A 144179-nucleotide genomic window follows, 5' to 3' on the forward strand; every position below is an offset into this window, starting at 1 on the left:
TTCCAGGCCCTTCTTTCCTTTAATGTAGAGGCAGCCAGATCTTGGGTGATCCTTATTGTGGCACCTCGGTATTTAAATGGTTTTTTTTTGGCTGTTTTAAAATTTTTTCCTTAATCGTAGTTCTGAAATTTTGCCCAATATTCCTTGGGTTTTTTATTTTAGGGTTTCTTTCAGAAGGTGTTCGATGTTCTTTCAATCCTATTTTACCTTCATTCTAACATCTGGGCATTCTCTTTGATGATTTCTTGTAAAATAGTATCTAGGCTCTTTTTTTTTCATCATAGTTTTCAGAAAATCCAATAATCCCTCAGATTATCTCTCCTAGATCTATTTTCCAAGTCTGTTGTTTTTAAGTAGATAATTATGGTTTTTTTCAGTTTGTCATTTTTTTTGTTTTTGCTTGACTGATTCTTGCTGTCTCAATGAATCATTAGTTTCAATTTGTTCAGTTCTAATTTTTAAAGAATTATTTTCTTCATTAGCTTTTTTTACTTCTTTCTGTATATGTCCAATTGAGTTTTTGAATGTATTGTTTTGGTCTGTGGAATTTTTTTCCATTTCACTAATTTTTTTTTTTAGTGAATTATTTTCTTTTTCCAATTCACCGATCCTACTTTCTTGCGTGTTCTTTGTCTTTTCCAATTCACAAATCCTACTTTCTAGTGAATTCTTTATTTTTTCCAATTCTTATTTCAGGAAATTGTTGCTCTCTTGTAAGGCTTCTCTTTCCTTTCCCCATTTATCTTCTAATTCTCTTTTGAGACTTTTTATGGTCTCTTCTATGAGAGCATTATGTAAAGGAGGACAGTCTGATGCATTTTTGCTGTTTGAGGTCTCTTCAGGTTTGCTGACCTGCTCTTTTTCTGCATAGAAGCTGTATCGTTCTTTTCATCTTTTTATTCATGTTTTAAAGCCTTTAGGGTAGGTCTCCTAGGCAAGGGGGTTACCAGTTTCCTCTGCAGAGCAAGGAAAGATTTAAACTGATTTCCGGCTCCAAGGTATGGGATTGCTCTGAGTGAGAGTTTTCCCTTCCCCCAACAGGAAGTGGATTCAGCACTGGCCGAGCTATCAAACTGCTTAGTAGGGCTTAGTGGATTAGCGATTGCCCTGGGCTAGAGACTAAGGGGTGAAAGTGTCACTGCCCCAGGCTGGAGCCTCTTGTGGGACTGTGAGTATTAGCAGCTGACCGCAGACAGCCTGGAACTCTGCCCCATCGTCTCTGCCTGATGCAAATCGGCCCTGGAAAAGCTATATGGCCCCAAGCCGAGTTCCCCACTGCTCAGATTGGAGGCTAACCCGGGCTGTGTCCTCCTGCTGTGCAGGATCACAACTGCCCCAAGAAGAAGCCCCATACTACGGGTTGGGGCTGTGGGCTTGTGCTGAGATCTGTGCCTTCACCCTGGGTTTGAGACTCTCCTCGGAACCTAATTTCTCTCCCTGTCTGTGCCGATCTCCCCCCTGGACCCGGAACCAACCTTTTTTGGCTAGACTGCAGATTTTCTTCGGCTGGTGAGTTGTTCTACTTCTTATCTTTACAAATTGTAGCAGTCAAGACTATTTTTGAGGCTCGATATAATATTGATAAAGAGGGTAAGAGAAGAGCTTAGAAAGTCGCGTGTGTCTTCTCCGCCATCTTGGCTCCGCCCCTAAATCTATTATTCTCATACAATAGTGTTCTTTTATTACTTTATGCAAAACAAAAATGCTCCTTTCCCAAAACTATGTTATTCTTTTTAGATATGATGTCATAAAATATATATGATAATTATCGGGGAGAAATTTTAAGAGGGAAAAAAAGAATAACAAAAGGTAATAATAACAAATTACACAGATATCTCATAGTAGTGTTATTTTCTTCACATTCCTCAATCTTATTGCACCCAAAAACTGGTCTAACTCAATGATTGCCAACCAAAAAAAAACAAACAAACAAAAACTGAAGATAGATAAATATCTATCCATCAATTCACTGTTTGAAAGAATTAAGAATTTAAGTACCAAGGACTTTGGGCCAATAAAAATTTTATAGTTTGATTAAAAAAATAGTTGTTACTGGCCAATTTCCAACAATTGCTGGACAAAATGTCACATTTCATTTGTATCTGTTTAGATGCTAGATTCTCCAACTGTGATTTGCTACTCAATATGGGTTCTTGTAACTGAATGTGGGAGTCACAAAATTATGATTTATTATCAGTAAATGTTTGATTTCTATACTTATTTTGGACACCTATATACTTGGTATCATGCAAAAATTTCACAAAAGAAAAAGGGTTACAAGTGAAAAAAAATTAAGAAGCCCTGGTTTAGATCATAAGCTATTAAACACTATTAACAAAAAATTTTCACTGACAACTGAATTACTTTGATTGGCCATCTAATTAATTTAATTTGTAAAGGGAATGAAGCAATCTCTTGCTGGCTAATTACTAATGCTTTGGCTAGTCTGATTTTCCTGATCTATGGTTCTCAAGATAGGAGTTGATGAGGAAGATACTTCTGAACTTTCATAGTTCTTTTTCACAACACTTCAGGATATTGCAAAAATGTGAGTTGTCTAAGTTTCAGTAGACTTAAAACTTATTTCATTATGTTCCCTTTTATCATATTTGTATTATGGTGAAACAATAGCCCTTCTTTTTATATCCTTTCCTACTTCTTATTAATAGAATATATTCTTTGATTTTATGCCAAGCTTTAGTAGAAATGTACACCAACACTCTACCAATAAATTGCTAGTGATTACAAAGGTGTGTGTATGTGTGATTTTTTTTTTTTTTTTTTAGGTAAACATTTTAGAATGACTTGGCAGTTCCAATAAGCAACTGGTAGATAAGTCTAATCAGAGTGGATACTTAATATGTGTTCTTAATTCACTTGAAGAACCAGTAGGGAGAGAAAAAAAAGATTAGTACTTAATTTATTTTAAAATTACATTATTTTAATGTTCTTTTCTTTCTTTTTTTTGTTGTTCTGTATAACTTACCTTGAATCATGGAATGCCAAAGTCCTTTCAGGTTTAAACTTTTCTTTTATATGCAATTGAATGGCAATATGAATGGTAAAATGATGAAATTCAGTTCTTTTAAAAGATAAATACACAGCAAGAAAAAGTAAACACATTGTTATTTCATAAAAGTGCTCTCTGAACTAAAATGAAGATGAAACACTGTTTCCAAATAAAATGAAGATATCAAGTGCATTAAATTAAATTTTTTTTGGTACTTAAGTGAAAGACAGTTTTTCCAGTATCTGAATTACCTGCCTCAAATAACCTTCTAAATTGGACTAAACAGTATTGAGTTTTGATCTGGTTTTCTATTCCCTTATTTTGGCACACAGTACAGTATTTCATTTCTGTCTTAACTAACAGAAAAGCTTTAATAACAGAAAATAGATGTCAGTTTGAAATTATGTATTTATTATTACTGTATGTGCCTTGAATGTCTACTTCAAAGTTGTGCCAAGAAGTACATATACTTTGAAGTAAATTTTAGTGCTCTTCTTTTGATTGAAAAATAATACTTTGAAAGACTACATATTTTCTCTTTGGGGGAATTAAAACAGTAACAACAGCAGCAGCAATAGCACCTTCCTGTTCATTCTCAGAATTTGTACTTTTCAATTTATATGGTGGCTAATACATACCCATGAGCAGGAATATAGCACAGTGTTTAGCATGCAAGGACTAGATTGAGGACAAATCATTTTCCTGAATAAATTCAAATCTGTCCTCAAATACTTTCTGGTATTGTGGCCCTGAACAAGTCATTTAACCTTGTTTTTCTCAGTGCCTCATCTATAAAATAATTTGTAAAGGAAATTGCAAACTTAGCCAGTATCATTGCCAAGAAAACACTAAAATGGAGTTACTAATATTCAGACATGGCTGACAAAATTGAAAAATAACAACATAACAATATATACACAATTGAATGATGTCAATAAATATTGCTTACTGATATTCTTTTTATTCTAATACCATTCCTCCCCCTCTTTTTTTTTATTCATAACTAATCTCATACACTGACCTATACTTTTGGTATCAATCTTAGTGAGATGTACCTTGTGCTTTGATAGAGTTGTAAGAGATTTGAGCTAGATTGGATACTGATATTATCATATAAGGTGCTATATGTCAACCTAAACCTTTCACTATAAAATACTGACACCTGAGGACCATCCAACAATGCTGAGAGGAGTGCACAGAAGAATTTTATGAAGACAATGTTCTTTGAATATTGACAGTGATTTCAGTGTAATGAAGTTCAGTTCTCCTGAGATCTGAGAAGCAATTATGGAGATGGAAAGCAGATATTTAAAAACAAATTTACATAAGCCATTATTTTAATTGGAGGAAAATAATTTTTAAAAGCTTACAATTGCTTAAATTCTCATTAAAACATTATTGTTTATGGCAAAATATGATGATATTCTACTAGTGCATAGCTGAGAGAAATATCACTCCACACAACCAGACATCCAACAAAAATTAGCATATTAGAATATTGTATTTTTGATGACATTCCTCAAGGTGTAAACTGCACATCCTTGAACCTAGAGAAATATTTGACTTGAAATTAGAAGTTTTATTTCAAATACTATTGACTCCTGATTGTGTATATAAAATCCATTGTAGAAAATTTCCTTTTCCTTACCTCTAGCACACATTCACACGTGCAAACCCACAGGCATTTATTTAGAAGCTGAGGAGACAAGATTCCCCTGAAATCTACCGTAGTCTTTTATTTATTTATTGGCAAGTGATTGAAGAGGCAAAAGAAAAACAAAAGTAAATGAAGCAAGAAAAATCTCCCTTCAATTTTGCTTCACACTGCATATATGAATATACATATAGATATACATGTATAATTCATACATATATATGGATATATTACATATAAATGTTTTTGCACCAAAAGAGTTACACAATATTTTAATTTTTAAGAACTCAACAACAAAGTTATATGGTTACCTTACTTGAAAGTACTTATGACATTTTTCTTAAGTAGCAAACCTCCCAGTTCTCTATTAAAAAAAAATAACAAATATATTTTCACTCAATCTCACCCTTTTTAGTTATTAAGGAAAGAGAAACATGTAACTGTTATAGTTAAGCAAATCAAATTCCCTCTTTGTATAAGATTTTTATGCTCAATAATATATGTGTATAAATATCTATATGTATATATGATTACAGACATCTAGTTATATATGTGTCTGTGTGTGTCCATGTGTGTGTATAATTTAAAATTTCAGGATTATAATTTATAATACTAATAATATAATTTAATGTTTCCATATATATAGATACACAATATAAATTACATAAGTAAATGCAAATCCATATTGATATAATACATTACAATACTACATATGTATGGATATGTATGTGCGTGACTATATAATAATTTTGCAACTTAAATCCATCATCTCTCTGTAGTAGAATGTTGCAACTTATATCCTCTGATCATTAGTGGTTATTTTATTAATCAAAATTCTTATGGCTTTCAAAATATTTATTTTTATAAAGTTGTTATATAAATTATTCTAGTTCTGCTTATTTCGATAATCATTCTATAAAAGCTCTCAGAATTGCTCATTTATATTGTGTTGGTTTTTTATCTGGTTCAACTCACTTCATTCTCTACCAATTTTTTAAAAGTCTTTCCATGTCTTTTTTAAATTATGTATTTTCTCATTTCTTACAACATATTTGTATTCCATAATATTCATATGCCACTACATTCAATTGATTGACATCCTCCTACTTTCTTCTGCCAGCATCATCCCATTATAAAAGAAGTGGGAATTCTTTTTGAAATGACAAAAATGGTTCAATTACTTACCTTGTTGTAAATAAAGTACTGTTTCATTTATGTTGTATTTATTGACTTCTCCCCATTTTTAAATCAATTTTATTAAACAAATATAATTAAATTTTGACTATGTACAAAAAACTAAATTTTCTTATTTCAAGGTTCATAATTAAGATTATTTGAAACTTGGTTTTGGTTATAAATTTACATTACCATCATAACTTCCTAGTTTGTAGCCATTATAATATATAACATTTTATATAGTAAGTTATGTCAAAACATAAATAAATTAAAAAATTTTGGTCACATATGAAACCACATGGGGGAAAGCTAGGTGGAATAATGAACAAAGTACAGACAATGAATTCAGCAGCATCTAAGTTCAAAAATGACTTCAGATACTGATGATCTGTGTGACCACTCCTCTTCCTCCTTCTTCTTTTCCCCATCCTCCTTCTTCTCTCCCTCTTACTCCTTCCTTCTTCCTTTCCCCTTTCTCCTTTTTTCCCTCTTACTCCTTCTTTCTTCCCATTTCCAATTTCTTCCTTCCCCTTTCCTTCCTTTCCTTTACCCTTATCCTCTTACAAAGAAATACCTAATATGAAAATGTAAGATTTGTACTTATTTCATAACTATGGAAGCATATGTAGGTTTAAAAGAAGCTAATTGATTTAATGGATGACTTTACTCTTGAACCATATTATTCAGGATCCTTAAATGTAATAATAGATTTTTCTGAGGTTTAGATCAGATAAGTTAAATCTCTCTCTCTCTCTCTCTCTCTCTCTCTCTCTCTCTCTCTCTCTCTTTCTCTCTCTTTCTATATATATATATATATATATATATATATATATATATATATATAAAATAAAGTATATATATATATATATATTTTTTTTTTTTACCTGTTCTAACTGTGTTCATTTCAATGAATTGAAACAATACTTTCTTCAGTATTGCACTATTTGCACTAGGAAGCAAAACTAATCCAATATTCCAGTGTAAAGCCATGTCACTGGAATGGTTCATTCCAGTGGGTTTTTGTCCTTTGGCTAATCTGTCACATCCTGGAGAGAGGTGAAAATATACTTTCAATTGTAGATGGCACAATGAATAAAGTGCCAATCCTGGATTCAGGAAGATTCAACTTTTTTTAAGTTTTTTTTTTTATTTTCAAAACATATAGATGGATAATTTTTTAACATTAACCCTTGCAAAACCTTGTGTTCCAAATTTACCACCTTCAATCCACCCCTTCCCCTAGAGAGCAAGTAATCCAATATATGTTAAAATACTAAATACATTTTAAATTCAATATATGTATACATATTTATACAATTATCATGCTACAAAAGAAAAATCTGATCAAAAAGGAAAAAATGAGAAAGAAAACAAAATGCAAGCAAACAACAACAAAAAAGTGCAAACACTATGTTGTGGTCCACAATTAATCCCTACACAGAGAACTCTGGGTGCAGATGACTCTCTTCATCACAAGATCATTGGAACTGGCCTGAATAATCTCATTATTGGAAAGAGCCATGTCCATCCGAAAGGATCATTGTATAATCTTATTTCTGTGGACAAAGATCTTCTGGTTTTGCTCATTTCACTCAGCAGCAGTTTATACAAGCCTTTCCAGGCCTCTCTGAAATCATTGTGCTGATCCTTTATTATAAATATTCCATAACATTCATTCATGTACCATAACTTATTAAACAGTTATCCAAATGATGGGCATCCACTCAGTTCCCACTTTCTTGCCAATAGAAAAAGGGCTGCCACAAACATTTTAGCATATATAGGTCTCTTCTCTTCCTTTATGATATCTTTGGGATATAACCTCTGTAGAAACACTGCTGGATCAAAGGGTATGCACAATTTGAAAGCCCTTTGGGTTTAGTTCCAAATTGTTCTCCAGAATGGATGAATAAGTTCACAATTCCACCAACAATGAATTATTATTCCAGTATTCCCACATCCCCTCTTTTTTTCCTATTTTCCCCCCTGTCATCTTAGCCAATCTGAGAGGTGTATAGTGGTACCTCTGAGTTGTCTTTATATTCATTTCTCTGATCAATAGTGATTTAGAGGATGTTTTCATATAAGTAGAAAAGGTTTCAATTTCTTCATCTCAAAATTGTCTGTTCATATACTTTGACCATTTATAAATTAGAGAATGATTTGAATTCTTAGAAATTTGAATAAATTGTCTATATATTTCACAAATGAGGCCTTTATTAGAACCATTAAATGAAAGTTGTCCCCTCCCCAAGTTTATTGCTTTCCTTCTAATCTTGTCTGCATTGGATTTGTTTGTACAAAGAAAAAAAAAACCTCTTTAATTTATTATAATCAAAATTAAATTTTTTGTGTTCAATAATTAACACCAGTTCTTCTTGGCCACAAATTGCTTTATTCTCCACAGATAGGAGAGGTAAACTATCCTTTGTTTTTTACTTTGCTTATAATATCACTCTAAGTCTAAATCATGAACCCATTTTGACCTTATCTCACTATATGCTGTAATGGATCAATGTTTAGTTTCCGCCACACTAATTTACAATTTACCCAACAATTTTTGTCAAATACTGAGTTCTTATTCCTAAAGCTGGGGTCTTTGTATTTATCAAACACTAGATTTCTATAGTTGTTGACTATTTTGTCCTGTGAACCTAACTTATCTCATTGATGAGTACTCTATTTCTTAGCCATTACCAAATGGTTTTGATGACTGCTACTTTATAATATAGTTTTCTGGTCACCTCCATTTGTATTTTTTTCATTAATTCCCTTGAAATTTTTGACCTTTTCTTCTTCCAGATGAACTTTGTTATTATTTTTTCTAGATCTGTAAAGTAATTTCTTGGAAGTTTAATTAGTATGACACTGTATAAGTAGATTGATTTTGGTAGTACTGTCATTTTTATTATATTTGCTCAGCTTACCCATGAGCACTTGATATTTTCTACATGATCAGATCTGACTTTATATATGTAGAAAGTGTTTTATAATTAGGTTCATATAGCTCTTGACTTTGCCTTGGAAGGTAGATTCCTTAATATCTTATATCATCAGCATTTTAATTGGAATTTTAAATGGAATTTCTATTTGTTTCTCTTCCTGCTGCATTTTGTTAGTGATATATAAACATACTGATGATTTATTTTATATCTTGCAACTTTGCTAAAGTTGTGAATTATTTCTAGTAGTTTTTTAATTTAATTCTCTAGTATTCTCTAAGTATACATCATTTCATTTGCAAAGAATGATAATTTGGTTTACTAATTAGCTACTGTAATTCCTTTAAACTTTTTTCTTCTCTTATTGACAAAGCTAACATTTCTAATATAATACTGAATAGTAATGGTGATAGTGGGCAACCTGTTTCACCCCTGATCTTATTGGAGTGATTCTAGTTTGTCTCCATTACAGCTGATGCTTGCTGATGGCTTTAAATAGATGCTATTGATCATTTGAAGGAAAAGTCTATTTATTCCTATATGCACGAGTGTTATTTAATAGGAATGGTGTTGGGTTTTGTCAAATACTTTTTCTGCATTTATTGAGATAATCATAGCATTTTTCTTAGTTGGGTTTTGGATATAATCTAATTATGCTAACACTTTTCCTAATATTGAACCAATCCTGCCTGAATTCCTTTTATAAATCCCTTCTGATCATGGTGTATTATCCAGGGAATGATTTGTGTAATCTCTTTGCCAATATTTTATTTAAGATTTTTGCATCAATATTCATTAGAAAAATTGGTCTATAATTTTCTTTCTCTGTCTTGACCCTACCTGGTTTAGTTATCAGCACCATATCATCACATAAATTAAATTTGGTAGGATTCCTTCATTCCTTTTTTTTTCCTCCACATAATTTGCATAGTATAGGAATTAATTGTTCTTTAAATGCTTGGTAGTATTTAGATGTAAATTCATCTGTTCCTGAACATTTTTTTCTTAGTGAGTTGACTAATAGCTTGTTCAATTTCTTTTTCTAAAATGGGACTACTTAATTAATTTATTTCCTCTTCTATTAACCTAGGCAATCAATATTTATGTAGATATTCTTCCATTTCACTTAGATTATCAAATTTATTGAGATAATCTTGGGCAAAATAACTCCTAATTATTGCTTTAATTTTTTTCTTCTTTGGTGGAAAGTTCTCCTTTTTCAATTTTGAGACTAACAATTTGATTTTCTTCTTTTCTTTTTCTAATCAAATTAACTAAAGATTTATCTATTTTGTTATTTTTATAAAACCAAATCATAGTTTTGTTTATTAATTCAACAGTTTTCTTACTTTCAATTTTATTAATATCCCATTTTATTATCTAAATTTTAAATTTGGTATTTAAATGGGGCTTTTTAAATTTGTTATTTTTCTAGGGTTTTTTATTGCAAGCCTAATTCTCTGATCTCTTTCTCTATTTATTTTCTAGACATATAAAATTTCACCTAATATCTATTTTGGCTGCATTCCACAACTTTTGGTATGTTGTCTCATTGTACTAATTTTCTTGGATGTAATTGGCACTTTTGTCTATAATTTGTTGTTTCATCCACTAATTGTTTAAGATTAGATTATTTAGTTTCCAATGAACAAGTTAATTGGAAACTAAATAATCTTTTTTTTTAATTACTTTTTATTGACAGAACCCATGCCAGGGTAATTTTTTACAACATTATCCCTTGTACTCACTTCTGTTCCAATTTTTCCCTTCCTCCCTGAACCCCCCCTCCCCAGATGGCAAGCAGTTTTATACATGTTAAATAGGTTACAGTATATCTTAGATACTATATATGTGTGCAGAAACAAACAGTTCTCTTGTTGCACAGGGAGAATTGGATTCAGAAGGTATAAATAACCCGGGAAGAAAAACAGAAATGCAAGCAGTTTACATTCAATTCCCAGTGTTCTTACTTTGGGTGTAGCTGCTTCTGTTCATCCTTGATCAATTGAAACTGAGTTAGATCTTCTCTTTGTCAAAGAAATCCACTTCCATCAGAATACATCCTCTTACAATATCGTTGTTGAGGTATATAATGATCTCCTGGTTTTGCTCATTTCACTTAGCATCAGTTCATGTAAGTCTTGCCAATCCTCTCTGTATTCATCTTGCTGGTCATTTCTTACATGACAATAATATTCTATAACATTCATATACCATAATTACTCAACCATTCTCCATTGATGGGCATGGATTCATTTTCCAGCTTCTAGCCACGACAAAGAGGGCTGCCACAAACATTTTGGCACATACAGGTTCCTTTCCCTTCTTTAAGATCTCTATCGGATATAAAACCAGTAGAAACACGGCTGGATCAAAGGATATGCACAGTTTGATAACTTTTTTAGCATAGTTCCAAATTGCTCTCCAAAATGGCTGGATGTATTCACAGTTCTACCAAAAATGTATCAGTGTACCTGTTTCCCCACATCCCCTCCAACATTCCTCATTAACTTTCCCTGTCATTCTAGTCAATCTAAGAGGTGTGTAGTGATATTTCAGAGTTGTCTTAATTTTCATTTCTCGGATTAATAATGATTTGGAGCATATTTTCATCTGGCTAGAAATAGTTTTAATTTCTTCATATGAGAATTTTCTGTTCATATCCTTTGACCATTTATCAATTGGAGAATAGCTTGATTTCTTATAAATTAGAGTTAATTCTCTATATATTTTGGAAATGAGGCCTTTATCACAACCTTTGACTGTAAAATTTTTCCCCAGTTTATTGTTTCCCTTCTAATCTTACCTGTATTAGTTTTATTTGTACAAAAGTTTTCAATTTGATATAATCAAAATTTTCTATTTTGTAGTCAATAGTGATCTCTAGTTCTTCTTTGGTCCTAAATTCCTTCCTCTTCCACAGGTCTGAGACGTAAACTATCCTTTGTTCCTCTAATTTATTTATAATCTCATTCTTTATTCCTAGGTCATGAGCCCATTTTGACCTTATCTTGGTGTATTGTGTTAAGTGTGGGTCCATGCCAAGTTTCTGCTATAATAATTTCCAATTGTCCCAACAATTTTTGTTAAATAATGCATTCTTATACCAAAAACCGGGTTCTTTGAGTTTGTCAAACACTAGATTATTAAAGTTATTGGCTCTTTTGTCCTTTGAACCTAACCTATTCCATTGATCAACTAGTCTATTTCTTAGCCAATAACAAATGGTTATAGTAACCACTGCTTTATAATATAATTTTAGATCTGGTACAACTAAGCCACCTTCATTTGGGTTTTTTTATCAATTCCCTTGAAATTCTTGATGTTTTGTTTTTCCAGATGAACTTTCTTGTTACTTTTTCTAGGTCATCAAAATAGTTTTTTGGGAGTCTGATTAGTATAGTGCTAAATAAATAGATTAGTTTAGGTAGTATTGTCATCTTTATTATATTTGCTCAGCCAATGCAAGCGCTTTTAATATTTTTCCAGTTGGTTAGATCAGACTTAATTTGTGTGGAAAGTGTTGTGTAGTTTTGCTCATAAAGTTTCTGATTTCCTTGGCAGATTCTTAAATATTTTATGTTGCTGTTTTTTCTTCTTTAAAATAATAATCGTTCTCTCTGGGAGAAAGCAGGTTTCTTGGGGAGGTTTTCGTGAGTCAGTCTTAGTTTCAGTAAGAAATTATTATTATTATTATTAAGATTTTATTAAGATATAATTATTAATAAGAAATTATTAAGATTATTCAGGTAAATAATCACCCAAATGCAGCCAGGTCTTAAAAGTTCTGATTTTTTATTGTCTCCAATACAGCCCCATTAGTTTTCTTTTCTTTTTTTTTATTTAATAGCCTGTTATTTACAGGATATATGCATGGGTAACTTTACAGCATTAACAATTGCCAAACCTCTTGTTCCAATTTTTCACCTCTTACCCCCCCACCCCCTCCCCTAGATGGCAGGATGACCAGTAGATGTTAAATATATTAAAATATAAATTAGATACACAATAAGTATACATGACCAAAACGTTATTTTGCTATACAAAAAGAATCAGACTCTGAAATATTGTACAATTAGCTTGTGAAGGAAATCAAAAATGCAGGTGTGCATAAATATAGGGATTGGGAATTCAATGTAATGGTTTTTAGTCATCTCCCAGAGTTCTTTTTCTGGGTATAGCTAGTTCAGTTCATTACTGCTCCATTAGAAATGATTTGGTTGATCTCGTTGCTGAGGATGGCCTGATCCATCAGAATTGGTCATCATATAGTATTGTTGTTGAAGTATATAATGATCTCCTGGTCCTGCTCATTTCACTCAGCATCAGTTCGTGAAAGTCTCTCCAGGCCTTTCTGAAATTATCCTGTTGCTCATTTCTTATAGAACAGTAATATTCCATAATATATATACCACAATTTATTCAGCCATTCTCCAACTGATGGACATCCATTCAGTTTCCAGTTTTTAGCCACTACAAAAAGGGCTGCCACAAACATTCGTGCACATACAGGTCCCTTTCCCTTCTTTATAATCTCTTTGGGATATAATCCCAGTAGTAACACTGCTGGATCAAAGGGTATGCACAGTTTGATAACTTTTTGAGCATAGTTCCAAACTACTCTCCAAAATGGTTGGATTCGTTCACAACTCCACCAACAATGCATCAATGTCCCAGATTTCCCACATCCCCTCCAACAATCATCATTATTTTTTCCTATCATCTTAGCCAATCTGACAGGTGTGTAGTGGTATCTTAAAGTTGTCTTAATTTGCATTTCTCTGATTAATAATGACTTGGAGCATCTTTTCATATGACTAGAAATAGTTTCAATTTCTTCATCTGAGAATTGTCTGTTCATATCCTTTGACCATTTTTCAATTGGAGAATGGCTTGATTTTTTATAAATTAGAGTTAATTCTCTATATATTTTGGAAATGAGGCCTTTATCAGAACCTTTGACTGTAAAAATATTTTCCCAGTTTATTGCTTCCCTTCTAATCTTGTCTGCATTAGTTTTGTTTGTACAAAAACTTTTCAGGTTGGGATAATCGAAATTTTCTATTTTGTGATCAGTAATGATCTCTAGTTCTGCTTTAGTCATAAAGACCTTCCCCTTTCACAGGTCTGAGAGGTAAACTATCCTATGTTCCTCTAATTTATTAATAATTTCATTCTTTATGCCTAGGTCATGAACCCATTTTGACCTTATCTTGGTGTACGGCGTTAAGTATGGATCAATGCCTAGTTTCTGCCATATTAGTTTCCAATTTTCCCAGCAATTTTTATCAAACAGTAAGTTCTTATCCCAAAAGCTGGGATCTTTGGGTTTGTCAAAGACTAGGTTGCTATATTTGTTGACTGTTTTATCCCTTGAACCTAATCTATTCCACTGATCAACTAATCTATTCCTTAGCCAATACCAAATAGTTTTGGTAACTGCTGCTCTATAATATAATTTTAGATCTGGTACAGCTAAGCCACCATCATTTGATTTTTTTTTCATTAATTCCCTTGAAATTCTTGACCTTTTGTTTTTCCATATGAACTTTGTTGTTATTTTTTCTAGGTCATTAAAATAGTTTTTTGGGAGTCTGATTGGTATAGCGCTAAATAAATAGATTAGTTTAGGTAATATTGTCATCTTTATTATATTTGCTCGCCCTATCCAAGAGCATTTAATATTTTTCCAATTGGTTAGATCAGACTTAATTTGTGTGAAAAGTGGTCTGTAATTTTGCTCATAAAGTTTCTGATTTTCCCTTGGCAGATAGATTCCTAAATATTTTATATTATCAGTAGTTACTTTAAATGGAATTTCTCTTTGTAACTCTGACTGTTGGATTTTGTTAGTGATATATAAGAATGCTGATGACTTATGTGGGTTTATTTTATAACCAGCAACTTTGCTAAAGTTGTGGATTATTTCTAATAACTTTTTAGCAGAATCTCTGGGGTTCTCTAAGTATACCATCATGTCATCGGCAAAGAGTGATAATTTGGCTTCCTCATTGCCTATTCTTATTCCTTTAATCTCTTTCTCAGCTCTTATTGCTATAGCTAGCGTTTCTAATACAATATTAAATAGTAACGGTGATAGTGGGCAACCTTGTTTCACTCCAGATCTTATTGGGAATGGTTGCAGTTTGTCTCCATTACATATGATGCTTACTGATGGTTTTAAATAGATGCTGCTGATTATTTTAAGGAAAAGTCCATTTATTCCTATACTCTCAAGTGTTTTTAATAGGAATGGATGTTGGATTTTATCAAATGCTTTTTCTGCATCTATTGAGATGATCATATGGTTTTTGTTAATTTGGTTATTAACATGGCCAATTATATTGATAGTTTTCCTAATATTGAACCAGCCCTGCATTCCTGGTATAAATCCTACTTGATCATAGTGTATTATCTTGGAGATGATTTTCTGTAGTCTTTTTGCTAATATCTTATTTAAGATTTTAGCATCAATATTCATTAGGGAGATTGGTCTATAATTTTCTTTCTCTGTTTTCAGCCTACCTGGTTTAGGTATCAGTACCATGTCTGTGTCATAGAAGGAATTTGGTAGGACTCCTTCATTCCCTATTTTATCAAATAATTTATATAGCATTGGGGCCAATTGTTCTTTAAATGTTTGGTAAAATTCACATGTAAATCCATCTGGTCCTGGGGATTTTTTCTTAGGGAGTTGTTTAATTGCCTGTTCTATTTCTTTTTCTGAAATGGGACTATTCAAGCAATTTACTTCCTCCTCTGTTAGTCTGGGAAGTCTATATTTTTGGAGGTAGTCATCCATTTCACTTAGGTTATCAAATTTATTGGCATAAAGTTGAGCAAAATAACTCCTTATTATTTCTCTAATTTCCTCTTCATTGGTGGAAAGTTCTCCCTTTTCATTTTTAAGACTACTAATTTCATTTTCCTCCCTCCTTTTTCTAATCAGATTTACCAAAGGCTTATCTATTTTATTGGCTTTTTCATAGAACCAACTCTTAGTTTTATTAATTAGTTCAATAGTTTTTTTACTTTCAATATTTTTAATTTCTCCTTTTAATTTTAGAATTTCCAATTTAGTATTTGATTGGGGGTTTTTAATTTGGTCTTTTTTTTAGCTTTTTAAGTTGCAAGCCTAATTCATTAATCTTTTCTTTCTCTGTTTTATTCAAGTAAGCCTCTAAGGATATACAATTCCCTCTTATTACCGCTTTGGCTGCATTCCACAAATTTTGGTATGATGTCTCATCATTGTCATTATCTTGGGTGAAATAATTAATTGTATCTATAATTTGCTGCTACACCCAATCATTCTTTAAGATGAGATTGTTTAGTTTCCAATTACTTTTTGGTCTATTTCCCCCTAACTTTTTGTTGAATGTAGTTTTTATTGCATCATGATCTGAAAAGAAAGCATTTACTATTTCTGCTTTCTTGCATTTAATTTTGAGGTCTTTATGTCCTAATATATGGTCAATTTTTGAATAGGTTCCATGAACTGCTGAGAAGAAAGTATATTCCTTTCTATCTCCATTCAATTTTCTCCAAAGATCCAACATACCTAATTTTTCTAATATTCTATTTACTTCTTTAATTTCTTTCTTATTTGTTTTGTGGTTTGATTTGTCTAATTCTGAGAGTGCAATGTTTAGATCTCCCACTATTACAGTTTTGTTGTCTATTTCTTCTTGCAACTGTCTTAAATTCTCCTTTAGGAAGCTGGATGCCATACCACTTGGTGCATATATGTTTAATATTGATATTGCTTCGTTGTTTATGCTACCCTTTAGCAGGATGTAGTTTCCTTCCTTATCTCTTTTAATTAGATCAATTTTTACTTTTGCTTGATCTGAGATAAGGATGGCTACCCCTGCTTTTTTGACTTCACCTGAAGCATAATAGATTTTGCTCCAGCCTTTTACCTTTACTCTATATGTATCCCCCTGCTTTAAATGTGTTTTTTGTAAACAACATATTGTAGGGTTCTGACTTTTGATCCAGTCTGCTATTACTTAGTACTTAGTACTTAGTACTTCTTTCAAGTTCTGACCCATAACATCTCCTAGGATCAGATCAATCATACTGAACCATGCTAAATTAGATAATTATTGTCTCTATCAACTCAAATGACAACAATTTATAAAGATTCCACCAATCAATAGTTACTTTAAATGCAATTTCCCTTTGTAATTAATTGTTGGGTTTTGTTAGTGATATATAAGATTGCTGGTGACTGTTATGGGATTATTTTGTATCCTGCAACATTGCTAAAGGTGTAGATTTTTTAAAAATACATTTTTAGTAGAATCTCTGGGGTTCTCTAAGTATACCACCATATCATCAGCAAAGAGTGATAATTTGGTTTCCTCATTGGTTATTCTTATTCCTTTAATCTCTCATCTCTTATTGCCAAACCTAGAATTTCTAATACAATATTCAATAGTAACAGTGATAGTGGGCAACCTTGTTTCACTCCTGATCTTATTGGGAATAATTGCATTTTGTCCCCATTACATATGATGCTTACTACTCGTTTTAAATAGATGCTACTGATTATTTTAAGGAAAAGTTCATTTATTCCTATACTCTCAAGTGTTTTTAATAGGAATGGATGTTGGATTTTATCAAATGCTTTTTCTGCATCTATTGAGATGATCATATGGTTTTTGTTAATTTGGTTATTAATATGGCCAATTATACTGATAGTTTTCCTAATATTGAACCAACCCTGCATTCCTGATATAAATCCTACTTGATTGTGATGTATTATCCTAGGGATGATTTTCTGTAGTCTTTTTGCTAATATCTTATTTAAGATTTTAGCATCAATATTCATTAGGGTGATTGGTCTATAATATTCTTTCTCTGTGTTCAACCTACTTGGTTTAGGTATCAGTACCACATCTGTGTCATAAAAGAAATTTGGTAGGACTCCTTCATTCCCTAGTTTTTCAAATAGTTTATAAAGCATTGGGACTAATTTTACTTTGAATGTTTGGTAGAATTCACATGTAAATCCAACTGGTCCTGGGGATTTATTTTAGGGAGTTGATTAATAGTTTGTTGTATTTCTTTTCCTGGAATGGGATTATTTAAGCAATTTACTTACTCCTCTGAAAATCTGAGAAACCTATATTTTTGGAGGTAGTAGTCATCTATTTCACTTAGGTTATCAAAGTTATTGGCATAAAGTTGGGCAAAGTAACCCCTTATAATTTCTTTAATTTCCTCTTCATTGGTGGAAAGTTCTCCCTTTTCATTTTTAAGACTATTAATTTGATTTTCTTCTCTCCTTTTTCTAATCAGATTTACCAAAGGTTTACCTATTTTATTGGTTTTTTCATAAAACCTACTCTTAGTTTTATATATTGGTTCAATAGTTTTTTTTTTTTTACTTTCAATATTATTAATTTCTCCTTTTAATTTTAGAATTTCAAGTTTAGTAATTGATTGGGGGTTTTTAATTTGGTCTTTTTCTAGCTTTTTAAGTTGCAAGCCCAATTCATTGATCTTCTCTTTCTCTATTTTATAATAAGTAATTCACACACACACACACACACACACACACACACACACATATACACACACACATATATGTATAATAAGTAAGCTTCTAAGGATATAAAATTTCCCCTTATTACCGCTTTCACTGCATTCCACAAATTTTGGTATGATGTCTCACTGTTGTCATTATCTTGAGTGAATTTATTAATTGTGTCTATAATTTGCTGTTTCACCCAATCATTCTTCAAGATGAGCTTATTTAGTTTCCAATTACTTTTTGGATGTATTTACACCTAACTTTTTGTTGAATGTAGTTTTTATTGCATTGTGATCTGAAAAGAAGGCATTTACTATTTCTGCCTTCCTGCATTTAATTTTGAGGTCTTTATGTCCTAATTTATGGTCATATTTTGTGTAGATTCCATGAATTGCTGAGAAGAAAGTATACTCCTTTCTGTCACCATTCAGTTTTCTCCAGAGATCTATCATCCCTAATTTTTCTAATATTCTATTTACCTCTTTAATTTCTTTCTTATTTATTTTGTGATTTTATTTATCTAAATCTGAGAGTACAAGATTGAGATCTCCTGCTATTATAATTTTACTGTCTATTTCTTCTTGCAACTCTCCTAATTTCTCTTTTAGGAAGTTAGATGCTTGACCACTTGGTGCATATATGTTTAATACTGATATTGCTTCATTGTCTATAGTACCCTTTAGCACGATACAGTGATACAGTTTCCTTCCTTATCTCTTTTAATTAGATCAATTTTGGCTTTTGTCTGATCTGAGATAAGGATGGCTACCCCTGCTTTTTTGACTTTACCTGAAGCATAATAGATTCTGCTCTAGCTCTTTACATTTACTCTGTATGTATCACCTTCTTTTAAATGTCTTTCCTGTAAACAACATATTATAGGGTTATGACTTTTGATCCAGTTTGCTATCTGCCTCCTCTTTAATGGAGAGTTTGTCCCATTCACATTTATGGTTAAGATTACTAATTCTGTATTTCCTATCATCTTAATATCCCCAGATTATGCTTTTCTATTTCTTTCCCTCCTTCCCCCCTTCCCTAGTATTAAACTTATTGGTCCCACTTGTGGCATGTAGCTTTTTAGTATCCCTCCTTCCTCCCTTTGAATCCCTTCCCCTTTCTTATATCCTTCCCTTATTACTCTTTTTCCTTTTCCCTTTTCCTCTCCCACTTTTTAATGAGGTGAGAGAAGATTCTCTGTAAAACAAATATGTCAATTATTTCCTCTTTGAGCCAACTCTGATGAGAGTAGGATTCACACAGTATTCCTCTCCCTCTCTAAGTTCCCTCAGATATGATAGGTTTCATTTGCCTCATTGTCGCATGTAGTTTCCCTCTTTTTATCTCCCCTTTTCCCTTTTTCTGACACTATCCCCTTTCCATTTCTATTTCCTTTTTTATGTTATATCAGTAAAATCAAATTATACATGTGGTTTTTATGTATATCCACAACAGAAATACAGTTCTGAAGGGTTCCTTTCACCTTTTTCTACTTCTGTTGAGTCCTGTTGTTGGAGATCCAATTTTTTGTTTAAGTCTGTTTTTTTCCTTAGAAACAGAGGGAATTCTACTGTTTCATTAAATGTTCATCTTCTTCCATGGAAAAAATGCTCAGCTTAGCTGGGTAGTTTATTCTTGGCTGCATTCCAAGTTCTTTTGCCTTTTGAAATATCAGATTCCAAGCCCTTGGATCCTTTAATGTTGAGGCAGCCAGATCTTGCGTGACCCTTATTGTGGCACTTTTGTATTTGAACTTTTTTTTTTTCCTGGATGCTTGCAAAAGTTTTTCTTTAATCTGAAAATTCTGAAGTTTGGTCACAATATTCCTTGGAGTCTTTATTTTAGGGTCTTTTTCAGAAGATGTTTGATGGATTCTTTCAACGCCTATTTTACCTTCCGGTTCTATTACTCCTGGGCAGTTCTCTTTGATAATTTCCTGTAAAATAGTATCTAGGCTCTTTTTTTCATCATAATTCTCAGGTAGTCCAATGATCCTCAGTTTATCTCTCCTAGATCTGTTTTCCAAGTCTGTTGTTTTTCCAAGTAAATATTTGACATTTTTTCCAATCTTTCATTTTTTTTGATTTTGCTTGACTGATTCTTACTGTCTCAATGAACCAGTCATTTCTATTTGTTCAGTTCTGCTTTTTAGTGAGCTATTTTCTTCATTAGCTTTTTTTTTTTTTACTTCTTTTTGTATATGTCCAATTGAGTTTTTAAATGAGTTGTTTTGCTCTATGGAATTTTTTTCCATTTCACTAATTTTTTTTTTAGTGAGTTATTTTCTTTTTCCAATTCACAAATTCTGTTTCCCTGCACTTCTTGAGAGTTTTTACCTTTTCCAATTCACATTTCAGGAAATTGTTTTCTTTTTCCACTTTATCAAATTTTTCTTTTAGTGAGTTATATGTCTTTTCTGTACTCTCTTGCATAGCTTCTCTTTCCTTTCCCCGTATTTCTTGTAGGTCTCTTTTAAGGTTTTTAATAGTCTCTTCTAGGAGAGCCTTTTGTATTGGGGACCAACAATTGTTTGGAGACTGTCTGCTATTAGTCTCTTTGGGATTGAAAAGCTGCTCTCTTTCCATATAGAATCTCTTAATTGTCCTTTTGATTTTTTTACTCATTTTGTTAAATCCTGTAAGGTCTGCCTTCAGGGCCAGGAGGTTATCAACTTCCCTCTGTAGAGCAGTGAAAGGTGTATTGATGGGTAGCTGTCCTGCTAGCCGGCTGCAAAAAGTAGCAAGGTACTGGAGTGCTCTGGGAAAGGGTTCCCCACTGGGAAGTAACTCAGGCCTGCAGGGCCCAGTTGGGAAAATGCCCTACAAAGAACCCCCGCTGTGTGAGATAACGATTGCCCTGGGGCTAGATGCTGAGTAGTGAAAGTTTCACTACCCCAAGCCAAAGCCTGCCCTGTGGCTGTGGGTTTTAGCAGTTGAGTAGTGATTGGATTTGCAGGGACTGGGAGTCTCTCTGCCCTGGGAAGCACAATCTCTGGGGAAGTTCTATTGCCCCAGGCCAACCCCCCCACTGTGCTGATTAGAAGCTGCCCAGGCTGTGCCCCTCTGCTGTGCAGATTTATAACTGCCCCTGCAAAAGCCTAGAACTGTGGGATGTGGCTTCAGGGCTGAGTTACAGTGTGCCTGAGTCACTTCCAGGTTTGAGTAGTTACAGCCAGATCTTGTTAGGTTCTGGCGTTTTTTAGAGTACCCTCTGTTTTAGGCTTTAATTTCTCTGCCAGTTACGGCTTTGTAATCAAGGCAGAGCAGTTAGCCTATAGAAGAGTCTTCTCTATAATTTCTCTAGCCACAGAGATCACCCCCGCCCCTTGTCTGCTCAGGATACTAGTCTCCCACTGCCTGTGCTAGTCTGTTCCTGGCCCCTCAGGACAAATCTTTCCTGGTGATCTTCCAGATTGACTTGGCTGGTAAGTTGTAGTGCTTCTGATCTTCATAAATTTAAGCAGTGAAGAGCTATTTTTGAGGTTGAATTAAATAGTTGGTTAGGAGGGGATTGAGAGGAGCTTAGAAAGTCACGTGTGCCTTTTCCGCCATCTTAGATAATTGAAAGTAAATAATCTAATTTTAAAGAATTCAATTTTTTTCCTCTGGCTTTTTATTTGCATATTATTTTTATTGCATCATGATATGAAAAAAATGTATTTACTATTTCTGCCTTCCCGCAATTGATTTTGAGAGTTTAATACCCCTAATATATGATCAGTTTTTTTATAAGTTCCATGTACTGCCTAGCAAAAATATATTTCTTTCTGTCTTCATTCAATTTTTCCCCAAAGATCTGTAATGCCTAACTTTTCTAGAATTTTACTTATCTACTTAACTTCTTTCTTGTTTAAACTTTTCCTCTATTTCCCTCTGGCTTTTAATTGCATGTAATTTTATTGCATCATGATATGAAAAAATTCCTTTCAGCATTTGATTTTCAGGGTTTAATGCCCCTCATATATGATCAATTTTTGTATAGGTCTCATGTACTGCCTAGGAAAAATATATATTCATTTCTGTCTTCATTCAATTTTTTTTTTAACCAAAGGTCTGTAATACCTAACTTTTCTAGAATTCTACTTATCTATTAACTTCTTTCTTATTTATTTTGTTGCTCATTTTATCTAGTTATGAGAGAGCAAGATTGAGAACTCCCAGTAATATAATTTTGCTGTATGATTCTTCTGCTCTAGAAATTTGAATGCTATACCAATTGGTGCATATGTGTTTATTATTGCTATAACTTCATTATCTATGGTACTTTTGAGTAGGATGTAGTTTCCTTCTTTAACTCTTTTAATTAGATATATGTTTACTTTTGCTTGATCTGAGGTTAGGATTGCTACCCCTGCTTTCTTTTTACCTCAGCTGAAGCATAATAGATTCTGCTCCAGCCTTTTACTTTTACTCTGCTTTAAATGTGTTTCTTGTGAACAACAAATTGTAGAATTCTCACTTTTCATCCAGTCTGCTATCTGTTTCTATTTTATGGGAGAGTTCATCAGATTTCCAGTTAAAATGACTAAGTCTGTATTTTCTACTATCTAGTTTTCCCCAGTTATACTTTTCTCTTTCCTTTTCCCTTTTCCCCACAATTTTGCTTCTGACTACCCTATCCCTCAAACAGCCTCCCCTTTTGCAGTCCCTCCCCCTTTCTCATTTTTTTCCACTTCTACTTCTGATCTCCTTTCTATTAGCCTCCCCATTTCCTTTCCCCTTTCCCTTCCTACTTCCCTATACGGTGAGACAAGCTCTTCTGTGAAGCTAAATGTGATAATAGTAAGATTCATAAAATGCTCATTCCCCTCTGTTTCCCACTCTTGTAATAGGTCTTTTTTTTTGCCTCTTTACGAGATATAATTTACCCCCCCTTTTTAACTCCATTTTCCTCTCCTTCCAATAGAATCACCTTTCTTTACCTGGTTCCTTTTTTATATCATCACAATAAAATCAAATTATACCTACACCCTGGAAATATACCAATAATAGAGACATAAATCTCAACGGTTAAATATATCATCTTCTCATAGAGGCAAATAAGTTTTTAACTTTTAAAAGAAAGTTATGTTTTTTCCTTTACTTTTTATGCTTCTCTTGAGTTCTGCATTTGATCATCCAATTTTCTATTCAGCTGTGTAATTTTCATCAGAAATAAAGGATATTTAACTGTTTCATTGAATATCCATCTTTTTCCCTGAAAAATAATAGTCAGTTTTGATGGATAGTTGATTCTGGGCTGTAATTCAAGTTCTATTGCCTTATGGAAATAATAAATTCTATGCCCTTCAATCCTTTAAAATGGATGTTGCTAGGTCCTGGGCAATACTGATTGTGAGTACTCAAAGTTTTTCTGGTTTTTTTCTGGATTCTTGCAATATTTTTTCCTTGATTTGATAATTTTGAAATTTAGCTATGATGTTCCTTGGAGTTGTCATTTTGGTGTCTCTCTCAGGAGGTTATAGTGAAATGGCTATTTTACTTTTTATTTCTAGGACATCAGGGCAGTTTCCTTGATGAATTCTTGAAAGATGATATCTTAGATATTTTTTATCATAGTTTCCTGGAAGCGCAATAATCCTTAGATTGTCTCTCCTAGATCTATTTTCCAGGTCAGTTATTTTTCCAATGAGATATTTTACTTTGTCTTCTATTTTTTTTTTTTTTTTGATTTTGGTTTTGTTTGACTGATTCTTGATGTGTCATTGAGTCCTTCACTTTCATTTTTTCACTTTTAATTTTTAGTGAATTATTTTTTTCAGTTAACTTTTTAAAATCTCCCTTTGCATTTGGCTAATTGAACTTTTAAATGAGGCGTTGTGTTCATTGCATTTTTTTTTTTCATTTCACAAATTCTATTTTTCATTAAATTGATTTTCTTTTCCTTACCTATCTTATAAGGAGTTATATGATTTTTCCTTTTCATCAAATCTGTTTTAAGGAGTTTTCTTCAGATAATTTCTCTTTTACCTTTTCCAAACTCTCGTGCAAACTTCTCATTTTCTTTCTCCATTTTTCTTCTAGGTCTCTTTTAAGATCCTTTTTGAATTCTTCCACTGGAGGCTTCTGAAATGAGGACCAACTCATATCACCCTTTGGGCTTCATCAAGAGCTGATTTGTCTTTAGAATCCTCAGTATTTGAGGTCTGTTCTCTTTTTCCATAAAAATTATCCATGGTCAGAGTTCTTTTTGCTTTTTTTGCTCAAGTTTTTAAAGGTTGATGTCTGTTCTTAAGGTAAATGATCAACATTTGCTTTAGCAGGCCGGTGCTGTAGACTGAGTTTCAGTGCTGGGTAGGCATGGTCAGAACTTGTGTTGTCTGGGCTTCAGAGTCTCATTATTTGACCTTTGTCCTTCCTTTAAATGTCTCATAGCTAATGTGCTGATCCACTGGCTTATAACCAGAACAGAGTAGCCAAAGATCCTCTCAGTACAGTCCCTGGTGTGCAAATGAAGCAATGGCCTGGCTCTGTATCTGTACATGGCCATCTCCCTCCATTTCCAATTGAAACAGACATTTTCTCAAGTTCTTACAAAATATCTTCCTCTGTAAAATTATTACATTCTAAATATTTGTGGGCTCTATCACTCCAAAACCAATTAAGAGTCTTGAGTTGTTGATCAGAGGGATGCCAAGACGAGCCCAGATAAAAATGTGTCTCCTCTCGACCATCTTGTCTCCACCCAAGTTTTATCTTCCTGAGTTCAAATCTGACCTCAAACTTTATAACCTATGTGTCCCCAAGCAAATTACTTAATTCCATTTCTCTAAGTTTAATAATCTTTAAAATCATCTAGGGAAGAAAATGACAAACCACTCCAGTACTGTTGCTAAGAAAAGCCTAAATAAGGTTGTGAAGGGATGGACTTGACTTAAAAAAAACTGAAAAACAACAATGTGACTGTCTTGGGCACTTAATGATTTTTTTTATAATTTTTATTGACAGAACCCATGCCAGGGTAAATTTTTACAACATTATCCCTTGCACTCACTTCTGTTCCTATTTTTCCCCTCCCTTCCTCCCCCTCCCCCAGATGGCAAGCAGTCCTATGCATGTTAAATAGATTACAGTATATCTTAGATAAAATATATGAGTGCAGAACCGAACAGTTCTCTTGTTGCTCAGGGAGAATTGGATTCAAAAGGTATAAATAACTCAGGAAGAAAAACAAAAATGCAAGCAGTTTACATTCAATTCCCAGTGTTCTTTCTTTGGGTGCAGCTGCTTCTGTCCATCCTTGATCAATTGAAACTGAGTTAGATCTTCTCTTTGTTGAAGAAATCCACTTCCATCAGAATACATCCACATACAGTATCGCTGTTGAGGTATATAATGATTTCCTGGTTCTGCTCATTTCACTTAGCATCAGTTCATGTAAGTCTTGCCAATCCTTTCTGTATTCATCCTGCTGACCATTTATTACAGAACGATACTATTCCATAACATTCATATACCACAATTTACTCAACCATTCTCCAATTGATGGGCATCTATTCATTTTCTAGTTTCTAGCCACTACAAACAGGGCTGCCACAAACATTTTGGCACATACAGGTTCCTTTCCCTTCTTTAGTATCTCTTTGGGGTATAAGCCCAGTAGAAACACTGCTGGATCAAAGGGTATGCACAGTGTGATAACTTTTTGAACATAGTTCCAAATTGCTCTCCAGAATGGCTGGATGTATTCACAATTCCACCAACAATGTATCAGTGTCCCTGTTTTCCCACATCCCCTCCCAACATTCTGCATTATCTTTCCCTATCATTCTAGCCAATCTGACAGGTGTGTAGTGGTATCTCAAGAGTTGTCTTAATTTGCATTTCTCTGATTAATAATGACTTGGAGCATATTTTCATATGGCTAGAAATAGTTTTAAATTCTTTGTCTGAAAATTGCTGTTCATATCCTTTGACCATTTATCAATTGGAGAATGGCTTGATTTCTTATAAATTAGCATCAATTCTCTATTTATTTTGGAAATGATTGGCCACTTAATGTAAACTGGACCCATCTCTCAAATTATTGAGAAGCATCATAAGCCAATTAGACAAAAAGTGAAAATGTATTTCTAACCCTCTCATAAAATTTTTTCTGGTCTCAGATATGGACTAGTAGTTTGATCCTGATAAGTGATTTTACTTGAACCTTGCTTGATACATTTTTATTAATTGTAAAATACAGATAATAACTGTAGCAGCATAACAGGGTCATTGTGAAAAGTTCGTTGATATATGTAAAAACCCTGGGACAAAGATTGATATGAATTATTGATGCTTAGCAATTTCCAACTTGCTTTGAAACAAGAACAGTGTAGGATAATTGAAATAATGGAGATGATGATTTTGGAGACAGAGGAATAATATCAAACTTCGGCTAAGTTACTTCTACTTTTAGAGCATTGCACAGGACAATTAATTTTTTAAAATTTAATTATAGCTTTTTATTTACAAGTTATATGCATAGGTAATTTTACAACATTGACAATTGCCAAACCTTTTGTTCCAATTTTTCCCCTCTTTTCCCCCATCTCCTCCCCCCAATGGCAGGTTGACCAATACATGTTAAGTATGTTAAAGCCTATATGTCCCAACAGTTATTTTGGTGTACAAAAGGGATCAGAGTTTGAAATAGTGTACTGTGGTGTTTTTTTTTTTTTTTTCTTTAAAATATAAGATGGTTTTCTCTGGGAAAAAGTAGGTTTCTCGGGGAGATTTTCTGGAGTCAGCCTTACTTTCAGTTACATTTAAATAATTACTCCAAAATCTCAGCCAGCTGATAAAAGTTCAGATCTTTTATTGTGTCCTTCAATATAATCCAGTTAGCTCAAAGGCCTATCTCTCTGCTTGGTTCCAAGAGCTCCTGCAGCTCTGTCCTTGGCTTCTGTCTCTGCTTTCTTCAGCCTCCAGCCAGCACCAAGGTGGAAGATGCACTGAATCTCTCTTGCCTCAAAGAGAGGGCTTGTGGGCTTCGTCCCAGAGTGCTCCCCTTCGACCCCAGTCAATGTTCCAGAGAAATTCTTCTAAGCTCTAAGAGCTTCCTCCATATATATCATCTCCCAAAGGTTAACTCCTCCTTCTGGAAGCAGGAATTATGGGTTATCTCCCAGAGTGCTCTCTGGTCCTAAGAACTTCAAGGTAGGTGTGAACACAAGCATTATTGTCTATCAGTATTATCAACCCATCACCTGCAAGGATTCGCTCTAAGGTATGAACCAACAAGCACTGTATCAATTCTATTGAGTTAACATGAGGACCCTGACATCACCCTTGAATTTTCAAATTGAGTTGACACTAGTATTCCAACAGTGTACTATTAGCCTGTGAAGAAAATAAAAAATGCAGGCAGACAAAAATAGAGGGATTGGGAATTCTATGTAATGGTTCATAGTCATCTCCCAGAGTTCTTTCGCTGGGCGTAGCTGGTTCAGTTCACTACTGCTCTATTGGAATTGATTTGGTTCATCTCATTACTGAAGATGGCCACATCCATCAGAATTGATCATCATACAGTAGACAATTAACTTTTTTAAGAGAGAGAGAGAGAGAAGAAGAAGAAGAAGAAGAAGAAGAAGGAAGAAGAAGAAGAAGAAGAAGAAGAAGGAAGAAGAAGAAGAAGAAGAAGAAGAAGAAGAAAGAAGAAGAAGAAGAAGAAGAAAGAAGAAAGAAGAAGAAGAAGAAGAAGAAGAAAGAAGAAAGAAGAAGAAGAAGAAGAAGAAGAAGAAGAAGAAGAAGAAGAAAGAAGAAGAAAGAAGAAAAAAGAAGAAAGAAGAAAGAAGAAGAAAGAAGAAGAAGAAGAAGAAAGAAGAAAGAAGAAGAAGAAGAAAGAAGAAAGAAGAAAGAAGAAGAAGAAGAAGAAAGGAAGAGAGAGAGAGAGAGAGAGAGAGAGAGAGAGAGAGAGAGAGAGAGAGAGAAGGAGAGAGAAGAGAAGACAGGGAAAGGCAAAAAGGCTGGAATGAGATGATCTCTGATCTCAAAGATCACTTTCCAATTTTATTATATGGACTATTAAGCTATATTGGAATATGTTGCAGAACCAACAAGTAGATTAGCTTTCTGAAATTTTAGAAAAATCTTGAGAAACTCATCTCCACTATTAAGATAACACTGGAATAAAACAATCATTACACCCATAGGATAGCATACTACTCTTTTGGAGTGATGACGTGCCTCCTAACAAACTGATGAAAGTTATAATTGTTCATAATGTTGATGAACAACAACAAAAAAAAAAGTTTCATTGGAGATGATTTCTGGACCATGTTCAATGAGTTACTGTGAATATATTATGAATATATCCAAGGCAAGGATCATGCTCAAGGTGTTATTTAAAAATATCTGAAGACATAAATCATGCTGTAGTTTTTTGAAGTGCACATTATAGGATACAGGATTTCTAAAAATATTTATTTTAAGATAACTTCTCTGGCTTCATTTTTTTTCTGACTTAGGATTTTAGTTATTCCCCATCCTCAAGAAGAACATATTATACACACTATTTCCTAAGAAGCCCAAGTAATTAGAGATTATAGAAAAAGTAGCAAATCACACACACACACACACACACACAACAACAACAACAACAACAACAACAACAACAATACAAAAGAAAGTATATATTTAAGAATAGATGCAATAAATTATTTTTGGAATAGATCTAGTTTTATATATATATATATATATATATATATATACACCCAAATGAAATCTTTTTATAACTTGAAACATTATAAAAATTACTTATTTTTACTTATGAAAAAGACAGTATTTTTTACCCTTACAAAAAATTCTATTTATAAAACTAGCATTTCAATGTTTTATTCTTTTACTATTCAATTATTTTACTTGTGAAATAAAAAAAAAAAACTCAGCAACATTCAAATGATGTAAATTGCTATTGTTTTCAAAATGGATGTGATATGAGATCCTGATTTGAATGTGAATCAAGAAAGATATTATTAGATAGGTCATTATAATAATAAATGCAGAATACTATTCTCAGAGATTTCATGGAGTCTCCCATTTTTTTTTTTCCACAGTGGCTCTCTAATCATAATAAATAGCCTAATACCCAAGATAGTGAAGATGTGATGTCAATAGTTACTTATGTAAAGAAACACCTTTTACTTACAAATTACTTTTATATTATTTGATCTCCAAAAAAAACTTAGGCAGATAGGCAGGTTTTAGACACTGCATCTAAGTGAATTTGGGTTAACCCATGATTTTCTATTCTCCTTTCCTAATGTGCCAGCCCTTTACTAAGGGTGCCTGCAGTATATGAAAATCCCAGTCCAAGAAACGGCAGCTGTGCATGACATATATCTCCTTTCATAAATATGTTTCTTCCAAGATTGTAAACTTATCTCTAAGATAACACTAGCTCAACCTCTTTTGGAAATGTTCACCCATCAGTATCGCTGTCTCTTATAATGTAATTTGTGTTTTAAAACCTGTTGCCAATATAATACAAGGACTATGGGATTATTGAACTAAAATTAGAAATGTCCCCAGGGGCCATTTAAATTTAACCTCATCATTTTACATAGAATGTCTCATATTCCTAAGTAACAGAACTACATTGCTCTACTCATATATGTTTCTTAGTTAAAAATAAATGATATATCTATTTCAAGGGGAAAGACAGTATGATAAATTCAATAATTTCCTATGTCTTATATAATAGTTTCTGTGACTTAAATATATTACACACACATACACTGACACACACACGCACATATAGATATACATACACATATATACACATGCATACACTATACATATATATGCTATGTTCATCATCTTGACATATTTATAACTTGAGTAAGTGGAGGGCAAAGCAGGTAGCACTAGCATAGTTTTATATTCAGATTTACTTTTCTTTTTTTTTTATTTAATAGCCTTTTATTTACAGGATTTATACATGGGTAACTTTACAGCATTAACAATTGCCAAACCTCTTGTTGCAATTTTTCACCTCTTACCCCCCCACCCCCTCCCCTAGATGTCAGGATGACCAGTAGATGTTAAATATATTAAAACAGAACTTAGATACACAATAAGTATACATGACCAAAACATTATTTTGCTGTACAAAAAGAATCAGACTGTGAATTATTGTACAATTAGCTTGTGAAGGAAATCAAAAATGCATGTGTGCATAAATATAGGGATTGGGAATTTAATGTAATGGTTTTTAGTCATCTCCCAGAGTTATTTTTCTGGGCATAGCTAGCTCAGTTCATTACTGCTCCATTAGAAATGATTTGGTTGATCTCGTTGCTGAGGATGGCCTGATCCATCAGAACTGGTCATCATATAGTATTGTTGTTGAAGTATATAATGATCTCCTGGTCCTGCTCATTTCACTCAGCATCAGTTCGTGTAAGTCTCTCCAGGCCTTTCTGAAATCATCCTGTTGGTCATTTCTTACAGAACAGTAATATTCCAAAATTTTCATATACCACAATTTATTCAGCCATTCTCCAACTGATGGACATCCATTCAGTTTCCAGTTTCTACCCACTACAAAAAGGGCTGCCACAAACATTCGTGCAAATATAGGTCCCTTTCCCTTCTTTATAATCCCTTTGGGATATAATCCCAGTAGTAACACTGCTGGATCAAAGGGTATGCACAGTTTGATAACTTTTTGAGCATAGTTCCAAACAACTCTCCAAAATGGTTGGACCCGTTTACAACTCCACCAACAATGCATCAATGTCCCAGTTTTCCCGCATCCCCTCCAACAATCATCATTATTTTTTCCTGTCATCTTAGCCAATCTGACAGGTGTGTAGTGGTATCTTAGAGTTGTCTTAATTTGCATTTCTCTGATTAATAATGACTTGGAGCATCTTTTCATATGACTAGAAATAGTTTCAATTTCTTCATCTGAGAATTGTCTGTTCATATCCTTTGACCATTTTTCAATTGGAGAATGGCTTGATTTTTTATAAATTAGAGTTAATTCTCTATATATTTTGGAAATGAGGCCTTTATCAGAACCTTTGACTGTAAAAATATTTTCCCAGTTTATTGCTTCCCTTCTAATCTTGTCTGCATTAGTTTTGTTTGTACAAAAACTTTTCAGTTTGGTATAATCGAAATTTTCTATTTTGTGATCAGTAATGATCTCTAGTTCTGCTTTGGTCATAAAGACCTTCCCCTTCCACAGGTCTGAGAGGTAAACTATCCTATGTTCCTCTAATTTATTAATAATTTCATTCTTTATGCCTAGGTCATGAACCCATTTTGACCTTATCTTGGTGTACGGCGTTAAGTATGGATCAATGCCTAGTTTCTGCCATATTAGTTTCCAATTTTCCCAGCAATTTTTATCAAACAGTAAGTTCTTATCCCAAAATCTGGGATCTTTGGGTTTGTCAAAGACTAGGTTGCTATATTTGTTGACTGTTTTATCCCTTGAACCTAATCTATTCCACTGATCAACTAATCTATTCCTTAGCCAATACCAAATAGTTTTGGTAACTGCTGCTCTATAATATAATTTTAGATCTGGTACAGCTAAGCCACCATCATTTGATTTTTTTTTCATTAATTCCCTTGAAATTCTTGACCTTTTGTTTTTCCATATGAACTTTGTTGTTATTTTTTCTAGGTCATTAAAATAGTTTTTTGGGAGTCTGATTGGTATAGCGCTAAATAAATAGATTAGTTTAGGTAATATTGTCATCTTTATTATATTTGCTCGCCCTATCCAAGAGCATTTAATATTTTTCCAATTGGTTAGATCAGACTTAATTTGTGTGAAAAGTGGTCTGTAATTTTGCTCATAAAGTTTCTGATTTTCCCTTGGCAGATAGATTCCTAAATATTTTATATTATCAGTAGTTACTTTAAATGGAATTTCTCTTTGTAACTCTGACTGTTGGATTTTGTTAGTGATATATAAGAATGCTGATGACTTATGTGGGTTTATTTTATAACCAGCAACTTTGCTAAAGTTGTGGATTATTTCTAATAACTTTTTAGCAGAATCTCTGGGGTTCTCTAAGTATACCATCATGTCATCGGCAAAGAGTGATAATTTGGCTTCCTCATTGCCCTATTCTTATTCCTTTAATCTCTTTCTCAGCTCTTATTGCTATAGCTAGTGTTTCTAATACAATATTAAATAGTAATGGTGATAGTGGGCAACCTTGTTTCACTCCAGATCTTATTGGGAATGGTTGCAGTTTGTCTCCATTACATATGATGCTTACTGATGGTTTTAAATAGATGCTGCTGATTATTTTAAGGAAAAGTCCATTTATTCCTATACTCTCAAGTGTTTTTAATAGGAATGGATGTTGGATTTTATCAAATGCTTTTTCTGCATCTATTGAGATGATCATATGGTTTTTGTTAATTTGGTTATTAACATGGCCAATTATATTGATAGTTTTCCTAATATTGAACCAGCCCTGCATTCCTGGTATAAATCCTACTTGATCATAGTGTATTATCTTGGAGATGATTTTCTGTAGTCTTTTTGCTAATATCTTATTTAAGATTTTAGCATCAATATTCATTAGGGAGATTGGTCTATAATTTTCTTTCTCTGTTTTCAGCCTACCTGGTTTAGGTATCAGTACCATGTCTGTGTCATAGAAGGAATTTGGTAGGACTCCTTCATTCCCTATTTTATCAAATAATTTATATAGCATTGGGGCCAATTGTTCTTTAAATGTTTGGTAAAATTCACATGTAAATCCATCTGGTCCTGGGGATTTTTCTTAGGAGTTGTTTATGCTGTTCTATTTCTTTTCTGAAAATGGGACTATTCAACCAAATTTACTTCTCCCTGTTAGTCTAAGTCTATATTTTTGGAGTAAGTCATCCATTTCACTTAGGTTATCAAATTTATTGGAATAAAGTTGAGCAAAATAACTCCTTATTATTTCTTAATTTCTCTTCATTGGTGGAAAGTTCTCCCTTTTCATTTTAAGACTACTAATTTCATTTCCTCCTCCTTTTTCTAATCAGATTTACCAAAGGCTTATCTATTTTATTGGCTTTTCATAGAACCAACTCTTAGTTTTATTAATTAGTTCAATAGTTTTTTACTTTCAATATTTTAATTTCTCCTTTAATTTTAGAATTTCCAATTTAGTATTTGATTGGGGTTTTAATTGGGTCTTTTTGTTTTTAGTTGCAAGCCCAATTCATTAATCTTTTCTTTCTCTGTTTTATTCAAGTAAGCCTCTAAGGATATAAATTTCTTTATTACCGCTTTGGCTGCATCCCACAAATTTTGTATGATGTCTCATCATTGTCATTATCTTGAGTAAATTATTAATTGACTATAATTTGCTGCTTCACCCAATCATTCTTTAAGATAGATTGTTTAGTTTCCAATTACTTTTGGTCTATTTCCCTAATTTTTGTTGAATGTAGTTTTTATTGCATCATGATCTGAAAAGAAAGCATTTACTATTTCTGCTTTCTGATTTAATTTTGAGGTCTTTATGTCCCAATATATGGTCAATTTTGAATAGGTTCCATGAACTGCTGAGAAGAAAGTATATTCCCTTCTATCTCCATTCAATTTTCTCCAAAGATCCAACATACCTAATTTTTCAATATTCTATTTACTTTTTAATTTCTTTCTTATTTGTTTTGTGGTTTGATTTGTCTAATCTGAGAGTGCAAGGTTTAGATCTCCACTATTACAGTTTTGTTGTTCATTTCTTCTTGCAACTCTCTTAACTTCTCCTTTAGGAAGTTGAGTGCCATACCACTTGGTGCATATATGTTTAATATTGATATTGCTTCGTTGTTTATGGCCTTTAGCAGGATGTAGTTTCCTTCCTTATCTCTTTTAATTAGATCAATTTTTACTTTTGCTTGATCTGAGATAAGGATGCTACCCTGTTTTTGACTTCACCGAAGCATAATAGATTTTGCCCAGCCTTTTACCTTTACCTATATGTATCCCTGCTTTAAATGTGTTTCTGAAACAACATATTGTAGGGTTCTGACTATTGATCCAGTCTGCTATCTGCCTCCTCTTATGGGGAGTTCATCCCATTCACATTTACGGTTAGAATTACTAAATCTGTATTTCCTGCCATCCAAAACCCCAGATTGTGCTTTACTTATTCTTGCCTCCCCAACCCTCTTTCCCCTTTTAAACTTATGTACCCTCTTGTATCACGATACTTATCCTCCTTATAATCCCTCCCTCCCACTTTGAGTCTTTCCCCTTCCTTCCCTTAATTTTTTCTTTTCCTTTTCCTCTCCCCGTTTTTAATGGAGGCGAAGAGAGAATTTTCTAAAACAAATGTCAATTATTTTTTCTTTTGAGCTAACTCTGATGAGAGTAAGATTCACACAATGTTCCTCCCCTCTCTAAATTCCTCAGATATGATAAGTTTCCTTAGCCTCTTTGTGGGATGTGGTTTCCCTCTTTTTATCCCTCCTTCCCACCTTATTCTGCCATCATCCCTTTTCCATATCTACTTCCCTTTTTTATGTTATATCAGTACAATCAAATTATACATGTATTCTTTTTGTATATCCACAACAGAAATACAATTCTCAAGAGTTATTTTTACCTTTTCTTCATCTCTTGAGTTCTTTTCTTGGAGATCAAATTTTTTTTTTTTAATTCTGGTTTTTTCTTCAGAAACAAATGGAATTCATTTGTTTCATTAAATGTTCATCTTCTACCCTGGAAGAAAATGCTCAGCTTAGCTGGGTAGTTTATTCTTGACTGCATCCCAAGTTCTTGTGCCTTCGGAATATCATATTCCGGCCCTTCTTTCCTTTTATGTAGAGGCAGCCAGATCTTGGGTGATCCTTATTGTGCACCTCGGTATTTAAATGGTTTTTTTGGCTGTTGAAAATTTTTTTCCTTAATCTGATAGTTCTGAAATTTTGCCACAATATTCTTGGGGTTTTTATTTTAGGGTTTTTCAGAAGGTGTTCTGATGAATTCTTTCAATGCCTATTTTACCTTCTGATTCTATTACATCTGGGCAGTTCTCTTTGATATTTCTTGTAAAATAGTATCTAGGCTCTTTTTTCATCATACTTTTCGGAAGTCCAATAATCCTCAGATTTTTCTCCTAGATCTATTTTCCAAGTCTGTCGTTTTTGCAAGTAGATAATTCGTGGTTTTTTCCAGTTTGTCATTTTTTTGTTTTTGCTTGACTGATTCTTGCTGTCTCAATGAATCATTAGTTTCAATTTGTTCAGTTCTAATTTTTAAAGAATTATTTTCTTCATTAGCTTTTTTTACTTCTTTCTGTATATGTCCAATTGAGTTTTTAAATGTATTGTTTTGGTCTGTGGAATTTTTTTCCATTTCACTAATTTTTTTTTTTAGTGAATTATTTTCTTTTTCCAATTCACAGATCCTACTTTCTTGCGTGTTCTTTGTGCGAGTTCTTTTGCCTTTTCCAATTCATAAATCCTACTTTCTAGTGAATTCTTTATTTTTCCAATTCACAATTTACTTTCCTGAGATTTTTTATTTTTCCAATTGTATTTGAAGTTGTTGCTCTTTGTAAGGCTTCTTCCTTTCCCCATTTATCTTCTAACTCCTTTGAGACTTTTTAATGGTCTCTTCAGAGAGCCTTATGTAAAGGAGGACAGTCTGATGCATTTTTGCTGTTTGAGGTCTCTTCAGGTTTGCTGACCTGCTCTTTTTCTGCATAGAAGCTGTCGATTGTTCTTTTCATCTTTTTATTCATGTTTTAAAGCCTTTAGGGTAGGTCTCCTAGGCAAGGGGGTTACCAGCTTCCTCTGCAGAGCAGGGAAAATTTAAACGGATTCGGCCTGAGGTAGGGATTCGAGTACATTTCCCTTCCCAACAGGAAGTGGATTCAGCAATGGCAGGCTTATCAAAAGGCTTAGTAGGGCTGAGGATTAAGCATGCCCACTGAAACTAATAAATGACTGCCCCAGGCCAGAGCCTCTTGTGGACTGTGGTATTGAGCCTGACCGCAGACCACAGACCGCAGACCGCCACAACCTCTGCCCAGCGTCTCTGCCTGATGCAAATCGGCCCTGGAAAGGTTCTATGGCCCCAAGCCGAGCTCCCCACTGCGCAGATTGGAGCAACCGCTGTGTCCTCCTGTTGTGCAGGATCACAACTGCCCCAAGGAGAAGCCCTGCCCGGGTTTGGGGCTGCATTTGTGAGATCTTTGGCTTTCACTCGGTTTGAGACTCTCTCGGAACCTAATTTCTCTCCCTGTCTGCGCGATCTTCCCGGCCCCGGAACCAACCATTTTTGGCGAGACTGCAGATTTTCTTCAGCCGGTGAGTTGTTCTACTTCTTATCTTTACGAATTGTAGCAGTCAGGATTATTTTTGAGGCTCGATATAATATTGATAAAGAGGGTAAGAGAAGAGCTTAGAAAGTCTTGCGTGTCTTCTCCGCCATCTTGGCTCAGCCCCCCCAGATTTACTTTTTTGGGGGGGGAGAAGGACCACTGACTAGAAGGAAGATATATGCATTGGCTAATAGGAAGATAAAGGAAGGCGTAAGTAAGGTAACATGAACTACTGAAAGTAGTCATTCTGAGATTATAAATAAATAAGAGGAATACAGGATAGTTTACCTCTCAGACCTATGGAAGAGGAAGGAATTTATGACCAAAGAAGAACTAGAGATCATTACTGATCACAAAATAGAAAATTTTGATTATATCAAACTGAAAAGTTTTGTATAAACAAAACTAATGCAGACAAAATTAGAAGGGAAGCAATAAACTGGGAAAATATTTTTACAGTCAAAGGTTCTGATAAAGGACTCATTTCCAAAATATATAAACAATTGACTCTAATTTATAATAAATCAAGCCCTTCTCCAATTGATAAATGGTCAAAGAATATGAACAGATAATTCTCAGACAAAGAAACTGAAACCATTTCTAGCCATATGAAAAGATGCTCCAAGTCATTATTAATCAGAGAAATGCAAATTAAGACAGCTCTGAGATACCACTACACACCTGTCAGACTGGCTAGAATAACAGGGAAAGATAAAGTGGAATGTTGGAGGGGATATGGGAAAAACAGGGACACTAATTCATTGTTGGTGGAATTCAGTGAATACATCCAACCATTCTGGGGAGCAATTTGGAACTATGCTCAAAAGTTATCAAACTGTGCATACCCTTTGATCCATCAGTGTTACTACTGGGCTTATATCCCAAAGAGATCATAAAGAAGGGAAAGGGACCTGTATGTGCACGAATGTTTGTGGCAGCCCTCTTTGTAATGTCCAGAAACTGGAAACTGAGTGGATACCTATCAATTGGAGAATGGCTGAATAAATTGTGGTATATGAATATTATGGAATATTATTGTTCGGTAAGAAATGACCAGCAGGATGATTTCAGAAAGGCCTGGAGAGACTTACAAGAACTGATGCTGAGTGAAACGAATAGGGCCAGGAGATCATTATATACTTCAACAACAATACTATATGATGACCAATTCTGATGGACCTGGCCATCCTCAGCAGTGAAATCAACCAAATCAATTCCAATGGAGCGGTAATGAACTGAACCAGCTACGCCCAGTGAAAGAACTCTGAGATGACTAAAAACCATTACATTGAATTCCCAATCCCTATATTTTTGCCCATCTGCATCTTTGATTTCCTTCACAAGCTAATTGTACAATATTTCAGAGTCTGATTTATTGTGTGCAGCAAAATAATGGTTTGATCATGTATACTTATTGTGTATCTAATTTATATTTTAATGTATTTAACATCTACTGGTCATCCTGCCATCTGGGGGAGAGGGTGAGGGGAAGGAGGGGAAAAATTGGAACAAGAGGTTTGGCAATTGTTAATGCTGTAAAGTTACCCATACATATACCCTGTAAATAAAAGGCTATTAAAATTAAAAAAAAGTAATCATTCTGATTTAAAATTAGTATCATTTTCATGTAAACCAAAGAAACTAGAGGAATATAGTTTATATAGTTTGTGCCAGAGATTAGCTGGGAAGTAGCAGATCTATTTTATAACCAGAAACAATTTTCAGTTTCTTAAAGTAATAAGTTGCAGCTAGATGGTATGGGAGATGCAGTACCAGGAAGACCTGAGTTCTTCTTCAGCCTCAGACAGTTATTCATACCTTGGGCAAACCATTTAAACCTCTTTTTCTCTGTTTTCTTATATATAAAATAAGTTTGAGAAGAAACATTCCATTTCTTTGCCAGGAATATGCCAAAAAGAGGTCTTGAAGAGTCAGATATAACTGAAAATGACTAAAGAGGAATAAATAGAGTAAATAAATGGAGCAGTTTGGATAAAGTAGGGGGTTTCTGATTGAAAGTCAAAGTATAAAGGGGATAATATTACCAAGAAAATGTTATTATTTAAGTTCCAAAATGGAGACACCACAAATCCAGGCACTGATTTGAAGAGTACTGTTAGCATGCAAAATAGGAAATACACAAATTAAAGAAGTAGCCAGTTAAAGAACTAGTAGAGGTCATAAAGTATAAAATGAAAGCCAGAGATTAAAACCAAAAGTGAGGACTATTTGCTTCTCTTGAAGTTCAACCCAAATTAACATCTCTTCTCCTGGGAAAGCACACAGTAGACACAATTTCTATTTTGGGAAGATTTGTCTGATGGAAGTCTAAAGAATGAATGTGTTGGAGTGGAAAATAGTTGTTAGTTTCTCATCTTACCCAAAGGCTAGAACTTTGATTTCCCTCAAAATGAAAGATATGATTCTTTTAAATAGAAAACCTGAAAGTAAAAAGGGACAGTTAATCTTCCTCATATTAATATCCAGGTTTTCTTAGAAGCAATGCTATATCTAGTTATGCTTCTGTCTCCTCCTATACAGTATCACAATTAATTTAATTACCCTATTCTTGTTTATAGATTTCAAAATGTCAGTGTTATTGAGGAAAATATGTTCAAATAATGATTATATGAAAGCAAAAGTGGAATATTTCTGAATGTTTCAATGCAGAGGTGTAGAGTTTGTCCTCTTTTCTTTTTGGAGAATTGAAGGCCTTCATAGACAGAAGGCAGTATTTAAAAACATGTTACGGTGTGTGTGTATGTGTGTGTGTGTGTGTGTGTGTGTGTGTGTAATACACTATCATCTTAGGAGGAAAATGGCATATCTTGCTTGTATATCTCATTTTACTTGGTATTATATGCAGTTGAAAAATAAAGTCTACTCCAGTTAGCAAAATACTTGAATGTTCCTTTTTCTATGGTAAGTTGGACAAGACCCATACAATTATCAATAAATTGTTCAAATGAACTGCATTTATATGATTACAAAAGGTGACATCTTTGATTTTATATAATGCATACTAATGTTGATTTTTTTCAATGAAAAGACCTAATCTTGACAATCTTATATACAAGCCCTTTGGTCCCTAAAGATTCTTCCTTCTTTCAGTTTCAATTAATAATATATTAGTTCATGGCCAAACAATTCCCAGAAACTCCCTCCTGAGATATTTGAGTTTGTCACCTTGAAGAATGATGAAATCATCAAAAGTAGTTCTCTATTTCACTTTCACTCCTTAAAACTCTTTTATATTGTAGCATAACCTTTGAAATAATTATAGACAAATGAGACTCTTGAAACAAAATATGAATTTTGGAAAAGAAATAAAAATGCAAACAATTAAGTTTGAATCAGATTATGATGAATCCAAGTGAATCAAGATATTTCAATGCAAATAGTTGCTCATTTAATTCCTAGGGTAGCACTGAATATGCATAATTCTATACTTGCCTCTGAATTTCCATGCTTTGAGGCTTTAATGAGATACTATTGCATATTTTCTCATTTCTCAATTTATTGTAACAATTAAACAAAGAAAATCATCCATACATCTGTGTGCTTACTTATCTATGTGGTTTGACACTGTATTATGAATGTTCCTAGGCTATTAAAAGAAAATGGTAGATGAAAGTAAACTTTAAGCAAAGAAATTCTTTTCTTTTCTTCTCCAAGTCCAAACCCTAATATTTAAGATGCCTTTGCTTTACAACTGAGTATATATGTGTGCATATCTGTTTCTATCTAACTATTTATTATCTTATTTTGAATTAATTAATATACTAGATCCAACAATTATTCTAAATAGTGACTGTTTACTATATCACAAAGGGAAGGATGGAGGGAAAAAGAGACAGGAAAAGTGGGAGAATATGTGTGTTTGTGTGTGTGTGTGTTTGTGTTTTCATATATGAGAGAGAGACAGAGACAGAGAGACAGAGACAGAGACAGAGACAGACAGAGAAATGGGGAGAGAGACATCCAGAGACAGAGACACAGAGAGGCAGAGAGAAAGAGAGAGAGAAAAAGTAGTGAGAGAGAGAAGAGAATAGGAGAGAAAATCTTTTATTCAATACTTACTATATACAAAGCTCAATAAATACAGATAGAAAAAGTGAGGGTCATTGTCAATGAAATTAGGTTATAAATAGAAGCAATAATGGAAAAAGTAGAATTGAGCTTTATGAAAGATGTAAAGACTTAGAAGTCTTATAAAGGTACAACAGTGGAAAGGATGGAAGGGCATATGGTTATTGTATTACTTAAATCAATAGTACTAGAGTACATTGAAGAGTAAATAAAGCAGTTCATGTGATAAGTACTAATGGTTATCTACTTAGAGCAAAGGAATACAGTTGTTAGAGGGGAAAAAAATTAGAAAGCAAGAGGGGAATAATGAAATATATATTAAGTGGGCAATGTCAAAGTCTTTTTTCAGAGTTTAAAAATATTATTTGTATTATACATGAAATAATTTATTTTATTTAGTTTTATTGAAGGTTTTTTTAAATATATGCAAGGATAATCTTTCAACACTAACCCTTGAAAAACCTTTTGTTCCAATTCCCCCCTTCCCTTTACCCCCTCCTCTAGATGACATGTAACCCAATATATATTAAACATGGCAAAATATATATGTTAAATTCAATATAGACATACAAATTTATACAATTATCTTGCACAAGAAAAATCTGATCAAAAAGTAAAAAAAAAAAATTGAGAAAAGAAAGTTCAAACAAATCACAATAAAAAGAGTAAAAACACTATGTTGTGTTTCAACCTCAGTTCCCACAGTTCTCTCTTTGGGTATAAATGGCTCTCTTCATCACAAGGTCATTGAAACTGCCCTCAATCATCTCATTGTTGGAAAGAGCCATGTCCAACAGATTTGATCATCATATGATCTTGTTGTTGCCATGTATAATAATCTCCTACTTCTGCTCATTTCCCTTAGCATCAGTTCATGTTAGGTGTCTCCAGGACTCTCTGAAATAACCTTGCTTATAGTTTCTTATAGAATAATAATATTCTATAACATTCATGTACTATAACTTATTCATCCAGTCTCCAACTAATGGGCAACCAATGATTTTCCAATTTCTTGCATCTACAAAAAGGGCTGCTATAAATGATTTTGCACATGTGAGTCTCTTTTCCTCCTTTAAGATCTCTTTGGCATATAAGCCCACTGCTTATAACACTGCTGGATCAAAGAATATGCAGTTTGATAATTCTTTGAGCCTAGTTCAAAATTGTTCTCCAGAATGGTTAGATTTGCTCACAATTCCACTAACAATGCATTAGTGTCCCAATTTTCAGATATCCTCTTCAACATTCATCATTTTCTTTTCCTGTCATGTAAGCCAATCAGACAGGTGGTGTAGTGCTACCTCAGAATTGTTTTAATTTGTATTTCTCTGATTGATAGTGATTTAGAACACCTTTTAATATGACTAGCAATGATTTTAATTTCTTCATCTGAAAATATTCATATCTTTGAGTATTTATCAATTAGAGAATGGCCTTAATCATTACAAATTTGAGTCAATTCTCTCTATATAGTAGAAATAAGGCCTTCAGGGGGGCAGAGCCAATATGGTGAAGAAGGCACACGTGACTTTCTAAGCTCCTCTCATACCCTCATTAGTAATTATTAAAGTCAGCCTCAAAAATAGTGCTTGACTGGTAAAAGTCATGAAGATTGGAAGTACAGTAACTTAAAAGCTATCGATAATCTAGAAGACCACCAGAAAAGATGTGTCCTGAGTGGTAGGAGCAGACCAGCGCAAGCAGGGAGATACGAGAGACTACCAAATGGAGTGGACCACGTGTGGGAGTGGTCTCTGTGGCTAGAAAATATTCAGGGTGGACTCTACCACAGGTTGGCTGCTCTGCTTTGGTTGCAAAGTGGTAGATCAGCAAAGAAATTAAAGGCAAAGGTAGAAGGTACTGTAAAAAACACTGGAACCTAACAGCATCTGGCTATACCCACCCAAAACCGGAAGTGAGTGACTCAGCACAGACCACAGCACAGCTGTGCAGCCACATTCTGCACCACAGGGCTTTCACTGGGGCAGTCACAGATATACACAGCAGGGGGACACAGCCCAGGACAGCCTCTAATCTCACAGTGGGGAGATGGGCTTGGGGCAATAGAACTCCTGCAGTGGCACTGTGCTCCCCAGAGCAGAGACACTTCTGGTTCCATAGAAGTCAGGGCTACTGATAATACCCAAAGCAGGCTTTTGCCAGGGCAGTGACACATTCCCTGATCAGTCACTAGCCCCAGAGCAGTCGCTAATCCACACAGCAAGATTCTTCACTGAGCATTTCCCCAGCTCGGTGTGATAACCAAACCTGAGTCACTTCTGGTGGGGAACTTTTTCCCAGAATACTCCCATAACTCATTGCTCTTTGCAGCCCATTTGCAGGACAGCTACTGTCCATATATCTATCCCTGCTCTGTAGAGGAAACTGATAACCTCCTTGCTCTGAAGGCAGACCTTACAGGCTTTTTAAAAATGAGTAAAAAAGGGGCAGAGCCAAGATGGCGGAGAAGGCACACACGACTTTCTAAGCTCTTCTCTTACCCTCTTTATCAATATTACATGGAGCCTCAAAAATAGTCTTGACTGCTACAATTCGTAAAGATAAGAAGTAGAACAAATCACCAGCCGAAGAAAATCGGCAGTCTCACCAAAAAAGGTTGGTTCTGGGGCCAGGGGGGAGAGCAGTGCAGACTGTGAGAAAAATTAGGTTCTGAGGAGAGCCTCAAACCGAAAGTGAAAGCAGAGATCTCAGCACAAGCTTGAAGCCCCAATCCGCAGGATGGGGCTTTTCCTTGGGGCAGTTGTGATCCTGCACGGCAGGAGGGCACAGTCCGGGTTAGCCTCCAATCTGCACAGTGGGGGGCTCGGCTTGGGGCCATAGAGCTTTCCCAGGGCCGATTTGCATCAGGCAGAGACGCTGGGGCAGAGCTATGGGCAGAGTTCTGTAGAATTGGGGGTCAGCGGTCAGCTGCTAATACTCACAGTCCCACAAGAGGCTCTGGCCTGGGGCAGTGACACTTTCACCCCTTAGTCTCTAGCCAAGGGCAATCACTAACCCACACAGCCCAACTGGGCACTTCGATAGCTCAGCCAATGCTGAATCCACTTCCTGTTGGGGGAAGGTAAAACTCTCACTCAGAGAATTCCCATACCTCAGAGCCGGAAATCGGTTTACATCTCTCCCTGCTCTGAAGAGGAAGCTGGTAAACCCCTTGCCTAGGAGACATACCCTAAAGGCTTTAAAACATGAATAAAAAAATGAAAAGAATGATCGAAAGCTTCTATGCAGAAAAAGAGCAGGTCAGCAAACCTGAAGAGACCTCAAACAGTAAAAATGCATCAGACTGTCCTCCTTTACATGATGCTCTCATAGAAGAGACCATTAAAAGTCTCAAAAGAGAGTTAGAAGATAAATGGGGAAAGGAAAGAGAAGCCTTACAAGAGAGCAAAAACTTCCTGAAATACGAATTGGAACAAGTAAAAAAATCTCAGGAAAGTAAGAATTGTGAATTGGAAAAAATAAAGAATTCACTAGAAAGTAGGATTTGTGAATTAGAAAAGACAAAGAACTCCCAAGAAAGTAGGATCTGTGAATTGGAAAAAGAAAATGATTCACTAAAAAAAAAAAAAAAAACTATAGGCACCTCGGTATTTAAATTGTTTTTTTTTGGCTGCTTGTAAAATTTTTTCCTTAATCTGATAGTTCTGAAATTTGGCCACAATATTCCTTGGGGTTTTTATTTTAGGGTTTCTTTCAGAAGGTTTTCAATGAATTCTTTCAATGCCTATTTTACCTTCTGATTCTATTACATCTGGGCAGTTCTCTTTGATGATTTCTTGTAAAATAGTATCTAGGCTCTTTTTTTCATCATAGTTTTCAGAAAGTCCAATAATCTTCAGATTATCTCTCCTAGATCTATTTTCCAAGTCTGTCGTTTTTGCAAGTAGATAATTCATGGTTTTTTCCAGTTTGTCATTTTTTTGTTTTTGCTTGACTGATTCTTGCTGTCTCACTGAATCATTAGTTTCTATTTGTTCAATTCTAATTTTTAAAGAAGTATTTTCTTCATTAGCTTTTTTGACTTCTTTCTGTATATGTCCAATTGAGTTTTTGAATGTATTGTTTTGGTTTTGGGGAATTTTTTTTCCATTTCACTAATTTTTTTTTTTTTTTTAGTGAATTATTTTCTTTTTCCAATTCACAGATCCTACTTTTTGAATTCTTTGTCTTTTCCAATTAAATCCTACTTTCTGTGAATTCTTTATTTTTACACCCCAATTTTTGTTTCCCCTACTTCCTGGGAATTTTTAACTTTTCCAATTCATATTTCAGGAAGTTTTTTTTATGTTTAAACCTTTGGGGTATGTCTCCCTGGCAAGGGGCTACCCTTTTCCTCCAGAGCAGGGGAGAATGTAAACCGATTTCTGGCTCTGAGGTTGGGAGTGGGTCTGAGTGAGAGTTTTCCCCTTCCCCAACAGGGAAGTGGATTCAACTGGAAGTTAGAAGTGCCCATTTGGGCTGTGTGGGTTAGCTAATGCCCTCGGCTAGAGACTGAGGGTGTGAAAGTGTCACTGCCCCAGGCCAGAGCCTCTCGTGGGACTGTGAGTATTTGCAGTTGACAGCAGACTGCCGATTCTACCTAACTCTGCCCCAGAGTCTCTTCTCCAGCGTCTCTGCCTGACAAATAAACCCTGGGTAAGCTCTATGGCCCCAAGCCGATCCCCCCACTGTGCAGATTGGAGGCTAACCCGGGCTGTGTCCTCCTGCCGTGCAGGATCACAACTGCCCCAAGAAAAAGCCTCATACTGCGGGTTGGGGCTGGGAGCTTTGCGGATCTGTGCTTTACCTTCAGTTTGAGTCTCCCTTGAACCTAATTTCTCCCCAGTCTGCTCTGATCTCCCCCCGGGGAACCAACCTTTTTGGTGAGACTGCAGATTTTCCGGCTGGTGAGTTGTTCACTTCTTATCTTTACGAATTGTAGCAGTCAAGAATATTTTTGGCTCGATATAATATTGATAAAGAGGGTAAGAGAAGAGCTTAGAAAGTCACGTGTGTCTTCTCCGCCATCTTGGCTCCGCCCTGAAGATGAATTCTGATGGAAGTGGGTTTCTTTGACAAAGAGACCTAACTTAGTTTCAATTGATCAGTGATAGACAGAAGCAGCTATGCCCAAAGAAAGAACACTGGGAAATGAATGTAAAGTGTTTGCATTTTTGTTTCTCTTCCTGGGTTATTTCTACCTTCTGAATCTAATTTTCCCTGTGCAACAAGAGAACTGTTCGGTTCTGCACACATATATTGTATCTAGGATATATTGTGACATATTTAACATGTATAGGACTGATTGCCATCTAGGGTAAGGGGTGGAGGGAGGAAGGGGAAAAATCGGAATAGAAGTGAGTGCAAGGGATAATGTAAAAAATTGCCCTGGCATGGGTTCTGTCAATAAAAAGTTATAATAATAAAAATAAATAAATTAAATAATCAGTATCATCTATTTTAAAACCATCAGTAAGCATCACATATAATGGGGATAAATTGGCAGCATTCCCAATAAGATCAGGAATGAAAAAAGGTTGCCCACTGTCACCATTACTATTCAATATTTTATTAGAAATGCCGGCTTTGGCAATAAGAGTTGTGAAGGAGATTAAAGTAATTAGAGTGTGTAATGAGGAAACCAAATTATTACTCTGCTGATGATATGATGGTATACTTAGAGAAAACCAGAAATTCTACTAAAAAGCTATTAGAAATAATCCACACCTTTAACAAAGTTGCAGGACATAAAATAAACTCACACAATTCATCTGCATTCTTATATATCACTAACAAAATCCAATAGTTAGAGTTACAAAGAGAAATTCCATTTAAAGTAACTAGTGATAATATAAAATATTTATGAATATATCTGCCAAGAAAAAACCAGGAATTATATGAGCAAAACTACAAAACACTTTCCACATAAATAAAATCAGATTTAACCAATTGGAAAATTATTAAAAGCTCTTGGATAGGGCAAACAAATATAATAAAGATGATGATACTATCTAAATGAATCTATTTATTTAGTACTATTTCAATCAGACTCCCAAAAAATATTTTAATGACCTAGAAAAAATAACAATAAAGTTCATATGGAAAAACAAATGCTCAAGTATTTCAAGGGAACTAATGAAAAAAAAAAATATCAAGTGAAAGTGGTCTAGGTGTACCAGATCTAAAATTATATTATAAAGCAGTGGTTACCAAAACCATATGGTATTGGCTAATTGATCAGTGAAATAGGTTAGGTTCAAAGGACAAAACAGTCAATAACTTTAATAATCTAGTGTTTGACAAATCCAAAGACCCTAACTTTAGAACTCACTGCTTGAAAAAATCTGCTGGGGAAATTGGAAATTAGTACAGCAGAAACTGGGCACTGACCAACACTTAACACTGTACACCAAGGTCAAAAGGGGTTTATGACCTAGTCATAAAGAATGAGATTATAAATAAATTAGAACATAGGATAGTTTACCTCTCAGACCTGTGGAAGAGTGTGGAAGAGTGTGAAGGTTTTGGAGGCAACCTTAGTCTCAGTTGAAATAAATAATTACTCCAAAATCGCAGCCAGCTGATAAAAATACAAACGTTTATTTCTCCTTCCAAATTAGCCTGGTTAGTCGAGGCCTATCTCTCTGCCTGGCTCCAAGAGATCTTGCAGCTTTGTCCTTGGCTTCTGCCTTTGCTTTCTTCAGCCTCCAGCCAGCACCAAGTTGGAAGATGCAATGGATCTTTCTTGCCTCAAAGATGGGGCTTGTAGGCTTTCTTCCAGAGTGTCCTGTGGCCATGAGAGCTTCTTGCTTATATGCTGTGCACTGAGTACACACCCATCATTATATCACTGGGAAACCATTATTTATTGTAGGATTAAATCAGTGCTAAACTAGATTTAACCATTGTTTCTATCAGTTCCACTTAGTACCTTGTTTCAAGTTCTGGCCCAAAATATCTCTTTCTAAGATCAAATCAACTCCAATGTCTTAACACTTTATAAAGATTCCAACAGATGAGGAAGGAATTTATGACCAAAGAAGAACTAGAGATCATTATTGATCACAAAATAGAAATTTTTGATTATATCAAATTAAAAAGTTTTTGTACAAACAAAACTAATGCAGACAAGATTAGAAGGAAAACAATAAACTGGGAAACCATAAAGGTATCATTACCAAAATATATAGAGAATTGACTCTAATTTATAAGAAATCAAACCATTCACCAATTCATAAACGGTCAAATGATATGAACAGACAATTCTCAGATGAAGGAATTGAAACTATTTCTAGCCATATGAAAAGATGCTCCAAGTCATTATTAATCAAAGAAATGCAAATTAAGACAACTCTGACATACCATTACACATCTGTCAGATTGGCTATAATGAAAGGGAAAGATAATGTGGAATGTTGAAGAGGATGTGGGAAAACTGGGACACTGATACATCATTAGTGGAATTGTGAATACATCCATCCATTCTGGAGAGCGATTTGGAACTATGTTCAAAAACTTATCAGACTGTGCATACCACTTGATCCAGCAGTGTTACTATTGGGCTTATATCACAAAGAGATCTTATAGAAGGGAAAGACACCTGTATGTGCAAGAATGTTTGTGGTAGCCCTTTTTGTAGTGGACAGAAATTGGAAATTGAATATATACCCATCAATTGGAGAATGGTTGAATAAATTGTGGTATATGAATATTATGGAATATTGTTATTCTACAAGAAATGACCAACAGGATGATTTCAGAAAAACCTGGAGAGACTTACATGAACTGATGATGAGTGAAATGAGCAGGAGATCATTATATACTTCAACAATACTATATGATGATGAATTGTGATGGAAGTGGTCCTCTTCAACAATGAGATGGACCAGTTCCATTAGAGCAGTAACAAATTGAACTAGCTACACCCAGCAAAAAGACTCTTAGAAATGAGTATGAACTACTTCCTAGAATTTTCAATCCCTCTCTTTTTGTCAGCCTGCATTTTTTATTTCCTTCACAGATAAATTGTACACTATTTCAAAATCTGATTTTTTTGTACAGCAAAACAACTGAATGGACATGTACATATATTGTATTTCACTTATACTTTAACATATTTAACATGTATTGGTCAACCTGGCATCTGCAACAGTGGGTGGGGGGAATGAGGGGAAAATTTGAACAAAACGTTTTGCCATTTTCAGTGCTGAAAAATTACCCATGCATATAACTTGTACATACAAAGCTATGCTAAAAAAAAAAAAAAGAAAAGAAATAAGGCCTTTATCAGAACCCTTACTTCATTGCCAATCTTGTCTGTGTTTTGTTGTTGTTTTTGTTGTTGTTGTTTGTACAAAACCTTTTTAATTTAATATAATCAAAATTAACTAATTTGCGATCCATAATAATCTCCAGTTTTTCTTTGGTCATAAATTCCTTCCTTCTCCACAGGTCTGAGAGGTAAACTATCCTAAATTCTTTCTAACTTGCTTATAATATCACTCTTTATGTTTAAATTAAGTACCTATACCATATCTTAGTAGATTGTGTTAGATGTGAATCAATGCCTATTTTCTGCCATACTGGTTTCCAATTTTCCCAACAGTGTTTTCAAATAGTGATTTCTTATCACAAAAATTGGGTCTTTGAGGTTGTCAAACACTAAATTACTATAGTCAATGACTATTTTGTCCTGTGCACCTAAAGTATTCCACTGATCAAGTACTTTATATTTTATGCAGTGCCAAATGGTTTTGATGACAGTTGCTTCATAATATAGTTTTAGGTCCGACACAACTAGGCTACCTTAAATTGTAGTTTTTTTATAATTTTCTTGAATTTTTGTTAATTTTCTTGAAAATCTTGACTTTTTGTTCTTCAAGATGGACTTTATTGTTTTTTGTTTTTTCTAGATGGGAGTTTGATTGGTATAGCACTAAATGAGTAGATAGTTTGAGGAGTATTGTCATTTTTATTATAAATTATTTTATTTTTAAAATGTAACTGAAAATTAATCAATGTTTAATATATTTAATGATCAAAGGTTTTTATGATCTTTTCTCCAAAACATTTTACAAATATAATGTCAATGTAATTGTGAGAGGCACATACTAGACTATTTCAATTTTTGAAAAGAAAAGTCTAAAGAAATTCAGGGCATATCTAAATTCTACAACAACCAGTAATTAAAAGATAAAAAATCCAATCAACCAAATGTTATTTTTTGTCATTGATGTGACAAATATAAGGATTGATCTTTTTTAAAACTGAATTAAATGGTAGTTTTGGCATCATGTAGATATATCATAATTTATTCAAGAGGTCATAACAAATAAATGGATGTTGTAAAAGATTCTAGAGATTATTGAACCACTAATGACTTCCCATATATATAGAAAATTGGCAAACACATAATAAGATAACTCAATTTAATATTTATAAAGTATCTGGATTCAGTAAGTATAAATTTTGTGATGCTCTTTTCTATAAATATCAATATGTTTAGTATTTATTCATATGATCAGGTATAAATGGATCTCATCATGACCTAGAATTATTCATTATTAACATCTTCACTCTATGTACTTACTCATACAAAACCCCTGTAGCTAATTTCACTATTATCATATAATAATGTGCATTATTATCTTACCAAGTAAAACCATAAGCCCAGTGTTGTGAGAAAAATATTCTAAGGAATAAATTTTTTATTATAATTTTAAATAAAGAAGCATTTCTATATTTTTTCAACCTATTTCCTTCAAAGAAATTAGAATATTAAAATACACATTACTTAAATATACATACCTTGCACACTAATTTAAAAAGTATCCTAAATCTAACAGGAAGCAAGGAAACATTTTATCCCAGCTGTCTTTAGGACTATGCTAGCTTAAAGACAGGCTATGGATAATTTTTCCTGAAGATAATATGGCTGTAAAATAGGGAAGTCAAGAAATTATCAATAAATGAATCATCTATGGGAAATAGTGTACAAATTTGGATTCCCTTGGACAGAATACTGGTTAATCCCATAATTTGTTATTACAGCTGCCTATTCATATTGGCAATATGGAGTCCTAACAACTCAATCAAATAGAAAATTATAAGTATTTTAAGTTAAAATTATACAATAGGAAAAATATTCTCTCCTAATGTTTTCAAAAACAAATGCCCCATTTCTATAAATGAATGTCAGTGAACAAATGAATGAAGAAAAGATTCTTCCTTAAGGATAGCAGAGAAAACAGTTAGTGCTTCTCTGAAAAGAATAGATATAGGTGAATCCTGAGACTATGTTCTTTCAAAGGCTCCAAATTACCAATAGAATTAATTAAAATCCCTTAAACTGGCTTATTTCTATACCTAGTAGGCTGAGTCCACAGGGTTGTCCTGACATTTTAGCTGTGCTTATAGTTTGCTTTGCTCTAGATTTGCCTATATTCAAAACAGGAGAACTACTAGTCAACCATACTTTACATTCTTGAGAAACTTGCCCTACATCAGCCAATTTTGGAAGTACTAAACCTTATGGATATCCAGTCTGTTACCTAGGTCTTGAAATAACTAAACACTTTATTCTCCATGAAATAGTAACAGGAACAGTCTCAGTCTTCTCTCCGAAAGTCTGAAGAGCCTATTCATAACAGCCAGTCCAAAGTCAAAATATAGGCTGAAAAAAGTAGGAAAAACAAAAACAAAAACAAAATTAAAGAAAACAAAACAAAAATAAAAGAATCGTGTCAAAAACTTTGGTGTGGGAACACAAACTTTGGAGATACAAATCCAGAAATGAGTGACTCCAAAATATTTACTGTAATGGGTCAGAATACTGGAGAAAGATGCTAACTCAATAGAATTGATAAGACAATGATTATCTAGTTTAGCATGGTGATTAATAGTTCTCTAGTTCAGTAATATACTTAGTACTTAATATAGTTCTACAAGATTGACATCTATTCTACAAGATTCACACCTATGATGATGTAATTATAAGCTGGAACCTTTGTGGTGAATGGACACTAGATCACAAGCCCTCAGACTCATTCATTCCATCTCCCACCACTATAAGGAACTGGAACAGATTTGGCGAAGACAGAGGACTAAAGGAGGGAGCACAAGCTCCAGACACATGGAAACTTCAAAAGAGACCATAGTGGTGATCCTCCTGCATCCCCCACAGAAACCAAGACACATTCTGGAGGAACTCCAGAAAGGTAGCCCGGGCCCCAGGCAAGGAGACAAGACTGTGAAGGAGACAATAAAGTTTTTTGGACTTTATCTCTGGCTATTGTCATGGTAATTATTCTTCTGAAATGAAGTCTGGTCCAAAGACCTCCAGAAAACCAACCAGAACATTACAATTTACCTCAGAGAAAAACAGCATTTAGACAGATGTTCAACAAAAATATCCAGAAGTAAATATTGTTATAAATATTTGATAAATTGTTATAAATACATGACATAAATATTAACCAGAAGGAAGATTTAAGGTAGGAGCTGACAAGGGAAGAACACAGTAGAAATAAGAGGAAGGCTATTCTCAGAGGGAGATTCAATCTAAGCAAAATAAACTGTAAGTATGTTCATCAATATTTATGGTTCTTCTTACATGTTCAAATGTTAGGGATTGAACCCAGAATCTCATACATAAAAAGCATTCTTTCTATAACTGGGCCATTCAGAGAATATTGATACTTATACTGTGGAGATTTACTGAGTATGTTGTGTTGCTCATTGTTGTGTTTACTGAGTATTTTGTGTTGCTCATTCACTTTTATTATCCATCTGTTATCCCTCTTGCATGTGTAGCTCCAAGGAGCTATAACCTTCACAGCAGCCATACTCTAGTAAAAACAACTCAACAAATGGTTTGAACCAGGTTAAGGGTTACTAAGAAACCTCCAATTTATTGATGCATAAGAATGCCTACCGGTAGTATATATAAGCATTTCCCTGTGGATAGATGAATGAGAACAATTTATTCCATTGGCCATGAAGGTCCCTGAAGAAGGCTCTGTGGAGTCCTTAGCATCTGGTCCAACATTAAAGTCCATGTTCACTACAGTATTTCATAAAGAAAAGCTTTGGGTGGAATTTTGTGCTCTACCTTCATTCCTTCCAATAAAAAGGGAGATATGGTTAAGAAAGTTGAAAGATGCTGAGTATTCAAAGTTCACTTAACCAACATGATGAGATTTCTGGTAGTTACCTTGTTCTGGAAGGGGCATCTTCTTGTTCCATGGAATTCATACTAATTATCCCTAAAGTAGAAAGTTTCTATCTGTGCATCTTCAATGTTGGGGAATAATTTTATATATGATATTTTAGACAATTGGAATTTTTCATTAGATTCAATTTTTCCTGAAGGCTGAAAACTTGACATTTTGAATAATCCAGAAAAAGATAGAATCAGTCATCACAAATAATATTTATTGATTGCCATAAGCTACAGAACCTGTTCAAAGATATGAAGAAACTAAAACTTATATGTACCCCTTCAGGAAAATTTGAATCTAATTATAAATTCCAAATTATGCAGTACTTTCAATAATGTTAAGTTTCCAACATTAAAGTCCATGTTCACTACAGTATTTCATAAAGAAAAACTTTGGGTGGAATTTTGTGCTCTACCTTCATTCCTTCCAATAAAAAGGGAGATATGGTTAAGAGAGTTGAAAGATGCTGAGTATTCAAAGTTCAGTTAAACAACATGATGAGATTTCTGGTGGTTACCTTGTTCTGGAAGGGGCATCTTCTTGTTCCATGGAATTCATACTAAGTATACCTTTGTGCTCTTTGAAATCAAAGCAAATAGTCTTCTAATGATGTTAAATAATTATGAAATAAGGAATTATAGAGTCTTTGAAAAATTGAAGGCGAAGATCATATAAAGGGCAATGTGGAGACACATGTTTTGTATAAGTAGATTATATAAATCAGTAATCCAGAATTATACTGAAATGGCATAAGGTGTTATCTGTGAGACTGTGGTAAGGAGAAAATTCGGGTAAACCAGTTATGTAGCTGTAAGTACTCCAACACTTCCACACAATCCCATGCAATATAAAGGAAGCCACTGTAGATTGTGGGATGAACCCATCTGGAAGGAATATGGCAAGACATAGACAAAATATTCACAGATAGAGAAGGTGTGGGAGGGTTTCAATCTGCACTGTTAAGATTGGGTATTTAAGATTTTCCAGAGCCAAGATGGCAGACTAAGTAGTAAATCACAATAACTCATCTCCAAACAACCATAAAACAAAGCCCCAAAACAAATTCTGGAACATCAGAACCAACAAAAAGATGGGGGAAAACCAATATTCAAGCCCAAGAAAGTTGGAAGATCGGCAAGAAAGATCTGTCTCACTGGGGTAAAAGGGAAACACAGTTCAGGATGGGAAGTTTACCAAAGTGCTGGCAGCAAGCCTCACCTCAGCAATCAGAAGTAGATTCCCTAGCCCACGGTGGTGGAGCTGGAAACACCAACATCAGGACTTTCATGTGCTTGAGCACAGGCAGGGCAACTGACAGACTCCAGCTCTGAAAACCATCTCAGTGTAGCTCCAGGGAAACAGAAAATTATACCAAGCTCAGCACACATCAGACATCACCCCTAGGACTATAGCTAAGAACCAGCTAAGCTGTCAGATGTTTACAACCTCTAGCATCACCAGCCACTTCCCTCACCACCCTCTCAGCTTAACACCTAACATAAGGATCCCACATGGGCTACAGGGCAATATCAATGTATCACCAGGTGAATAGCCAGGGCCTGAAGCCTCGACAAAAAAGACTGGGATGAAAGCAAATGGCAAAGAGAAGTCAGGAAGAGGAAGCTCTCTCCAATTTCCTTCAGAAATAAATTATTATAAAGTCCCTAAATTGATTCTGGAGTGACAGAACCACAAAAATAGAGTTAAACCATTTTCAAATTTAAAAGAATTTAAAAGGACCTCAGGAAAAGTCTGTCTCATTTGGATAAAAGGAGAACACAGTTCAGCACAGACAGAAAAGACAACAAGAGGCTCTTACCAACAGTAGAAGTCAGCTTCCCAGGCCTCTTTGCCCTACCTGAGAAGGCTAGTGGCAGAATAGGGGAGTTGTGAGCTCTTCAGCTCCAGGTCAGAAAGTACATTGCAATACTTAAACCAATGCAGAAGAGATGCTACTAAGCCTGACTATCCTAGTGAAGTGGGCAAAACACAAGCAACTGAACCTCCAGGGAGGAAATCCATGGAGATCCCTGATCTCCAGCATAGAAAGCTCCAGAAGTAGAACTCAACTCTGAAATTCACAAAATTGACTAAAATCAAATAAGCAATAGAAAAGAGCTCTGACCATAGAAACCAATTATGGTGACAGGGAAGATCAAAATGCAAACTCAGAAGAAGACAATGATATCAAAATGCCTAAATGTGAAGCCTCAAAGAGGAATATAAAACAGTCTCAACCCCAAAAAGTCCTCTGGGAAGATCTCAAAAAGGATTTAAAAAATTAAGTAAAAGAGATAGAAAAACTATTGGGAAAAGAAATGAGAGCTATACTGATACACGAAAAAAAGAGTCAACAAATTGGGAAAGGAAGCACAAAAATTGACTGAAGAAAAGAATTCCTTAAAAGATACAATTGATCAACCAAATTGGGAGGTAGGGATTCACTAAAGAAAACAATTTCTTTAATAGTAGAATTGTCAGTGCAGCTAGATAGCATAGTGTATAAAGCAGCAGCCCTGGAGTCAAAAAAACTTAAGTTTAAATCCAGCCTTAGACACTTAATATTTACAATCTGTTTGACCTTGTTCAAGTCACTTAATTCCAATTGCCAAAAAACAAACAAAAAAATTAAAAGTAGAATTCAGCAAATGGGAAAGGAGATACAAAAGCCCATTAAAGAAAATAACTACTTAAAAATTAGAATTGGGCAAATGCAGCTAATTACCAAATGAGATACTATGATTCAGTAAAACAAAATCACAGGAATGAAAAAATATGAGAAAATGGAAAATACCTTCGTGGAAAAACAATTGACCTGGAAAATAGATCCAGGAGAGAGGTAATTTAAAAATTATTTACTCCACGAAGGCCAGGGATAAAACATAATGAACCTGGATAGCTTCTTTCAGTAAATTATCAAGGGAAACTACCCTTAATTCTAGAAGCAGAGGGCAAAATCGTCATTAAAAGAATCCCACCGATTGAGGAATTGTTGAACAAGTTGTGGTACATAAAGTAATTTTATTATTGTTCTCTCTCTCTCATATATATATATATTATACATTGTACACAGTAATAGCAAAAATATGCAATGATCAACTATGAAAGCTTTGGTTCTTCTCGGTAGTTCAGGGATCCAAAGCAATCCTGATAGATTTTGGATAGAAAATGACATCTGTATCCAGAAAAGAAGTAAAGATACAATCTAAATCAATACATGCTATATTCCCTCCTTTTTTCTGCTTTTTAAAAATCTCTCCCATGTTTTTTCCCTTTTGTTCTGATTTTTCTCTTCCAACATGATTCATAAAGGAAGGTATATTAAAAAATAAATAAACTTACTACAACAAAAAACAATTTATATAATCTCTCCTAAAAAAAAAAGAATCCACCAATCACCTCTTGAATGATATACCAAAATGGATATATATTACAAGGACTATACACAGTGACCAGGTGGGATTTATACCAGAAAGGCAGGATTGGTTCAAAAATAGGAAAACTCTTTACAGATGATATGATGTTATACTTAGAGAACCCTAGAGCATTGATAAGGAGGTAGTGGAGAATTACTTTAAGTAATCAGCTTTAGTAAAGTTGTAGGGTATTGCAGAAAATGCATCAGAATTTATTTATATAGTAAATAAAGCCCAGCAGCAAGAGATAGAAAGATTAATTTTATATAACTGTAAACAATTTAAAATACTTGAGAGTCTAACTCACAAGACAAACCAAGGAACTATATGAGCACACTTATAAAACACTTTTTCTATACAAATAAAGTGAGATATAAGCAGTTGCAGGAAAATTGTTCATGAGTAGATAGAGGCAATGTTATAGAAATGACATTTCTGCCTAAACTATTATGCTTATTCAATTCCATGAAACTCCCAAAAACAACAAGCAAAAAACTATCTGGTGGATTCACTGGAAAAAACAGAAGGTCAAGAATATCAGGGAAATTAATAGGGGAAAAACACAAAGGAAGATAGCCTAACCATACCAGATTTAAAACTATATTATAAAATTATAATTATCAAAACTAGCTGGTAATAAGAAACAGAATGATAAATCAAGGGAGTATATTATATACACAAGACATGATGTTCAAAGATCATTTTAGCCTACTATTTGATAAACCTTAAAGACTCCAGATAAGAGTCTTTAAATAAAGGCCAACTATATGATAAAAACTGCTGGGAAATTGGGAAACAATAAGACACAACTAAGTATAGATCAATACATCGCATTACATATCTAGACAAGGTCAAAATGGGTGTGTGATTTAGACATAAAAAGAAAAATTTTATCCACATTCAGATAAAGAAATGATGAATTCTGAGTACAGAGTGAACCATTTTCACCCACATATATTCTTTTTTTTAAATTTTGTTGATTTTTATATTTTTTTTTTTACTCACCTATGAGAAATATGAAAATGTTTTACATGATAGCACATGTATAGCCAATATCAAATTGCCTAATAGTTTTGGAAGAAGAAAGGGGATGGGGGAGGCAAGGATAAAAATGTAAAAGTAAAATCTTGTTAAAAAAATACTAACATTTGTCTTGACATGTAATGGGGAAATATTAAAATATTATTATTATAATACCTATGGAACTGAATAAGATTTAAGCAACCAAGAAATAACCCACTGTATCTGTATCTCACCTGCCACATAATCCAAGAGTGTAGGTGCTTAAGAAATGGTTGAAAAATTGAAAAGCTTGGTGTAAAGAGACAAGTTTCCCAGGAGGTGGAAGAAGTAAGTACAATTCTTGCCCCCAGTCTTCCTCTTTCTTCTCTGGGCTGAATGTGCATATCCTTCAACTGATTACATCACAAGACCAGCTTAAAAACCACAATCAACCAAAGTACTTCTCTGAAGAAGCCTATACTCATTTCCCTAGAGATCTGAGATATTCAAAGATATTCAGGATTACACAGGCAGGCTAGGTCACAGGCAGATCTAGAACCTAGGTCTTAAGACTTCAAGGATACATGTCTTTATTAAGGATGCCAGGTTTGTCTCCAACACTTGAACTAAATTCCACATTTATTAAATATCTACTACATTGTGATACGTTTTTGTGAAATACAAATAAATACAATGTGGTATTTAAAAAAATTGATAATTCAAGGGATTATAGCTCTACTCAATTGTCTAATGAATGAGTAGGTCAGGAACATGAATATTGCTTACAGATTTAGATTTGTCCAGACACATAATCTCATTCATAGCTTTGTCTCTTTATATTTGCATTCATATTCATTAAATATAAATTCCTGTATATTTTCCTACTAGGTCTAATCTTACAATAATTACTTTTAGGCACATATTTAGTGTTACAAATGCTGTACTTAAGCAACATACATATCTGCAATTGCCTCTTCCCTAAAGTTATGCAGTTTAGATCTCTGTTAAGACATTTCCTATTGAAGTGTTTCAAATGGAAATGTTTTGCAATATGATAGAATTCTATTTTTTTAAACTTACTTTAGTTTTTATCCTCTGAGAATATAAAAATCATATACCAGCATTACTTATTTTAACAGACATAGAATTTGTCAGTGAATGCTAGCAACCTATTATTATATACATAAATTTTTCACTTTTGTTGCTTGCATATCTCTAATTAGTTTTGATATTTCCTTATTTTTCTGCCCAGAGGCTTGAATACCTGAACAAGGAAAAATATACACAAGGGACACTATGTTTTGCATTCCTTTCAAAGGTGAGAGTCTAGGAAAATACTGAGATTGTTTCAGTCCTAGTTTGATTTTTGTCAGTGCACAGTCAACCTAGTTTGTTTGTAGTAGCTTAGCTTTATACTATTATATATCTATAAAAGATATCTATATATAAGATACACAACAAGGAACTCAGTTTTATTGATTTTGCTATCCAAGTTTCAATAATTTATAATTTTTTTCTGATGAAGTGTTACTTTTCCATAAATTTAGAGACATTACAATTTCAATACTAGATACAAAGTCTGCAAAAATGTGGACACATTAGACAGGAATCAAGACTCTCAATTGTTCTGAATCAGTGGAGCCTAAATCCAAAATGGTTGTGATGCTAGGAAGAAGGCTGGGATCACAAAGGTGGCCTGATTTCAAATTTGTGAGAAAGGGTTTCCTTTTGTTGTTTGTCTTTTTAGTTAAAGGGGCGCAAAATGGTATTATAATGTATGATGTCAATGCACAGTTTATCCAGCTGTTCCTAATTGAAGCAATATGAGGTAGGAAGGCCCTGCCACAGGTCTGTAAATCCTAGCATCTCACATTTCTTTAGAGCTATTATAGTCCTCCTGATTTGCTTATAAAGAACAGCACCTTCTTTGATATGGCACACTGTGCTATATTATCCTATGTCAGTATCTTTTATGTCTCACAATCAATACCACAGTGTTTTAGAGAGATCTTGAAAGTTTCTTTGTATTGCTCTGACTTCTGTATGAGTGTTTGCTTTGAATATGTTTTTCATAAAATAGCCATTTAGTTAAATTTATGTTTGGCATTTGACAATATGGCCAGTCCATTAGAGTAGCACTCTTTGCAGTAGAGTTTGAATATTTAGCAGTTCAACTCAAGAAAAGACCTCAGGATCTGGTACTCTATCTTGTCAGGTCATATTCAGAATCTCCAGAGATAATCCACTGAAGCAGTTCAGTTTTCTGGAGTGAACTGATAAGACAGTCCAGGTTTTAAAAAATACAACAATGATGTCAGCATAATAGTTCTGTAGATCTGTGTCTGTTCCTACTCTTGAGTTAAAATCACTGAGAATTATTTACTTATCCTCCTTTAGCACGTTCATCTGAATTCCAGATATTCATTAAATTTGTCTCTGCTCTCAACAGGGTTCATCATGGGCAGAGTACATGTACTAATGATGGTGATATTGTGCATTCCTGCAAGAGGTAATTGCATTGTTGTGAGCCAAAGACTACTCATTTTGAGAGACAGACAGTCTTGTTGATTAGGTTACAATTGATTGTGAAACTTCCCAGCTTTATGGAGCTCCTCATCATTATGGCCACACCAAAAAAGCTACAACTCCATAAACTGGTTCTCATTTGCCAGCCTTTTTGTTCAGGGCTGCTATTTGGATGATGAATTCTGACAAAAAGAATTTGGTCTTTCAGGTCTGCTGAAATTCATGTTGTCCATAATTGTGCACACATCCACACTTCTACCTTTTAAAATCTCTAATTTGCTTCATGACTAAATTTTAATATGATTTGTTACATGAGGCCTTTGTTGAATTGCACAAGTTTTTAGGGCCCTTATAAACATGTAAGGACAATCTCCTTTGACCATATATTTGACCATCTCAAATCAGCTTGTTAATCAATTGTATACAATCTTATATGTAAATATGTTTTCTTCCTTGATTAAATAAAAAGTAAAAACCTTGAAAATAGGGAATGAATTTTGCCTTTGTATCTTGGGTATCTAGTAAAGAACACATACATGATGCATATCTAATAACTTCTTTTTTGATTAATTAAATGACACAGTACTAATCTTTTATTATCCTTACTTTACAATTTAAACTTTATACAAAAATAGATAATGAATTTCTTATTCAAGGACAGATTTCTCCCAAGTTTTTAAGTAAAATAAATTTTTCCTGAAGTAAAAATACTTTAATTTTTTTCTTAACATTGAGCTCTAATGATTATAGCATACCATGCCACTAAATATTTTAAATTAATAAATTAATCATGTATTATGTTATAATTTATATACAAGATTTAGATTTGCATTGAATAAAATATTCTATGCAAATGAAAAACATTCAGCACCACTGAAAATTCAAGCAGTATGGATGATGCTGAAGACAATATCCACATAATATACTTTTCCCTTCCTTTAATTTGGGCAATATATAGTCTAAAAGACAGAGACCTTATAAATATACAAAAGTCAATATCCATGTTCAGAAAGCTGTCATTTCCTTGACATTAGATTCTAAATTTTTAAAAACAATTCTTTCAGTCTACGAACATACATACAGAAGAACATACATTAAGAAAAATGTATGATAGAGTAGCAGTCTAGTTATGAAGTAAAAGGAAGAAGAGATGATGATGATGATGATGATGGGAGTGATGATGATGTTGATGTAATGCCAGAAGAAATTCAGACTTAGAGTACTATCCTACCATCTTTGTATCTCTGCTCAATGTTACCTCTATGGATGAAATTTATGATATTCCATTATAGGTGAATCATTTCCAAACATCCCAAAACAAAATTTCTTCAGCCAGTTTTATACCTAATGTGAGATAAACCATTTAATTTCTCAGTAATAAATGTGCTTGGAGAAAAGAAGAATTTGTTATGGACATCAGTAGACAGTAGATGTATCAGAGTGAATGAACACAATCAAAAATAACCCACACATCCAGTAAAAAGTAAAGTATGCTGATTCTCAGCATAATTGCCAACCATGGTCATTTGGTTCAACAGGTATTACCCCACATTTACAGCAATTAACATGACAGAAAGGATTAAAATATAAAATATTAATAAGATAAAAATAAGATAAAGTAGGAATCTAAATTAAAAAGGGAAACAAAAAAAAAAAAAAACATATCCTCCACATTTTTCTATCCCTTTTTTTTTGGTGTTTGTGTTGTGTACAATGGACTACATAAGCATTCATTCTGAGATTTGGCTATTGTGGGTTTATTATTCCCCTAAACACCAACACAATCCCCTCCTCTGTGGACATCTCTTAGTGGGGAAGAAATTGCTGACTTTACTAAGCTGAAATAATCAATTGTATGGAAAGAAAACTCAGCATTATGAATGACTTATGACTTATAAAATGCTTTGAATTAATGATTCAAATAAGCATAGTCGAAATGAACATATAGTCCATTTATGATTTTTTTTTTGCCATCCCTCACTTAAATTCAATTCACTTGAATGTCATGAAATCACTTTCCTGATGTCATGGTGCTTTTTGAGAACAAAGAATAAACAACAATAATGAATGTATAATAAACTATACATGCTTATAATAAATATGCATATGTGTACTTTTTATGTGCATATACATCTATCTGTATATATGTATATACATGCACATATTTGTGTATGTTTTGCATTTATATATGAATATGTAGGTATACAATATCATAAATATAATGTAGTCATATATGAATTTTATTTATCTATTTATGAATTGATTTGTTTATTTAAGATGATGGAACCCTGAAAGCCTTTCTCTTTTTTATATTCCTGAAAGAATTCTTAAATCCATATGATGATTTTAATTGAATTATATAATTCTTATAGTTTTGAATTTAGGATTCATATTTGAATATACTTCTGATCTGGAAAGGACCTCAGAAGTCATCTTGTGTAATATTTTATTTGTAAAAATGGGTAAAGTGAAATCTAGAGAAGTTAAATGACCTAGTCCAGTTTGTACAACTATCTTGTACAACAGAATTCAAATGCAGGTTTGTGAATACAACTGTAGGTCCCAAGCCCATTTAATAATAAGATGGAAAAGCAAAGCATTTGTCATTTCAAATAATAAAACCGTCTTTCTCTCATTTTTCTCTGTGTCTTTTCCCACTTCTCTGTCTCTGTTTCTGTCTCTATTGCTTTCTATCTCTCTTTCTACTTTTCCCTTTACCTAAGATTTTGTAGTAAAATATCTAGATTCAGGACATTATAGGAAATCTGCCTTTATGTGTACTATAATAGATTTTGTGTTTTCATTTCACAAAAAATAATTTAGAAATTTATATAACTTAATGTATACTAATTAGGAAGCCCAGGACAATCAATTCTTTCAAAGGAATAATACAAAATTCATAATTGGGGAAATTAATCCTAAGCTGTAAATAGTCATTCTCATTGAACTAATAAGCTAGGGGGATAAGTTATTTTCTCATCTGTTAACCCAAGGATGAAGATAAGAATTCCATTTCCTGAAGCTATAACCATCTGGAAGAGGCAAAGAGTAGATTTTACATCAATAGAGAACTTAATCCCCCCCCCCTCAAAAAAATAAAAAAAACAAATTTTGGAATTCAAAGAGAGAATATCTCTTTACCAATAGCCAACATTGTAATAAAGGAACCTAGGGTGCTTCAAGAGTGAAACTGAAGCTCATTCAAGACCCAAACAAAACAAGTCAGAATAAAAGAGGAAGCATGTTCTGAAATGGACTGAAAATAAAGGCAACTCTAGTAAAAATGGGCGAAAACAAATCTATTCATTAATATTGATCTCATTAAATATAATTTTAGATATGATAAGAAAAATAATAAATAAAAAAGAACCAAAATAGATAACAGCAAAACAAAATTATCATTTCTGGCAGATAATATGATACCATATTTAGAGAATCAACTAAAAAACTAGTTGAAATTACTAATAACATTACTTTCCTCAGTAATCTTTTTCTTTTATTTGGTCATAAACATCTGTTATTCATTGATTTGCTACCCTAATTTAATTATCATATTATCATCTATATCTAAATAATTTACCCATTTTGACCTCATTTTGATGTATGGTGAAAGACATTGTTCTACACCCTGGTTCTACAAAACTATTTTCCAGTTTTTCTAGTAATTTTTGTTCTTGCCAGAAAAGCTTGAATCTTTGGGTTTATTAATTACAAGACTTCTATGGTTATTCAGTACTTTGAATTGTGTCTTTAATCTATCCCACTAATTGCCACTCTATTTTATTTAGCCATACTCAATTGTTTTCATTCTTGCAACTGTAAAATATATGATGGAATCTTACTAGATCACTTTTCTTCAGAATTTGTTGATGCCTTTAAATTTCTTGACTTTGTTTTCTCCCTGATAAATTTTATTATTTTTCTAGCTCTATAAAATAATTTTTGTAATTTGATTTCTTTTGCATTCAATAAGTCATTTAAATTTACATGAAATGTCATTTACATAATAAACTCATTATACCCATAAGCAATAAAAATCTCCCAATTGTTTAGAAATGTTTTTTTTTTTTTTAATGGGAATATTTTGTAATTCTGTTGATATGGTTTCCACATATATCTTGGCAGGTAGACTCCAAGGTACTTTATAATGTCTACATTTATTTTAAATGAAAGTTCTTTATTTTTCTTCTGGATTTTGTTGGTAATATATAGACATGTTGATTTAATTATTTTAAATAACCTATAAATTTACTGAAGCTTTTAATTGATTCAATATTTCTCAGGTTATCCTAGCATTCTTTTAATATACACATATAATATCCACTGGTAATGATAGTGTTGTTTCCTGCCTATGTTATTGCTTCTCTTGTTCTGTTGCTATAGCTTGAATATCTAATACAGTTTAGTAATGGGGTAATAATAGTCATTATTTGTTTACCTTTGAAATTACTGGATAGATTTCTATTTTATGCCTATTATAGATAAATACTTGTTAGGGACTTTAAATACATATTCTGTGTAAATAAATTTGTTATGTGTTTATATACATTTGTAAAAGTAAACATATAACAAAGTTATTTAAATTATTTGTAGTGTACATTATCTAAAATGGTACACTTGATCAATCAAAAGTTGTTAACATTCTCAGATATATAGATAATACAGATGTTCTGGTGGTAGAAAGTTAAGAACTAAGAAACCTATTGATAAGTATAAAAGAGGAGAGTGTAGAAATTGGCTTGAAGCTTAATATTTTAAAAAAATCTAAGATCATGGCATCTGGTTCCATCACTTCCTGACAAATAGGAATTGTCATATGAAATGTCATATTTTATACATGCAAGCGCAGCTCAAAACATAACAATAGACAGTGAATGAATATATAAAATTAAAGATCTTTGCTATATTGAAAGAAAGATATGGAAAATCTAGATATTATATGAAAAAAAAATTTAAATTTAAAAAAATGAAAAAGAGATATGTTTTCCAGTTTAATTTAAGGCTGTGAGTTTAATTATTAGGAAAACAAATGCCACCGAATCAATGCTTTCAAATTTTCACGTTAGAGAAGACTTTTGAGAGTGCCTTGGGGAGAAAGGAGATCAAATAAATCAATACTTAAGCAAATTAATTCTTATCATTCATTGGAAGAACAAATAATGAAGCTAAAGGTTAAAGATTTGACCACATCATGAAAAGTTGGGACATGTTAAAAATTACTGATCTTGTGAAAAATTGAAAGTAAAAAAAGGAATAAGTGGATAGATGATGTCATGAAAACAATGAATATAAGCTTAGACAGACTTTAGGAGTTAGACAAACCCTAACCCTAATCCTAACCCTTTCTTTTTATCTTTTACTTTTTGCTTTTTATCTTTTCTCTTTTACTTTTTATCTTTTTATCTAGACTTTGTTAATAAAATATAGAAATGTTGATAATTTGTTTGGACTTATTGTTATGTATTTTAAATGAGCTAAAGTTGTTAATTATTCCAACTAGTTTTTTTGGTTAGTTTGCTATTCTATTTTTTCAATTACTTTTTTCTCTGAATAAATTTTGGTATATGAATAATATGGAATATTATTATTTGGTAAGAAATGACCAACAGGATGATTTCAGAAAGGCCTGGAGAGACTTACATGAACTGATGCTGAGGGAAATGAGCAGGACCAGGAGATCATTATATACTTTAACAACAATACTATATGATGATCAATTCTGATGGACCTGGCCATCTTCAGCAATAAGATGAACCAAATCAGTTCTAATGGAGCAGTAATGAACTGAACCAGCTACACCCAGTGAAAGAACTCTGGGAGATGACTAAGATTACATCAAATTCCCAATCCCTATATTTTTGCCCACCTGCATTTTTTATTTCCTTCACAGGCTAACTATACAATATTTCAGAGTCCAATTCTTTTTGTACAGCAAAATAATTGTTTGGACATGTATACTTATTCTGTATTTAATTTATACTCTAATATATTTAACATGTATTGGTTATCCTGCCATCTAGGGGATGGGGTGGGGAGAGGAGAGGAAATATTGGAACAAAAGGTTTGGCAATTGTCAATGCTTTAAAATTATCCATTCATATAACTTGTAAATTGAAAGTTATTAAAATTAAAAAAAAATATAAAAAATCAATTGTTTTTCTTATTCATATGTGACAATTTTAATACATTATTGAATAATAGTAATGAAAATGAATTTCTTGCATCACACTGACCTCTATTGGAAGGCTTCTACTTTATCTCTATTTAGATAATATTTACTGATGCTTTAAGATAAATATTTCAGGTAATTTTAAAGAATCTACATTTATTTTTACCTATTTGAAATTTTTTTTCTTTTTAAATAGGAATGGGAGTTGGATTTTGCCAAAAAAAAAAAATTCTTCATCTATTGATATAATCATGATTTCTTTGGTTTTTTATCATTTGGTCAAATTTCCTGACAGTTTAACTAATAATGAACAAATTCTACAGTGTTGGCATAAATGCCACCTTGTCATACTTGCAATCTCTTTGCTATTCTTGAAAATTGGTCCATGGTTTTGTGTTTGTTTGTTTGGATTGTTTTTCCTGTTTCTAGGTTAGGTAACAGTATACTGTTTGTCATTAAAAGAATTTGGTAGGAATCTTTCACCTATAGTTTATATAATATTGGGATTAATTCTTCTATAAATGCTTGATATGATACTCCTGTAAAACTATTTGTTATTGAGAATTTTATATTAGGGAACTCAAAGATGGCTTGTTCAATTTCATTTCTCTAAGATGATTTTATTTAAATATTATTCTGTTATTTATCTGTTCATTTTAGTGATTTAAGTTTTTGTAATAATTTATCCATTTCACTTTGGTTGACAGATTTATTGGCATATAATTTTGCAATATAGTTCCTAATAATTGCTTTCATTTCCTCTTCATTAGTGATAAATTTACCCATTTTATTTTTGATACTGTTATTCAGTTTTTTTCTCTTTTTTTTTTAAGTCAAATTAACCAATGACATCTATTTTATTGAATTTTCTTTCATATCCTGGCATTATTTATTAATTTAATGGTTTTCTTATATTGTCTGGCTTATTATTTGCTTTTCAGAACATCCAATTTAGTATTTATTTCAAGAATTTTAAATTATTCATTTTCTAGTTATGTTTAGTTTCACTTGGAATTCTTTATTCTGCTTTTTCTCAATTTAATTGATGTAAGTGTTTAGAGATAAACATTTTCATCTAAGGCTTAGTTGCATCCCATAATTTTGGTATATTTTCTCTTTATTGCTTTTTTAAAAATGAGATCATAGTTGCTACCCATAGTTGTTTTGTTTTAATTCAGTAGAAGTATAATAGATTATGCTCCAACCCATTATCTTTACTCTTAGCATCTCTTTGCCCCAAATGTTTTTCATAAACAATATATTATAGGATTCTGGTTTTTACTTCACTTTGCTAACTACTTCAGTTTTATGAATAAATTCAATCTATTCACATTCATAACTATGATTACTATCTACCCTACCCCCCTCCATTCAATTTGTCATCTCTCTCTCTCTCTCTCTCTCTTTCTCTCTCTCTCTCTCACTCTCTCGCTCTCTCACTCTCTCACTCTCTCTCTCTCATTTTTCATCCTGTCCCTCTTCAGCCTTGTTTTGCTTCTGATCACCATCTTCCCCCAATTTATTCTCTCTTCAGTCACTTTTTTCTCTTCTCTTATCAAAATCCTTTTCTACTTCCCCAAAGGATAACAAATTTCAAATCAGTATGTGTTAGACACTCTTTGAGTCAATTTGGATGAGACTGTTTCAAGAATTGCCCACTTCTCCCCATCTTTCCCGCCGTTATATTAATTCCTTTACAACTCTTCATGTTATATAATGGACCTTATTCTATCTTGACCTTTCTTATTCTTCCAATGCAATCTTCTTTTTAAAAACTTATTATTATTTATTTTTGGTGGGGGAGTGTGGCTATCATCCCAGTAAAAGCAATATATACCAGAACCCTCTCTGTATGTATACCCCTTTTAACTGCCCTAAAAGTGATAAAAATTCTTATATATAAAAGTCTCCTCCTCTTATGTAGGGATTTAAGCAGTTTAGTTTTATTAAATCCCTTAAGGTTTCGCTGCCCTTTTTATGTTTTTATGCTTTTCTTTATATTTACATGTGAAAATCAAATTTTATGTTTAAATCTGTTTTTTTTTCCCTCAAGAATGCCTGAAAATCTTTTATTTCATTGAATTTTTGTTTTTTCCTCTAAAGAATTATGCTCATTTTTGCTGATAGATGACTCATGATTGCAATCCTAGCTCTTTCCCATCTGGAATATCCTCTTTCAAACTCTTCATTTCTTTTTACCGACTCTGGGCTCTAAGACATTTGAATTGTTTTTGAATGCTTGCAGCATTTTCTCCCTAAACTGGGAGCTCAGGAATTTGGCTATACTATTTCCAGCAGTTTTCATGTTGGGTTCTCTTTCAGGAGGTTATAAGTAGATTCTTTCAATTTTTATTTAACCCTCTAGTTCTAGGATCTCAGGGAAATTTTCCTTTTAATTTCTTGAAATATGATGTCCATGTTCTTTGAGCAAGGCATTCAGGTAGTGCAACAATTCTTAAATTATCTATCATTGATCTATTTTCCAGGTCACTTGATATTTTTTCAATGATATTTATCTATTTAATTTTTTTTCATTCTTTTGATTTTATTGTATCTTTATTTCATGAAATCATTAATTTTCATTTACTGTTTTCTAGTTTTTAAGGAATAATTTCCTTCAGTTAAATATTTCTCACTTTTCCATTTGACCCACTTCACTTTTTTAGTTGCTTTGCTCATTAAATTTTTGTGCCTCTTTTTTCTCCATTTGGCCATTTCTGTTTTTAAAGATTTACTTTCTTTATTAAATTTTTGTACCTCTAGTTCCTTTTTTTATTTTTTTTACTAAACTGTTTGCTTTGTTTTCATGATTTTCTTATATCACTTAATTTTCTCTCATTTTTCTTCTTCTCTTGTATAATTATTAAAATCATTTTTGAACACTTCCCATTCATTTAAAGCTTGAGACCAATTCATTATTTTTCTTTGAGGCTTTGCAGGTAGTTTTTTGATATTGTTTCTGCTTTTTTTTTCCTGTTTCCATATTAACTGGCTATAGTCAGATTCATTTTTGCTTGCTTTTTTCTCAAAACTTTTGAATTTGGAATCCACTTTAGAGGGGCACTATGTCAAGTTTTTGTTTGTTTGTTTGTTTGTTTTTTGTGATGAGAGCAAGGAGACTCCCCATTATCCTGCTATACCAAAGACATGCAGATGCTTTCTGCTAGCCTGCTGCACTAACTTACTATGTCAGAGCTATAGGTATTAGCAACTACCATGCACTGGGTCTCCAGGCCTTTCTGCTGACCTGTTGAGGTATACTCTGTTTCTGGATTGCTCAAAAACTACTGGTCCTGAATTCCATTTCCTTTTACTCATGTTAGAGAAACTATTCATGTTAACCTTCTAAATTGTTTTGAGATGGTAAATTGTTTTACTCTGTACTTTTGTTGGTATTTTCAGAGGGGGTGTTGTTTAGCTATTTGGAGATGAATTTGAAAAAGTTCACACAAGTTCCTGTCTTGCTCTGCCAACTTCACTCTATTGAACTTAGCCCATTCCACTCCAGCCTATTCATTTTTTAGTAGCAGCTAAACAGATGAGGATTTTTTTTTTAAATTATGGAGGCAGTAGTGAGCTATGAGAGCTTATTTATTAGTGAAGTTATGTAGTGGAATGTTTGCTTAAGGAAAATATCATTGCTACCAAAGTATAAGATAATTTGAAATGGGCATACATGATTAATCTGATCTAATCATGACATTATGAGCAAATGAGTAAAAGGGAAGCTGTGTAAGTAGAGAAAAAGGAAAGAGGATCTTTCAAGTAGAGAGGAATCAGGCAATAATGAGGTAAGATATAGAAAATCGCAGGTAGTGAATGGGGCAGTTTCTTCAAAAGAAAGCATGATTTTCTAGTTGTTGTTGGTTCTTCATTTTCAAAACTAATGACATTATGACTGAGTAATGTCTTGACCTGTACATGAATTGAATTTTAATGAGACAAAACTGTACAAATCTGTAAATCATAAGCCTTACTCTCTCTTCTACAATCCAATGGCAAAACAAAAGTCAGGAAAACTGGAAATTGCAGTATATGGCTTTGGTGTCTCTAAGAGCTCCATATTGCCTGTGTTGGCAATTTTCATGGCTGTTGGAACAAATTGTCCTTTTGCACATATTCTACCAGGAAAAAGTGTTCATATGCTTGAGGTAGTTATCATCATAGCTCTCTAAGGGATTTAGCATCTGTCAATTATCTGCAAACTGATTAAAACTGTCTTATTGTGTTGGTTTATCCTGCTGTGAATGCTGTGCATTCTACAGTTTCTTGGAATCTTGTCTGGACAAGAAAGAGATTTGAGCTGTTTTATAGATACAATAGAGATCCTCAATACTCTCAAATCTATGCCATACTTGAAATATATTAATATTTAAAGACATAAGGAGCGTGTGTGATCATCTAGTCCAATACAGTAGAAAAACACATCCCTTTAATTTTGTTTGTTTAATAAGTGTGTGTTGCTATATTTCTTTTTAGCATATAGTTTTATGTTTTTAAGTTGTAATTTTCTCTTTATCTAAAATGAAGACTATAAACTAGAAAATTTCTTGATCTGAATTCTAAACTTCTCAGATCCTATGATGTCTAAGTTACCTATGATTATTTTTTCACAATATTAAATGTGCTACCATATTTAGAAAAATAAAAATTCAAGCATGTAAATTTACATGGTGCATTTATTACCTGAGAAAATTTGAGCTAAGATTTTAAATGAACCAATAGGCATTTGGTGTCTATCATTCATGATAGCACCCTCTGAGGCCCCTCATTTTGTGTGAGTTCTCTCAATGATTGTCAAAGTTCGTGTTGACATGAGAGTCTGACAGGTTCATTAATACCCTATAAATCAAGTTTTCATTCACTTGCAGAGAGATAGATCCCTTGTCACTAGTGACACAAAAGAAAATAATTTTCATAATGGAGTAGAGGAAGACACTATCTAAAGATATCTAGGTTTTTTGATTTTCATAAAAAATAAATTAAATTAGCTTGTGAAGGAAATCAAAAATGCAGGTGGGCATAAATATAGGGATTGGGAATTCAATGTAATGGTTTTTAGTCATCTCCCAGAGTTCTTTTTCTGGGCATAGCTAGTTCAGTTCATTACTGCTCCATTAGAAATGATTTGGTTGTTCTCGTTGCTGAGGATGGCCTGATCCATCAGAACTGGTCATCATATAGTATTGTTGTTGAAGTATATAATAATAAATAACGTTTTGGTCGGGTATACTTATTGTGTATCTAATTTATATTTTAATATATTTAACATCTACTGGTCATCCTGCAATCTAGGGGAGGGGGTGGGAGGGGTAAGAGGTGAAAAATTGGAACAAGAGGTTTGGCAATTGTTAATGCTGTAAAGTTACCCATGTTTATATCCTGTAAATAAAAGGCTATTAAATAAAAAAAAATAATAAATTAAATTTATCTGCTAATAATATAATTGTTAGATGAGGAATGTCTATGTATTATGGAACATATTTAAGAGATGTGAAATGTGGGTCAACAAATGTTTTATGCCAATGAGTTTAGGATATTTTTAAGTGAAGCTTTGTCTCTTGAGTCTTTTTAAAAATAGACAAGAAAAAAACGGGAGAAAATAATTTCTTCCCAACGCTTTGGCACTCCACTGACAAGATAACCTAAGATGCAAGTGATATGGTCTATAAATCTGTTTCATCTTATTTCCATAATTAGGGTACTAAGAAGTTTGACTTTGATTTCTGTTTTAAATCTTTTGTCCATAATGGGCTCCATCTCAGATACATATTCTTCCTTTCTTAAAAAATGAAAGCCCTGCTGATTTGCATACACAGTTTGGTGAGTATTAAGATCAGAATATTACTTAAACCATTTGATCTATCAGGTGCTCAAAGGCAAATACTAAACATACTTATGTACCTTCAAATTCCCCTTTGTTTGTTTTCCTTTCTCTATTAGCTGTAGACATAATTAAAGGGAAAGCTTGGCACATGATATTTTTAATGTCCCTCTACCAAGTAATTTGGAAAAAAGTGTTCCTTATAAGCATATATGTACTATGCATGCATATAAGCTTATATATGTATATATATATGCATATATATGTATGTATACAAACATGTATGTGCATATACACACAGCACCCTTTTTATACATGTGTGTCTCTGAGTTATGTTCATTATCTTTCATTGTCGTTGTCCAGAATAAATAAGGAGTTTTTGTTTTCCATTGTGTAATGTCTTACTCAAACCAAGATGTTAAAATTCTGTTTACAATATTATCTTTGTAAAAGTAGTATAGAGATTATTTCACATGGAAAATAAGAAACTGGGTAGAAGGGAAGCATTTATTTTTAAGTTAGGTATGGTGTGCATAGCTCTGTTGAATTTAAAACTGAACCTTGATAACTATTCATAAACATACTAGTGACACAGTATAATGCCATAGATTGTATATAGTGCTTGAAGTTAGCAAGAACTGCCTAAGAATCTCAGTTCCATGTTTAGGATAATAGAATCACAGACTGTAGCTGAAAGGGATCTTAGAGAATATCTAGTTTCAAGCCATTATTTTACAGATGAAGAAATGAAAGGTAATGAATCTAAATGTCTAGCCAGAGATCATAAAGATTTGATCTTTACCTTCCAATGCTCCTGCCTCTGTACCATGCTACATCCTTATTAACTATGTGACAGTGGATAAGTAGATCAACTCTAAGAATCCTTAGCTTCCTTAGGTGTAATTTGGAGATAATATGTGTAGTCTATCTCATAACACTTTAATGAGACTCAAGTGAGATTCTAAAAAAAGTGGTCTTTAGAAACCTTAAAGCATTAGAAAAATGCCATTTATTCTCCATAATGGTTTGAAAAGTATCATTATTAAGAAGCAATGTACAATGGATAGTAAGTCAGACTTGACATCAGAAACACTCAAAATACCTCTGCAGTCCCTTCCAGACTAACTCTATTACTTATATTTATCTGCAAGCCGCTTAACCATTGAGGAGACAAGCATTCTTGTAAATTGTAGAAGAGCAGCTAATTTCCTTCAGTAGGAGTTTTGTCTTTGAATGTTCCTAATGCTCATGAAATTAGCCAATAAAAAATAAATATTTATTGAGCACCTATTTTGTATCAGGCACAGGGTTGATTATGGAGGACACAGATATGAAAAAGAAGATAATCCTTAACCTTAAGAAGTTATCTAACTATTGATGAAATACAAAATACATAAAGATTCTGAAAAGCAGAAGGGGATGAGGGAAGACTAAGAAAGTATCAGACTGACAGTTTGCTCAAAAAGTCATATAATTCCTTAGGCAGTATAGCCAAGAGAGAGATATAGAAATTTTTGAGTTAAGATCTCGATCAATGGACTCTTGGAAAACATAGACCTACCCTCCAGTCACAGAGACAGAGAAGGGTGCTGAGGTTCCTGAGCTCTTCCAGAATAAAGAGATTATCCCAATAATGTTCTTCCTGGATTATAATGGAGAAGCCAAAGAAGTTGCAAGGTGGTGCAGCCAGGTAAGAGATTATGATAAATTTTGTATATACATAAAAATTAATAGTGTGTGAATATAAGAAGTATATGAAATTCAACCAATTATCCACATTGGACCAAAAATTCAAATGAAAACAAAACAATTTATTTAAATTTTACTAAGATTCAGGAATAAAGCTATTTCTTGGTGGACAAAAAAGAGGAATAAATTATTGTCCCTACCCTCAAGAAGATCAACATGTACATATTTCACTACCAGGTGTTTGAAATTTTCCTTCCTGCCCTTAACTCAAGAGACAGAATATCTTTTTAGGATAGTAATAACATATTTCCAAGACAGTTTCTCATTACATAAATATATAAAATTGTATCAATTTTAAAAGAAGTACCACATTATATTGTGATAATAATATGCATTGGCTTATTTAAAATTCCAATAGTTTCTTTTCTTTTTTCATTAAACTCCAACAAAGTTAGGAGGAATATATATATATATATATATATATATATATATTATATGGTTTATATTATATTATATATAATATATACATTACACAACTACACATATATATGCACATATATACATACATATGTTTTATATATATATATATATCCATCCCCTGGTCATTTCCTAAATAGGATTGTTATCAGAGAACATGCTAAAGATTATGTTTCCATAGAAATATATAAAACTAGGGCCATATGAAGTGCATTGTTTCCTAGGCTCTTGTAAAAGCACAAGTCTTAGTTTCTGTTTATGCCACTTTCAATAAAAATTAGATAGATTTTAATATGTAAAGTCTATGCCAAGGTGTGTCAAGTGATATTGACAATTAAGATGGGAGGTCCTTTTCCACTGGCTAAGCTGGGACTAGAATTTTTGATGGAAAAAGTATATAAGAATTTGTTTCGAGTTTTCACATACATAATGTCTTTTTTTTTAAATAGCTGCAGTTCTTGCACAAGAGTTAAGAAGTAATTGCTATTGGTATTACTCCTGGTTTTGGTACATCATAATGTCAGGAAGAATGAAGGCTACCACAAATACCATCCCCTTATGGATAACGTATGTCTAAGAATAATGCTGATATATATAATTCTTTTGCCAACTCACTCTGGCAGGTACATTTTAGACTAATATTTGCTGACATTTAGAGGCCATGTGGTATAGTGGATAGCACGCTGGCCTACGAGTCAGGAAGACATGAACTCAAATCTTCCCTCTGACACATACTAGCTATGTCATACTGGAAATGTTAACTGGATAAAACTCTCAATGCTCCAGGCAACTCTCTGAGACTATACATTACAGAATGGATGCTTTTCTGCATTGCTAAGGAAATATATTTAGTAGGAGTTCTCTATATCAATGGAATCATTGCTTTCTTCTACCCTCTATCCTTCAAAAATTAACAAAAAAATTTAAAAAATCAAGACGTTTTAGCAGGGATTAATTCCTGAAACGACACTGTCCTGTTATCCTCCCCCTTCCCCCCAAAAAAAGATTGAAGGTAAATGTTAAATAATATATGACACATGGCAAATCTCAGTTTTCCTCCACATATATACAATTATGAAACTCAGTGATACAATAATTCCTGCTAAAGATGTAAAGTCTTTTATGTAGCTTTATGAGAAGATAGGCAACCAAATGATGTGACAATGGAAGTCATGACAGTCTCAATATGAAGGCTCTAAAGCAGGTGAATAACTAAGAAATTCCAAGGAAATGAAAACAAAGCTATATTAATATTGCAGGAATTCAAACAGAAAAAATTTGATTGCAGTGGAGGTACGATGAATTTCAGTGGATTAGATTAGGAAAATAATTCATTTTTCAGAAAATCTGGGAAATTAGCAAATTTTTAAAGGTTGTAGAACAACTTTTTTTTTTTTTTAAATGCTGCCAGGCATAAACAGCAGAGTATTTGGCAGAGAAAGACTATAGCATCTGGTCTTGGAAAAGATAAGGTCAAGTCTGCCCGTAAGGCATCAAATTGGGAATCCAGAAGTACTGAGGAATCTCAGAGGGAAGGAAATAATTTTAAATCTCCAGAAAAAAAAGAAATAAACTAAAACTAAACAATGACAACAATGATGATGTCAACAAAACTTTGACTCATTGATGCGATTCCCAATCATCTATCACAAAATAATTTAAAATATTTTAAAGAAATGACCATGGTATAACTTTTCTGAAATTTGACTCATGTATATAAGAATATCATAAGTAAATATGCTCCTATATTTATAAATAAAAGCTAACATTTACATAACATAAGTTCTATAAAACATTTACACATATTATCTAATTTGATCTTTATAACAATTCTGTAAGATAATTGTTATTGTTATCTGTAATATTTTTCAGACAAGATAAATGAGATTAAGAGGTAAATTAAGTGACTTGCTCAGGGTCAAAGACCTCATGAACGAGTTAAGTATTCAAATTCAAGCATTCCTGATTCTCTGTGCAGCTATCTAGTCATTAATTCATTAACATATACAGGCATAATAGTTAAATATTTATAAGAATTGGAAGTCTATAATATTAGAAAGTTGTGCTTAGTAATTCTATCCCCAAGAAGTTTCTGTTTGCTTGTAAATTTTAAATATTGTAGATGTACTGTACATCCCCTTTAATGATCATTCTAATCTATTCACTATTTTAAACTCCTCTGACTCAAAGATATATCCCCTTTCTATCTATAATAAGTTCAATATTAGTGGAAAAACTCTGGGTATGAAACTCAGAGGAATAGAAGAAGGGTTGTCTTTAAAGAAGATCCTTCATTCTGAAATCCTTCATTTTGTCTCTCCTTCAGAAATTAAAATTTTTTTACCTTGATAGCATGACACAAAACTTATCTGTTTATACAAATGTTTACTTTCAAAGGGAGATTTAAACTGAGTGCTTTGATTTTTTTTTTTTTTTTTTAGTTATGTTGAGATTGGTAAGAAGATATTAGATTGCAATGCTATATAATCAGGGAGCTTTCTGTCAGGATGCTTTTGAAAAGAGCATTTGTCATTATGATGATAATTTAAGTTTTTAAATAAATGTTTTTTTGTAAATGTGCCCAGACGGTTTATGGTGTGTTCATATTTGTAAATATCAAATTAAATTAATGAAAGCTGCATATTATTTTGTGAATTATTATTGCAATATTCTTTTTCAGAAATGGAAATTTGAAATATGATTGTTCCTAGTGCAAGCTATCAAATAACAGACAATGTTTTGTGATATTTCAAATTTATTTGCTAGGCCATAAGTTGCTACATATCTTAAGGAATATTATATTGGAAGACAGTGATGAATGAATTAGTAAACTATTTGGGCAAACTAATATGTGTGCCAAACAAAGGTTCACAATAAACAGTTATATGTAAATGAAATGATTAAAATTATAGAATCTCCCAGTAATTTGTAACAGAGAATCCTTTAACAAGAAACAGCTATGCTTTATTCATTAGATAATAAAGACTTGGATTAGGATTACTGCTGTTAATGTAAAGAACAAAAACTAAATTCAATAGATGTTGAAGATGGCAAAATGGCTGTTGAATTTACAGAGAAGAGAGAAGTAGAGCAAAAAGCAATTCCAAGAGATGATTTCAGTCAATTCACTCATTGAACAAAAATTGATTTCATGCAATTATGGATAAACTCATTTTAAACATTATATTCAACTCATGTGAATATCCTATAAAAGATAACCTATAGGTAACAGGGTGTCCAGATCTGTATAGAACATTATAGATCAGCATCAGATTTAAAGACTAAAAGAAGAGATGTTATAATAGAAAAAGAACTAGATTAGAAATCAGAAAATGAGATTTCTAGTCCTGTCAGTACCATAGAGGGGATATGAAGGTAAGTCAACTAATTGCTCTAGGCTTCAATTTACTCATATAAAGCAGACAGATCACATGCTCTCTAAGGTTCCTAATAAATGTGGTAATGATTCTAAAAGTTCTATGATTATATGTTATAAATATGGAGGTAGACGCTGTCATTAGTATAAAAGACTTTTCAATGACTGAATATACTTGAAGAATAGTCAGTAATTGACTTTTTTCTTACATCTATATTTAAGGGCAGAAAAATTAAAGGAAGAAACAACAATAAATGTAACTTAAAATCCATCAATTAATTTAATAAATATTATGCAAGGTGATGTGTAGTAGGAAATATGCTGGATTTAGAGTTAGAAAGCTTGCATTTAAATCCATGTTATATTATTGCTGTGATATTGAGATTAGTCATTTAAGGTTTGTGCCTCAGTTTTCTTAACTGTGAAATGAGATCAGATTAGAAAAATACTAAGAAAATTTCTAGTTCTTGTTCTAAATTCTTTTTGATGCTATGATCTCATAGAATTGGGGAGTAAACATTACAATTTAGATTAATAAAATGGCTTTACAACTGGGAGAGATAGAGCCTGGAATCAGGACATCCTGAGTTAAATTTGACTTCAATTATTACTGGGAAATGTGCATAAAACAAACAAACAAACAAACAAAACCTTAAAATTTGTTTCACTGTCTTATCTATATAATAAAAATACAAGTAGAAACTATGTCCTAGAATTGCCGTAAAGATAAAATGAGGTGCCTTACCCAAACTTAAAGTGTTTTATAAATGCTAGCTAATAGTAATTGCAAAAAGTATTGAGTTCAAATAGTACAGAGCACTTTTATAAATCAGATAATATCTATTCTAATGACTGAAAAAGGTTAGATCCTAACTTTAAAGAACCCAAGCATGGGTTTGAATTTTGTTCAATAGATAACATTCACAGAAGGTTTTTGTTTCTTTGTTGTTGTTAACAATAGGTATTGTTAACTGAGGGCAGTTGAGTGGTACAGTTCATAAGCATGGAATACATGGAACACATGGAATAGATAAAATTTATCTTCCTGAATTCAAATCAGTCTCAAATACTAGTTCTGTGAAGCTGGCAAAATCACTTAACCCTCCTTGCCTCAGTTTCCTCAACTGTAAAATGACCTGAAGAAGGAAAATTTTTTAATAGCTTTTTATTTACAAATTATATGCAGGGGTAATTTTACAGCATTTACAATTGCCAAACCTTTTGTTCTAATTTTTTCCCTCCTTCCGCCCACCCCCTCCCCTAGATGGCAGGATGACTAGTAGATGTTAAATATATTAAAGTATAAATTAAATACACAATAAGTATACATGACCAAACCATTATTTTGCTGTATAAAAAGAATCAGACTCTGAAATATTGTACAATTAGCCTGTGAAGGAAATTCAAAATGCAGGTGGGCAAACATATAGGGATTGGGAATTCAATGTAATGGTTCTTAGTCATCTCCCAGAGTTCTTTTTTTCTTTTTTTTTTTTTTCTATTTTATTTTATTTTTTGAATAGCTTTTTATTTACAAGTTATATGTATGGGTAGTTTTACAATATTGACAATTGCCAAACCTTTGTTCCAATTTTTCCCCTCCTTTCCCCCACCCCCTCCCCTACATGGCAGGATGACCAGTACATATTAAATATATTAAAGTATAAATTAGATACACAATAAGTATACATGACCAAACCGTTATTTTGCTGTACAAAAAGAATCACACTCTGAAATATTGTACAATTAGCCTGTGAATGAAATCCAAAATGCAGGCAGACAAAAATATAGGGATTGGGAATTCAATGTAATGGTTTTTAGTCATCTCCCAGAGTTCTTTCCCTGGGCGTAGCTGGTTCAGTTCATTACTGCTCCATTGGAACTGATTTGGTTCATTTCATTGCTGAAGATGGCCAGGTCCATCAGAGTTGATCATCATATAGTATTGTTGTTGAAGTATATAATGATCTCCTGGCCCTGCTCGTTTCACTCAGCATCAGTTCATGTAAGTCTCTCCAGGCCTTTCTGAAATCATCTTGTTGGTCATTTCTTACAGAACAATAATATTCCATAATAATCATATACCATAATTTATTCAGCCATTCTCTAATTGTTGTGTATCTACTCAGAAGAAGGAGATGGTAAACAATTCCATTATTGCCATCGAAACCACAAGTAGGTCAACAAAAAGAGTTTTACATGAGTGAAACAACTGAACAACAATAAAAGAGGGATGTGATTTTTACTTTAGAACAAAATGGGGGCGGAGCCAAGATGGCAGAGAAGACACAGGCGACTTTCTAAGCTCTTCTCTTACCCTCTTTATCAATATTATATCGAGCCTCAAAAAAGTCTTATGCAAAAAAGAAAGAAGTAGAACAACTCACCGGCAAGAAAATCTGCACTTGAAAAAAAAGGTTGGTTCCCCGGGGGGGGGACACACAGACAGGGAGAGAAATTAGGTTCTGAGGAGAGCCTCAAACCAAAAGGGAAAGCACAGATCTCAGCACAACCGAACAGACCCGACCCGCAGTATGGGGCTTTTCCTTGGGGCAGCTGTGATCCTGCACGGCAGGAGGACTCAGCCCGGGTTAGACCCAACTCAGTGGGAGCCGGTTGGGGCCAAGAGCTTTTCCAGGGCCGATTTGATCAGGCAGAGATGTGAGGAGTTGCAGCGGTCTGCAGTCCGGGTCATGCAATACTCACAGTCCCAAGAGGCCCCCTGGGGGTGACACTTTCACCCCTTAGTTCAGCCAAGGGCAATCGTTAACCCAACAGCCCATTGCACGGGCCAGCCAGTTGAATTTTCCTGTTGGGGAAGGGAAAAGACCAGAACACCCCATACCTCAGAGAGAAATCGGTTTAATCTCCCCCTGCTCTGCAGAGGAAGCTGGAAACCCCTTGCCAGGGAGAATACCCAAAGGCTTTAAAACATGAATAAAAAGATAAAAAGAATGATCTACAGCTTCATGATAAAAAGAGCAGGTCAGCAAACCTGAAAGAGCCTCAAACAGCAAAATGCATCAAACTGTCCTCCTTTTAATGATTCTCTAAGAAGAGATCAAAAAGTCACAAAAGAGGTAGAAGAAATGGGGAAAAGAAAGAGAAGCCTTTTATAAGAGAGCAAAAACTTTGAAATAAATTGAAAAGAAAAAATTCAGGATGTGCAGGGAAACAAAATTGGTGAATTGGAAAATAAAAAAATTTAGGAAAGTAAGAATTGTGAATTGAAAAATAAAGAATTCACTAGAAAGTAGGATTTGGGAATTGAAAAGACAAAGAACTCGCAAGAAAGTAGGATCTGTGAATTGAAAAGACAAAGAACACCCAAGAAAGTAGGATCTGTGAATTGAAAAGAAAAAACACTAAAAAAAAAATTAGTGAAATGGAAAAAAATTCCACAGACCAAAAAATACATTTAAATACCAATTGGACATATACAGAAAGAAGTAAAAAAGCTAATGAAGAAAAAAATTTTAAAATTAGAACTGGAACAAATAGCAAATTCATTAGACAGAAAATCAGTCAACAAAACAAAAAAAATGACAAACTGAAAAACCAGAATTATCTAATGAAAAACGACAAACTTGGAAAATAGATTTAGGAGAGAAATCTGAGGATTATTGGACTTTTGAAAACTATAATGAAAAAAGAGCCTAGATACTATTTTCAAGAAATCATCAAAGAGAACTGCCCAGATGTAAAGAATAGAAGGTAAAATAGTCATTGAAAGAATTCATGGAACACCTTTCTGAAAGAAACCCAAAATAAAAAACCCCAAGTAATATTTGCAAATTTCAGAACTATCAGATTGGAAAAAATTTTTTAAACAGCAAAAAAAAAAAAAAAAAAAAAAATTTAAATACCGAGGTGAAAAAAGATCACCCAAGATCTGGCTGCCTCTACCTTAAAGGAAAGAAGGGCCTGGAAATGATATTCCAAAGGCACAAGAATGGGGATGCAGCCAAGAATAAACTACCCAGTAAGGGAGATTTTCTTTCCAGGGAAGAAGAGGAATTTAATGAAACAAAGAATTTCCATTTGTTTCTGAAGAAAACCAAACTAAACAAAAATTTGATTTCCAAATGAACCCAAAGATGCAGAAAAGGAAAATAACCTTGAGAATTGCATTTTGTTGTGGATATACAAAAGAATACATGTATAATTTGATTGTAGTGATATAACATAAAAAGGGAAGTAAAAAAGGGATGTGGCAGAAAAGGTGGGAAGGAGGGAAAAAGAGGGAAACCACATCCCACAAAGAGACAAAGGAACTTACTATCTGAGGGAACTTAGAGAGGGGGGAAACATTAAATCTTTACTCATCAGAGTTCTAAAAAAAAATAATTGAATTTTGTTTTGAGAAAATTCCTGCCTCATTAAAATGGGGGAGAGGAAAAGGGAAAAGAAAAAGGGTAATGGGGAAGGGGAAAGACCAAAGGGGGGAGGGAGGGATTAAAAGAGGATGCATGGATACAAGAGGGCAAAGTTTAAAAGGGGAAAGAGGGTTGGGGAGGCAAGAATAAGAAAAAATCTGGGGTATTAGGGATGGCAGGAAATACAGATTTAGTAATTCTAACGAAATGTGAATGGGAAACCCCATCAAGGGAAAGATAGCAGACTGAACAAAAGTCCAAACCCTCAATATGTTGTTTACAAGAAACAATTTAAAGCAGGAGATACATATAGAGAAAGGTAAAGGGAGAAAATCTATTATGTTAGGTGAAGTAAAAAGAGGGAATCCTATTGATCACAAAAGAAAATTGATCTAATTAAAAGAATAAGAAGGAAAACCATCCTACAAAAGGTAGATAAACAACGAAGCAATATCAATATTAAAATAAACCAAGTCGTATGGATCCAACTTCCAAAGGGAGAAGAGAGTTGCAAAAGAAAAGACAAAAAAACTGTAATAGTAGGGAGATCTCAATTGCACCTCAGAATTAGACAAATCAAATCACAAAACAAATAAGAAAGAAAAAAGAAGTAAATAGAATATTAGAAAATGGGAGTTGGACTGTGGAGAAAATTGAATGGAATAGAAGGAATATACTTTCTTTCAGAGTTCAGGAACCCATCAAAAAATTGACCAATATTAGGATATAAAGACCTAAAATTAAATGCAAGAAAGCAAAGTAAATGCTTTTTTTCAGATCATGATGCAAGAAAAACTACATTCAACAAAAAGTTAGGGGAAATAGACCAAAAGTAATTGAACTAAAAATTCATCTTTAAAGAATGATTTAAGAAAATTATAGATACAATTAATAACACTAAGATAATGACAATGATGAAACATCATACCAAAATTTGTGGGATGCAGCCAAAGAGAAAAAGGGAATTTTATATCCTTAGAGGTTTTACTTGAATAAAACAAGAAAGAAAAGATTAATGAATTCTTGAACTAAAAAACTAAAAGACCAAATTAAAAACCCCAATCAAATACTAAATTGAAATTTATAATTAAAAGGAGAAATTTATTTAAGTAAAAACACTATTGAACAATTAATAAAACTAAGAGTTGGTTCTATGAAAAACCAAAAAATAGATAAGCCTTTTAAATTGATTAGAAAAAAGGAGAGAGGAAATGAAATTAGTAGTCTTAAAAATGAAAAGGGAGAACTTTCCAACAATGAAGAGGAAATTAGAGCAATAATTAGGAGTTACTTTGCCCAACTTTTTGCCAACAAATTCGACAACTTAAATGAAAAGGAAGAATACATTCAAAAATAAAACTTGCCTGAATTAACAGAGGAAGATATAAATAGACTAAACAGTACCATTTTAAAAAAAGAAATAGAACAAACTATTAACCATCTCCCTAAGAAAAAATCCCCAGGACAAGATGGATTTACATGCGAATTCCACCAAATATTTAAAGAACAATTAATTCCAATGCTATATAAACTATTTGAAAAAAATAGGGATTGAAGGAGTCCTCCCAAATTTCTTTTATGACACAGACATGGTACTGATACCAAAACTAGATAGGTTGAAAACAGAGAAAGAAAATTATAGACCAATCTCCCTAATGAATATTGATGCTAAAATCTTAAATAAGATATTAGCAAAAAGACTACAGAAAATCATCTCCAAGATAATACACTATGATCAAGTAGGATTTATACCAGAAATGCAGGGCTTCAATATTAGAAAACTATCAATATAATTGGAATAATAAGCAAATTAAAAAACCATATGATCATCTCAATAGATGCAGAAAAGCATTTGATAAAAATCCAACATCCATTACTATTAAAAAACACTTGAGAGTATAGGAATAAATGGACTTTTCCTTAAAATAATCAGCAGCATCTATTTAAACCATCAGTAAGCATCATATATAATGGAGACAAACTGCAACCATTCCCAAAAAGATCTGGAGTGAAACAAGGTTGCCCACTATCACCGTTACTATTTAATATTGTGTTAGAAACACTAACTATAGCAATAAGAGCTGAGAAAGAGATTAAAGGAATAAGAATAGGCAATGAGGAAGCCAAATTATCACTCTTTGCCGATGACATGATGGTATACTTAGAGAACCCCAGAGATTCTGCCAAAAAGTTATTAGAAATAATCCACAACTTTAGCAAAGTTGCTGGTTATAAAATAAACCCACATAAGTCATCAGCATTCTTATATATCACTAACAAAATCCAACAGTCAGAGTTACAAAGCGAAATTCCATTTAAAGTAACTACTGATAATATAAAATATTTAGGAATCTATCTGCCAAGGGAAAATCAAAAACTTTATGAGCAAAATTACAGACCACTTTTCACACAAATTAAGTCTGATCTAACCAATTGAAAAATATTAAATGCTCTTGATATGGCGAGCAAATAGAATAAAGATGACAATATTACCTAAACTAATCTATTTATTTAGCGCTATACCAATCAGACTCCCAAAAACTATTTTAATGACCTAGAAAAATAACAAAAAGTTCATATGGAAAACAAAAAGGTCAAGAATTTCAAGGAATTAATGAAAAAAATCAAATGATGGTGGCTTAGCTGTACCAGATCTAAAATTATATTATAGAGCAGCAGTTACCAAAACTATTTGGTATTGGCTAAGAAATAAATTCGTTGATCAGTGGAATAGATTAGGTTCAAGGGATAAAACAGTCAACAAATATAGCAACCTAGTCTTTGACAAACCCAAAGACCCCAACTTTGGGATAAGAACTACTGTTTGATAAAAATTGTTGGAAAAATTGAAACTAATATGGCAAAACTAGGCATTGATCCATACTTAATGCCGTACACCAAGATAAGGTCAAAATGGGTTCATGACCTAGGCATAAAGAATGACATTATTAATAAATTAGAGGAACACAGGATAGTTTACCTCTCAGACCTGTGGAAGGGGAAGGTCTTTATGACCAAAGCAGAACTAGAGATCATTACTGATCATAAAATACAAAATTTTGATTATACCAAACTGAAAAGTTTTTGTACAAACAAAACTAATGCAGACAAGATTAGAAGGGAAGCAATAAATTGGGAAAATATTTTTACAGTCAAAGATTCTGATAAAGGCCTCATTTCCAAAATATATAGAGAATTAACCTAATTTATAAAAATCAAGCCATTCTCCAATTGTAAATGGTCATGATAGAACAGACATTTCTCAGATGAAGAAATTGAAACTATTTCTAGTCATATGAAAAGATGCCCAAGTCATTATTAATCAGAGAAATGCAAATTAAGACAACTCTAAGATACCACTTCCACACCTGTCAGATTGGCTAAGATGACAGGAAAAATAATGATGATTGTTGGAGGGATGGGAAAACTGGGAATTGATGCATTGTTGGTGGAGTTGTGAACGAATCCAAACCATTTTGGAGAGTAGTTTGAACTATGCTCAAAAAGTTATCAAACTGTGTATACCCTTTGATCCAAGAGGACTACTGGGATTATATCCCAAAGAGATTATAAAGAAGGGAAAGGGACCTGTATTGTACGAATGTTTGTAGGGCCCCTTTTGTAGTGGTAAAACTGGAAACTGAATGGATGTCCATCAGTTGGAGAATGGCTGAATAAATTGTGGTATATGAAAATTATGGAATATTACTGTTCTGTAAGAAATGACCAACAGGATGATTTCAGAAAGGCCTGGAGAGACTTACACGAACTGGATGCTGAGTGAAATTAGAGGACCAGGGAGATCATTATATACTTCAACAACAATACTAATGATGACCGGTTCTGATGGACCAGGCCATCCTCAGAATGAGATCAACCAAATCATTTCTAATGGAGCAGAATGAACTGAACTAGCTATGCCCAGAAAGAACCTGGGAGATGACTAAAACCATTACATTGAATTCCTAATCCATATTTATGCACACCTGCATTTTTGATTTCCTTCACAAGCTAATTGTACAATATTTCAGAGTCTGATTCTTTTTGTACAGCAAAATAACGTTTTGGTCATGTATACTTTTTGTGTATCTAAGTTATATTTTAATATATTTAACATCTACTGGTCATCCTGCCATCCAAGGGAGGTGGTGGGGGGGTAAGAGGTGAAAAATTGGAACAAGAGGTTTGGCAATTGTTAATGCTGTAAAGTTACCCATGTATATATCCTGTAAATAAAAGGCTATTAAATAAAAAAAAAAAGAAAAAAAATAACTTGTAATTAACAGAGGTAGGGAATTTTTGAGATATGCTAAGAGAATAGAAAACTCATGAGAGTTCAATCTTATCAATGCTAACTTTAGATTTGTGATACATCTACTGTACACTCCCCTTTCTCCCTTTGACACTGTCATTACTAGAGTACTCTAGCTCATTCCTTCATGTCTGGACTATTGCATTAGCCTGGTGTGTATTTCACTGCCCCATGTCTCTTTCTAATTTAACAAATTCTTCAGGATTCTGTCAAAGGATTTGAATATGTCATATCCCTAGTCAAGAAAGTAACTCCAATGGCTTCTCATCAGGACCAGCCATTACACCAGAACATCTGATAAAAGATTGCTCACTGCTTTCCAAGGAAGGAAGGAAGGAAGAAAAAAGGAAGGGAGAAAGGAAGGGGAAAAAAGAAGGAAGGAAAGAAAATGAGAGAAAGAGAGAGAGAGAGAGAGAGAGAGAGAGAGAGAGAGAGAAGGAGGGAGGGAAAGGGCAGGAAGGAGAAAGGAAGAGGGAAAGAAGGAAGGGAGGAAGAAAGGGAAGGAAGAGAGAAAGAGAGTATGAGGAAGGGAGGAAGGAAGAAAGGAAAGAAGGAAGGAAAGAAACAAATAAACAAGCACAAAAAATAGTATTAGTAAATTCTTTCAGAAATCTTCCCTTTCCACACTCTCCCCAAACTATTTTTTTTTTTTTTGTCTTAGCCTTCTTTCTTTTAAGTTTCTCTTTTTAATGTTTTGTCTTGGGGCAGTTAGGAGGCACAGTGGATAGAGCACCAGCCCTAAAGTCAGGAGGACCTGAGTTTAAATATGGCCTCAGACACTTGATACTTTGTAGCTGTGTAACCCTGGTCAAATCACTTAACCTCAATTGCATCAAGAAAAACAACAACACATTGTCTTGTATCAATCAATTATCTAGTGTTTCAATATATGAACTTATACTGAGATTGCATTTTGTATTATAAAAGTAGATACATTTTCTCTTCCTCATACATGATAGGATACTTCAAAATTGCCAAACCTAAAAATATACTACTTATTACTGTTGTGCCACAAGTTTCCTTTTGATGTCCTGACCTAGTTTCCCCATTGTCCTATTTAGTTACTCTGCCTCAGGATATAACCTTCCCCTCTTAATGTCTGATGAGATAAAGTTTACCTCAGTTGCTCTGCCCCCAAACCCCAGGCTATAATCATTCCCTCTTAAATGGTTGATGAGGTAAAGGTTTTATATCTTTAGGTTATAATCATTTCTTCTGAATGTTTGACAGGATAAAAATAGATGTCATTATCCATTTTAGATGTCATTAGAATATCACTAACCTCTCCAGTACCTCCCTCCATCTGTCATCCTAGGTGCCTCCCCCATTAGATTATCCCCATCCTGATACCTCCCCCATTATGTCATTTTTCTTGTTATCCTATGAAAAAGCTTGCTCTCTGATACTTAGTGCTGGATTCTTTGAGATGATAGTCTTGTCCAGCCCTGGGACCAAGATCCATTTAATAAACTATTAAATTGGTCTCTAACCTCTGTCTTGATCAGTTTCTCTGGCATTACATTACCAAAAAAAAAAAGAATGTATAAACTTCTCTATTCTAAAATTGGATACTAATTTTCAAGTCCTGCCTTCCAGCAATTTAGATAAAAATGTATATAAAATTATTTAAATTTGTTATTCAGTTGTGTCCAATTCTTCATGATCCTATGGAACATACTGTCCATAGGGGTTCCTTAGAAAAGATACTATAGTGGTTAGCCATGATCTTTTCTAGGAGACTAAGGAAAACAGAGATTAAGTGACTTGCTCAAGATCACACATTTAAGAAATGCCTGAGGCCAGTTTTGTACTCAAGTCTCCCTAAGTCCAAATGCAGGGCTCTATCCATTGAGTCACATAGCTACATTTAAATAGCTTAGTCCAAATTTTGGTCTGAATTTAGGTAAAAGTCATTCTGAATGAAAATTGCAAAAGAATCACCTAAATGTAAATGTTCTTTTAGAAATCTTAAGGAAAATTAAATCAAATATACTTTACTGGACAAATCTCAGAGAAAAGCAAAAAAATAATAATAATTTTAGTAATTCTCTTGGATATTGTGGATAAACATTGGATTTAAAATCTAGAATAAACATTTTAAAATCAATAGACTGTTTTAGTGATACAATAGTGTTTGTAGAGATTGGAAGGTGATAGGTTAATTATCCATTTAAATTTCTATATTTTGAATTCATTTCTGAATCCTGAAGGCAGGTTAAAAGACTGGTTTACGATGCATTTGTATAGTCCACTTGAGAGGTAATGATATAAGTATTGATAGTTTAAAAATGAAGCATGGGAAGATCAATCTCCATCTTAGAACCCTTATATGAAAAAGAGGAAACTTAAAAGTAGTGATTTAATTGGGTTTTGAATGACACAATAAAATCATATATGGCTCCATGACCTAGCACATTACTTTAACATTTAAAATTTGATCAAGTTATTTTAAATGAAACTGTGTTTTTGGAGAACTCTTTTAAAGTGATGTTTTTCATTTCAACCTCATCAGAATTAAGTTTAGTGAGTTTATATAACTATAACTGGACAATTCCAAAATGATACAATGATTTTTAACAAATTTAGTATTGCCCTCATTTTGAAGAACAAAATAACCCTGGAGATGGTTGGCACAGAAAGAGCAAATCAAACATTGCTGTCTTTATGTAAAAGTTGGAAAAAGATTTTATATTACATAAATAATAAGAGTTTCTTAGTAAAATTCTGGAGAAACATCACAGTTATATGTAAATAAAGGGGTATCTAACACTCAGAAAGGAATTCATTCATCAAACAAAAAACACATTCAATTCCTTCTTTGTACTTATACCTGAGCAGATGGATGAAATATACATAAACACATAATACTTAATCTCCTTTCAGAAGGAAGGTCTCCGCTGTTTCCAAGTAATGTATATTGAAATGATGAGACTGAAAGGAGCAAACTCATAGTTCAATTATTTGCTAATAAAGTGAAATTACAGTATCAAACAGTCACCTATGACTCTGAGAGACTTCTGTCTAATTCAGCTCATTAACACTTTGGTACCTGAGAACTAAATTTAGATTTCTGTACCACATCTTACAATTACATAATTATGGATTATTTGTTAGAGTAGGAATATATTAAAACAGATTTCGAATTAAAAGATGTAATTACCAACATTGGTGTAAATCTAAATCAAAAATAGAAAGTAATAGAACTGAGAAATGAATTTTGGTACATTTTCTCTTCTTTCTTTCCTTTTCTCTCTTGAAGAGATCAACTTATTAGGATAAGGTTCACAAATTACCCCATTCTTCTACATTAGTACATTTCTGTCTTAAAAACGAAAATGAGTTCATTTATTCTTATAGTTACTAGGTGAAATAAATAATTATATTATTTTGATGCCAATGTCACCATATGCTATTGACTAACCAAATAGTAGCTACTTCCTATTCTAATGGCAAAGATCCAGAGAAAAAAGTTATTCTCAAGAGATGGAGGTGAAGAAGTCATTGCTATGAAGTCATTGCTATCTATGCAACATAAAAGATAAAAATTAAAGAGTAAAGGTAATAAAGGCAGCAGATTATTTAAAAAAACCTAATCCTTCAAACGTTGTTGACTTATCTCCTTTTCAAAAATGACCACATTACCTTTCTTTTGCACCTTCCCTTTTATTACATAAAAAATAGAAGACAGAAAATTTATTGGATGATTAATCTTCTGAAGTAGTCCCAGTGCAAAAACAAAAAATACTTCATAGTGTACTTTAAATAAAATTTTGCAAAAAATGTATCTTTCCTTAGGCCACATGACAAATTTAGGATTAGGAAATGTGGTCAGAAATATTGTTAACTATTAAAGGTTTGGAGGTAAAAAAAAAAAGAGAAACAGTAAACAATGAGGCAGAGAATAGAGTCAATAGGGAAAGGGACAGAAATTTGCATGTGAAATAATGCAAAACATATTTCCATATTGATTTTTTTAAAGAAGAAAAATAAAATAAATTTTAAAACTATAATTCAATCTGCAGAGTTTATTGATTCTTTCTAGATGTCAATAGCATTTTTCTTTATAAATCCTTTGGAATTGTCTTGGATTTTTCTAGTGATTATAGTAGCTAAGTCTTCATAGTTGCTGATAGTTAAATTATTGCAGTTTGTATATAGATAGAGAGATAGAGAGATATAATGTTCTCCTGATTTTACTAACTTCACTTTGCATCAATTTATGTCTTCCAAGATTCGTTTGAAACAATCTTGTTTGTCATTTCCTATCGTAAAGTAGTATTCTATTACATCTGTGTATCACAGCTTGTTTGCTCAGTTCACAAATAGATGATCATCTGTAAAGAGCAGGAGACCCCCCAGAAGCTGGTCAAGTCTTTTCTCTCAAAGTGCAGGAGGCAGGAGAACCACCATGCAACTGATCCAAAGATGAAATCTTTTTGGCTGACTTTGTCCCCAATTTAAATACTTTATTACAATTACATCAACTTTAGAACTATTACATCACCATGCTAAGTTCTAAATATATGTAAACTAGATAACCATTGTCTCTCAATTCGACTGAGTTAACACCTTGTTGTAGTATTACATCAAAAGTATATTTCTCCAGAGTTCTTGCCCTTTACATCAATTTCCAACTCTAAAAGAAGCTATTATAAATATTTTGAACAAAACAATCATTTTTATTTGACTTTGAATATATATATATATTTTTTATTTTATTTATTATTATTATTTTTTTTTGCTGAGGCAATTTGGTTAGGTGTCTAGCCCAGGGTCATACAGCTAAGAAGAGTTAAGTGACTGAGGCCAGATTTGAACATAGGTCCTTCTGAATTCAGTGCTGGTGCTTTATCTACTGTGCCACCTAACTGGTCTGTACTTTGATTTCTTTAAGTAGAGACCTAGCAATAGTATAACAGGTGGAAGAATACAGTTTTGTTTTGTTTTTTTGGACATAGTTTCAAAATATTCTTCAGAATACTTGAACCAATTCAAAACTCCACAAACACTATTAGTATGCTTATTTTTTCATATCCTCTCATAAATTTATCATTTTCATTTTCTGTCATGGTAGTCAATATGATAGGCAAAGATAATAATTCATAATCATTTTAAATTGTCTTTCTCTAATCAAGTAATTTAGACCACTTTGTATGACCCTAATATCTTTAGCTTCTTCTGTTCATAATCTTTGACCACATAAATTGAAGAATTTCTTTTCCTCTCCCTCTCTTCCTCCCTCCTTTCTTCCTCCCTCCTTTCTTCCCTTGCTTCTCTCTCTCTCTCTCTCATATAAAAATTCAATTCTGCAACTCAGTTCTCCATGTTTTTGAAAAATAATGCCTTTATCTAAGCAAGTTATATTTTTAAACCCAATTGCTTAATTTATTTCTATTTTTCTCTATTAGGGTTTTATTTGTGCAAATATTTTGTTTTTGTTGTTTCTCAGTTATTTTTTAGCCTTTGTATGACTATCCATGCTTCCATTTGCAGTTTTCTTGAAAAAGATACTGAAATGGTTTACTGTAGAAGAGTACAGATATTGGGGAACTCTAAGAAAAGTATACTTGAAGCAAAGATACTTACAGAAGGATGTTAACTTAGTGTGACTGGAGGTGATGGTTCTCTAGTTCACATATACTTAATACTTAGTATGATGATGTAATGGTTCTACAGTTGGCACATGCTCAGTATGCTGTGGTGATATATATATACTATATATATACTAAGGTATATAAGGGCTTGGAGGACATGAAATAAGCAGACTCAGAGAGAAACTCCAGTGAGGGTGTGCTTGATCTTGATCTTAGACTCCAGACTCCAGAGAGATCCTCCAGAAAGTTAGTCCAGGCAATATATTTTGGCATCCGTAAGAGAGTCACTGAAAGAAGCACACTACATTTTGAGACTCTGGATGTAAGGACCTATACTCAGCAGTTGAACTGATGAAAATGATGCGAAAGGAGAAGTCCCTGTGACCTGGAAATAGAATGAGTAAACTAGTCACTTGTATTTTAGCTGAAATGGGGTAAATACTAAGAAAAGTGTCTTCCCCACACCAAGCGAAATGTGTAGGAAGCATAGTTAGGTTAATAAAGGACCAAGGTTTGTTGGTAACTTGGAAGTAGATCATTGACTCTTATAAATATTAGAGTGTATTTCTCCTTAGTTCTCAAAGGAAGAAAAATTAGAGCCAGATATGTGGAAAATATTGGGAAAGCAATTAATTGAATATTAAGAAGCTAAGGGTTCTGATTCAATTACTGAGGAAACATTCTATATATACAACATAATACAATCAGATTTAAGGAATGTAACAAGTTTTAAAATAAGGAAAAATTTTAATGTGGACAGCCTGACAAAAAAGTATGAGAAGAAAGAAGGGGAGAGGAATGGTATTGACAAAATAGCTGAAAACATGAAGAATTGGACAAGAAAGGAGTTAAGTACAGTGCTGATGAACTTAAGAAGTGTGTTGCTTCTCAGCAGGTGCCCTTAGGGCATTTCACATCTCCTGACCCTTCTCCCTTCAATATCACCTTGGTGGTTGGAGGGAGGAGAAGTGGGAGAAGCAGTAACATCATCAGGACCACCTATGCAGCTTTGTCCACCCTCTATGACGCTATTAGAAAAGGCCTTAGTTAAACCTAAAGAGGAAGGACAAGATACATCTGCTTTGAAAATAGAAGCATACCCTGTGATTGAAGAGTTTGACTCTTTCAGTCAAGAAACAAGAAAATTTTAATTTGAAAATTATCAAAGATCTGAAAAAAGACTTGCACTCCTTATGGGTCTACGTCGTCATATGTTAATATTGTATTAGAGAATTTTGGTCTTAAAATTTTAACCCCTAGTGATTGGAAATTTATAGCAATGACATATTTAGAATCTGGACAAAATTTGTTGTGGCTTTCTGAGTATAGTGAATTCTATAGTATACAAGCCCAACGAAATACATAACCTGGAGTTAATACGCCAGTCACCTTTGAACAACTAGCAGGTTTAGGTCCTTATACAGACACTTTAGAGCAGATTAATTACCCTATAGTAGTACATGAGCTAATTGCTTGTGCTGCTATCAAAACATGGGGCAGCCTCCAAGAAAGACAAGACAGAAAGGAAGCCTTCACAAAAATAGCACAAGGTCCAAATGAACCCTTTGCTGATTTCGTAGGACATCTGCAGATAGCTGTCATGTAAACTATTGCTGAACATGTAGCAATGGAAATTATGATAAGAACACTTGTTAGAGAAAATGCTAATGAGGTCTGTAGAAGAATTATACTAGGACCACACAAGGATGCTCTTTTAGAGGACATCATAAGATGCTGTGCCACAGTGGGCACAAATACCTTTTATATCCAGGCTATGATGCAAACCTTTCAAGATCTGAGCATGCAAAGACAGGCCCCTTTTGGCAAGGGACTTCCAGAGAGACTCTGAATGTTTTCAACGTTTTAAAGTAGGCATATGAAAGATCAATGTTGGCAGAGAAGACAGGATGGGATAAAAAGACTCAAAACCCCATGTCTAAAATGCAACAAAGACTTCCAATGAGTATCAGAATGTAGATTGATTCAGAGAAACATGAACACAAAAGATATCTAGATTGCTGTAGCTTAGGAAGTAGATGAAAACAGAATACCTTGAGTTCCAGGAACAAAGTAATTATGTCAATGTTGCCAATGGTGGATCATAGACTGAAGTAGGTGATTGAAAAGGAGGATTCAAAATTCCACTCAAGCCAGACTCAAGTACAGATGGATTAGTAATCATTTGTGGAAGGGATGATGATAATGGCAATGTTGCATTTACTCATTGCATTTCATATAATTTTCTAGCCTATGAAACATCCTTTGATACAGTATTATGTATTCAGGATAACTCTTCTCTTAGGAATGCTGAAAAAAGTAGTGCTTTAGAGCAGTTTGTAGTGGATTTGCTTCTTTAGGTCAGGTGACTTACAAAAATACCATTCTCTATTAAATATATCTGATAAAATAGATATTAATATAATTGTAGTTGTTTTTAATTACAATAATCAGGTCAAGTATTCAGAGCTAGGATAAATATTAATAACACTGATATAAGCATCTCTATATCAGAGAACTTCCATTTTTAGATGGGCAAATAACTAACTTAAAAAAAAATTGAGCCTTGACTTCATTACAACTATTAAAATGAACTGGAAAAAACAAACAAAAAACTCCAATATTCTATCCATTTTCTTTTCTGGCTATTTTCTGCTAGTTGCTTATCTCTCCACTTGGTACCAAGTACTCCAGTATATATTATTAAAATATGCAATTATTCTATACATATTTCAATAGTTATCATGCTGCACAAGAAAAATCAGATCAAAAAGGGAAAAAAAGGAAAAAAAAAAACAAAATGAAAGGAAACAACAACAAAAAAGTGAAATATTATGTTGTGATCCACACTCAATCCCCTCAGTCCTCTCTCTGAATACAGATGGCTCATTACATCACTAAACCACTGGAACTGGCCTGATTCATTTAATTATTGAAAAGAGCCACATCCATTAGAACTGATCCTCAAATAATCTTGCTGTTGTTGTGTACAATGATATCCTGGTTTTACTCACTTCATTTAGCATCAGTTCATGTAAGTCTCTCCAGTTCTCTCTGAAATCATTCTATTGATCGTTTCTTATACAACTATAATATTCCATAACATTCATATACACTAACTTATTCAGTCATTCTCCAAATTATGGGCATCCACTCAGTTTCCCCATTCTTGTCACTACAAGAAAGACTGCCACGAACATTTTTGCACATATCTGTCCCTTTCCCTCCTTTATGATCACTTTGGGATACAATCCCAGTAAAAACACTCTTGGGTCAAAGGATATGCATAGTTTGATAGACTTTGGCATAGCAGAACTAGCTTGCAAGGCTCCCAGAAATTACTCAATCAGATCTTCACATAGATGGATGGACACTTTTGCTGGAAATCAACCAACTAACCAATAGTATGAGTAGTGGGGATGAGGGGCTGAGGAGGAGGAGATTTTTATGCTTTTCCTCCACCAGGAGAACAGTCTACGTAGATGGTGTCTCAAGATATACTTCTTACTGTGTTCTCCCCATTGGCACATTTCCATATCAGTCAAAATCTTGTTCCACCTAATCCATCAAAAGTGATTTTCTTAGGAGTTGCAAGTATTATGTTGCCATGTAGTACTATAAACAGTTGAATCTTATTAAGTTTCTTGTGATTTACCTTGCGTGTAATCTTCTTACATGTTTGATCCTGCTAAAATTTGTAGATTGAGAGTTCCAAAAGTTGTTGCTGCTGCAACTGCTTTTTCAGTGGTTCCCAAGGCCTATTCCTGGATTGATGGGACCAGGCTTGTGCTGGAACAGCCTGTGCTGAACTGAGTTCCTCTCTCATGCTGTTGGGACAGATCTATCTTACGAACCTCCAAGTTTTTCTGTGCTGGAAATTTGTTCATTCCATCTTTTTCTGAATTCTGCTGAGCTAGAATTTGTTTAGGATCATTATTTAAACGTGTTTAAAGGGATTAGAGGAGAATTCAGATAAATCTTTGTCTTTAGTCTACCATCTTTTCTGTGCTGCCACCCATTATTTTTAAACATTGAATTTACTCTGTGTCAGTGCACAGATTCCAACTTTCTTCTCTCTTGTACTCATTTTTCACTCTTACAAATTCTATATGCAAAACTCTTCTATTTATTTAATTCCTCTAGTAAATCCCCTTTTGGCTCTGTAAGGATGGCTACCCCTGTTTTTTTGACTTCACCTGAAGCATAATAGATTCTGTACCAGCCTTTTACCTTTACTCTGTATGTATCTCCCTGCTTTAAATGTGTTTCCTGTAAACAACATATTGTAGGATTCTGACTTTTGATCCAGTCTGCAATCCACCTCCGCTTTATGGCAGAGTTCATCCCATTCACATTTATGGTTAAAATTACTAATTCTGTATTTCCTGCCATCATACCATCCCCAGATTGTGCTTTTCTTTTTCTTGCCCCCCCTTGTCCCCTCCCCTAGTATTAAACTTATGGGCTCCACTTGTGTCATGCAGCTCTCCCTCTTTAGGATCCCTCCCTCCTCCCTTTGAATCCCTTCCTCTTTCTTGTACCCTTCCCTTCTTACTCTTTTTTCTTTTACCTTTTCCCCTCCCACTTTTTAATGAGGTGAGAGAAGATTCTCTGTAAAATAAATATGTCAATTATTTTCTCTTTGAGCCAACTCTGATGAGAGTAAGATTCACACAATGTTCCTCCTCCTCTCTAAGTTCCCTCAGATATGATAGATTTCTTTTGCCTCTTTATGGGATGAAGTTTTCCTCTTTCTATCTCCCCTTTTCCCTTTTTCTGACACTATCTCCTTTCCATTTCTACTTCTTTTTATGTTATATTAGTAAAATCATATCATACATGTAGTTTTTATGTATATCCACAAGAGAAATACAGTACTCAAGAGTTCCTTTTACCTTTTTCTATTTCTCTTGAGTCCTATAGTTGGAGATCATATTTTTTGTTGAGATCTGGTTTTTTCCTTACAAACAAATAGAATTCATTTGTTTCATTAAATGTCCATATTCTTCCATGGGGAAAAAAAAATTCTCAGCTTAGCTGGGTAGTTTATTCTTGGCTGCATTTCAAGTTCTTTTGCTTTTTAGAATATCATATTCCAGGCCCTTCAATCCTTTAATGTTGAGGAAGCCAGATGTTGAGTGACCTTTATTATAGTACCTCGGCATTTGAATCGTTTATTCCTGGCTGCTTGTAATATTTTTTCTTTAGTCTGATAGTTCTGAAATTTGGCCACAATATTCCTTGGAGTTTTTATGTTAGGGTCTTTTTCAGAAGGTGTTCAATGAATTCTTTTAACACCTATTTTACCTTCTGGTTCTATTACTTCTGGGCAGTTCTCTTTGATGATTTCCTAGAAAATAGTATCTATGCTCTTTTTTTCATCATAATTTTCAGGAAGTCCGGCAATCTTCAGGTTATCTCTCCTAGATCTAATTTCCAGGTCGGTTCTTTTTCCAAGTAAATATTTGACTTTTTTTTCCCTAATCTTTCTTTTTTTTTAATTTTGCTTGACTGATTCATGATGTCTCAGTGAATTAGTGATTTCTATTTGTTCAGTTCTGATTTTTTGTGCATTATTTTCTTCATTTGCTTTCCATTTCATTATTATTTTAGTGAGTTATTTTCTTTTTCCATTTCACAAATCCTACTTTCTTGGGAATTCTTTACCTTTTCAAATTCATAAATTATGTTTCCCTGCACTTCTTGGGAGTTTTTTACTTTTTCCAATTCACATTTCAGGAAGTTGTTGCTCTCTTGCATAGCTTCTCTTTCCTTTCCTCATTTTTCCTCTAGTTTTCTTTTAAGATTTTTAATAGTCTCTTCTAGGAGAGCCTTTTGTGTAGGGGACCAACAATTGTTTGGATACTGCTATTAGTCTCCTCGAAGTTGAAAATCTGCTCTATTTCTGTATAAAAGCTATCGATTGTCCTTTTGATTTTTTTTAAACAATTTAAAGATTCTGCTTTTTCCCCTCTCACAATTTATACCATTATAAGCCATATGCTCATTTTACTTTGGTCTTTTCTGATCTGAACATTATCTAATTAATGTCCATGAACTTAATTTATTCCTATATTTATTTTATTCAAATTATTTTTAAAATTCTATTTTTAATAATTTTCCCTACCCTACTATAATTTTAGTTATATAACATGAACTTATTTCTACTAACCAATTGACTTCAACACAAGTTTGATTTTTTTTTCTAATTTGCTCAAGCAATTGACATAAATTACAGTAGTATGCTTAACCTTCACTTACTTTCATTTGCTTTCTGATTTCAAAACAATTTTCCTTTTTTGGGATTTTAGATGATATACCATTTGGTGCATATATGTTGAGTATTAATATTGTTCATTATCTATGGTACACTTTAGCAAGAATCAGATTCCTCTCTTTTAATTAAATCTATTTTTTCTTTTGCTTGATCTAAGATCAGGAGGGCTACCTCTGTTTTTTTCACTTCACCTGAAGCATAATAGATTGTGCTTCAGCCTTTTACTTTTATTCTGTATGTATCACTCTTCTTTAAAAGTGTTTCTTGTAAACAACATATTGTAGTGCTTTTGATCCTTACTGTTCATACTTTTGCTTCCATTTTATGGGAGAGTTCATCCCATTCACATTTACAGTTTGATATTAGTCATTTGACTTATTCTATAATTCCCATCATCTTATTTACCCTAGATTATACTTTTCTTTTTCCTTTCCTCCTTTCTCTCCTCTCAGTAATTTACTTTTAAGTACCTCTCACCTCAAGCAGCTTTCCTGCTTTAAAGGCCCTCTCCCTTTCTTATAGATTTCCCCTATTAATTCTGTTTTTTCTTTCATTACTCTACCCTGTTTCTTTTCCTTTTCTCTGTGAAAACCAAATGCCATATTCTCTGTTTGAGCCAAATCTGATGAAAGCAAGATTCACACAAGGTTTATCCCCCTCTCTTCTTTCACTCAATCATAATAGGTTTTTGTTGCCTATTCATGAGATGTAATTTCTCTTATTTTACCTTCACTTCCCCCTTTTCCAGTACAATCCCCTTTTCACCCCTAGCTTATTTTTTTTTATATTATGACAGTAAAATCAAATTATACATGCACTTTCTATGTATACCCATAACAGAAATATAGTTCTCAAGAGTTCATTTTTATCTTTCCATTCTTCTCTTGAGTTCTATATTTGGAGAATAAATTTTTTGTTCAACTCTAGGCCTTTCATCAGAAATACATTAAATTCACCTGTTTCACTAAATATCCATCTTCTTCCCTGAAAGAAAATGCTCATCTTAACACAGTGCTTTATTCTTGGCTGTATTCCAAGTTCCTTTGCTTTTCAGAATATCAGATTCCAGGCCCTTTGATGCTTTAAGATGGAAGCTACTATGTTCTGAGTAATCCTGGTTTTGGTTCCTTAGTATTTGAATTTCTTCTTTCTGGTTGCTTGCAATATTTTTTCCCTTGGTCCAATAGCTCTAAAATTTAGCCATGACATTCCTTGGAGTTTTCACTTTGGGGTCTATTTCAGGAGGTGTTTGATACATTTTTCCAATACCTATTTTACTTTCTGATTCTAGGAAATCAGGGCAGTTCTCTTTGATTATTTCCTGAAAAATATTGTCTAGGATCTTTTTTTTTTTTTTTTTTCATCATGGTTTTCAGGAAATCCAGTAATCCTTAGATTATCTCTCCTAGATATATTTTCCAGGTCAATTGTTTTCCCAAGTGGGTATTTTACATTTTATTTTTTTTTTTATTTTGTTTTGTTTGACTGATTATTGATGCCTCATTGAATCAATCATTTCCATTTGTTCAGTTCTGATTTTTAGTGTTGTGTTCTTCATTTACTTTTTTTTTTTTTTTTTTTTTTTTTTTTTTTTTTTTTGTATTTGGTCAATTGAATTTTTAAATGAGCTGATTTGTTCTATGGATTTTTTTTTCCATTTCACAAATTCTGGTTTTTTAAGGAGTTGTTTTCTTTTTCCATTTCATAAATTCTGTTTTTCAAGGATTTGTTTTTGTTTTACATTTTGTCAAGTCTATTTTTTAAGAAGTTATGTGTTTTTTTTTCCCATTTCATTAAGTCTATTTTGTAAGGTATCTTCTTCATGTAATTCCTGTGTTTCCTTTTCCAAACTCTCTAAAGTTCTCATTTCCTTATCTCCTGTTTCTTCTAGCTCTCTTTTAAGATCCTTTTAAATGTCTTCTAGGAGAGCTTTGTGTGGTGGGGAACAATTTATGTCACTCCTTGGGGATTCGTTTGGAGACCACATACTTTTAGGGACCTCAGGGTTAGAAATCTGTTCTTCTCTTTCACCATGAAAACTATGGTAAGAGTTCTCTTTGCTCATTTAAAAAAAAATTGAGACCTGATTTTGGGACAAGAGAGATTGTCCAAGCTTCCTCTCCAAGCAACAGTGGCTGCATAGGGTCAGTGCTGACTGACTTCTGGTGTTTGAGGGCATGACTAAGTTGCATGAAATTGTCATTTTGGGGTTCACTATTTACATTTTATATTTGTATTGAATGTTTTGTAATTTGTCTGCTGATTTACTGGATTGCAACTAGGGCAGAGTAGCCAACACTGCTATAAGTTCCTTCCCATAGATACTTCATTGCAAGGAGCCCACACCACCTCAGGACTGTGCACTTCCTGCACTGAAGCTGTGCTCAGTCTGCTTGTGCTTGGATTACCTCCCTATTTGCCTAATTGAAACAAACCTTTTTTGAAGAGCTTCAAAATGATCTTTTGCTGATAATGTGTTACACTTCCAATATTCATGGGTTCTGCAGCTTCAAAGCTAATTCAGAGTCTAATTTGCTAGTTAGTCTGAGGGTTGTGGGAAGAGTTCAGGAAAAAGATGTGTGTCCTCTCCCTCATCTTGGGTCCACCCCCACTTTTTTTTTTGGTGGGGGGAGCATTATAAGATTCATCTTTAATTTGCAGTCACTATCGGAACATGCTTGTTGCCTTCAGATTGATTGTTTAATAGGAACAAAGAACACAAGGAAGGATAACAACTTCAATTATGCTTATTTTTATTCTTATCTGAAGATGGTCTAAACTGTCTATATTCTGCCTTATAATAATAAAAATACTTTCTGCAATAAACTTATTCCATCTTTAAGTATAGTTTTATTTTAAGTATGTTTTTATTCTGCACAAAAATTAAAATCAGTTTCACAGAGTGATATCCCAAACTTTAGACTTAGAAATTGGCTAGTTGAAATTTCTTTAGACTAAGCAAATGTATTTACTTTTTAAATTTTGAGTTGTAAAATTATTTAAACACAGGATTTTTAATCTAATTTCTCCTGTATTATTTCATAAGGTTTGTTTTTCTCATTTTAACAGTTCCCTGAATTACTATTCCACTGAATCTCTCCTTAAAATAACTAATGACAAATAAGACACCTCTTAACATCCAAACTTCAGATTTAAATCTATCCCTAGTCATTTAAGAGGTCCCATTAAAAAAATGGTCTGTTAATTTTATTATTGTTGTTTTCATTAAACTATATATAGAGAGTGATCTAAGCTCGACAAAATGCTTTATAGATACATTCAAATTTTAATTTATAAATGAAAGAAATTTTATTATTCCTTTTCTTTTTATCTTAATTTTTCATTAATTTCTGTTTCTATCTTTCATCTCAGCAATCTCCATTATGACCTGTTTGGGAAATAGAGAAAAAACAACAATAACAACAACAGATTTCTACATTTTTAAGGTGGTTTTTTAAAGTTTTTTTTAAGTTTTTACCTGTTTCTCTGGCTTTACCATATATAAAAAGGAATATGTAAAAATGGCTATAGACTATTAATTAGCACAGAGAATGAATAGCATAGAAAAAGCAACCCCACATATCTTCTTTCTATATGAGGTAAAGAATCCACCAATCCTCAGCTTCATTTTATCATTTACAAAAGAGACACATAGAAAACATATAACAAAAAATATTAAACCATACTTGAAAATTCCTATTTTTTTTCTCTAGGAGATTTTGAAATTAGTATGTACCTATCCCCTCTATTAAGTATAGAATTTATGCACATCTTGTGGTTAGGAACCTGAAGTCAGCCTAGGGTAATTCCATAAATTTCTTTTCTTTCTTTTTTTTAAAGCTTTTTATTTATACAAATATATGCATGGGTAATTTTGGAAAGAGCCATGTCCATCATAATTGATCATTTTTATAATCTTATTGTTGCTATGTGCAATGATCTCCTGGTTCTGCTCATTTCACTTAGCTGATCTTTTCTTGTAGAACAATAATATTCCATAACATTATTTTGCCATAACTTATTCAGCCATTCTCCAACTGATGGAAATCCATTCAGTTTTTATTTTCTTACTACTACAAAAAGGATGCCACAAACATTTTTACGCATGTGGGTCCTTTCCTTCTTTTAATAACTCTTTGGGATATAGACCCAATACAGACACTGCTAAATCAAAGGGTATGCACAGTTTGATAACTTTTTGAGCATAGTTCCATTAGTTGTTTTAATTTACATTTCTCTGATCAATAGTGCTTTAGAGCAACTTTTCATATGTTTAGAAATGGTTTTAATTTTTTCATCTGAAAATTGTTCATATCCTTTGACTATCAGTTGGAGAATGGCTTAAACTCTTGAAATTTGAGTCAATACTCTACAGTTTTTTTTTTTTTTTTAGAAATGAGGCATTTATCAGAATGCTTAAATGTTAAAAATGTTTTCCCAATTTATTGCTTCCCTTCTAATTTTGCCTGTATTAGTTTTGCTAATAAAAACCATTAAAACTTAATATAATAAAAATTATGTATTTGGTGTTCAGTAATGAATTCCAGTCCTTCTTTGGTTACACATTTCTTCCTCCTCCACAAATCTGAGATATAAAGGATCCTATGTTCTTTTAATTTGCTTATATGTCTTTATGTCTAAGTCATGGAACCTTTTTGACCTTTTCTTAGTATATGGTGTTAAGTATGAGTCAATATCTAATTTCTGGCATACTAGTTTCCAGTTTTCTGGACATTTTTTGTCAAATAGTGAGTTTATATCCCCAAAACTGGGATGTTTGGGTTTGTCAAACACTAGATTTCTTTACTTATAGACTTTTGTCCTGTGAATCTATCTTATTCCACTGACCGACTACTCTCTTTCATAGCCAATATCAAATAGTTTTCATGACCACTGCTTCATAATATAGTTTTAGGTCTGGCACACCTAGGCTACCTGTATTGAAATTTTTTTTCATTAAGTCTCTTGAAATTTTTGACCTGTTGTTCTTCCAGATAAACTTTGTTATTATTTTTTTCTAGATCTGTAAAATAATTTCTTGGGAGTTTGATTGATATGGCACTAAATACATAAATTAATTGAGATAGTATTGTCATTTTTATTATATTGGCTCAGCCTACCCATGAGCACTTTATATTTCCCTACTTGTTTACATCTGACTTTATTTGGACAGAAAGTGCTTTGTACTAGAATCTTACTCTCATCAGATATAATAATCCAATCCTAAAAAATGAATGGGTGAAACAACAAATGATAGACAAAATCAATAACTTGCTATAAGAAAATGACAATAATGAGACAACATACCAGAATCAGTGGGATGTTGCCAAAGCTATTATAAAGGGAAATTTTATATCTCTAGGTGCTTACTTGCATAAACTAAAGAAAGAGATGAATGAATTGAGCTTTCAATTAAAAATGCTAGAAGAAAAAATTAAAACGTACCCATTAAATAATAGATTTGAAATTCTGTAAATGAAAGGGGAGATTAATGAAATGGAAAATGAGAAAACTATTGAATTAATAAATAAAACTAAGAGTTGGTTTTATGAAAAAAACAACAAAATAGATTTAACTTTTTAATTTTTTTTACTTTTTAACTTTTAATTAATCTCATTAGAAAAAGGAAAGAGGAAAAATCAAGTTGTAGTCTTAAAAATGAAAAGGGAAAACTTTCCACCAATTAAGAGGAAATTAGAGCAATAATTAGTAGTTATTTTGCCCAACTTTATGGCAATAGATTTGATAACTTAAGTGAAATGGAGGAATACTTACAAAAATATAGATTGCCCAGATTAACAGAAAAGAAAATAAATTATTTAAATAGTCCCATATTAGAAAAAGAAATAAAAAAAAAAGCTATTAATCAACTTCCTAAGAAAAAATATCCAGGGCCAGATGGATTTATTTGTGAATTCTACCAAACAGTTAAAGAACAATTAATTCCAATATTAGATAAATTATTTGAAAAAATAGGGAAAGAAGGAGTCCTACAAAATTCCTTTTATGACACAAATAAGGTGCTGATAGCTAAACCAAGCAAGGTGAAAATAGGGAAAGAAAATTATAAACCAATTTCCCTAATGAATATTGATGCAAAAATCTTAAATAAAATATTAGCAACTAGATTACAAAAAGTCCTACCCAGGATAATACACCATGACTAAGTAGGAGTTATGCCAGGAATGCAGGGCTGGTTTAATATTAGGAAAACAATTAGTATAATTAATTATATTAATAACCAAACTAAAAAGTAACATATGGTTATCTCAATAGTTGCAGAAAAATCATTTGGTTAAACCCAACACCAATTTCCATTAAAAATACTAGGAAGTATAGGAATAAATGGACTTTTCCTTAAAATAATCAGTAGTATCTATGTAACTTCATCAGCAAGCATCATATGTAATTAGGATAAACTAGAATGCTTTCCAATAAAATTGGGGTGAAACAAGGTTGCCCACTATCAACATTCCTATTCAATATTGTATTTAATATACTTTGGCTTTGGCAATAGAATAACAAGTGATTACAGGAATGAGGGCAGGTAAGGAGGAAACCAAATCATCACCCTTTGCAGATGATATTATGTTATACTTAGAGAATCACAGAGAATCAACTAAAAACTACTTGAAACAATCCACTATTTTAGCAAAGTCGCAGGATACAATATAAATATACATAAGTCATTAGCATTTTAACACATTACCAACAAAGTCCAGTAGTAATAGATATAAAGAGAAATTCCATATAAAATAACTATTGATAGTATAAAATATTTGGGAATCTATCTCCCAAGGGAAAGTCACAAACTATAGAAACACAACTGCAAAACACTTTCCACACAAATGAAGTCATATCTAAACAATTGGAAGAATATCAAGTGCTCTTGGATAGGTCCAGCAAATATAATAAAAATGATACTACCAAAATTAATCTATTTATACAGTGCTACACCAATCAAACACCTAAGAAATAATTTTACAAACCTAGAAAAAATAATAACAAAATTCTCCTGGAAGAACAAAAGGTGAAGAATTTCAAAGGGATTAATGAAAAATGCAAATAAAGGTGGTTTAGCTGTACTACATCAAAAACTATATTATAAAGCTATGGTCATAAAAACCATTTGGTACTGCTACAAAAGAGAATGGTTGATCAGTGAAATAGGTTAGGTTCAAAGGTTGAAATAATCAATGACTATAATAATTTACTGTTTGAAAAACCCAAAAACCCAGCTTTTAGGGTAAGAATTATTTATTTGACAAAAGCTGCTGGGAAATTTGGAAACTAGTAAGGCAGAAACTAGGCATTGACTCACCTAACAGCATATACCAAGATAAGGTCAAAATGGGTTCATGAGCTAGACATCAAGAATGATATCATAAATAAATTAGAACAACATAGAATAGTTTACCTCTCAGATCAGTGAAGGAAGAAGAAATTTGTGAACAAAGAAGAAGTAGAGATCATTATTGATCAACAAATAGATAATTTTGATTATATTAAATTAAAAGGTTTTGTACAAACAAAACTAATGCAGACCTGATTAAAAAGGAACCAATAAACTGGGAAAACATTTTTACATTCAAGAGTTCTGATAAAGACCTAATTTCTAAAATATATAGAAAATTGAGCCAAATTTGTAAGAATTCAAGTCATTCTCCAATTAGAAAATTTATCAAAAGATGTGTACAGAAAATGTTTAATGAAAAATTAAAACCATTCCTAATCATATGAAAAGGGTCTCTAAATCATTATTGATCAGAGACATGTAAATTAGACATTTCTGAGGTACCACTACATATCTCTCAGATTGGCTAAGATGACAGGAAAATATAAGGATGAATGTTGAAGGGGATGTGGGAAATCTGGGACACTAATACATTCTAGTGGAATTGTGAACAAATCTAGCCATTCTGGAGAGCAATTTATAACTATGCTCAAAAAGTTATCAAACTGTGCATACCTTTTGATCCAGCAATGTTTCTATTAGGTCTATCTCCCAAAGAAATCTTAAAGGAAGAAGAAGGACCCACATATGCAAAAAAAAAAAAAAAAAAAAAAAAAAAAAAAAAGGTATTCAGAGTGGCAAGAAACTGGCAACTGAGTGGATGTCTATAATAATATATTAATGATATGGAATATTATTGTTTTTTTTTTAAGAAGCAATTAGGAGGATGATTTTAAAGAGGCCTGGAGAGACTTACATGAACTGATGCTAAATGAAACAAGCAGAACCAGGAGATCATTGCACAAGACAACAGGAATGTGACTCATTCTAACAATGAGATGATTGATGTCAGTTCCAATGATCTTCTGAAGAGAAAAAAAAAAACATCTACTTCTCTAGAGAGAACTGTGGGAACTGAATGGGGATCAAAACAAAACATTCTCACTCTTTTTTTGTTCTTTGCTTGCATTTTGTTTTCTTACTCATTTTCTTTCCTTTTTGATCTGATTTTTCTTCTGCAGCAAACTAATTGTGTATATATATATATATATATATATATATATATATACATATATATATGTATGTATGCATATTTTCAGTTTAATATATATTTCTACCATGTTTAACATATCTTGAACTACTTGCCATCTAGGGTAAGGGGGTAGGAGAAAGAAAGAAAAACTGGAACACAAGGTTTTACAATGGCCAATGTTGTAGAATTATTTATGCATATGTTTTGAAAACTAAAAAGCTTTAATAAAAATAAATAAACATAATTATAGGTTATATAAAACATCTGAAAGCATATTAGAAATCAGGACAGAAATATTATATGATTCACCTGTTTTTATGGTATGACTACAATTGTATTTGCTATTTTTATATAGCATTATTAGAATGTTTCTCATTTATACTTTAGATAATTGTTTTAAATGAGAAGAAATTTGTCTAGTAATTCAAAAGAAAGTAGGCCTTTTGATCCAGTAGTGTCTCTACTGGCTCTGTATACCAAAGAAATCATAAAGGAAGTAAGGGGACCCACATATGCAAAAATGTTTGTGACAGTCTATTTTTAGTGGCAAGAAAGTAGAAACTGAGTGGATGCTCATCAGTTGGAAAGTGGCTGAATAAGTTATGGCATATGAATGTTATGGAATATTATTGTTCTGTAAGAAATTATCAGCAAGATGATTTCAGAAAAGTCTAGAGAGACTTACATGAACTGATACTAAGTGAAATGAGCAGAACCAGGAGATCATTGTACATGACACTACCAAGATTAAAAGATGATCAATTCCGATGAATGTGGCTCTGTTCAACAATGAGATGATTTAGTCTAGTTCCAATGATCTTGTGATAAAGAGAACCAACTACACCCAGAGAGAGAACTATGGGGACTGAGCATGGATCACAATATAGTATTTTTAATTTTTGTTATTGTTTGCTTAGCTTTTGTTTTCTTTCTGATATGTTTTCCTTTTTCATGTGGTTCTTCTTCTGTAATATGATAATTTTGGCTATATATATATTAGAATTGCACATGTTTAACATATATTGGATTACTTACCATCTTGGGGAGGGGGTGGGGGAAAGGAGGGAAAATCGGAACACAGGGTTTTGTAGGAGTAAATATTGAAAATTATCTATACATATGTTTTGAAAATAAAAAAGCTAATAAAAATAAAGGGGAAAAACTAGACTTTTAAGTTATATTTAATTAATAGGTCAAATGAAACATGGCAATCAGATAAATATCAACATGATGTTTTTTGTTTGTTTGTTTGGGGTGTGTGTGTGTGTGTGTGTGTGTGGACTGAATTATACCAAATGGGAAACTTTGGAGACATGAAACATGTTAGGCTCTGGAAGAACCAGATGCCAGGTAGTCAGTTGCAGAACTCAGTTCTAGTCAGCCCTACCTAAGGCACAGAAAGAGAGTGTCTAAATACTCCAAGGAGTTCTGCCACTTCTCAATGGATTGGCAGCAAAGGAATCTAAGAAGCACCTAGTTAGTTGTATATCAGATTAGCAGATAGGGCAAGGCAGCTCTGCACTAAGACCTCCCAGCAACTCCAGCAGTTCTTATGCAAATGATAGAGAAATGGGAAAGGGAGAATCAGGAAAGTAAAAGACTTGGAACCTAAAAATCTACTTCAGCACAATCAATATCTATTTGGAGCATGTTAGGACTACAGAGAAAGAACCAATGCTGAAACTTAAGTTGATTAAGAAAGGTAAGGGCCAATAATTAATTCTTGGGAAAGGTAAGTTTAAATCTTGGCTACTTCATCCAAGAGCAACCAAGGTCTAGGCACATCAGCTAAGATTATTAGAGGGAGCAGAGACATCAAAGAATAAAATACTTTGGACTGGGGAATCCAATAAAATAAACTCAGAAAGAGAGAGTACTTTTATAACCAGTACAAGTAGAACTTCAGAGAAAATGTATCTATTTCTTTTAAACTTAATGGTCACTAAATTAAATTTTGATATATATTTACTAAGAATTGAATTACTTATTAATTACAACAGGTAATAAAAATAAGCTATATAAAGGAATGAAAACATGAGTCAGTTTTTTAAAATAAAAAAAATCATAAAAGATAATTTATATAAATGAAGAAAAGAACAAAATTAGGAAAGGATTTTGGATACTTTATTTCTTTGATATAGTAAATGATATTTAAAATCCAGTACTAATAGTAACATTAGTAGAGTGATTCAAGATAATACATGGAAAATATCTAAAGAATATATTAAATTCTTGGGAATCCATCCATTATGACTCACAAAGGAACTCTATAAATACCACTAGAGAACAGTTTATAGAAAAGTATCAAAATAATGAAGTACTAATTGTTGTGATGTCAATATAATAACAATGAAAAAGTGCTAACTAAATTACTTTGCTTGTTTGGTTACTTTGCTTAGTTACATTCAAAAGATCAATTTGTAAAATTAGAATTAAATTAAAAAATTCTTCTGGAGGAAAAAAATAGGATTAAAGGGAAATAAGTGGAAAATGAGCAATAAAAGAGATCTAGCAATACTAAATTTGAAACAATAGGAAATAGTTTTCAATAAAACTATTAGATAATTGTTTGAAAATAGAATTTAATCAATAAAATAGATTAGGTATACATCACACTTACACAGACAAACCCAGTAGTGTTTGCTGTAACCCCAAACTCTATCTGGTGGAATTAAGGATTCATTGTTTAACAAAAACTGCTGGAAACAGGAAAGAGCTTTGTAGAAATTAAGTGTAAGCCAAAGTCTGTCTCTAAATACAACTACTTAAGTATGAAAGTTCATATCCTAAGGAAATTAGACAAGCAAGAATGAATTATCTTTTAGATGTATGTATAATAAATGCTTTCTCTGGCTCAGATTCCCAGAGCTAAGCTACATATGTCTGCCTTTAGGTTTCTAGGGAACCACCAAAGGTTTTTTGTCTGTTTTACTTTGGTTTGGTTTTTATTTCTTTGTTTCTTTTATGTGTTTCTTTTATATTGTTATTGACTCAAGCCCTCATTGGCAGTCTTCTTCCATTTAAACATTTTATCTATATTAGCTTTTAAAAAGGTATAATTAACTTGAATATACAGTAACAATGAAAGTGCAAATATCTCCCCCATATACTTCCTGGACACGATCTCCTCTATAGCATATTGCTCCCCGGGGAGAGGAACTTGCACTTATCTTAGATCCTACAAAGCATTGATCTCATCAAGTTTATGTCCAGATGAGCCATGACTGCATGATGAGATAGTATCACAGCTAATCCTAGGCTAAGTTCCAAAAATATTTCTGAAAGATCAATTTTTGCTTCTCTGAGCACTAATGCTCAGTTAGTTGCAAAATCTACACACAGAAAAACCCAAAAGGTAGTTCTCCTGTCATTTCAAAATTCCAAGATCATAGGTTTCACTCCCTTCACATAGATCTGTAAAGAATAAAATTAGAAACAGGGACAAAAGCCCATTTATTTCTTGGGGTAATGTAGTGTTGTGAGGAAGAAGGCTCCAATGTTTTTACCATCACAGTATCATTTCTTACTAGATTATTTTCAGGGAAGGAATAAAATCAATAGAGTCAATAAGAAGTAAATGGAGTTCAGCCCTATAATAATAATAATAAAAATGATTTTTTGTAGCCAGATGGTTAGAAGATCAGAACTAGTTATCAAATGTATATACACACTCAACAATCACTCTAAGGCACTGGCATTTTAGATTTGCTCAGAAGCAATCTGCATTCTCTCACATGAGAACATTGTATCAAATGAGCCAACTAATGTACTCTGGATTAAGGGATAATAAACAATTAGTTGATATAGGAAGCAGAGTTCTGGGCATAGAACCAGGAAAACTCATCTTCCTGAGTTTAAATCTGATCCCAAACACTTACTACCTATGTGACTTTAGGCAAGTCACTTAATCCTGGTTGCCTCAGTTTCTTCATCTGAAAAAAGACTTGGATAGGACATAGTAAGCCACTTCATTATCTTTGTCAAGAAAATTCTTCATGGGGTCATGATAAGTTATTAGGACTGAAAACCAACCATACAAAAAGGGGAAGAGTTCATTATCAAGAAAGGAATGGGAAGTATTACTATAAAAATAACTATCTAACATTTGGGTGTGTGCATACATAAATATATATATATTTATGTATGCACACACATATATAAATATGCATATATATTTATATTTACACACATATATAAATATGCACATATATTTATATATGCACACACATATATAAATGAAAATTGTTATTAAATTACATTTTTAAAGGTTTCTTCCCTGACAAAAACAAAACAAAACAAAACAAAAAAACAAAAAAAAAATTTCACTGGCAAATTTAGAAAGGAAATACTTTGGGGATCTTTTATAAAAGACATATGCAAAATATACAATAAAATGATTAAAATTTATATAAATATGATTGAAGAATATTTCATGATACTTTTCAAGAGAAGAAAAACAATGTACAAAAAATCCTTCCAAATCACTCATAATTAGAATATAAAAATTAATTTGAGACTGAAATACCCTTCACATCCATCTAATTGGCCAAAATGACAAAAATCGAAAATTATTAACATTGCAGAGGCTGAGAATAGATATGCACACTCATATGTTTTGGTAAATTTTTCAATTCGTCTAGTCATTCTGGAAAACCATTCAAAATCCTGAAACAAAAGTCATCAAATTGTTAACAATTTTTAATTCAGTGAAAAAACTCCTAGATTTATGCCCCACAGTTATCAAAGAAAGCAAAAATGTATCCATATGTACAATACTCTTTTGTAATGGCAAAGAACTGTGTATTAAGAGAGTAACCAATTGAGGAATAGCTGAACAAATTGTGGCACATCAATATAATATAATGGAATATTATTGAAATGGATGTCTTGGAAAAAACTCGGGAAAATCATATGAACTAATGATTATTAAAATGTACAGAATTAAGAGAATAGTTTATTAAATTAGAATTACATTCCTAAAACAACTCATTAAAATAATAAATAAAACTCAACATAAATACTTTGATCAATTCAATGATGAAGTACAAAACAAATGGATTGATGATAAACATTCTTGGGCACAACAATGTGTACATGTGACTTCTCTACAGTATATTTTTGAGGGATTTTTTTCCATTTTTAAAAGAGGGTGGTTTGAGAGGAAGATTAAAGGATAAGATGAAAGAATCAAAAAAGAAAACAGAAGAACAAGGAAGGACAGGAGAGAGGAAAGGAAGAGAAACAAAGAGAGGAGGGAGGAATTAAAAATCCCCCCCAAAGAAAACTATTGAAGCTTTCTTTAAATGCATAAAAAAGAGCAGAAAGAAATAAAAAATAACTAGAAAAAATGCAGGAGAGTTCTGGAAATTATATGTTGAATTTATCATATATTTTAATTAGTAATACTAATATTACTATGAATTTAATTTATTATATATTTCAAAATATAACTAGACAATATAAAAGTGATTTGCCATTTTAGGAACAATTTTCTCCATCTCTTTAAAAAAAAAAACACATATATATATAGGAAAGCCCAATTAATTTTTATGCTCAGAATAATAGGATAAATAAATTTAACTTTAAAACAATAAACATATGGGATGTTATAATCTTTATTAAACCAGTGAAATTAATTAGATTTGTAATATAAAGTTAACTTGACTATCAGTTCATAGTTGTCAGACAAATAATGAATATAGGATCTTTTCTATGTATGTATGTGTATAAATATAAACATTATTAGCAATCATTTTGATGTTCATAAAAGGGGAGGATATTTTTATGTAATCAGCTGCCCTATTAAAACTGGGAAGTTATGGTTACTAATCTATTCTTTGTTGAGCTTTTGAATTGCTAAGTTTATTTGAAACTTCATTTTCTGAGCTATTATTCTATTAATGAAAATTGTTCAACTAAACTGTTAGTAGCTTTTTATTTCTATAGTCATTTTCAAAGTTGTGTAGCACACTGTAGAATGATAACTTTTTTTTTTTTTATTTAGGGCAATTCACTTGAATGTAGAGAAAAAAAAATATCTTAGGAACACAGGGAAGCCGATGCTGAGAAGGCCAAAGTATAGGTTATGGAGGATCTCATCTAGGGGAAGAAGCAAATCATATGTTAGCTTCCATTTTAATTAATTAGTCTTATTTACCAGCTATCAATAAAATTACTTTGATTCTGCCAAAGGAGCGCAATATTGGTGGTTTCCTTTGAATTTCAATGATCCAGAGAAAAATTCCAGGTAAGACTCGGTTTCCCATTTTGACAGTGTTGCAATATTAATATTTTACATTATATAGTTTCAGCAGCAATGACAAGAGAGAAGATAAACTACATTCCACATCCATTCCCTTTTAAAACTTCTTCAAATGGAATAAAAAAAAAAAAAAACTAGTTAAACTATTTTAAATTTTTTTTTACTTTGTTATCAGTTAATAGAAAATGTAAATTCTGTGGCTAATATCATTTAAGTTTCCCATGTCCTGTTAGTTCAGTTATCTCTTTCTGTAAATTATGCAGGTTTGTAATTAGTTGAAATCAATATTCTTATTAAAGTTTAAAAAAATGAAAAAAGTTTAAATTTGTTAAATTTATTTTTTTTCAGTTGACAATGATCATCATTTTTAAAAAGTCTGATAAATTCATTTTCCCAAGCTAACTTTAAATAACTCTTTTTTGATATTGAGACATATCTAGTTTATATTTTGGTCAGAAAGTATATTTTATGCTAAGAAAACTTCATTTCTGTAAAAACAAAATTGCCTTCATCTACATAATCATTCCAATAGGTCTATAGCTATTATTTTTAACTGAGCCACCAAATTATGTCTTGGTAATACAAATACTCATTTTCTTGATTCAAAACTCCCCTGATTGCAGCTGTCTGTGGTAGTTGAAGAGTTGGCAATATTTAATATCACCTTGAAATTCTTTTATTCTTGCAGACAGTGCCTTCCAACTTTCTAAATTGCTGAAATCTCTCCTTTGCATTATTATTTTAAGCATTAAAAGAATACCTGCTGGGGCTGATCTGGTAGAAAGCAGCTTTTACATTCTTTGACCCCCATCACAATGCTTTAAAAAATGCAAATATTTCTGTGCTATAAGAAATAATACCTTTAAGGTAAAACAACATTTGAATGAGATATGCTTATCAACAGTAGAAGAGCATACAAAATTAGTTGCTGTTAAAGAAAATAATATCAGTAAAATATTGAAATATGGCATTCCCCCCATTCTTATTGAAAAAAATAGCACGTGTTAAGTGAAAACATTTTGCTTTTGACACATAATGACAATACAATAAGAATAGCAACAGATAACAACAACATATGGGGGAATGAATAATTCCAGGAGTTCTTAAAACAGAAGTAGTAAGATTTTAGACACAATTGAGAAAATCACTGATGGATGAATATTTGTCTTGGTGGAATTTTACTTTTAAAAAGGACTTTTTTTTTCCTTGAGAACAAAAATGGGAATACTGATTATGTTTAAACAATTGAACTTCTGACAGATATACCTGGAAAATATGGAGAAAATTGTAAAGTTCTGTTAACCCACAATAAGAACCATAAATGTAAAGCCAAGCTTGTGCTTTATATTTTTAAAGCCCTATTACTTTTTGAAAGGTAATAATAAAGAAACAAGAAAAAAGTAAAGGAAAAGAAGAGAATGATAGAAAAATCCCTTTGCTCACACTTGATTATTTTTATGTCCAACCAATGGAAACCCACAATCATTTCCATTCTGCTTAATTAATTATATGCAGGTAGCTCCCTGGAAATCCCAATAGCATTAACTTCTAAGTAAATGTGAAATCTTAAGCGGGGTACTAAAAAATTAGTTTTTCCCATTTTTCTTCTGCTCCTCCCAAGTAAGCAATTAACAAAATAAATCATCATAAACATTCATCAAAATGAATAAATAAGTGAATGCATAAATAAATAAATAATCCCACATTAGTCCTATGCCAGAATCAAAATCTTACTCTCCCACCTCTAAATTTGATTTCAAAATCTCTTTCTAATTTGGTAAGAAGTTTCATTTATTTTTAATTTTCTAGAATCATGACATATCACAGTATTGATTTGGAATCTAAAGTCTTTTTGTTTTAATCTATAATGTTATCATACAAACTGCATTACCAGTTCTCAATTGGCACAGCTTAAATTCATAGAAGTCTTCTCTGTTTCATCTGAAACTGTCCATTCAAACTGTCCATTTTGTTATTTATAGAGTGATATAATATGATAACATAAAATTAATGTATGACACTGTTTCATCATTCCTAATACATATATAATCTTTAGTTTGTCTTTTTTTCCTAGTTAGAAAATAGCGATTATATATATGTATGTGCATATATATATATGCATATATATGCTCATATAATCATTTTTCTTTTTTGTTGTTAATATTTTTGGCTTGTTTAGTCAAAGGATATACACAGTTTAGGAACCTGGGGGGCATAGCTTTTCCAGAATGAGTGGAAACTCAGCCCAAGCTTCAAAAGCTCCCAATATATGTGATCTCCCAAAGGTTAACTCTGCCTTCTGGAGGGAGAGGGAGGGATTCAGTTATCTCCCAGAGTGCTCTCTGGCCATAATGGAGGTGTGAATTCAGACTAAGCCCTACACTCATGAACTCCATTGAGTACTTAGATACTTATGATCTCTCTAAAGGTGTGAACACAAGCATTGTTCAATCAGTTCCACTTAGTACTTTGTTTCAAGTTCTGGCCCAAAATACCTCTAAGATTAAATTAACTCCAATGGCTTTGTAAAGATTCCAACAGGATTTTATCAAATACTTTTTTTTGCATCTATTGAAATGATCATATGGTTTTTGTTCATTTGGTTATTAATATGGTCAATTATACAAATAATTTTCCTAATATTGAATCAGCCCTGCATTCCTGGAATAAATGCTATTTGATCATGCTGTACTATCCTGGGGATGATTTTCTGTAGTCTTTTTGCTAATATCTTGTTTAAGATTTTAGCATCAATATTCATTAGGGAGATTGGTTTATAATTTTCTTTTTCTATTTTCAGCCTACCTGGTTTATATATCAGTATCATGTCTGTGTCATAAAAGGAATTTGGTAGGACTCTTTCATTCCCTATTTTTTCAAGTAGTTTTTAAAGCATTGGGTGTTATTTAAATATTTGGTAGAATTAACATGTAAATCCATCTGGTCCTGGGTTTTTTTTTTTTTTTTCCTTAGGGAGTTGATTAATAGCTTGTTCTATTTCTTTTTCTGAGATGGGAATATTTAAGCAATGTACTTCCTCCTCTGTTAATCTGAGAAGCCTATATTTTTGGAGATAGTCATCCATTTCACTTAAGTTATCAAATTTATTGGCATAAAGTTGGGCAAAGTAACTCCTAATTATTGTTCTAATTTCCTCTTCATTGGTGGAAAGTTCCCCCTTTTCATTTTTAAGACTAACAATTTCATTTTCCTCTTTCCTTTTTCTAATCAGAGTAACCAAAGGATTATCTATTTCATTGGGTTTTCATAGAACCAACTCTTAGTTTTATTTATTAATTCAAAAGTTTTTTTTTTTTTTTTTTACTTTCGATATTATTGATTTCTCCTTTTAATTTTAGAATTTCAAGTTTAGTGTTTGATTGGGGGTTTTTTAATTTGGTCTTTTTCTAGCTTTTTAAGTTGTAAGCCCAATTCATTGATCTTCTCTTTCTCTATTTTATTCAAGTAAGCCTCTAAAGATGTAAAATTTCCCCTTATTACCACTTTGGCTGCATCCCACAAATTTTGGTATGATGTCACATCACTGTCATTATTCATTATTTTGGGTGAAATTATTAATTAAGTTTATAATTTGCTGCTTCACCCAATCATTCTTTAAGATGAGATTATTGAATTTCCAATTACTTTTTGGTCTATTTACCGCTAACTTTTTGTTGAATGTAGTTTTAATTGCATCGTGATCTGAAAAGAAAGCATTTACTATTTCTGCTTTTCTCCTTTTAATTTTGAGGACTTTATGTCCTAATATATGGTCAATTTTTGTATAGGTTCCATGAACTGCTGAGAAGAAAGTATACTCCTTTCTGTCACCATTCAGTTTTCTCTAAAGATCTATCATATCTAATTTTTCTAATATTCTATTTACCTCTTTAATTTCTTTCTTATTTGTTTTGTGGTTTGATTTATCTAATTCTGAAAGTGCAAGATTGAGATCTCCCACTATTATAGTTTTACTGTCTATTTCTTCTTGCAACTCTCTTAACTTCTCCTTTAGGAAGTTAGATGCTATACCACTTGGTGCATATATGTTTAGTAGTGATATTTCTTCATTGTCAATAGTACCCTTTAGCAAGATATAATTTCCTTCCTTATCTCTTTTAATTAGATCAATTTTTGCTTTTGCTTGATCTGAAATAAGGATGGCTACCCCTGTTTTTTTTTTTTTTTACTTCACCTGAAGTATAGTAGATTCTGCTCCGCATTTTACCTTTACTCTGTATGTATCTCCCTGCTTTAAATGTGTTTCCTGTAAACAACATATTGTAGGTTTGTGACTTTTGATCCAGTCTGATATCTGCCTCCACTTTATGGGAGAGTCCATCCCATTCACATTTGTGGTTAAAATTACTTATTCTGTATTTCCTGACATTATAATATCCTCAGATTTTGCTTTTCTTTTTCTTTCCCCCCGTTACTCCTTCCCTAGTATTAAACTTATGGGCCCCATTTGTGTCACAAAGCTCTCTTTCTTTAGCATCCTTCCCTCCTCCCTTTGATGATTTTTCCCCTTTCATGTACCCTTCCCTTATTACTCTTTTTCCTTTTCCCCTTTTCTCTCCCACTTTTTAATGAAATGAGAGAAGATTCTCTGTAAAACAAACATATTAATTATTTTCTCTTTGAGCCAACTCTGATGAGAGGAAGATTTATACCATGTTCATCCCCCTCTCTATATTCCCTCAGATATGATAAGTTTCCTTTGCCTCTTCGTGGGATGTAGTTTATCTCTTCTTTTACCTTTTCTTGACACTATCCCCTTTCCAGTTTTACTTCCCTTCTTTTAATATCAGTAAAATCAAATTATACATTTGGTTTTTATGTATATCCACAACAGAAACACAGTTCTCAAGAGTTCCTTTTACCTTTTTTGTTTCTTCTCTTGGGTCCTATGGTTGGAGATCAAATTTTTTGTTTAGATCAGTTTTTTTTTCCTTAGAAACACATGGTATTCCTCTGTTTCATTAAATGTCCATCTTCTTCCATGGGAAAAAATGCTCAGCTTAGCTGGGTAGTTTATTCTTGGTTGCATTCCAAATTTTTTTGCTTTTTGGAATATCAGATTCCAAGCCCTTCGATCCTTTAATGTTGAGGCAGCCAGATCTTGACTGACTCTTATTATGTCACCTCTGTATTTGAGTTGTTTTTTCTTGGTTGCTTGTAATATTTTTTCCTTAATCTGATTGGTCACAATATTTCGTGGAGTTTTTAATTTTAGGGTCTTTTTTCAGAATGTGGTCGATGAATTCTTTCAATGTCTATTTTACTTTCTGGTTCTATTACATCTGGGGAGTTCTCTTTGATGATTTTCTGTAAAATAGTATCTAGGCTCTTTTTTTCATCATAATTTTTGGGACATCAGGTTATCTCTCCTAGATCTATTTTCCAGGTCTGTTGTTTTTCCAAGTAAATATGGACATTTTATCTAATTTTTCTTTTTTTTTCTTTTTCTTTTTTTTTTTTTTTTTGGTTTTGCTTCACTGATTCTTGATGTCTCAATGAATCAGTCATTTCTATTTGTTCAGTTCTGATTTTTAGTGAATTATTTTCTTCATTAACTTATTTTACTTCTTTTTGTATATGTCCAATTGAGTTTTTAATTGAGTTGGCTTGCTCTATGGAATTTTTTTTTTTCCATTTCACTAATTTTTTGTGAGTTATTTTCTTTTTCCAATTCACAAATCTTACTTTCTTGGTAATTCTTTACCTTTTCCAATTCACAAATTCTGTTTCCCTGCATTTCTTGGGAGTTTTTTTTTTACCTTTTCCAATTCACATTTCAGGAGGTTGTTGCTCTCTTGCATAGCTTCTCTTTCCTTTCCCCATTTTTCTTCTTGTTCTCTTTTAAGGTTTTTAATAGTCTCTTCTAGGAGAGCGTTTTGTGTTGGGGACCAACAATTGTCTGGACTTTGTCTGCTATTAGTATGGGGGGGGGGGCGGAGGGGGGTTGAAAACCTGCTCTCTTTCTGTATAGAAGTTATCAATTGTCCTTTTGATTTTTTTACTCATTTTTAAAAAATTCTTTAGGGTCTGCCTTCAGGACTAGGAGGTTACCAGCTTCTTCTGTAGAACAGGGATAGGTGTATGAATAGGTAGCTGTCCTTCCAACCAACTATAAAAAGCAGCAAGGTACAGGAGTGCTCTGGGAAAGAGTTCCCCCCCCACACACACACACACCGGAAGTAACTCAGGCCTACAAGGTGGAGCTGCGGAAGTGCCCTGCAAAGAACCCTGCTGTGCAGATTAACAATTTCCCAGGCTACAAGCTGAGCAGTGAAAGTGTCACTATCCCAGGCCATGGGGCTGTGTATTAGTGGCTGACAAGGGAATAGTCCCGCAGGGACCAGAAGTGTCTGTGTCCAAGGAAGCACAGTTGCACTGGAAAAAATTCTATTGTCCCAGGCCGAACTCCCCACCATGCATATTAGAGGCTGCCCTAGGCTGTGCTCTGCTACTGTGCAGGTTTGTAACTGTCTGCAGTCTGCAGATGCACAGCTGTGCTATGGTCTGTGCTGAATCACTTGGGTTTTGGATGGGTATAGCTAGATCTTGTTAGGTTCTGGCTTTTTTTATAGAGTACCCTCTGTCTTTGTCATTAAATTCTCTGCCAATTTACTGCTTTGTAATCAAGGCAGAATAGTTAGCTTATAGTAAAGTGGTCTCTATAACTTTTCTAGCCACAGAGGGGACCCCCACGCCTGGTCTGCTCTGGATGCTAGTCTCTCCTATCTCCCTGCCTGTGCTGGTCTATTCCTGTCCCTCAGGACAAACCTACTCTCACAATCTTCCAGATCATCTCTGTCTGGTACATTGTTGTGCTTCTAATCTTCGCGAATTTTAGCAGTCAAGCACTATTTTTGAGGCTGAATTTAATGTTGGTTGTGAGGGCATGAGAGAAGCTTAGAAAGTCACATGTGCCTTCTCTGCCATCTTGGCTCTGTACCCCAAAATTTCTATATATTGGATTTAACATGTATTTCATCATATTTAACATGTATTGGTCTACCTATCAGCTAGGGGAGGGGGTGGGGGGAAAGAGGGGAAAATTTGAAACAAAAGGTTTTGCAAGGGTCAATGTTGGAAAAATTACCCATGCATAAGCTTTGTAAATATTTCAAAACTTTAATAAAAAATGAATTCTAAAAATGTTTGTAGTAGCAAAGAACTTGAAACTGAGTTGGAATGTCTGGACAAACTTTCTGGAGGATCCATGAATAGGCCTTGGTCTTTAGGTTGAGAAGTGATGAAGACAGGAGAGTCATGAGCATGGTCAAAGATGGAATCCTGACTTCTCTGTGTCAGTGGCTGAGAGACGCTTCTGTTTTCTCAGCCCTTAAATACTTCAGTAAAATTACATCACTACAGCAACTGAGCACATGGAAACATTACTTTACAACATCATATTAAGAATTTGTTTATAAAACCATTATTTTGCACTGAGTAGATGCTTAAAAACACTCTGCTGTCCTTGATTCAAGTACACCTTTTCACAGTTCTGGCCCTCTACACTGAATGGATAGCATTAGATGGAGAATGAATGAATAAGCTATCATATATGAATGTTATGGAATATTATGGTTTCATAAGAAAATATCTGCAGTATGCTTTCAAAGAAGCCTGGAAAGACTTACATGAACTGATGCCAAGTAAAGTGAGTAGAATCAGGGACTCATTGTACATGGCAACATCAAGATTATACAATGATATATATTCTGATGGATGTAGCTCTTTTCAATAACAAAGTGATTCAGGCCAGTTCTAATGATTGTATGATAAAGAGTGTCATCTGCACCCAGAGAGAGGGCTGTGTGGATCACAAATAGCTTTTTAACATGTTTATTGTTATTTGTTTGCATTTTGTTTTCTTTCTCATAAAAGGAGAAATTTTTTAGAAATTTCAGAATTTTTATTTTTTGATCTTGTTTTGTGTAAATATGCATAGAAGTATTTTTACATGTTCAATATATTGGATGATGTGTTATCTAGAAGAAGAGGTTGGGAGAAAGGAAGGAAAAAATTGGAACAAAATGTTTTGCAAAGGTGAATGATGAAAATTATCTACTCATATGTTTTTATTTTTTTTTAATAATTATAACTTTTTATTGATAGAACCCATGCCTGGGTAAGTTTTTACAACATTATCCCTTGCAATCACTTCTGTTCTGACTGTTTCCCTCCCTCTCTCCACCCCCTCCCCCAGATGGCAAGCAATCCTATATGCTAAATATGTCACAGTATATCCTAGATACAATATATGTGTGCAGAACCAAACAGTTCTCTTGTTGCACAGGAAGAATTGGATTCCAAAAGTAAAAGTAACCCAGGAAGAAAAATAAAAATGAAAACAGTTTACATTCATTTCCCAGTGTTCATTCTTTGGGTGTAGCTGCTTCTGTCCATCATTGATCAATTGAAACTGAATTAGGTCTTCTCTTTGTTGAAGAAATCCACTTCCATAAGAATACATCCTCATACAGTATTGTTGTTGAAGTGTATAATGATCTCCTGGTTCTGCTCATTTCACTTAGCATAAGGTCATGTAAGTCTCTCCAAGCCTCTCTGTATTCATACTGCTGGTCATTTTTTAATAGAATAATAATATTCCATAACATTCATATGCCACAATTTACCCAACCTTTCTCCAATTGATGGGCATTCATTCATTTTTCAGTTTCTAGCCACAACAAACAGGGCTACCAGAAACATTTTTGTTTACCCCATTACATTTATGGTCAAAATGACCAATTCTGTATTACTTGCCATCTTGTTAAACCCTGTTTATGCTTTTCTCTCTTCCTTTCCTCTTACCCCCTTCCCCAGTATTAAACTTGTGAGCACCACTTGCTTCTCAGGGCACTCCCTTTTTAGTATCCCTCCCTCCATCTTAGAGTTCCTCCCCTTATCTTACTCCATTTCCTGACAATTTCGGTGTTCCCTTCCATTTAGCTTATTCCTTCCCTTTTCACTTTTCCCTTCTCACTTTTCAATGAGGTGGGAGAAGTTTCACCATAAATCGAATATGTCTAAAATTTTTCTCTTTAAGTCAATTCTGAAGGCAGTTAGATACACACTATATTCATCCCCCTCCATTCTTTCTCTCAGATATAATAGTTTTCCTTTGCCTCTTCGTGAAATGTAGTACCCCCACTTTACCCTTTTCTGGTACAATTTCCTTTCCACCTCTAGTTTCTAGAACAAGGTATATATGTATTCTTTATATATCTTTATAGAAGAAATATAGTTCCCAAGATTTCTTTTTACCTTTTTAGGTTTTTCTTGAGTTCTATGTTTGTACATCAAACTTTTTATTAAGTTCTGGCATTTTATAAAAATAGGTGAAATTCACTTATTTCATTGAATGTCCATCTTCTTCCCTGGAAAAAAGTTGCTCATTCTGGCTGGGTAAGTTATTTTTGGTTGCATACCGAGTTCCTTAGCTTTCTGGAATATCATATTCCAGGCCATTTGATGTTTACGTGGATGCTGCTAGATCCTGGGTAATCCTTATTGTGGCTCCTCAATATTTGAATTGTTTGTTTCTAGCTGTTTGCAGTATTTTTTCCTTTGTCTGATAGTTCTGGCATTTGGCCGCAATATTTCTTGGTGTTTTGATTTTAGGATCCCTTTAGTAGGTGATCAATGAATTCTTTCAGTGTCTATTTTACCCTTTGTTTCTATGTCTTCTTTGCAGTTCTCTTTGATAATTTCCTGGAAAATAGTGTCCAGGTTCTTTTTTTCATCATATTTTTCCAGGAGTCCAATAATTCTTAGATTTTCTCTCCTAGATCTATTTTCCAGGTCTGTTGTTTTCCCAAGACGATATTTGACATTTTTTCCATTGTTTCTTTTTTTTTTTTTTTTTTTTTTTGGTTTTGCTTGACTGATTCTTGGTGTCTCTTCTAGTCATTACATTCTATTTGTTCGATTCTGATTTTCAGTGAAGTATTTTCTTCACTCACTTTTTAAATATCTTTTTCTAATTGTCCAATTGAGTTTTTAAGTGAGTTGTTTTGACTATGGAATTTTTTCCATTTTGTCAATTTCATTCTTTTAAATAAGAGCGCAATTGTGCTCTGAGACTTTGAGAGCGTGCTGAGACACTTTTCCAGTTCTTTTTCCAGTTCACTAATTCTGCTTTTCAAGGATTTGATTTCTTTATCCATTCTATCTTTAAATGAGTAGGATGACTTATCCAGACTCTCTTGCCAAGCTTTCCCTTTCCTTTTCCCATTTTTCTTCTAGCTCTCTTGTGAGAGTCTTTTTAATTTCTTCTATGAGAGGTTTTTGTGTTAAGGACCAGATCATATCCTCCTTTGGGGATTCATCTGAAGACAGTCTGTTTTTAGTCTCCTCAGGGTTTAAAGTCTGCTCTCTATCCATATAGAAGCTATCAATAGTTAAGGTCCGTTTAAATTTTTTACTCATTTTGTCAGAGAAGAATCAAAGAAGACAAACTAGCAAATAAAAACCCAAATGCAATCTGCTTTTTTTGGGGGGTGGAAGGGCTGAATGGTGTTACTGAGCTTCTTCTACAGACTGCAGGGGCAGCAGTGAGGTACTAGCAGGACAGCAATGGTTCTGCTGCATCTGCACTCTGAGACTCTGAGAGTGTGCTGAGACACTGTGGGTGTATGGCCAGGTCCCAAGAGACCTGGCCCTAGTTTTTGGGTTATAGTCTTCACTCCCTGTGTTTTTAGCTTCTCTGCTTGTCTACTGGCTTGCTGCCAGGGCAAAGTATCCAATACTGTAGCAAAGTTCTCCTGGAAGAGATGGCTGAGATGACACCCTAGCCCTCTCTGGTCTGCTCAGCTATGAGCTGCCTGCCTTGCTCTAGCTGCTGCTGCCTGCCCTCAGCCTGCATCCGATCTAAAACCTCTCCTGCCCTTGAGCAAAAACAGACTTTGTCTGGAGAATTTCAAGGATGTCTTCTCTTGGTAATTATTTGTGTGTTTTTTTTCAGTCAAGCACTAATTCCAGGGCTTGTCATGAAATAAATTCTGAGAGAAAATGTGGAGCTTAAGTAGATGTGTGCCCTCCTCTCTGCCATCTTCTATGTATGTTTTGAAAATAAAAAGCTGTACGTAAAAAATAAATAAATAAATAGTAAATAGCTCCTGCCACTTTTTATCAAATTTATAAACATGAACCTGAGCTATAGCATGAAAATTTGAGAATCTGAAAGAGTATAAATTTTTTTTCTTAGATACAAATAATTTAATGTTCTCTAGATACTTTTTATACTACAAAATATTAGTTCATACTTTAAAATGCTATTTTTTTTATTTTAGAAAGAAGTCTATCCATATTGTAGAAAAATGAGACAAATTATTTAGTAAAGATGTATTGAAAAGCTTGTGAGTGAAAAGTAGAGAATAAATATAAAATTTTTATATTTTGGTAAAATAATTTGCCTTTACCAAGGTCAGCAAGGACTAGAAGGCACACGGGGAACATTCTATGCAAAGGTATATAGCTGGAAGATGAAATGTTATTTTCAGAAAACTGAAAAAAATAGACCTTATCTGTTTTTAATTTGTAAAATGTTTAAAATTTCACTGTACTAAATATCAGAATGCATTTATGAGGAGAAGAAAAAAAAAACACACTAGTACACAGGTTCCTTGGTAACATAATGAAAAGAGCTGGCTACCTTGAATCAGAATATGGATATTTCTGATATTGGTTAGTTGATTGATTGATTATTGTCCTTCATGCTCCAAAAAGATTAAAATAATATAACAATGTCAGGATGAAGGTAAGTGTTTTTGAATGTTGCTGGTTAGCACAATATGAACTCAGAAGGCTCTATTACAGGTTAAGTACAATAGTTCATATGTACATTAGAAGTTAAAATGTCTTTAAATTAACACATTTCTTGACCCTTTGAAGCTATTGCAATTATGTTTTGCTTATAGAACACAGTGCCTTCTTTGATGTGAGCATACTATGCTGAGAAGCCTAGCGTCAATCTTTTCTATATTCCATAATCTATTCCAAAGTTCTTCAGAGGGAAGTTGAAAATTTCCTTGTATCATTTCTGATTACCTCCATATGGGTACTTGCCTTGTGTGAATTTTCCATTAGACAATCTTTTAGATAAATGTGATTTGGCATTAGCACAGCATGGTCTCCCTTTTGGGATTACATTCTTTTCAGCAGAGTTTGAATGTGTGTCTGTTACCTTAACTTTCTATGTGATCTTCAGAATTTTCCTCAGATGAATCAAATGATGGTGATTTAGTTTCTTTTTTTTTAATAGCCTTTTATTTACAGGATATATGCATGGGTAACTTTACAGCATTAACAATTGCCAAACCTCTTGTTCCAATTTTTCACCTCTTACCCACCCACCCCCTCCCCTAGATGGCAGGATGACCAGTAGATGTTAAATATATTAAAATATAAATTAGATACACAATAAGTATACATGACCAAAACGTTATTTTGCTGTTCAAAAAGAATCAGACTCTGAAATATTGTACAATTAGCTTGTGAAGGAAATAAAAAATGCAGGTGTGCATAAATATAGGGATTGGGAATTCAATGTAATGGTTTTTAGTCATCTCCCAGAGTTCTTTTTCTGGGCATAGCTGGTTCAGTTCATTACTGCTCCTTTGGAAATGATTTGGTTGTTCTCGTTGCTGAGGATGGCCTGGTCCATCAGAACTGGTCATCATATAGTGTTGTTGAAGTATATAATGATCTCCTGGTCTTGCTCATTTCACTCAGCATCAGTTTGTGTAAGTCTCTCCAGGCCTTTCTGAAATCATCCTGTTGGTCATTTCTTACAGAACAGTAATATTCCATAATATTCATATACCATAATTTATTCAGCCATTCTCCAACTGATGGACATCCATTCAGTTTCCAGTTTTTAGCCACTACAAAAAGGGCTGCCACAAACATTCGTGCACATACAGGTCCCTTTCCCTTCTTTATAATCTCTTTGGGATATAATCCCAGTAGTAACACTGCTGGATCAAAGGGTATGCACAATTTGATAACTTTTTGAGCATAGTCCCAAACTACTCTCAAAAATGGTTGGATTCGTTCACAACTCCACCAACAATGCATCAATGTCCCAGTTTTCCCGCATCCCCTCCAACAATCATCATTATTTTTCCCTGTCATCTTAGCCAATCTGAAAGGTGTGTAGTGGTATCTTAGAGTTGTCTTAATTTGCATTTCTCTGATTAATAATGACTTGGAGCATCTTTTCATATGACTAGAAATAGTTTCAATTTCTTCATCTGAGCATTGTCTGTTCATATCCTTTGATCATTTTTCAATTGGAGAATGGCTGGTGATTTAGTTTCTTAACATGATAACATGATAACAATGATAATGTCCATGATAATGGACAAATTCTGTCCAGGTTTCTTGAGCATACAACAATGAAGTCAGCCCAGTGGCTCAATAGACCTTCAATTTGGTAGTCATATATTTAAAAAAAATGTCTATTTTCTGTAACCAATGGCTCCATGTATGGATGGTACAGTGGTAGGTGGTAGAGAACTTCTTTTCTTAATGTTAAATGTCAAGCCAAAATTAGCAAAAGCACTAGAGAATAAATCCATAAACTATTGCATCTCAGTCTCAGAGACTGAATGTGCAAGTATCTGAAAGAAAGTGCCAACTTTCAGCCTACTTTACTCTTTGTTAATAGCCTTTTTAAGTTAAATAATTTGTTTTCAGTGTGCTAGTTGACATAATTCTGTTTCTGAACTCCTTGATGGTATCTGACAGATTTACTGAAAATATGTTGAAAAGTATGGGGGAAAGGGCAGCAAGTTAGTGCAGTGAATAAACCATGAACCTCAGATTTGTTATGACCTGAGTTCAAATGTGGCCTCAGAAACTTGACACTTACTAGTAGTAAGACTCTGAACAAATCATTTAAATCTATTGCCATACCAAAAATTAAATATACAACAAAATTAAATTTGAAAGAATGAGGACATGTGTAAGGTCAGCTAGATGATGCAGTGGATAGAGTAATGGGGTTGTAGTCAAGATCTGTGTTTAAATATTGCCTCAGAAACTTATGAGATATGTGACCCTAGGCAAGTTACCTAACTTCTGTTTTCCTCAGCTTTTTATCTGTGCCAAAGAGGGGTACACTAGAGATAAATGGCAAACTATTCAAATGTTCTCATTTTGATGCTGCTAAAAACAAATTTTATAACCCTCTCTGAGTCTGCCATTAACATTTCAGAGCTTCTGTTAACTTATCCATAAAACAGAAATGTTCAATACTTGAAATAAGACCTGTATATGAAGTATGATGAAAGTGCTTTGCAACAGTTAAAGTACTGTATAAGTAACAGTTATTAATATTAGTATTGAATAAAATGACAAAGGTACTGGAATTTCATCAAGAACAAATTTGCAATGTATTTTTACATGTTGAGTACTATAAGAAAATTAAATTAGGTGGTATTTTATATTCCATCAGCTCCAACTTTCTAAGATTTGATAATAATCATGTGGTTTTTAAAAATTGTTTTGTCTTTTGATCAACTTCTATATTAAATACTTCTAAGAATCATTATTCTATAAAGTAGAAGAGGAAGGAAATTAGCCATTTCAAAGTAATGGTTAAAATATATTTTACTATCATAATATTACAGGTTGATGAATAAACATATTATTCACTATATACAGTTTTATGCCATTGAATATAGATTACATGAAGAGTATAGTTATATAATTTTTAAAGAACATATGTTTATTTTCTCACTATTGAAACTTGCCAGATTTTTAAAATTCAAAGACAGCTATATGCCTAGGGATTATACTGTCCTTTCCCTTTCTGAAGTATGCCAAAAATTTTATTCTTTATAACTTTAGTGCAGATTGTTATTATATCCTAGAAATTAATGTATAAGCCAAACATTCTTTAGGGGAAAAGCCTAGTAATTTTCACAAAGTCTGTTTTAAAAATGATAAATAAGCTTCATTTTGAAAATTTACTTCAATTGATTATAAAAAAATGATGCTTATGACAATATTAATGGACTAGTAAATTTTTCACAGTCAATAATTTATTTGGATGAAATGTTTTAGGATATAATCAGGGCCAAGATGGAGTGTTATACTTGTATGAAGTCAATTTACATGGATTAAAGAATGGGTAAAAGATATGATTTAAATAGGATTGATTCATGAAACCATAACGGATTAAAGGAAGTATTTGCTGGTCCAACATATATTGTGCCTGGATAAATTTTATTCAATATGTTTACTTGTGACTCAGATACAGAGATATTTTTATTAATAATGTGCATTATAAAATATAATATAGATATGGAGATTTTTGATTGTCATCTATAGACATACCATTTCCTTTGATGATTCCAGCATTTGTCTGACATTTGCCATCTCCTTTTCAATCACTAATATTAGTTTGGCCATTTCAATTCTCTCTCTAAGCCAAATATCGTAGTAATAATACCATATATTTTCTATTACTCAAATTGCTCCAATTGTTACTTACACATTCTTTCAAATCACTTATTCAATGAACAATTGTAAAGAATTATAATAGACAGATTACTGTGCCAGTTGTTGGAGAAAAATGATCCAATCTGTGAATAAGAATGACTACTGGGGGGGAGGGAGGGAAGCATATACTAGTGAATTACATGATGGCTTTAATTTGATGGCTAAAATGATGGCAAAAAATTTAAGAGTGGAATAGGAAATAGTAGACCAGTTAATGCTATCACTTAACAAGCTATGAGAAGGACTGGGTAGCACTACTAGAAATGGAAGGAATAAAATATGCAGGGTACAGGTATGGAAGGGGAGCAGAGAAGATACATAACCTGTATGAAAAACTGATATCCAAGATGCACAAGAAATGGTTGTCAATTTATCAAAAATACAGACAATTTCCAAATTTGTGATGAATAGACAATTTTTAAGAACAAAAATTCAACTTTTCATAATAGCCCCTCAAAAGATCCAGCAATAAGAATAATTCAGTTTAAAACAACTATACTGCACTATACTCTTTTCAGTTTGCCAAATAAACATGCAAAAATATGAAACAATTAAGCTTTTGAAAAATTGCAACAAGATGGGTGAAATAATTCACTTCTGCTAGATAGGTGAATTAATTCATTTGCTCTAAGAAATAATTATTACACCAAATTATTATATACCCTTTAATTCTGAAATCCAATGACTGACATGGTATGGAAAAGATGTTATTGACAGGGTGGAGGGAACTGGGATGGCATAGTAAAACCCAAACCTGTGTAACTCTCCAAATATCTTTAGTAATGACTCTAAGCAAATTCTAGAACAGTGAAACCCATAAAAGGTTCCATATCTCTAGAGGCCTACTTGCATAAAATAGAGAAAGAGAAAGTAAATGAATTGGGCTTTCAACTAAAAATGCTAGAAAAGGAACAAATTAAAACCCCCCAGTCAAACACTAAACTTGAAATTCTAAAAATAAAAGGAGAGATCAATAAAATTGAAAGTAAAAAAGAAAAACTATTGAATTAATTAATAAAACTAAGAGCTGGTTCTATGAAAAAACAAACAAAATAGACAAACCCTTAGTAAATCTGATTAAAAAAAGGAAAGAGGAAAATCAAATTGTAATCATAAAAATGAAAAGGGACAACTTACCACTAACGAAGAGAAAATTAGAGCAACAATTAGGAGTTACTTTGCCCAACTTTATGCCAACAAATTCGACAACCTAAATAAAATGGAAGAATACCTTCAAAAATAGCTTTCCCACATTAACAAAGGAAGACGTAAATATCCTAAACAATTCCATTTTAGAAAAAGAAATAGAACAAGCTATTAACCAACTCCCTAAGAAAAAGTCCTCAGGATCAGATGGATTTACATATGAATTCTACCAAACATTCATTTATTTTTTTTAATAGCCTTTTATTTACAGGTTATATGTATGGGTAACTTTACAGCATTGACAATTGCCAAACCTCTTGTTCCAATTTTTCCCCTCCTTTCCCCCACTCCCTCCCCCAGATGGCAGGATGACCAGTAGATGTTAAATATATTAAAATATAAAATAGATACACAATAAGTATACATGATCAAACCATTATTTTGCTGTACAAAATAAATCGGATTTTGAAATATTGTACAATTAGCCTGTGAAGGAAATCCAGAATGCAGGTGGGCAAAAATATAGGGATTGGAAATTCAATGTAATGGTTTTCAGTCATCTCCCAGAATTCTTTCGCTGGGTGTAGCTGGTTCAGTTCATTACTGCTCCATTGGAAATGATTTGGTTCATCTCATTGCTGAGGATGGCCAGGTCCATCAGAATTGGTCATCATATAGTATTGTTGTTGAAGTATATAATGATCTCTTGGCCCTGCTCATTTCACTCAGCATCAGTTCGTGTAAGTCTCTCCAGGCCTTTCTGAAATCATCCTGTTGGTCATTTCTTGCAGAACAGTAATATTCCATAATATTCTTATACCACAATTTATTCAGCCATTCTCCAGTTGATGGGCATCCACTCAGTTTCCAGTTTCTGGCCACTACAAAGAGGGCTGCCACAAACATTCATGTACATAAAGGTCCCTTTCCTTTCTTTATGATCTCTTTGAGATATAAGCCCAGTAGTAACACCGCTGGATCAAAGGGTATGCACAGTTTGATAACTTTTTGAGCATAGTTCCAAATTGCTCTTCAGAATGGTTGGATGTATTCACAGTTCCACCAACAATGTATTAGTGTCCATGTTTTTTTTCCCACATCCCCTCCAACATTCCACATTATCTTTCCCTGTCATTCTAGCCAGTCTGACAGGTGTATAGTTCTACCAAACATTTAAAGAATAATTAACTCTAATGCTATATAAACTATTTGAAAAAATAGGGATTTAAGGAGTCCTACCAAATTCCTTTTATGACACAGACGTGGCACTGATACCTAAACCAGGTAGGTTGAAAACAGAGAAAGAAAATTATAGACCAATCTCCCTATTGAATATTGATGCTAAAATCTTAAATAAAATATTAGCAAAAAGACTATAGAAAATCATTCCCAGGATAATACACTATGACTAAGTAGGATTTATACCAGGAATGCAGGGCTGGTTCAATATTAGGAAAACTATTAGCATAATCATCTATATCAATAACCAAACTAACACAAACCATATGATCATCTCAATAGATGCAGAAAAAGCATTTGATAAAATCCACCATCCATTCCTAATAAAAACACTTGAGAGGATAGGAATAAATAGACTTTTCCTTAAAATAGTCAGGAGCATATATTTAAAACAATAAGTAAGCATCATATGCAATAGGGAAAAACTGGAACCTTTCCCAGTAAGATCTGGAGTGAAGCAAGGTTGCCCACTATCACCATTATTAATCAATATTGTATTAGAAATGCTATACTTGGCAATAAGAGTCGAGAAAGAGATTAAAGGAATTAGAGTAAGCAATGAGGAAACCAAACTATCACTCTTTGCAGATGATATGATAGTATACTTAGAGAACCCCAGAGATTCTATTAAAAAACTCTTAGAAATAATTCAGAACTTTAGCAAAGTTTCAGGATACTAAATAAATCCCCATAAATCCTCAGCATTTTTATACATTACCAACAAAATCCAACAGCAAGAGATACAAAGAGAAATTCCATTCAAAATAACTGTTGATAGCATAAAATATTTGGGAATTTACCTACCAAAGGAAAGTCAGGAATTATATAATCAAAATAACAAAAAACTTTACACACAAATAAAGTCAGATTTAAATAATTGGAAAAATATTAAGTGCTCTTGGATAGGCCAAGCGAATATAATAAAGATGACAATTCTCCCTAAACTAATCTATTTATTTAGTGCTATACAAATCAGACTTCCATGAAAATATTTTAAATCTAGAAAAAAATAACAACAAAATTCATATAAAAGAACGAAAGGTCGAGAATCTCAAGGGAATTAATGAAAAAAAATCAAATGAAGATGGCCTAGCTGTACCTAATATAAAACTATATTATAAAGCAGCAGTCACCAAAACCATTTGGTATTGTCTAAGAAATAGATTAGTTTATCAGTGGAATAGGTTAGGTTCACAAGACAAAATAGTCAACTATAGCAATCTAGTGTTTGACAAACACAAAGATCCTAACTTTTGGGATAAGAATTCATTATTTGACAAAACTGATGGGATAACTGGAAATTAGTATGGCAGAAATTAGACATGGACCCACACTTAACATCATATACCAAGATAAGATCAAAATGGGTCCATGATTTAAGCATAAAGAACAAGATTAAAAATAAATTAGAGGGACATAGCATAGTTTACCTCTCAGACTTGTAAAAGAGGAAGAAATTTGTTACCAAAGATGAACTAGAGACCATTATTGATCACAAAATACAAAATTTTGATTACATCAAATTAAAAAACCTTTGTACAAACAAAACTAATGCAAACAAGATTAGAAGGGAAGCAACAAACTGGGAAAACATCTTCACAGTTAAAGGTTCTAAAAAAGGCCTCATTTCTAAAATTTATAGAAAATTAACTCTAATTTATAAGAAATCAAGCCATTCTCCAAATGATAAATTGTCAAAGGATATGAACAGACAATTTTCAGATGATGAAATTGAAACTATTACCATTCATATGAAAGAGTGTTCCAAATCACTATTGATCAGAGAAATGCAAATTAAGACAACTCTGAGATACCACTATACACCTGTCAGATTGGCTAAGATGACAGGAAAAAATAATGATGAATTTTGGAGGAGAGGTGGGAAAACTGGGACACTGATGCATTGTTGGAGGAGTTGTGAACAAATCCAACCATTCTGGAGAGCAATCTGAAATTATGCCCCAAAAGTTATCAAACTGTGCATACCCTTTGATCCAGCAGTGCTACTATTGGGCTTATATCCCAAAGAGATACTAAAGAAGGGAAAGGAACCTGTATGTGCCAAAATGTTTGTGGTAGTCCTGTTTATAGTGGCTAGAAACTGGAAAATGAAGGGATGCCCATCAATTGGAGAATGGTTGGGTAAATTGTGGTATATAAATGTTATGAAATGTTATTGTTCTATAGGAAATGACCAGCATGATGAATACAGAAAGGCTTGGAGAGACTTACATGAACTGATGCTAAGTGAAATGATCAGGACCAGGAGATCTTTATATACTTCAACAACGATACTGTATGAGGATGTATTCTGATGGAAGTGGATTTCTTTTGCAAAGAGAAGATGTAACTCAGTTTCAATTGATCAGTGATGGACAGAAGCAGCTACAGCCAAAGAAAGAACACTGGGAAAGAATGTAAACTGTTTCCATATTTGTTTTTTTTTTTATTTCTGGGTTATTTATATCTTCTGAATCCAATTCTTCCTGTGCAACAAGAGAACTGTTCAGTTCTGCACAAATATATTGTATCTAGGATATACTGTGACACATTTAACATGTATAGGACTGCTTGCTATCTGGGGGAGAGTTTGGAGGGAGGGAGTGGAATCAGAACAGAAGTGAGTGCAAGGGATAATGTAAAAAATTACTCTGGCATGGGTTCTGTCAATAAAAAGTTATAATTATTAAAAAAAGAAGATTCATAATAATCCAGTTTAAGATCAACACATTTGGAAAAAATAATAGTATGAAGATTCACCTAATGCTGTCAGCCATGAATACATGACCTAAGAAAAAGGATAAGTGGCACTGGATTATCAGCATCAGATTTCAAGCAGCCAAAGACTTTGAAATCTTTTCCACAGGGTTTTTGCCATGGAATAATTATTATTTGTCTCTAATGGCTGTATGATTATTCATTTTTAATACCATTCAATTAAAGAAATAAAATTTAAGTTCCCACAATATTGCTTCTGCATACTGTTCTGTAAGAGATGCCAGAAGAAGTACAAATGTCACTACAACCATGGTCTTTGCTTTATCAAGCTGTCAAAATAACAGATGAACATGTAAACATGAAACAAACATAAAACATATGAGGAGAATATTAGAGAAAGTATGTATACTCTTTGAGATATGTGGAAAGAAAGATGATTAAAAACTGGATTGTTGTTGGAAGGCTTCAGAAGAGTCAAGGTACATGAAGAAAAACTTGGGGGATGAATAGATTCTTAATATGTGGAGATAGGAAATGAAGAGTCATCCCAGGAAGAGAAAATGACTTTGGCAAAGGTATTATGATGGGAAAATGGGTAGGAAAAAGTGGGAGATGCCTAAGGAATAACTAGTTAAACAAATTGGCAGGGATATTGAAAATTTCTATTGAATATATTAAGAGAAGTGTGAAACAGGGAATAAAATAGTATCAGAACAATAAAAAGTGAAGAACCATAGATGTGAATCTAAATAATTTCAGATTTACTCAGAAATTATAATCGATAATATATAGATAGATAGATAAATATATAGTAACTTAAGATTTGTAACTTATTTTTCATATATTTGTTTACATATACTCCACTGTGCAGGTATTATTATGTAAATTTAACAAAGGGAGATCAATGTTTAAGTGATTTAGGAATGGTCACATTGCCATGAAGTGTCAGAAATCTGATTCAAACACAGGCCTTAAAGACCTTAAAGACTGGCTCTTCTAGGATACCAAGGTAGAAAAAAGGCAAAAATTAACAACAACAACAAGGAAAAAAAAACTAAGTGATAAAAGAGAGATAAAATAAAAAATGTGCTTAAGACAGATTAATAGGGCAGTGCTTGAATAATAGATTACAGAAAAAAATGGACAGTGGGAAGGCTGCTTCAAAAGATATTACAATAGTACACAGAACATTGACAGTAGGAGGTTGAAATAAATGATTAAGAACTTTTCTGTAATAATTAAAATCCAATATTAATGATTTTATTATATAAATTTAAATTTCACCTATTAATTCAAATGTTTATAAAATATATTTTCTCAAGAAAGTTTTCATTTGATTTGATTAATACATGATTTAAATATATTGATATTTTCTGCCACCTCTTAGACATTTAAGAGTTGTTCTACCTTTGTTGTGTAGCTTATAATGCTAGCATTTTCAAAGGTTGTTGAAGTACAATAAATATTACAAACATTATTATAAACAAGGCATCCTTCACTGTCATATCTAGAAATATGAGTTATATACCATGTGTAAAGATCCCATTCCAAGATATAGATTTTGATCTTAGATAAATGAGCATACAGTGCTTTTTTCCATTAGAAGATTTTTGCAAGATATCAGTTAAAGCATGCCTTACTATCTGAATCCAAAATCTTTAACTTTCAGATAATACTCATTTTAATCAGTTCAAAATGATTTCTATGATATTTAATTCCTCTCTTACCCCTTATGCACAACTTTTCTGTGTCTTATGTTAAAGATTTTAATTGATAGCTCAAAGTTTCTTTTGGACTACTTCTAGAAATTTTTCAATTTAAAAATCTAGAAAATTATAGATAAGATGTTAAGACCAAAGTATAATTGCCCTCAGTAAGATCATACTGAAAGAAAGAGAATAAATTGATGAAAAACTGATTCAGTTTGAGTTATGGCAAACACAAGAGTGTATATGGGCTCAGATAACATGAAAATCTTGATACTGTACTGAGAACTGCTGAAGTCCAACATTTTGAATAAGTTAAGATCAAGTTAAATTAAGAGTGTAGTTATTCTATATAAGGAAAACACAAGATTGTAAAAGTGTTCATTTTCTAAATACTGTTAATCCTTATACATTAAATCTAAATGAATATGAATAGTTTTTAAAAGTCAGAATGGGATTAGAGTTTTTGCCATTATTCAGATATCTCTAAAGTTCAGTGTCAGATCAACATATTCCCTTATGTAATTACAGAAGGAAATGCACACAATGAAAATTCCTGATTTTTAAGCCACATTGTTATTTATTTCAAATTGCTTTTCTTACTTTGATAGATAGCTGATGGAGCCAAATAAAGTCATCACCTGCTGGCCAACCTTCTGGTAATGAAACTCTCTAGCCTAAATGTTAGGCTGGCACATTGTTCATAAGAATTTTTCCCATTTATTCACTGACATATTGCCCATCACTGAACCAATATTTACAGATCTTCCAACTTGGGAGGATCTCTCAGACGCTGTGCTTTTCTGGCATGACATTTAAGAAACTCAAACAAAAGTCATCTTCTTGCCACAGTGAGATATTGGCCTTAGCAACCATTAATCTTTAACTCCTAATATCCAAACCCTGATCCAACAAGTATAGATTCTGTTTTCTAGATGGGCAATTTTTGGTTTGGAAAAAAAACTCCATAAGCTACATAAAAAGAGAATATTTTTCATTCTTATGTTTTCAGATTCTGAGGCAAGAAATAAATGAAATACAGAGCTTTCTTCAATGTCACTGACATTGTAATGATATTTTTACAATAAGATCAAGATGCTCAGTAGCCCCTGAGATGTGTAACTCTGAACATAGTGAATGGTAATATATCTACATAATCTCCAACATCTGGATGAAATGTGCAAAAATACTGTGATTTGGATGAGTTTAATATGTAAGTATTCTTAATGACCACACAGAATCTGTCAATTTGAGCCTTCATTCCAATTGGCTCTCAGACAGAGAAATGAGCATGCTATTGTTCTTATCTGCTCTCTATCCCTAATTCAGGGTACAGATGAATCCTTGCTGATTAAAACAAACAATGGGCTTTTTTTTCCTCATCCAGGCTCCAGTCTGTGGCTCCTACAAAGGGTCTGACTATGCACACCCACAGCTCCCTTATGTGAAGCTGTGTCATTTCCTTTTTACTTTGATTTTATTCTGGTTAAGTTTCTAGGTGGAGCAGTGTGTATTTTCCCAAAAGTTAATGAATTTGCATCTCAGATGAATGTCACTTTTTGGTTTTATTTTGGTAGTATTTTGCCTCTGTTGATGGCTTTCTGGTTGAAGGTAGCATTGTCAAACTTGTTTCTTCATAATCAAATTTCTTTGAATTAACAGCAGAAATCTCTAGTATTTGTTTCAACATGATGTATTTCCTTTACAATAATATTTGTGTTTTGCATTATTTTTATAAATTTTAAAACACTCTAAGGAGATCATAGGGTTCTCCCTATTGCCAAAGATATCCATCACAAACACATATCTAAAAAGTAAAAGCCATGAATCAGAAATCAAAGTTAAAAATCAAATAGAATTATATAAACTGAAGGGATCAACACAGAAGAAATTCCAGAGGCATTTGTTGAAATGGTATAATTTTTTGCTCACCAGACAATATTTGGTACTTTTGCCAGTCCCTAAGGCATATGTATTTGATCAATATCTTCTCTATGAATATAGGAGATAGAGTAAGGAGCAATATTGATACTCAATCACTAGTACTTTATGTATTCTTAAGTGAAAGTCAAAGAGATAAAAAATTCTTTTCTGAATTTTGAAATCAAGTACTACTTCTGCTGCTCACAAAAGATGGGTACTTCCAAATAGGTTGTGTTTTAGATAACAAAAAGAAAACTATTAGAATGATACATTCTTATTATAAACCTATCATCTCCAAATATATATTCAGCCCCTAACTGCTCCTCATATTATGTGAGTTTCTTGATGTAAAGATCTGGTTTTCAATCTTTCTTTGTATTTTCAGTAGGTAGCACAGTCATTTTCATATTATAGGTTCCTAAAAATATTTATTAATTTGAATTGGAATGGGTGGATATAAATGTATTTTTGTTTCTTGTCTTCCCACATTAAGTGATATGATCCTTCAGGGTAAATACTTTCTTTTACTTTATATTTGTATGTGTAGAATTTAGTATAGTGTCTGGCTCTTAATAAGTTTAAGCTCTTAATAAATAAAAATTATTATAGATTTTGCCTTATTTTCTTTATGTTCCTTTGCTCATGCTCTGTCTCCCTTTTAAAATTGAAGGGCTAATTTTATTTTTGTTTATTTGTTTGTTCTGTTTATCCTATCATAGTGCCTAACATCTACTAAGTTTTTAAATGCTTCTGTATTCATTGGTTGAAAATGCACTGCATTCTAACTTCATTTATTTATTTCTCAAAATTATTTCAGGCCCAGTTCAAATGCCACTTCCTTGTGTAGTGTTTCTGATAAATTCCCTTTGAGAAATGAGCTTTTCATCTTTTGAACTAATTCAGTGCCTTGGGTCTTTCCTATTATACTTTCATATGAAACTTTACATTATAATGATGTAAGGATGTTCATATGTCCTCTTCTACAATTTAGACTTCTGATGGATAGACACCATATCTTACTTAATCTTACATTATCCAGGACATTTAGTATAGTCCCATGAATATAGTGGATACTAATATAGTAGATACTCAATAAATTAATCAAATTAATTCCACAGATCTATAAAGCAAAGAACAACATTGTATTATAACAATATTTCTTGTCATTTTATTGATTATTCCAATTGGAACAAAACAATGATTGTGAGAATTCTTAATTATCATTGTGGAATTCAAAATATTCTGATTTATAATATTACCAACAAAACATTAAAGAAAAAAAAAAACAATGGTCACATTTCTCTCTTTTTTATTTCTCTTCTAACCCCATTGTTAGTTCTGAAATGGATGAGATTATGTTATCATTCTTTAAGTAGTAATTTTTAAAACAGATTTTTGTGTGTACCACTTTGGTTTGGTCTTCTGATAAAGTTCCTTAGACATCCATATAAAGACTGGAAAAGTTAAAATTCTATTTGGACCATTATCAAAATACTTTAAGTAGTTCATGATTTGCCCAAAACTGTTTCAGTCAACCCAATTGTTAGCATTCCTTCTAAAACTGGCACTGGCAGAATTTTCCATGAAAGAATTGATACTCATGAATATGGTATACACACATATGTAACATACCCATTTATGATATATATCCATCTATATTATATATGCTATAGTACGTATATTACATGTACTTGTATACATACTACTATATATAAAAGTTATAACATAGTTATACTGTAACTATGCACATAATTATATACAAAATAAGGGTAGATTTCATTATATTTATTCAAGTTTATTGCCATTATATTTGACTCTCAAAAACAATTACATAAATTTACATAAATACCCTTTTCAGTGTTTAGGTATTCTTAAAAACTTAAAATGAATAGACAGAAATAGGCATCCAAAGGCAATATCAAGTGAATTTCCAGCAGCAATGCCCCAATTAGTTACTTTGAATCCACTGCTTTTACCTTTTTGTAGGTCTTAGAAGGAATATTCACATGTAAAAAATTATAGACAACTACTCTGATTATTGACTTCTAATAATTAAAGTAATACTTGCTGCCAGTCTGCTATATCCACCTCCAGCCTCTTCTATAATCTAGTAACTCCCAGCATTTTGAAAATTGGTGACTCTTTTATTAATATAACCTTTAAATTTCTCATGATTCTCAACTCAAAAATATTCTCCTGAATTCAAAATTCAGACTTTAGAGCTCACCAACTCCTCAGAAATAGAACATGATAATTTTCAGAGTTTTGAAATTTAACTTTTAAAACTTATCCTACCTTCCTAATTCACATCAAGTCTATTTTTGCACTATGATTCCTGACTTTTAAGAAAATAAAGAGAGAGAAAAGATAAGACAGGATAACACATAAATGAATCGATGCAACCATCTTCTCTGAGAAAATCATTTAGTATCTTCATAGGTCATGAACCATTTTTGCTCAAGAGAACAGTCTATAGGCAATTTTCTGTTTGTATCTAAAATATGGTTCTATTACAAAATGTTGTCAGATTACTCTGAAAATAAACCAAATGCAAGATGCAAAATTGAAACAAAAATGTAAATCTCTTTAAAACCATATTGTGCTACTATAGAATTATTCTGACCTAAAGAGGTCTTCTTCTATAATGCCATTTTAATATTATTTATGGTATTTGGAGCCTTAGTCTTTAACTCATTCTGGGGTAGGATATTCACTAAATATTTAAATAAATTGGATGATTCTGTGAAAGTGCTACTGGGTTTAGATTCTGCCTAAAAGAATCATATGAAAAAATTTTGTTTGTCTGGGGCAGCAGTCTCTCACCATGGAATCGAGTAGAATGAAATATTACAGGCACAGCAGATGTATTGGAATGCTTAGCAGCAAAGCACATTTGCTCAAATGTCAAGTATGATGCGCCAACTCTCGTTAAGTGCTGCGTGCTAAATGAAGGATAGAAGTTCTCTAAGTGTTTCAGATCTCTCTCTAAAGGACAGGTCTGGGCAGTTTATGGGTGACTAGACTGATGATATGATGGACTTTATAGTCCTTGCCTCATTATTGTAGTCACACTCTGATTTCAATTTCACTTCTTTGGTCTTCTTAAGGGATCTCAGACATTAGCAAATCAGTGTAACTTCTTTCTAGTGACATTGAACTATTTTGGCTAATGCTAAATTCATTTTACATTATTGGCAGAGTCTCTTTTAAGGGATTTTGTTTTTTAAGTGACTATGTTCTCATTCAAATGATGTAACTTCATTTCTCAAAAGCCCAACCTACCTTTCCTTATTTCAATACTTGGTTTTATACTTCCTTTTATTTTCAATTAGAAATCTAAAGTTACCATCTACAAATGCTTTCAAAGCCAGCTTGGCTTTTACCTTACCCTGTAATTGGCACTGGACATATTGATGAATTAATCTAGCCATCTTGAGTATGTTTATTCACTGCTGGCTTCCCAATGATTCCAAATTCTATCGAAGTAGTTCTGATTCAGGGACGTTATGGTGAAGCCCTCTGGTTGGTAAGAAGGATGCTTAATTACCTGCCCAGCTGCACTTACTAAATGTAATGATTACAACATCTGTTCTTCTATTTGTAAAATATGTTTTAGTACTCAGTCTCCAAGAGTAACATTATTGGATGGATACTTGTTTATTTCAGTCTCTATTGGATGGAGCAATCTTCTCTAATTAACTTCCCTGCTGATATGTGCTGGCTGTGTGGCACTGGACTACAGAAGTAGAATACTGCATAATAATCAACAATCCAAGTTCCCTGCAGTGGTCTCTGAATATAATTTTGTGAAACATTAATCCAGAATAAATGTATTATTCTATTAGATAAATAATGGTTTAATTCCTACTCAAAGTATTACCAAGATAGTGTTGTCCTGTATTCATTTTATTTCTTTCGGTATTTTCATTTTTCAGAATCTCTATTCTATTTTAATATGATAATGATGATGATGATAAATTTGACTATGCAATTAAATTGTACATATTTAAAAGTTAAATATCAATCATGTAAATATGAAAATCTATCATGGATCTGTGTATTATTTCTTTTCTGTAGAAATCAGCGTCTTACAGACATGGTACTGATACTTAAACCAGGTAGGTTGAAAACAGAGAAAGAAAATTATAGACCAGTCTCCTTATGAATATTGATGCTAAAATCTTAAATAAGATATTAGCAAAAAGACTACAAAAAATTATGCCCAGGGTAATACACTATGATCAAGTAGGATTTATACCAGGAATGCAGGGCTGGTTCAATATTAGGAAAACTATCAATATAATTGGCCATATTAATAAGCAAATTTCAAAAACCATGTGATCATCTCAATAGATGCAGAAAAAGCATTTGATAAAATCAAACATCCATTCCTATTAAAAAACACTTGAGAGTATAGAAATAAATGGAATTTTTCTTAAAATAATCAGCAGCACCTATTTAAAACCATCAGTAAGCATCATATGTAATAGGGACAAACTGCAACCATTCCCAATAAGATCAGGAGTGAAACAAGGTTGCCCACTATCACCATTACTATTTAATATTGTATTAGAAATGCTAGCTTTGGCAATAAGAACTGAGAAAGAGATGAATGGAATAAGAACAGGCAATGAGGAAACCAAATTATCATTCTTTGCTGATATGATGGTATACTTAGCGAACCCCAGAGATTCTACTAAAAAGTTATTAGAAATAATCCACAACTTTAGCAAAGTTGCTGGTTATAAAATAAACCCACATAAGTCATCAGCATTCTTCACTAACAAAATCCAACAGTCAGAGTTACAAAGAGAAATTCCATTTATAGTAACTACTGATAGTATAAAATATTTAGGAATCTATCTGCAAAGGGAAAAACAGAAACTTTATGAGCAAAATTACAAACCACTTTCCACACAAATTAAGTCTGATCTAACCAATTGGAAAAATATTAAATGCTCTTGGATAGGGCGAGCAAATATAATAAAGATGACAATATTACCTAAACTAATCTATTTGTTTAGTGCTATACCAATCAGACTACCAAAAAACTGTTTTAATGACCTAGAAAAAATAACAAAAAAATTCATATGGAAAAACAAAAGGTCAAGAATTTCGAGGGAATTAATGAAAAAAAAATCAAACAAAGGTGGCTTAGCTGTACCAGAACTAAAATTATATTATGGAGCAGCAGTTACCAAAACCATTTGGTATTGGCTAAAGAACAGATTAGTTGATCAGGTTAGGTTCAAGGGACAAAACAGTCAACAACTATAGCAACCTAGTGTTTGACAAACCCAAAGACCCCAGCTTTTGGGATAAGGACTTACTGTTTGACAAAAATTGCTGGGAAAATTGGAAACTAACCTGGCAGAAACTAGGCATTGATTCACACTTAAAACCATACACCAAGATAAGGTCAAAATGGGTTCATGACATAGGCATAAAGAATGAGATTATAAATAAATTAGAGGAACACAGGATAGTTTACCTCTCAGACCTATGGAAGAGGAAAGAATTTATGACCAAAGAAGAACTAGAGATCATTACTGATCATGAAATAGAAAATTTCGACTATATCAAACTTAAAAGTTTTTGTACAAACAAAACTAATGCAGACAAGATTATAAGGGAAGCAATAAACTGGGAAAATATTTTTACAGTCAAAGGTACTGATAAAGGCCTCATTTCCAAAATATATAGAGAATTGACTCTAATTTATAAAAAAACAAGCCATTCTCCAATTGATAAATAGTCAAAGGATGTGAACAGACAATTCTCAGATGAAGAAATTGAAACTATTTCTAACCATATGAAAACATGCTCTAAGTCATTATTAATTAGAGAAATACAAATTAAGACAACTCTGAGATACCACTACACACCTGTCAGATTGGCTAGAATGACAGGGAAAGATAATTCAGAATGTTGGAAGGGATGTGGGAGAACAGGGACACTAATACATTGTTGGTGGAACTGTGAATACATCCAAACATTCTGGAGAGCAATTTGAAACTATGCTCAAAAAGTTATCAAACTCTGCATACCCTTTGATCCAGCAGTGTTATTACTGGGCTTATATCCCAAAGAGATCATAAAGAAGGGAAAGGATCTGCATGTGCACGAATGTTTGTGGCACCACTCTTTGTAGTGGCTAGAAACTGGAAACTGAGTGGATGCCCATCAGTTGGAGAATGGCTGAATAAATTTTGTCATATGAATATTATGGAATATTATTGTTCTGTAAGAAATAACCAACAGGATGATTTCAGAAAGGCCTGGAGAGACTTACATGAACGGTTAATGAGTGAAACGAGCAGGACCAGGAGATCATTATATACTTCAACAACAATACTATAGGATGACCAATTCTAATACCTGGCCATCCTCAGCAATGAGATCCACCAAATCATTTCCAGTGAAGTAGTAATGAACTGAACCAACTACACCCAGTGAAAGAACTCTGGGAGATGACTAAAAACCATTACATTGAATTCGCAATCCCCATATTTTTGCCCATCTGCATTTTTGATTTCCTTCACAAGCTAATTGTACAATATTTCAGAGTCTGATTCTTTTTGTACAGCAAAATAACGTTTTTGGTCATGTATACTTATTCTGTATCTAATTTATAGTTTAATATATTTAACATCTACTGGTCATCCTTCCATCTGGGGGAGATGGTGGGGAGTAAGAGGTGAAAAATTGGAACAAGAGGTTTGGCAATTGTTAATGCTGTAAAGTTACCCCTACATATAAGCTGTAAATAAAAGGCTATTAAATTTAAAAAAAAAAAGAAATTAGTGTCTTGATAAAAGTAAATTCAAAAGTAAATTTGTTTCCAATCAGTGAATTACATTGTGGCTCTAGGAGATTTTCTTTTTGTTGTTGTTGTTGTTGTTGTTTATTCTGCATTTAGCTACTACAATTACCATGACTCCATTATTTCCTCTGAAAATTCCAGGTTGACATTTTGAGATGATAACAAAATAAATGTTGTGAAAGAACAGTTCTGACTCTTTGAAAAGAGTGCTGTATTACTTTCCTTCAAGCCATGATTTAGCAAAATAAAAATAAAAACAAAAAACACTTGGAAGTAAAGAAAAAGTAATAATTATCATCGCTATAAATCAATGAGCTAAAATGTGAAGAATATTTTTAACTCTTCAAATAAATTGTTGTAAACATTATAATCTACTTGCATCTCAATTACACTTCTCTACAGAAGACAA

This window comes from Sarcophilus harrisii, chromosome 3, assembly GCF_902635505.1.
Source record: "Sarcophilus harrisii chromosome 3, mSarHar1.11, whole genome shotgun sequence".
In the NCBI taxonomy this organism is placed as follows: domain Eukaryota; kingdom Metazoa; phylum Chordata; class Mammalia; order Dasyuromorphia; family Dasyuridae; genus Sarcophilus; species Sarcophilus harrisii.